This window comes from Ascidiella aspersa, chromosome 5, assembly GCF_963924565.1.
Source record: "Ascidiella aspersa chromosome 5, kaAscAspe10.2, whole genome shotgun sequence".
NCBI classification, from domain to species: Eukaryota; Metazoa; Chordata; class Ascidiacea; order Phlebobranchia; family Ascidiidae; genus Ascidiella; species Ascidiella aspersa.
In genome coordinates, this window is record NC_139451.1 from 26,521,204 (window position 1) to 26,646,824 (window position 125,621).

At 38.5% G+C, this 125,621-nt stretch overlaps 4 protein-coding genes across 4 annotated transcripts; all 4 read left to right on the plus strand.

The window, feature by feature from the left end:
* The first annotated feature begins 21,754 nt into the window (after positions 1-21,754).
* LOC146145675 (uncharacterized) lies at positions 21,755-82,659 on the plus strand. The gene is made up of 24 exons (XM_083390648.1): positions 21,755-22,211; positions 24,462-24,588; positions 25,729-25,837; positions 32,819-32,891; positions 34,833-34,983; positions 39,591-39,720; positions 40,368-40,450; positions 53,605-54,140; positions 55,406-55,469; positions 56,114-56,186; positions 56,608-56,651; positions 72,205-72,449; positions 74,721-74,890; positions 75,468-75,767; positions 76,122-76,241; positions 76,351-76,480; positions 76,872-76,933; positions 77,103-77,212; positions 77,460-77,493; positions 77,751-77,916; positions 78,408-78,656; positions 79,214-79,348; positions 79,631-79,762; positions 80,233-82,659. The coding sequence occupies exons 1-24, from the start codon at positions 21,755-21,757 to the stop codon at positions 80,898-80,900; spliced, it is 4,368 nt and encodes a 1,455-aa protein (XP_083246774.1). The 3' UTR covers positions 80,901-82,659.
* Positions 82,660-87,045: 4,386 nt separating this feature from the next.
* Positions 87,046-100,347, plus strand: LOC146145676 (uncharacterized). The gene is made up of 14 exons (XM_083389800.1): positions 87,046-87,125; positions 87,520-87,676; positions 91,556-91,689; positions 92,312-92,466; positions 93,739-93,847; positions 94,981-95,120; positions 95,304-95,421; positions 95,923-96,200; positions 96,970-97,092; positions 97,395-97,537; positions 97,682-97,751; positions 97,920-98,047; positions 98,414-98,546; positions 99,636-100,347. The coding sequence occupies exons 1-14, from the start codon at positions 87,065-87,067 to the stop codon at positions 99,831-99,833; spliced, it is 1,947 nt and encodes a 648-aa protein (XP_083245926.1). The 5' UTR covers positions 87,046-87,064; the 3' UTR covers positions 99,834-100,347.
* A 3,245-nt stretch (positions 100,348-103,592) lies between these two features.
* On the plus strand, positions 103,593-112,244 carry LOC146145677 (protein lin-12-like). The gene is made up of 8 exons (XM_083390649.1): positions 103,593-103,671; positions 104,517-104,673; positions 106,741-106,874; positions 107,817-107,971; positions 108,853-108,961; positions 109,625-109,770; positions 110,237-110,354; positions 111,958-112,244. The coding sequence occupies exons 1-8, from the start codon at positions 103,611-103,613 to the stop codon at positions 112,242-112,244; spliced, it is 1,167 nt and encodes a 388-aa protein (XP_083246775.1). The 5' UTR covers positions 103,593-103,610.
* Positions 112,245-113,045: 801 nt separating this feature from the next.
* Positions 113,046-115,530, plus strand: LOC146145678 (uncharacterized). The gene is made up of 5 exons (XM_083390378.1): positions 113,046-113,110; positions 113,726-113,795; positions 114,353-114,480; positions 114,869-115,001; positions 115,243-115,530. Exons 1-5 carry the CDS (start codon positions 113,091-113,093, stop codon positions 115,426-115,428), a joined length of 537 nt encoding a protein of 178 aa, XP_083246504.1. The 5' UTR covers positions 113,046-113,090; the 3' UTR covers positions 115,429-115,530.
* Positions 115,531-125,621: the final 10,091 nt, after the last annotated feature.

The window sequence follows — 125,621 nt, forward strand, 5'->3', positions numbered from 1 at the left end:
ATCACTCCAGACCGAAAGGTGATTAAATATTCGCCCTTTCGCCGACAATCTCCGTTTTATTTTTCAGCGCTCGCACGACGGTTTGACCTGGCAGCTTTTATTTGGTGTATTGTGTCACTTTTAAACATACATGTGAGGTAATTTAGTGTGGTATGTTTTTTAATAATAACCTTTATGGCGTTACTCGTTTTAATTTGTCAGGATAATTCAGAACAATTCAGGGAAATATAGACTTTTTGAACACATTTAAAACAATTTCTAAACGCTGGTGGTGTTGCATTTTTTTAAGGACACGATTATGTTGTTGTCATATTGGTTCTGCAGTGGATTTGTTATTGTATGAAACAGTTAAGCACGGTTACTTCAAACCATTTATTTGGCAAGTTTCGACAATAGGAATTTGTTTTCGTTATAACTTGTCGTTAATGTCTTATTGATAGAGGTGTTGCGGTAAAATATGGAAGAGTGTCAGGCTTGCTATTTTTGTTGTTGAATTAGTAGTGAAATGTTCTTCAGAGCTCGGTTATTAACTTTATTGTCAATGTGATGCTTTACAAGACAGGTTCCGGCGTACTGCCAACATATCACCAGGAAAAGGCGTCAAAACACCAGAAAGCGCAAAAAGGTTGGTAGTACCCCGAAGTCGATTGATGCTGTTTCTTCGCACATGGCAGTTGTATGTTATGAACAGTTACCCAGGTGTTTTAGAGGGAAGGTGTATTTGATAGTAAGTTGTTGCTGATTTTTAGACTTCGATGTTATTTACCCTACTTCATGTGTGGCACTGACATCATGAGCATAGTTTATTTGAGAATAAAGTAGAATAACTACCAACGCCTATGCGGCTTGTAATAAACACATAAACGTTTCATACCAAACTTTGTTGTACACGTTTCATATTGCGCGGAATTTTGCATGAAGCTTTTTCTCGACAGGGCTAGACACTGTAAGCAAAAATGTGTTTTCCGTTTATGTTGTGATTTAAATTAGGAGGTTCATAACGTTTCGGGTGAACGGTTAGCCTGTTGCTCGACATAATATGTTATATTGGGCAAAACAGCAAGATGATTTTAAACAAGTTGTTAGCGCACTGATCCCACAGCTGTATGGACTTTTAGTTTAGCTATAAATTACTGGTCAAGCGAAATGAGCCGTAAATGAAAACGCCTTGGATAACGCAATACAATTTCAAATACACATTTTCAATAAAAAAAATTATGTTGCGCCTTTAATACAATTACTGATGATAAAAAAAACATAAAAATACGATTACTTACAAATATCACTCCCCCCTGAAACCCAAATATTCTCTCCTAGGGGGAACTTCCGATCCGGTTGAGCACGTTTGCTTTCGACTGACCGGTGAGGAAAACCAAAAACGGCAAACATATTTTTTTAAGGTAAAGGGTCAACCTGTTTACCTTTTGTTTGTGGTGGTAGTATAAGGAAGTAGTAGTAAGTATAGGTAAGTAGGAGGTAGTAGGTAAATGTTTAGTTATTTTAATATTTAGTGGTTAATGCACCCTTAACAAACAGGTTTCCCTAAGAAAAAAAGGCAAAACTACACAGCGAGAAAATTTACCTTATTCAAATAGAATAAACGCGGCATTATTCGGGACCGAATTAAATCGCGGCCAAGTGCGACTAGCGGTGGGAGAGGGGGGCACATCCACCTAACGTCAGTCGATGTCGAACCGTTCGCGGCCTGATAGCGAAAGATTCCGTCGAAAAAGTCGCGCCCCTCTTTCAAAGTCCGGGCTGACGAAAAAGCCGGGCGCGAAAACGCGGCGCGAATCGAGCGCTTTCCGCGACCCTTACTACCTGTTAATGGATCCGCCTGTCGCAGCGAAATCGAATCGCGGCGCCCGCGCAAAGCGATTTGTAATAATGTTTAAGTTGATTTCGTTCTGGGCCCGTCTCGGCGAGCGCCGCGCAATCAATACTTCACGTGTTCATTGGATTTTATTAGGACCGCCCCTCGTCCTCCCGGGATAGGGCGAAATGTCGCTACCAGTTAGAGAATACATGCGTTTACCCTTTTTTCAGACCTTTGTTGAGTTGCTTCGAGGAGTTGGCGAGGCCTTCATTGAATTTGGGCAAGACGCGAAATGCGGTTTTGCCCTTGTGTTTTGCCGACGTATTATGTTGTTGGACATGCGCGCGATCCGACCCCGGGACCAACAGCGCTGCTAATTTATACGAATGAGCCTAGTTTAATGCATGCGGTCAGCCCGGGTCTTTGCGAAGCAGCGCTCGATACTTTTAGGCGTGATTCGCCTGCGGATTGTTTTCCCGTTCTTCGTTTCATACTTGTTCGCACGTAAGCTGGGCCTTCAAATTAACGCTAAACCGCGTCCGAAAAAGGTATGAGCGAAATGGGCTTTAAAAGTTTGTTTTGCTTGCGAAAGATGGCGATTGCTTCTGCGCCAAAACTAAAGCGCCGTTATTATAAAGGTTGCATGCTGCGTCCTAAACATGGTACGGTAATGGTTTTCATACATTGTTTTAAAACTTTGAATTTTTAAATGGTACTTTATGTAAGCTTGTGTACTATACGTGTTGTTGTGACATAAAGTTGCGTTTTGTTGAAGATATACTGCGTACGTTTACCAACGCGAGTCCTGTTTAAACGTGATTGAGCAGCTTTTTAGTTTGAGATATACAGCGTCGCTATTGCTATTTTTACATGCTGCGTATTAAACAAGGTACGACAATGGTTTTCATATTTGTTTTGTTTAATTAACCAATTATAGGCTTTTTCGGGGTTTACTCTAACTGTAAGAGCTGGAAAAATGTGTAACTGACCGGCAGTGATGTATGCTTTAGTTTGTCTTTTAGCTGAACATTATCTAGTCGTTAGTTGTATGTTATAGAGACACCGATAAATTAAATTTTAAACCAATGAAAAAATGACTGACATATTTTGAGATTCGACTTAGTCTTTTCTTAAGTATTGATTGGTTGGTTTATAACATTGGTACAAAGTAACGTTTTCAACCTTAAAATTCGATTTATCAGACAACTTTCCAACGCGAATTTTGTCTTAATAACCTCAAAAAGCAAAACATCTGCAAGCTTCAATTTTGGGCACCTCAAAATAGCACCAATAAGTTTAAACACGTGAAAAACGGTGTATGTTCTCAATTATATAGCCGCTTGAAAAAGTTTAGAGAGTTGGTTATTTCAAACTTAATCCGTAAAATGGCGGAAAACATGATTTGAATGTAGGAACTGCTGTTATTTATCACCTTATTACAGATTAAGGTTGGTTTAAATAAGCCTACCGTTTCTCGAAAAAATGCACATTATTTGCTGCTGAATTGAAGTATGTTCTTCAAACATTTTCCATGACAAGTATAACATTTTATTGAATAATTGAAATTTAAAAGATTTATATTTCACTGCAGCTGCTTATTATAGAATCTATCAACTGTTGTAGAATTGTTGAAGAGTTGAATGATTTTTTTTTATTTGACTCCGTTAAAGAGAACAACTGAATACAAGCGAAAACTTCGAAGAATTTTCACGGATATTGCTTATTGTTCATTACGTACGTAAGTTCCTCTTACTAAACCAACCACGTTATCTACTACGTAACAACTATTGTACATGTTATCTAGCAAATTTGAAATAAATCGGTTCTTAATGTTGACAAGTTATATTTTCCAGTAAAATATTTGTTGAAATCTATTCAGGATTTTCGCCCATCTCACTGGTTCAGAATAACTGCTAAATACATCACATTGTTTATTGCAAAGATTTTTTAAAATGATTTCATACCATATTTGCTCGCATTATAGACTGGACAAATAACACAAAATTGGCGATTAGAAAGTGTCGATTTTATCTAACGCAAATTTTTAAACACATTTTGGGTGCCAAAGGTCAAACAAAACAACTTATTACTTTACGGTTATTTACGTCTCTCAGAAATACCTAGAAAGCTCATTATTGAGTTTAAACGCTATGGGGAAAAAAACTTTAAAATATTGTTATCTGTTAAGAGTTTGATTGCGTCTCAACAATAAGCAAGTCCCACTTATTCCTATTTGTTTTTGTATAAATGCAGGCTTAAAAATTACACTGACGAATAGAACTACAATTGTAATTTCAAACCTTTGTCATTTTTTCACGTTATTTAAAGTATAGAATGCGGTGCGTGAACAACGATTTCGAAACAGATTAAAAATGTCGGCGATTTGAAGTGATTTATTGAAGGTGTGTCGCATCAAAATTTGCTATTTATCACCGGACGTGATTAGAGCTTAACGCAGCACACAGCACAGGAAGCTTTAGAGTTGCCGGAATCTGTGATGAGGCGATTTTTTCGAGCCACTGTTTTAGGCGCCGTTTATTCCGGTTATGTTGGTGCTACAGTTCGTTGTTTTCGCGTCTTTTTTTCGTACTTTGATTTTGGAAAGTGCTACGAAATGCCCGTGTTCCTTGTGAAAGCTGATAATTTTGCTGTAAATTACAGCTCAAAACAAGTATAATTTTAATTGAAGATAAGTAAATAGAAACTTGTTGTTTTTTTTGCGCGTTATTTGTGACTTACTCGCTTTGAGAGATAAAATATTTCTAAGTTGGGTTTAAAGTTTAGTTCCAGCTGGAAACAGTCATGTAGGTCAACCGCAAAATTATAAATATCAAAGCCGAATAATGTCGAGTGAATCACAATTATGAGTTTCTATTTTCGTATTATAGCGGATATTTCGAAATAGATTTACTCCACCCACCAAGCTCAAACTGTCCTATTTTGTAGATTTTAGGTAGTTCAACGGACTACGATATCGATAGTTGCAAATAGCTGGACTGTGTTTAAGTAATTTGGCATCATTTGTTACTATATTTGGATTAATTGTAGTTATTTAATGCTTTATAATGTGATATAGATAGTTAAAGTTTTTTCTGTGAGATAAAGTAATCGCAACAGGTTGTGAGATGCAGTGTCAGTCATATAGTTTCGAAGTAGGGTTTTACATGTCAGTGAAGGTGGGCGGCATTTCTTTGCATTTTCGTGAAAAAAAATCTGGTGAAAACGGTTTAATAAAATTTAAAGAACAAGTCATAAACGTAGTTCTAAGCTTTTACTTTTGAAGTTTACATTAAAGTTTCCTAAAAGAATATAAATTTATAAAGAAGCAGGTAGCTTTTCAAAAAAATTTTTTTTTTCTTTTTTGTAACGCTGACGTGTTGTTATGTTTACCGTGCCGTCTGTTTTGAAAGCTAACCCTATTGCTTTGAGCCTTGCCTGTTACGCCTATCATCAAGCGCCCGAAAACACTTACCTTGGAACCTGTGTGCTTCTTATCACGACTGGTTGAAACCTGACGAATCACACCGTCTCTGGTTTACATCAGGGCTCCTGTCCTGCGCTTTAACGGCCTGACGAAAGGACAGAGCCCCTGGTGAGACGGTTTCGTCATTTCGGTAAGTCGTTGTACAACGAGGTCGAGTTTTAAACTTCAGGCAATAGGTGATTTTTTACCTTACAAAGTTTTGCGAGTGTTAGCTTCAATTAAGATTTTTTTGTTCGCTTTGTATTAATAAACGCGGAAGTTTTTGCCTATGGTGGAAATAGGCAGTTTTAAACTAAACAAATGACAAGTACTGTTTGTATAAAAATTATTGCTTAAAAGGAGATAACACAGGGTTTAGTCAGTTTAGTAAGTATTTGGGTTATTAAGGACATTTCGCATAAAAGAAGTGGTGACTTCAGCTTAAGGCGATATGTTTTAGGGTGTATGCGAAGGCTATAGATGTTGTTCAGCTTTGAATTAAAATTGGGGATTTTAAATTAACACTTTTTAGTTGACTTTTTGAGAAAAGCAAATTTATAATGACGCCCAACTAGATTTTTAATTTATCGGTGGCAATAGACACCTTTGAACTTAGACGAATAAACTTTAGTTTTAAACAACAACGAACCATTAGAAATGATTTTTCTATACTTGTTCCAAAAGTGGGGAATTTGACGGTGCCTTTTACATCTCCCTCTTACATATTTTCCTTAGACGTATTCCCGGTTCGGTCCGTTGTATGTTGCTGGATGCAAACTGCCAGTGTTGTAAGCTAGTCATTTTGGAATGACTTATGTCCCAGTCAAGTCATTTGTGAAATATCTTTAGTCCAAGTCACGTCTTTTCGAATAAATACTAAGTCTAATCCCTGTCAAGTCATAATTAAAGCAAGTCAATTCAAAGTCAAGTTCTTGTACGAACAATTACATGTTAAGCTATTAAAATTGGGTAAACTCGTACGATTATGAGCAAACCTTAATTAAAAATACTAAAAAGTCAATAGATGGGACAAATAATCCAATTTTAATTTCAACCCAAGTCTTTTGTCTAAAAGAAGTCAAGTCAAGTCATTTGCCCGGAAGACTTAAGTCAAGCCAAGTCATTTAAAAACAGTGACTTGAGTGCACTTGAGTCAAGTCATTACAACACTGCAAACTGCTGCTCCTGGGATCGCGGATAACGCCATTATTCCTCGCAACTTGTTTCATCTGACGAATATCTTAACCCCCTCGAATTCCCTCCCCTTGCGTGCTCGTATCTGAGATAGGGCGTCGTGCTGTGCGTGACAGCGCAGATAAAACCGAGAGTGCATTAAGGTAAAGGGCGTTCGGTGCACGTCGAACGAGAGATACCTTGCAAGAATCGATCCCTCCTGAGACGTTGTCATTTCCAAGTTTTCTTGTCTTTGATCGTCATTTTCCTCCCAAGAAACGCCGCAAGATTTCGACTGCGTCAGGTCAGTTTTTGCCCCGACGGTCGCGATTGCGAGATATTGCCTAGCTTTGGTGACCCATATTGGCGCTTGCCATGCGCGTATATATAGAACAAGGCTATACTCACTGACATTTGAAATGTCAATGATCGAAGTGGCGGCCTATTGCGATGCGCGTAAGAAGGTGACTGCCAACTATGAAGGTTTTTTCTCTTATTGCTTCCAATAGCTTACGGGAAGCGGATTTCCATCGATTAAATTCGTGCCCTGTTTGTTTTTTATTGAAAGCTTTCTTAGTATAAAGCAGGTTACGCATTTCAATTTGGAAATGATTTACTGATTTTTCAATTCCAAGCTAATTTTGTATGCCGGAATACGGCACAATAAGCTGGTTCGCATTAATCGCGTGATAGCTTATTAGTTTGATTGAAACTCAAAAAATTATAGGCAAACTTATCATTCAAAACAAGCTCAAAAACAAATTTAAAGTCAACTACGTTAATAGGCATAAATTGTAGTAACCAACTGAATTACCTATATAAATCTGTAGCGGAATATGACCGTGTTTTAGTAAGTGATTCCACGCTTAGGGGAAATTCAAAAACTGTCCGATGAACTGGCATCATTCAAATGATTTGAAACTTGTTAATTCATGCGAAATTGGTTGAATTGAGTTACACGGGAAACCAATGCGAGATTTCCTTGCCTTGAAACAAATAAAAAGTATTTAACTGCCTTTTATTGTCCCCTGTTTGAAAGAAAATTCAGATTGGAACTTGGTGTTCAATGTTTGGGTTTCGCTTAAAAATGTGTCTAATGATCATTGTTATTATTGATGATTATATATTATTTCCTACTGGGAGTCAATAACTAACTTGATCGACTTGATTTTTTACAAGAAATTATTGACAGTGGCCTCTAAGATCAAATAACACTTACATTTTGACTTGATAAGTGAGATCGACATCATTGATCGAATGTTTTGAAACATACAATTGTAGCCCGGCAGTAGATTAGCTCAAACTGAAATTTAAAAATTATTACGTGTTAGATTTAAGCTGAATACATTTTTTTTTCTAAATACCAGCCCTTGAATGGAAATTAAATCACATTGAGACGGATGAATCAGCTGATGGACTCGACTTTATTCTAAAGTTATTTTAAATCGACTTGTACAGCCGCCAGAATAAAAAATACGGTCCTGGTCTGACTTAATATTAATCATTGTGACTAACCAAAATCCAAAAAGTTGTCTTGGTACCTCGTTCGGAAAGACCAGCCCCCGGATTACAATGCACCCAGACTGGGACTTACAAACTAATCTTTAGTAAAATGACGAGACTTGACTCTTTCCAAATAATTTGGCTTGACTTGAGTCTTTTGACCGAAATGACTTGACTTAAATTTTTGTGTAAAATTACTTGGGTTTAATAAGGTGTTTTTATTATTTTTTTTTTAATAAAATTGGGTTATTGATCTTCTTTTATGCACGTAAAACAAGTTTGCTATATTGCGTTTTGTTATTTTTAGTCCAGTTATTGCTCATAGTAGGACGAGTTTGCCAATTGTAATAGTTTAACCTTTAATTTATTATGTCAATGTCATGACTTTAAGTTAACCTGCTCTCAACATGACTAAACCGGGACTTGTTATTTTCGCAAAAGACCTGACTTGGACATAGGTCTTTTCAAAATAACTTATTTACAACACTGGAAAGGTCTAATGTGTAACTGTATCGCCTAGGATTAAAATGAAGTGACAAAAACTTCTTGAAGCTCCATCCAATAGGATTAAAGATGGAGCCATTCTCGGAATCAGTAATTACAGTAATAGATGCGACTCCAAAAAATCCTCCTAAATGAACTTATTGGCAAACTGTTGGCCCCGGTTCAGACTTTTCACTGCGAAGCACCACACCCCGGGCGTATGACTTCGAACCCGAAGGCGAAGGTGAAGCGACACCGTATAGTTGCGTTCTGCTTGCCAATGTCAAACGCGCCCACAGAGTGCGAAAAAGCAAAACAAGCGCTCGTAAAACCAGCGGGAGGCGAGGCGACGGAATTTGCTGTCGTCGCGAGAATCCAGTTACGAGCGAGCCAATATACCGCTAAAGGTCTTCGGAAACCTGCCGGGCCAACCTTGAAACCGATAACTTAGATTGATTTTAATTCCCATATTAGGTTACAATTAGAATTACAGAATTCGCTAAGTATTGAATTTAATCTAATCCAATCTAGAAGTTCTTGCTTGAAACCGAGAACTGGAAAACTGGATTTTGTTCAAATTTTTCGACTTGGATTAAGTAAAAAAAAGCATTTCAGTTTTTCTAAATCAGATAATCATTAAAATCACAGAATTTACTAAGTATTAAATTTAATTTAATCTAATCTGAACTAGAACTACCTTTATTAATTAACAATCAAGTTGTGCTAATCTCACTTGACATAAATATAATTTCAGGGTGAGAATGTTGCTTTTCAGTCCGATATAATTAACCGTCATAACTTGTTCCAAGACAGAAATTTAAACTTTCTGAAACATAGTGGCGTTTTAGGAAAAAAGGGAAATTATGGATTAGGACAAGAAATTGGTCAGTCTGACGTTTTACAATGATAGCATTGGAATTGCGCTCTAAACAGAACAATCTGGTTGTCGTTTTTTATTATTACGCTGAAACTACAAAATAGATCGACGGGCGAGAATAAAAAGTAGCACCTATCCAGAAGCAAAAGGTGTGGGCTAAAGGCCAAGCCCAGTTAACTTTAAGAATTACGAGGTTTTCAGAATTTGAAGCACAGATATGCTCGAGTGTTATATCGACTCGACCATGAAGCGTCGGTATTTTTTGCATACTTACAACGGTATATAACGAAGCAAGAACCATCTAGCTGTAAAAGTCTGCTTGGAACATTACAGGCCGGTGAGGCCACCCATGGGACTTGTTGTGGGAGTCGGATGACGGCCAAGAGATGATAAAAGTTCGCGCCGCGAATTTTGCTAGACAAAGGCTCAATGTCGCAACCTTGGCTTCCTGGCGAGAGTTTTTTTTCATGAGAAAAGCCACTCTGTAAGGAGGTTTACGTTTAACTGACATAGACTGGAAGCTGCTTTTAAACAGTAATTTGGAAAGAGTTCCGTACTTCGGAATTTCGGCAAAATGGACGCCGAAATCAGTAGGCCTTGACCTTAGGAATTTTTGGCGAAACAAGTAGTATTTCTAGTAGTAAAATATACCGAAGGTTTAGTTTGGCATGGAAGTCAACACTCTGTTTTTTGTATTTTTTCTGTTTTTAAATACATCGAATTATATCTCATTTGCGCATAGTATTTCGTACTTTTAAGGTTACGTGAGACTGAGTCTGTTATAATTTATGATGCCGAGTTATTACTGTAGTTTTTGCCAAACTTTTTTTTTGCCAAAAAGCTGAATGTTGGCGTACGAAAGGAAAACTTGCAATGTACTTAACCTTCGCATCTTTAGACCAAAGATAAATAATCAGTTTCTATGCTTGATCGAAGCTTATTTGGGGCTATTGTGTTGTTTTTGAATCTTCATAAAAATAATCAACTGTTGTTCAGAGCCGACTTGAAAATGTTTTTGCAAGTATGATGTGTTACTTAACTTTTGAAAGGATAAATTTTAACAGGTTGATGAGTTAGGTACCAAAGTCTTTTTTTATAAATAAATCAAGTAAACACGTATGTGTAGCATTCTTAAAATATTTTTATGATAAATGAAAACATACGTTTAATTCAATGATGTTTTATTTAACTGAGTTGACAACTTATTGCATTAATGGGGGTGTTTATAATATATTTTTATATCCTTTTGATTTGTCAATATCGTTACCATTTTTGGTCGTTGTTCAACATCGGTTCAGACTATATTAGGGCGTTTCGTCACTACACCATTGTTTTTGTGTGGCTATATATTCTTTTAATGAATATAGATCGGCAGTTGGTCTTACGAGTAGATTTAGATTTACAGCACTATTTCTTTTTTTGATTTCTGTTAAATAAAATCCCGAAAAAACTTTTGTATCGCATGTTCCAAATATAGCTCACTGGCTATGTCACACAGTTCCTAATAATCAGCCAAACTCTGTCACCCATCCCATGTCTAATATCCTTAATTTCCCAAAACTTGCGACGCTCTGTGGCCTCAGGAAGCACGAATAACAACAATCCATCGACATTAGCGGACTCCTTCAATCGAATGCTTTATAAGGTCAGTAGCCGGCCGTCTTGTCTTTCCCATTTCAGTCAACTCCTATATTGATCAGCAGGCGCGCGTGCTCAGGTCTTGCGCACATAATTGAGATGGGCTGTTTTATGGTAGCTGTGTGCTTCTAACAAGCAATCGGGGGTCGACTTACCGATGCATCGACTAACTGAGGCGAAAGCTCGCTCTTTCGCTCAGTCGGTCGTTTGCCTTTTTGGCTCGGGTCAGTCTTCTGGGAGTAGAAGTTCTAGTTCGAAACGAACCTCATTTATTGGCGACTGATTTATTGGACACGACAATGAGCACGAGTAACGGACTCTTCTCTGCACGTACGACTTAACCGATCCTGACCCAAATGGGCCTTAACCTTTTTTCATTAGCTGCTATTGAGAAGAACACGTTTCTTCGTCAGTTTACTCTCTTTACATTTAAAAACGTTTTTGTCACATTTTGAATCCGCAACTTGATACTAATACGATTAAACAAAACTAGAATTATGTATTACCTTGCATTCGAGTTAACCAGGGGTTCCTATATTGGGGTCCATACATTGCTCAAAGGTTTGTTCATGAAGGCCTAATCAAAATATTCGTGTGTAGTTAAAAATGGAATGTTTTTTTTTTAAAGAAAAGAGTACTGTTTATTTCTAGACTTATTTTATCCCATTGACTTTATGAAACCCGGTTGTGCTATTTTTTGTTATTTTTTACTGTTACAGATTTTAATTTTAAGAACGAGGCAAATACACCTAACACCTGCTGATTTTTAAGGTTTTGGTTTTAAAGAAATACCTCAAATAACCTATAACTATTGGTAACGACAAATGGTTTGGGGTAAAACGTGGCACAGAATTCAAATTACTTGTTCAATCAAAACATTTCACACACGAGTAATTCGTCATGATAGGCTCAGCGCCTCTTGAAGGTAAGCTGAAATCTCGGAATTTACACCTTTAAATTAGCTCACGTGCCATTTGCGAAGAGAAGTCGTAGTTTTTGCGCCTTGTCGCAAACCCAATAAAACATGACGACCCTGGCATGATTGAAACAGTGTTTTTGTAGACCCAGCGTTTTGAACGCCACCCAAACTAAACAACTGTGTTTAGACTTGCACAAAGGAGAAAAAATTGCGGATATAATTTTTATGTCTTTAACGCCCAAAACAAGTGGTCGGCATAACACAGAGCCTCTCTAAATATGGGTCGTGAAGGGGATGCGCGATTTTTCAGAGATCACGGGTTCACGAGTATGTAAACCGACATATTTTATTCTGATACCCTAAATTTTGGGAAGAAAGTATCACAATCCGACTATATCCGATTACATAAAATGAAGTCATCACTTTGTTCAAACATGCAATATTGATGAACTTTAACGTTTAAAGGTATTGTACCAGGTTGTTTGTCAACACGTAGCTTTAGCGTTAACTAAGTTATCCACGTTTTTAACCTATTAATTTTATGTTTTGCCTTTAAAGATGGAAATCACTGACTTGAATCGCAAATCTTGACTGAAAGTCCTATATTAATTTGGTTTAGGATCGTTACTGATACTACCATTGAAATCGAGTATCGGCTCCGATCCGATATTATCGGTCATCCCTAATCACGAGTAAGACTACATCAAAATCGTGGTGTACGATGTATCATTTATAGGCAAATGTTCAAACCAATGCAACTCCCTGGATACTTTCCCCAGTAAACGCATGCCCAAGTAAAATACGATTAATGTGCGAACATAGTTGAATATACTAAAATGGTTCGAATACTAAACGGTTTAAAAATCACATGTAAAAAACAAGCATTCCCCTCTTGGTATTAACTTAGCTACGGTATTCCTTGTAACCTCTTTAGCTTTAATGGGAGGCGCTTCGTGGCGTTATGCAAGGGCCAAGCGCATACTAATTGCCTCGCATCATTACGCGCCGCTCTACGTAAATCGAAAAACGCCAAAGCCGCGCTGGTTCGATCCACATCTAATTTCCTTCACTTTAGCCTGGAGCCAAGGTGCTGAAAACTAAAGGCTGCCGGAGCGTCGGAGCAAAACGAACACACTGATCAATAGCGATAAATATTGATGCTCGTTTTGCCGCTTTATTTTGCCTCGCCCTGTGTCTCTTGCCAACTTATCTGGGGCCCGGCCTGTCGCTCTCGACGCGTCCGACTTGATTTTGATGGAAAACACCTTTCGCCTGTTCGTCTGTCGCGCTCCGTCCGTGTACCTGTCGATTTACGTTAGGGCGCGATTGGCGAACAGGCGAAATTCCTTCGCTTGCTTAATCGATGGCGAGGGCAGGGAGGCTGTTCATGGACTGCGCCCGAAGACAAAATTAACTGCTTGGGCCTATGTGAAAGTGATTGGTGAGCCGTTTGCCGCGGCACACCGGTGTGCATCCAGAACATCGCAAGTGTAAATATTCGTTTGTTATAACACAACCTATATAAGTATTGTAATACAAATTTACCATTTTAATGCACACTAGTATACACTCATTACAAAGTGAGGGCATTACGATATTAACATGCTGCCTTTACGAAGTGATATTTTCAGGTTACGTTATTTATATTTGGTTTTAATTAAAATATCAATGCCTAAACTGACATTTCGCTATTTACAAATGTTTGGATAATAAAACTCATTTCGTTTCGGCAATATATTCCATTTAATTCCGAAACGTTTGTAAAGAGCGAAATGTCAATCTTGTCGAACATTAGGGCTCTGACAGTTTGGAAACATTACTAAGCAACCCGTGTGTTGTGCTGCAAAGTTTGTAAAAAGGTGTTTTTATGAAATTTATTAGAGTTCCACTAGCTACTGTGATATAAGGACCCAAGCCGTATTTATCTCACACAAAGGATGTTTATTAGGGAGGCCAGTAGAGGTATACGCTTTTCGCAGACCCCCGACTTTATAAAGTTTGTTTCCCATAAACTGGAAATAGTAATTTGACCAATAAAACGTATTTGACTTTTAATCGGAATAGCACAAATTAAACTTTTAGCTGATATAGAGTACATAGCCAAAGCTCAATATTTAATATTTGTCAGGTGTGCGGCAACGCCCGAACAGAGTTCGGACCAATCGGAAGTAATATAAAAATAAGATTTTGGAGAAAAGTTTGTTTTGTAACATTAAAAAAGAAAGTTTTGTTTTGTAACATTTTGCAATATTGTTTCAGCCAAAAAGGACGGTATATATTTTAGCTAAAAAACATAACTCTTTTTATATTATTTTTTTTGCTACGTTCGCGACAAGTACTTAGATCAGTGCTTCTCAACCCACGGGTCGCGACCCAAAATTGAGTCGCTGTCTGATTTGGTTGGGTCGCCGACCGCATTGGCTCACATGTTTATACTAATTGAGATTGGTTATGAGAAACAAATTTGGAAAATTAAGGAAGCAATACAAATAATGTCTTATAATAATTTTTAAAATTCGAAATTCTTTATGCTTATGCCTAATTTTGTTCGCTTACAAGAAAAAACAATTGGGTCGCCAAAGCTTAGTCGTCATACTTACACATACCATTTGGGTCGCCGCGAAAAAAGGTTGAGAAGCAATGACTTAGATTCTAATATACGAGTTCTCATACTCGACATGGGTGTTGTCATTTATTATGATTAGGACCAGAATTTACTTTTAGCCATAATCCGTATCCGAAGCTTTTGACTCGGCATTTATTAAAGCAGCATGCTAGCGAGGGTACTCGAACTGTACACGAGTACTCGTATTTGGTACGAGATATGACAGCTTTTTTACTGTTACCCTTGAAATGTAAGCAATTCAAAACGAGGTAAGGTTTTGCCAATCTTAAGTTTTTATGAAGTGTTTATCGTGGATACGTTGAGAAACACATTTGAAACGAGAGACACGCTATACGGGTTTTCAACGAAAGTTACCCGCTTTAAACCAGTATTTGGAGTTTGGTTTAGTATTTTCGTTTTGTTGATATAATATTTTAACCGCTGAAAAATGTTTATACAGACTTTAGGCGAAAATTCCATAATAAGTGAAAACATAACCTAAACATAACGTGTCTAAGAAGTATACTTATTTAATTAAATACTGCCAGATTCAAACAAACCTGGCCAGTAAACGAATTCATTTTGTCAAGCAATTTTCGTCCAACATTTAAATATAAACTTAAATACAAAAACATCGCTATGCATAAAATAGGAATCTGTTGAGACGTCAAATATTGATAAACAAGGTATCAGTTATTTGCATCCTCGTTTTGAAAAAATAACACTAGTGATTTCGCCCAAACGAACCGTAACGCCCTTGAAGCCGCAATAGCGCACACATTAAAACAATATGGCCCCGGTCAAAGAGGAACGAAATATATTGGGAGCTCGACACTAAGCTCATTACAGGCAGGAGAACCCGAATGACGTTTGACCGTCGTGCTTATACCTTGCTTTACCGTGGCACGTGCAATTACAAAGCGTGTATTTGGAGCCAGCGGCTAATCCGGGTCGCAAGTGTATTAAAGGGCACCTGACCCGCGACGCGATCGCGGATTAATTGCGACGGGAATATGAAATACGCACTCGACGTCGCGAGATTCGACGCGCGAACGAGAATTGGACCAGCTTGCACATGGCCTCTCTGAAAGCTGCCAGACTAGACCTTTTCCATTTCCAATTTTCTCTCGTTTTTTAAACCGTCGAAGAGTTTTTAAAGCGGTGCAAAAGCGCAAGTTAAGTTTTTAAAACAGTGATTTTTTTCTTTTTTTACCTGTGATTCGGCATTTTTTTACTTTGTTGAAGCTTCTGGTCGATATTTGATATTTCGTCGTTATTCAACACTTAAAAAGTACACCCTCGCCTTAAAAGCAGCCAATTTTCCTACTAAAACAGGCATAAAAATTGGAGCTGCCTGACTCTAAGGTGGCCATGTATGCCGAGCCTCTACCTTAAATACCAAGCCTCAACATTGCTTTGCATTTGACCATTTTAAACTCCAGCAGATTAAGTAGGAAAACATACGCAAGATAAAATTCAACTCATATAGTAAGAATATCAAAGCCCATACAAAAGTAGGTATCATTTTGAACGTTTCGAATATCTCTTTATTCATTTTCAACATCTGTTTTGAAAATGAATATGTTGAAAATAAATAAAGATATATATTCGAACGTTCAATATGATATCTACTTCAGTATGGGCGTTGATATTCTTACTATGTCTTACTAAAAGCTCTAACCATCATGCTCCAAAATTCAAGTCACTTTCAAGGTAGAGTAACCTGACCTAATTAAAGGTTTATTTCAATACAAATAGGGCGATAAGAATAAAACAGTTCTACCCAGGACACGGCCCTTAAACGAACAGGTCCCCTAACCGTCCCGAACCCTTCAGTGTTTAGCAGTTGCGCAAAACACATTCTGAACTCGTTCAGAGCGAATGCACTTGTCTGCCTGCGTAAGAGGCCCGAAGCACTCCTACCTGGAGCTGCAGGAAAGGCGGCGGCTTAGCGGGTGCCTTGTGTGCAATGTAACACTAAGGTATTAAATGCCGAGTTATGCTCCGCGAAGGGGTGTTGCTTTTGAACCGCTTTGTTCATCTAGTATTTGTGTATATTCTCTTTGCAGTCTGTGTTTTAAGACAGCTATCCAAAATTGTTCGAAACTGTATCCGTTACGAATCGTCGCAATCTTTGTTAACGACAGTGGGTAGCTCTTTGGAAACGGATTATACTATTTTCAGTATTGTATTCTGTGCTTACAGGCTATGTTCACTGTTTAAACTGTATTTGGTTACACAATTTCCAATGTAGTACTTTATGTTTTTTCGGGAATATGTGCAGCTGTTTAAAAATCTATCCTATTTTTTTTAGTGTGTTTTAAACGGCGATGTGCTGCTGTTGGATTTGGTCTTTGGTTATTTTGTTGGCACTGGTTATTAGTATATGTTTTAAACAGTCTTAAGGTATTGTTTTTGTTGTATTGTATCTGTGTTTTAAAGGTTATGTGCAACTGATTGGAAGGATGTTTGGATTTTCTTTTTGCAATGTCGTAGTATGTGTGCTAAACGGCCAGGTTTGATTTTCGTCATCACATAGTTTCGGTGGATAGTATTTAAGGCTGAGGATAGACCTAAATCTACAATTGCTATTGGTATATCTTTACAATTCTGAATGCGATTTGGAAACATTTTATTCCTAATCTCAGGATGACGAATGTTTCAGATTTAGATTTACGATAAACGTTTTGGAAGCAAATTCACTCGATAATTGTGAGTAAATGGTAATCGATTTTTGTCTTTCGGAACGCCGTTTGGAAAACCGTCTTACGCCCATCGAAGAAACAATCGCAGACCCTCGTATATCATTGCACGGCCGCCGACAAATATTGTCTGGCAAAATCACCGGGGGTAACTAATTACTGAATCACGGTTGCGCTATTAATCGATGCCTTGCCAATGGAAGTGCGCTTGGCAGCATCGAACAGCAAAGGCAATCATGGTCCGGGGTTAGAGATAAAAGCTGAATAAGACGACCAGGGATTTGATGGAATGTATTAAAAGTCGATCCGTAATGCAATGTATTATAATGGTGTTTCGATTGCGCGTGAAAAGCAATGACACACTGTGTTAGTGTGTCTAGAGGTCAACGACCGTGAGGGTGCGTCTTTCGACAGTTCGACAGCAAAGCTATCGATTCGCGTTACTTTGGTGCCAATGGTACTGTGTTTCGGCCGCGAACATACATCTGTAAAATGTATAATATTTGTCATAATGATGTGCATTGTGCATTCACACCAAGAATAATTCTAAGTAAATACCTGATAATACCTACGCCATTAATTAATACATCTCTATTTTACTTCGAATTAAACGACTGACTCAGATATTATGCCTTATCATTCTAACAAACGTTCACTTCGTTTTGAAGTCATTGTCGTCATTTACTTACAAGGGCTGGGCGATATTTCTTATAAATGCTAAGTGTGGTTATATAGGGTAATCAGGTGGCACTATATAGAGACACATTGCATTGAAATCTTGACAAGCTTTCGCACAACCGTGCTTTATCAGGTCAAAGTAGAAAATCTTTGACTTTAAATAGTACCGCTTGATTACTCTATTTAGAATTATACAAATACGACCATTTACAAAAAGATTTACTGCTATATGTTTATGTCTATGAACTGTGTATGGTTTCAATAGCGGAATCGATACACGGCTTAAAGAGGACTTTTTTAAAGATCGTGTCGGATTGGAGAGAGACGAATATACATTCCGGGCACGAACTGCTGTCAGGTTGTCGACCTTGTTCTCACAATCCTCTTACAAGTCATTTCCTTGTGGCATTTGCTGAGCTGTTAATTAAGTGTTCGGCCGCAGTGTTTGAAATACTTCGCTGCGTGCAGACCCATACATTTTGTATTGCAATGCTAATAGGGTAAAATGGACAGTAAACATGGTCAAGAAAACATCTGTTATTCAAACTCATTTTTTACAGGAGTGATATTTTGGCTATGAGCTAAGGTATTTACTGGTTGAAGATGTCAAATTTGCTGTTTTCATTTTTACCTCACAGATACTTGTGATGCCCTGTAATGCGTTTTTTTTTCTGGAATGCTCTTTAATAATTCCAGTATCAACGTTTTTAGCGTAAATTCAGTATGTTTGTTTTATTCCTGAATTGTGACTTATTTTTTCTTTAACATCAGTTTGTTGTCTTTATTTAATAGTAACTTAAGAAGTTAATTACCAGATAGAAACACTTGAATACCAGATTAAATCTGGAACACCTGGGAAGTTAGGGAACCTATGGAAAGGGTTAGAAAGTATAAAGGTTGCGAACCACTGGTTTATGTTATTTGCAGTAGGGCGGGATATAAACAACGATGTTAAGGAAAGATTTTGACAGTCGATGGCGGAAGTTCGGAACTCGAATGGGCGGAATTCGTGAAAGTAAAACTTTATTTAAAAACTTTATTTGCAAAACAGAACAAGTGTGACTATATATCATTTATAAGTTTTGTGGATTAGCGAGGTTTACTGGAATGAGACTTGAACGACCTTACAGTTTAAGATACGCGATAATCAGGAATAACACCTTGAAATATATTTGTATGGTTTGAAATTAATTCATGTCAGAAAAACATTTTTAGGCAAAAGTTGATGGAATAACATACTGCTGAATGAAGCGGGGAATACGAGAAAACGTTTAAAAAGTATGTTTTATACAGCGTTATGCCAGAGTTTATCTCGGTCTTACATATTGACGAAGAAAAGAAAATGGCGATTCAGTTATTAAGAATCAGTTTGTACCAAACTTGTCGCCTACATTTAAACTTGGTAGCACTTGGTGATTCATTCACCTTTTGCGTCACAAATGGATTCCTACCTTGCGTGGCCGGGCAGTTGATCCCATATGTTGTAATTGAACGCAATCGGAAAACATCCCAAATTTTGAGCTCGGTCGCTGTCTAGAACATGAAGCGATTTTGTGGTTTACAGATTGCACCATTATCAAAGGTATTGACATCTGACGATAACATTCAAGTGGAATATTTAGTTTTTTGGACTTTGGCATTACAATTATCTTTACCGAAACTTGTCCACAAGATGCAATCTGCAACCTGCTATTAGAATTGTAGTGGTTAAAGTAAAACTACTGATTTTAAACATGTTCATTAGACTTCAATGTTGCCGTTGTTGCATGAAAAGTTACTTGAAAAACATTACCGTTACGCGGCTTTAGTATAACGGTTGAATAGAGAAAAATGTTCCGCGATATGTCAACAAAAAGTCAAGGCTAGTTTGTTGTATTTGTTCACAACTAATTGTACGCAAGGGCTGTCCAGGTGCCATACGAGAGCTTCTTCTGCCACATTTGACAAATTTTGGGGCATACTTGCGTTTGAATTATGGCAGCTGTCGTATTTTATTTGTCAGTGTGAGTTAGTTTGTATAGCCCACATTAAATGTATTACAATATTATCCACAAATATGTGTGTAGCACGAGCTTGTCATAAAGTAAAAAAAAAATTGTCTCTGAAATATTGTTGTGGTCCATAATAACTATCCTTCTGTATTTGGGGCTGTAAAAGAGTTAGTTTTGTAACTTCAAGTTATGGGTTTTACTGAGCATCATTAAATTTTCGAAAAGTGGGTAATTATGAAATCAGGCAGTAACGCAGCAAAGGTAAATAGCTAGCAGGTGCTAAGCGATTAAAAAATTTATATAAACACTGTCCTATTGACATCATTAAAAACTCTAGCAACCCTTGCATAACGGTAAAAGAAGATTGACGCTAAAAACAGGAATTTCCACCGGGCTTTAGGTTTTCCCGTGTTTGCTCGCTGTTCATCACAAGCCAAAGCAACGGCTTCCGATAGAAAAGTGTACTAGTAGTGCAATAAGTGCAATAACAAGTGTCGTTATCGATGCCAGAAACGTGTGTGGCCGATTGACTATTTCAAGCCAGCCTGGGATCCCGTCCGCCTTCAGGCAAAGTCGCAAACACCTCTGTGGAATACAGCCTGTAGAGTTGGAGCCGGTTTCCAGTGGTTCTGAACCAACTTCGCTACCTGGGCTTACGTCCCTGGCTTAATGATACTTGTTACTTCATACAGTTTAATTCGCAGCAAATGGTGATTGCTGTTTGGTGGAAAATGGAAAACACCTGATTGGTCGCTTTATTTGAATAACGAAACTGTATTAATAGCAAACTAAAACTCCTTTCACCTTCAGGCGAGGGAACGCAGCCTTAAACAAGGTAGCCATCGCATCGGGAGTGCAACTAGCATCGGCCGTGGGAACCTGCACGCACTTCAAAGGGCCTGACCTTTATCACGTGGTGTTAAGGCGGCGGCGACTTCTTTCTTCGCCCGAGCGCTGCCAAGAAGCCGCGGCGTAGATTGCCGGATATACTTGTCAAGGCAGCGCAGGGGCGAGATGGTAGCGTGCCCGTATAGGTGCGAAGGCGAACTTTGCGCGGCCCGTGGCATTTTCGCGGCGGTGCCCCCCTGGCCCTGCGTCCTGCCAAACTGAGGTGTTTATTAGCGCCGGCGCCGCTCCTTCCTATCTGGCACGGTTTGAGGTTCGTCTCCTGATCTCTTTCTGCATCCGCTGGCATTTGGGGATAGCTCCGTTTCGTTGGCGGATGGCCACAGTTCAAGAGCTTAGCGAAATTTGTCTTAAGACACGGCAAAGCAGAAGGTAGAATATGTGCTTATCGAATTTCAAGTAAGTCAGAAGTTTTTCAAATTAAGAAATTATAGATTTCCGCGCTCAGAAAGAGTGGAGTAGACTTACGTAAAACTTTCAGGGTGTTTATGGTACGAAACAGAGGGTTGGTATGACAAGTCTTTAGATCACATTCTTCAGATTGAGCGATACTGCTCTAAACTGTGTCGACTTTGTGTGAATGTTGTGGATGCAGCAGAATATATGATTGTGATTTTAAACCTTTCTATTCAATCATGTGTATTTTTTTAAATATTTTGTCATGTTAGATCAAAAATGGTGTCTCAATTTTCGGCGAAAACGTCGCCTTGTAAACATTATTTTATACTGATCAACGCAACTTTTGTTTTTAGGTAATAATTAAGCTAGAGAAAATCACAATTTGCCAGTTGTATAAACACAAAAACGGCACCGGTGACACAATTGCAATAAGTCTTCAAGAAACGTGACATCGGGCCGAACAACTCCAGGCAATTTGATGAATGACAGCGATCGCGCAACGCAAAGTGGCAACTCCACCGTTTAAAACGCAGAGGAGCTTTAGCGACGTGAAACAAAAATCCAGGCGCCTTCGCCAATCGCAAAAGAAAGCGCCTAAGCTATGAACGAGCTTCCAAGCAGGCAGGCCTCGGCGCTGGAGCAAGCCGATCCAGCAGCGGCTACAGGAAAAGGAAAATCAGGCCTTTCCTCAGGTGCCTTGAGAGCCGCGGAGATCCCATTGTTCGGTTGCTCGCTCCTGCCGGACGAAAGGTTGGGCACGAAGCCAGGCAAAGGGAGCAGAGTCAATAACAACACCGTCGCCTATTCAGCAGCGCGCCAACGGGAAGTGAAGGCACCATTACCGGTGCAGCTTTCTGCCGCTAACACAGCTACAGCGTTCGAGGGACTTACCGATGCTGCCGAAGGTGAAAATTCCAAGCTTCCCACTGAGCGAGGCGCGGATGCGATGACTGTTGGTGGTGATGACGCTGTGCCGAGTAAAGATGAAGCGGCCAAGATTGAGGAATTGCGAGGCGCCAAGGAACCCATAGACGGCGAGGGCTACGTTCTTACACCAGGTCGGTTAGACTCGTTGGTTTTTCGTTGCTTATATTAGGGTTTTGATATTGTGTTGCCGCAAAGCTGCGTAAACGCGACAAAGCAAACGATCGGAGTGTTTTAAGATTTTTTCATCTTCAAAAAATTAATGTTTGGTTGTATCGTTCTACCTAATCAGCTACAGGCCCACGTGGTTACAATCCTATTCACACCACGAGTTTTATTATCACACTACATTAAATAAATCACGATGAAACATTTAAACTTGTGATAGATTTCATAAAACGAGAACTACTACGAAAATTGTGTTAAACCAATTATTTTCGACCGGTGTTCCATGGTGGTAGTATTTTCTAATAATAATTTACAGTACTGTTGCGGCTACTAAAAATGTTAATCCTTACATTTACATGTCTACCATCCTTATATTTGGTCGATATGTTTTAAATTTGACTATTATAGCCCGATACCGTTTTGGTCAGAATGGTTAGGTACAAATGTTTCTAAAAATCGCTCTACTGTATAAAAATATAGCAGCTTGTTCCTTAACGCAAATTTAACGTATTCAGTGGAGTGTCATTAAAAATTAAAACATACTAGAGAACCAGTAAAATCAAAATGCAATTTGCCAATGAACCCGAACGCACAAAAATAACATTTTGTACTTTATAAAATCTCTTTATAAGATGTACCAGCAGACTCAAAGTGCGTGAAGGTCAAAACCCGCTTAAACATACACAGGCCTTTTACGTGGGCACGAATTTGCGCGGCTCCTTCAACCATTTCTCACCGTTCAATACGCACGTAACACGGAGGCGCGAAAATAACTTTTCAAGGAAACTGGGACGCTGATGACCCTGGACTGTTTGTGGCGATGGCTGCGATGCACCTATAGGCAGAGTGGGTTTGAAAGTGCTGAGAAGGGCACTTTTCGCCGTGACAGCATTTCGCACACCACCTTTAAGCCCGGGCCAATGGAGGAAGTAAGCCAAGGCGCGCACAAACGAATACCAACCTTAGGGAAAGTTTGGGACCTTCGCATTGTTACACCTCGAATCGACATGTGCCGCGCGGTCATTGCTGTCGAATATTTTACTATGGGCGCTCGGATTATTTTGCAAGGTGTATTATTATAACCGTTATTTATTTGTCGATATTGTAGCTTTTAAATGGCGTTTGGTTGCCATTGGTATCTTGCACGCGCCTTAGTTAAGGTTTTGTAATCGTTAGTTCCCTGGTGTTCAGAATGCAAATTGTTTTGACAACGTTTGTACTTTTGTGGTTGTATCCGGTGTTATGACATGGATACGTTTTTGACAACGCACTCTCCTCTAACCAAGAAATGTAGTGACCTCCCTTATGAGTAATATGAGTAATACGTGTTTCCAGATACACTATGGAGTGAAGTTATTGTTTAAAGATTTACGCCTGTTGAATAATGGTCAACAAGGAAATTTTAAAAATCACTTTTTTGCGGAAACTTATTGTTTAGTTTTTACTTACTTTAGAGATTCTATGTAGGTAACCTTATGATTACTCCATTTATTTTTCGTCACGAGAGCATGTAAACAAAGTAGAAAGATTGAGCATAATGGCCAGAACAGTGGTTCTCACCCTTTTTTCTTTCGTGGCCCATTTACGTTGCAAAAAAATTCTGTGGCCCAATAAATTTTCATAAAAGAAAAAAACTGTAAAATAGGTTTAGAACAAAGTACAGCAGAACATATTTGCAAACAGATAATTTATTCAACCACGCATTAATGAGATACTTGCGGCTGAACAATAAATCTACATTCTTTTTTAATTCCTTCTGAAGTCATTATTCCTGTAAAATTAAATATAGTGACACAAATGAAACTAAAAGATTTTAAAATTGGTCTGTGGCCCACCTCAAATGTTCTTGTGGCCCACCAGTGAGCCATGGCCCACTGTTTGAGAACCGCTGGGCTAGAGGTTGTAGTTAAAACTAGAACAAAAAGATATGCTACCTACATCTGTATGAGCTTTAATATTCATTGTACTTTAAAGTGAAGAGATTTGAAACAAACGTGTTCTTTCGAGTGAAATTCAGTAGACATCATTCACAGTGCCACTGTTTACCGTTTTGGGGCAACAGGGGCCAGTGCATTTTCGAAAAAGGCCTAACCCGGCATTTTGCAAGTTTAAATCGCTCGCATTTGTAAAAAAACTGCATCACACCAAAATATAGTTGCAATCTGTTGGCAAAGCCATCAACACGAGTTTAACCGTACTTTTCCTTCAAACTCCAGACCGCCTCATGACCGGCGCCGACTGCAAGGACGCCCCCTTCTCGCTGTTCGAGAACCTTCGCACCTGTCCTTACTGCGACCGGGGCTACAAGCGTATGACGTCACTCAAGGAGCATATCAAGTACAGGTGCGTAATGGCCGATGCGTGTTGTTTTCCGTGTCCTGGCGACGGCACCCGAAGTTAATTGGGGACTCCTGGGACTGGCACCGCGGCGGCTTGTAGCTATGCAGCGCTATTACCGGCAAAAACGAAGACACGCGCATGTTTGGTAGTTACTCTTTTCTTGCACCGAAATAACGTGGAGGGTATAATTATAAAGCCGACGAAACCTGCTGCGCCGTTTTGGGCACGTAAGATTCACGCCATTGTTTTTTTTTTTAAGTTAACTTAAGTCAAACGTTTTTCATATAAACACAAAAAAGGCAGTGTTTCTTTGACCAATCGCCTACTCTATGAACTTATTACAACGTTAGGTTAGCAACGTTACAACAGTCATTTATTTTATCTAATCAGTTGTTTTGGCCTTTGTGCCTTAATAGCTTACAGGTTTGTCGCATTGCCCTTTATTATAATTATAACCGCTTTGAAATATATAATGGAATACAATTTTGGGCAAAAATAGTACTTATGGTAATATAAATCAGGCACTTTTATATAGTGAAGAAACGACTGTTTGAGTTTTGATATCTTAAAAAATCTCATGAACTTTCGATAAACGTTGCATTTATCTTCCACGTAGCTGTTTATTAGGAATTCAATTCGTCAGCTAATCTTTAATCCAAGCAAGCCGTAAGTCAACGAATTGTGACGGATTAGCCAATGCTAGTTCCTCAGCAAAAAAACAACTATTGCACTATCACGTGGATGATATTAATTTGTTGGTGACGTAATGCCTATTGGTATACTGCAGCGTAGCCATTTTGTACAGCCTGTGATCACAATATAGTTAGTATGGGTTCGGTCATTAAGGCAAAAACTTGATAGCTTTGAAAAAACGGCAATATCAACAAAAGTTTAAGGCCGGCGAATTAACGGAAAAATGGAAATACAACAGTTTGAAATCTTCTGCTTTTTAAAGTTTATCCTTAAATGTTGTTCGCTAATGATAGATTATAGCGGAACAAATTTAAGTTTTTGTTCGACAAATTGAGCTTCGTAATAAACGGGACCAACCCAATTGTAATCACACCCAATATCGGTATTTGATCGTAAACACAATTAGACAAATTACCCCATTAATTGAATAATTGACTCTGTAAATCACAGGCACGAAAAGAACGAGAACAACTACATGTGCGCGATCTGCAACTACACTTTCGCCTTCAAAACTCAGTTGGACCGGCATTCTGCTTCTCACAAGCCGGGAAGAGATAAGGTAAACGACGATATACTTTACGTAGACGCCTTAAATTTGAGTTAGGCTGTTCTAAAACCCCAAAGATGCTTATTGTGACTCAACAAATATACGTTTGGTCGGTTTGAAGGTTACAAGGTAACTTAAAGTGCATCGTTCTCCAGATAACAATTAATTATCTACACTTATATAATTAGGTAACTGCGAAGCCGACATTTTCACTTGGTATTCTAGTGTCACTACTTTTGTGTATAAACTTACAAAAGTCTGTTGTCTGTAATAAACAGATTCCATATGCTGTGAAAATATTTCCTAAACGATTCAGTGACGAGAACGTCAATGCTTAATATAGCTATCAGCAATGTTATTTACCACAACTTGTGACGAATTGCGTAACTTATAGTTTGAAACGAAACAGTTTAATACTAAAAAACAACAAAATCTGCAGATCCGTACTGTTACACTTGCTTGTGAATCATACTTTCGCACGCCATACGGCGCCACGGGGTAGATATTCACGGCTCAGAAGCTCGGTGTGAGAGATACTGGACGACAACTGTCTGGCGTTGTGGCAGTGCTACATTAGTCACGTCGACATGCAGTGGGCACGTGGGCTTCTTTGCCATTAAACTTTCCATTTGATTCCGCGTTTCCTTTACACATTTTCCCAGTCCTGCCGAGAACAAGCTGTTTTCTTTCTCAAGTCGAGCAAATGTCGGGAGTGTTTGAGTTGGGAGAAAGGCGCTTTGCCTCGATTCCAAATACTTCTGGCCCGACGCGGACCGCATAAGAATGTACCTGCCTAAAGTCGGTGCCAAACTCTACTCCCGTCCAAAAACACAAGCAGCTCTACTGGAAATTCCCGCCTATGTTGTCGCGCGGCACTACTGGCTGCGTTTCGGTTCCAGATTTAATCGAAAGGCAATTTCCAGCTTTTCGAGATGAATGGAATGGTTTCCTCCCTCCAGAGTGTTGAAGCCCAGTCTTAGTCATGCCGTGTGTGGCTCCTTTTGGAAGTCGTTTGATGCCGGGAAAAAGCTTATAGCTATTCACACTCCCAAATGATCGTCGTAAGATGTTTCCAGGTTGTTTTGTGTTTCAGCAAACCAGGCAAAAATACTTTGTATAAGGTATAGTTATGCCGAAAGAAGACACTATAGTGCGATCCAAACTTTGCCGACATAAGTTGGTAGTGTGTGAAAGCTTCTAGCAGCTTGTTTTACACGCAGATATATTGTTGCTGTTGACACAAAGAGTTTAAACATACACACACATACAAACAATAAAACTAGAAAAACGTTAAAATAATCTGTGCGACAGTATAACTTCAATTATTGTTAAAATTGGAGGTACGACCTTTTCTGGACGAAAAAACAGGCGATTGGCATTGTAACTGTTTAGCATTCTGTTTCAAACTATTCAACGATTCCGTTTAACAGTCCTGTTTTATGTGGTTCTTTATAATCTGCTAAGGGTGTGTACCTTATTAGGAGCCAAGCATTATATATTTTTTGGTAAATACGTGGAAGTCTTGCGCGTATTTCAATATAGACAGAGTGTATTTTCACTGTTGGTGAAGTTAATTTTAACTTGTTAACAATATTTAACAAGACTATTATCCTTGTCTCCTTTTGACACTTAAGTATTCCGTTTTGAATTACTTGGCGTCAAAGTGATCAGGCAGCTGTCAATTCGCAATTATCCCCGCCTTCCCCTTAGCAGCACGTGCGCCGCGTATCCTGCGAAGTTCAAACGACCGCAAATTGCACAAATTGCAATCACGGTTACTATAGTACAACGTGGCAGCAGATCCACAAACATTGAGGCTGCTGATTGGTGGTAGGATTCAGTACACCGGTGGCTATTAGGCACCACGCTATACGCTGTGTAGGTGGCACTACTATAGGCGGTGTGCTGTGAGTTCAGCTGTCGCGGTAAACAGAGGTCCCTGGCCTTAAATCCCAAGGGAAGAGTTGCACAACGTTGCCGATTAGCTCACCTCACCGCAGTAATCGAAATCGCTTAAGAGATATTCAAGGCCGCCTTTGCTTAGCTTAAAGGCTCTCGGCTCTATTTTAAACGCTTTTGTTTTGAGCTCTGGTTTGAAACTTTTGGTTTTTAATCAAACGACGTTGCTACACCATCGACTGAATTCCACAGATGCTTGTCTGAGATATATATTTAACAAATCTTAACTGTGTGAACATGGTTCTACACGTGGAAAAATGGAACCATTCAAATACATCATACTAACTAGATTTACAATAGACAAGTATTCTCAAAGTTTTTTGTTTTCGACCTACTTTGTGGAAATAAAATATATTCGCTGCACTCTTTCTAAAACAAAATTATCAATTACTAGACGGTAAAGTAATATTTAATTACCAGATTATTATCAGTTTTTATAATAAACAGTGTGCATTAAGTCTCGTATGCATTCCTGTATGACTTTTGTAATACGAATTGGTCATTTACAAAGCTACCAATAGTTTTCGTGTCGCACATTTTGCATTTTGATGAGGGAATTGTCCATCATTCAACGAACATTTCTAACGAAATTCATTAAGAATCACTTGCCTGTTAGTTTGGTCAACAACATTCGCTAGCGTTTAAATGCAAATTTTTAGCTGGATAAATTTGAGCTCCCACCTAACGCTCGGTAAATGGTCAAAATCGTGCATTAAGGTGAAGATTTTGCATTGCGAAAAGCCTCTTCCTTCGATTGGTATCGCTTAGTGTGGGATACAGTTTCAAAGACGTCCGATATTGCCATTGTTCTGGCAAGCGTCGCGATTTGCATATTAACTTGCAAGACATGGCGCATAGGTGGACTAGACAGGGTTTTGTGCAAACTTCTAAAACCATTCAAATTATAACAAATAAAGAAACAACTGGATATGGTATAGCTTATCCCAGTGGTTCTCAACCAGGGTGCCATTTCTAATTCTTAAGGGCGACGAGAGATATTTGAGAATCTTTAAAAATCTGCTTTTTGCTCAACTCTTACAAATTTTAGTGTCAGATTAGAGTGGAACAAATTTCAAGTGCAACTTCCTACGTTGTGTAGAGTTGGTGTGTGTTGTTCCAGTTCCGTTTATTACGGCATTATAGTTAATTGCCTACGGAAAATCTTGTAGGGGTGCCGCATTCTGTTTATTATTTCTAAAGAGTGCCGCCAGCCATATAAGGCTGAGAAACGAGTCTTAGGTCGTAACCAATAGTTAACAGATGTTAACTTGCAAGACATGTTGCATAGGTGGGCTAGACAGTGTGATAACTTCTAAAAGCATTTACATTAAAACAAACAAACAACTGGATATGATATCGCTTATAGGTCGTACGATATTGCGTTTTAAGGTTTACCAAGCAATAGTTAAAAGGTGTTAACTTGCAAGACATGTTGCATAGTTGGGCTAGACAGTGTGATAACTTCTAAAAGCATTTACTTTAAAACAAACAAACAACTGGATATGATATCGCTTATAGGTCGTACGATATTGCGTTTTAAGGTTTACCAAGCAATAGTTAAAAGGTGTTAACTTGCAAGACATGTTGCATAGGTGGGCTAGACAGTGTGATAACTTCTAAAACCATTTAATTTCAAACAACAGCTGGATAAGGTATCACTTATCGGTTAGCCGGTGCGATCTGGCGTTTTAAGGTTTGTCAAGCGATAGTGAACAACTGAACAGGTATTTGACAATGGTTAAATACCGATTGTGCGCAGGAAATGTTGCGTATTTGAATAGGCAACAGCTGGATTGCGCTGATTTGCCTGAACACAGTTTGAGATCTCGTTTGCTGTCACAATCACACAACGATGGCCGGTCGAACGTATTAGGTGATCGAAACCGCCAAGAGTACTTCCTTAAAGCCTCCCAAGCCGAAAACACGAGACGAATTGAATCGCATTTCGTGCGAAACAGGCGCACACGGCACAGGTTGGATCTCACGTAAACACGTGCATGGGTTTCGTCCTATCTGACAGGCCATACGGTGAGTTGCCTTGCTTTCACGTTCTTCTCTTAACGTTTCTCCCAGGAACCTTTGAGCATCAAAGGGGTCAATATGGGACTAGCTCCGCGAGCTTTGAGTGAAAACAGGCCTCGCGACTGGGCAGAGCCACACCGTCACCTTTTCCAGAGGCCGCGTCAGCCCATAAGGGGCCCGTCGCAAGTGCCCTACGATCGATTTCCTGGCATCGCGTTCTTGAATTTATTCGCCCGACGATTGTCGCCGCTCGCTGAGTTTACCCGCGTTCGATTTGGGAGATAGCGTTGCGCCGCAATCGTGTCGTGGTAGTTTGTCTACTTATGTTGCGCTGATTACCCTAATGTTACGGAAAGTTGGTTTCGACGAAGAAGATGTTTCTCGGAATATCGTTGAGACAGATTTGCAACAAACGCTATTTTTAAACAGTTTAAATTAGACAAAAAAAACTACTTGAATAATGTTGTTTTGGGGTTCCCTTCCGTTAGATTTTCAACAAGTGTTCCGACAGTCGACTTGTGTGTGTTCATGACCTTATAAAAAAAAATTGCATTTGTCGGAACGAATACCCTGTTCACCAGTGTTTGTCAAACTTATTTAGCTTGTGGCAGACCAAAATAACATCGCGGCAAAGTTTCAACAAAGCAATTATAACCTACATTTTACCGAAGGCAAGATCAATACACCATTCATGTCAGTAGTATAATGGATATTATGCTTTTATATTATGGCTATTTGTCATTCCATTAGTTTATTTCTCAAAAAAGTTTCGCGATATGAAGCTTGTGAATCGCTGCTGTCTACCACTTATTACGTTCAACAAGGAATCATTGAACAAACTGCAGACTATGGTAGCCCTATTATATACATGACCCAGACAACTTCGAACTGTCTGCATTATATAGAGAAGCAAGCCGCAGGCACGGTCTGTATTATAGGGGGAATCGCTTGAACGTGAGCCCACTAACGACTCACCACACTTCCATAGACACCCCCGGGAGTCGATATGCATCCTATATAATCACTCCGACTCAACAGTATCTTCCAGTTTGTAGTGTGCATGTTTCGTCCCAGGTGTGGCTTCATAGCTTATCAGCTTTTTTACGTTCATCTCGCAGTTTCAGTCGGCTGTTTTCAACCAAAAGCAGCTTAGTTAGCATTCATTTATGAGCTTATTTAGTTAAAGTATCTTCAACATCTTAAAAAATGTATCAGTTCAGAATTTAAAATCGTCTTGAGAGGTTCTGAAAATTCAGAATTTTTCCTGCATTTTCATTGTCATCGAGTGAATGGCTTTTATCTCCAGAAATCAATTCGCCTTCTATTCATTCTATCCGAACATTGACTTTCATTCTGTCGTCAGTCAAGCGGCTTCTGTTTGTCGATTTAGCGCTGATATCTGTCACCAGTCAAGATTATACTGTGAAAATATAACCGTTGTCCATAAAAGTGTTTCTTGTGTTCAGTTTTCGCTTTTCAGCTGGGTGAAAGGTCCCACTTAAGTGTGTGTGTTTTTTGTTTGTTTTTGCTTGTGCATGAAAAACTTCAAAACCCTTTTAAAAAAATTATATAATACTTAACCCTTCTACAAAAAACTAAAAAACACAAAACCCTTCCAAATAAAATTGTTGAGCTTGCGTTTGGTTTTGGTTCGAAGTTCTTCTTTGTTTGATTACCTCAAAGCGTTTGCTTCATTTTTCATCGACAAACGTTGCGCACATTCTTTATCGATTAAAATGCGCGCGAAAAAGGTGTTCGTGCACGTGTTGCACCTGACTTTCTGCGGACTTTGCCTGTTGATCCTGCTGTGAAAACAAAGTAGTTCCATAGCGCTGAAGCAACAATTCAGGCTTACTTCTTCAAGGAAGAGAACATTTTTCGTCTCTTATCAACTGTATTTTCGGCGCAAGAGAACGTTTTCGTCTCTTCTTAAAAAAAGCGGCTATTTTCCGTCTCTTATCATCTTGGAAACCACAATTTGCCCAGAGTCGCTACGTCACCACATAGTGACGTTATCGGTTAAAAACTTCACCCACGGGCGGCGACGCATTAATGACGCACAATGGCGGTCCGGCGCAGGTCGCGCGGGCTCCGTGTGGTCCGGGAAGTTTAAATCTCGGAGGGGAGCTGAACGGTCCAGCCTCCGCCAATCCACAGAGCTTCTTCGGATCGTTTCGCTGGAGCCGGAAAAACAAAGTCCTCAAGTTCTACCTCCGCGAGGTTTCACGCTCTTTTGCGATTTTCTTTAAAATCTTGGTGAAAAAATCGTAGGTTGGATGAAGTTTTTTGTTAAGTGTTTCGAAACATTGGTTATGCTTTTTTTTATAAACTATTGAAACTTTTTTTTTTTTAATCGGCTTATTTTTTAATCTTGGTAAGAAATGTTTTTTGGAAATTTTGTTGATTTTTCTAATTGGGGCTTGTATTTTAGCTTTACAACGAAAATGTAACAGAGTTTAACAAAAAAAAGCAGAAATATTCCGACATAAAAACTTCGTACGACGAGTTTTTTAAGTTCTTTCTCAAAAATGATGCTATTTTTTATGAAACTAAATTGGAAACACAATGCATATATTAACGCTGAAAATCAAAACTTTTGTCTTTGAAAACGCCATTCATAGTACAAAAGTAATTGTGCAATAAATTTGGTAAAACTATTTTAGGTTTCCTTGTTTCGGTTTGATTGACGACCGATTAAACGAGTAGGTAAGGTATTCTTGAAACTTATTTTCTTCCGCCTCATTCATTGTTTTGTCTCCTATACATTTATTCAAAGGGTTGCTGATGTTCTGCAACGCTGGCAATTAATGAATAACATTAGCCAGGCAAATTGCTGATAGCGCAGAGCACAACAATGTGTTGTTAGTGTAACATTAGAGGAAAAACGTTGAATAGGTCATTATCAATTTTCGTGTTTACATTTTGGACGGCGCGAACCAGCCATACACACTTCCGTGAACTGAAGCAGAACAGTCGAAAGCACGACGCTCATCTTATAAAACTTGTTTTTAGGTATGCAAGGTCTGCGGCAAAGCGTTCATCAACATATACAGGCTTCAGCGCCACATGCTCACACACAACGCCGGTGAGTTGAGGGCGTTTCTCTAGTGACATCTAGCGGATGTATTGTCGTTTAAAGTACTAGGACAAATATCCTGCTAACTGTCACGCCTATTTGACATTAAAATGGTACACGAAAGTGTACCCGGCCCCAGAAAAAAACGGATTTCTACCATTGGCTATTCAAATTATTATTTTACGAGTTTGCAGATAACTTCACACGGAATTTTTTTATAAATTTGATGAACGCGCTCGAGTCCAAAAAATAAAAGTCGTGTCAAATTTAAACAAGCACAAAATATTTCAAATTAGATTATTCCTCATCTGTTACAATTTGTTTTGAAGCTGTTTGCTAAACTACAAATAACCAACATATAATTTAGGGCTAGGCCACTAGGTATTAGCTTTTTATTATTTTAAGAGAAAAAAATTTTAAGGCACTAGTTCATCGAATATTAACATTTTTTTGGTATTAATATTATTGTGTCGGGATATAAAGTGTAAAAAAAAACAATTCGTCACAAGACGTACAATTTCGTGTTGAAAGCGGAAGCGAAACTTTTAACCGAATAAAAATATCTTGAAATCACCCACTTTGATCAATGTTCAGGCTACTTACTTAACGACCTGCTAAATCGGTGGAAATTCCGATTATTACCACCTAATTGGGTCGGTCTGTTAAATGGAGAATCATTCGAAACGATGTCAATATCCGGCGTAAAAGGTTACCGCTTAGCAATCTGCAATTATCGTCGAGCTGCTGAGACAAATCCAAGTCAGGCGAACAGGGCAAAATGTAGGCTAAGTAGTCCTAAAAAACAAAAGTTTTAAATGAAACAGGAAAATTAAACAAAAGTACTGTTTTTGGTCATGTTTACTTCAAAAGTTATACAGTCCAATACACAAGTGTTTCGTACATTCGTTTTTGGTGAGTTTTAGAAAATATCGTTTGGGAGACCGTTTTGGGGGAAATTTATCATTAACATACTGTTTAGAAACAAATTAACATCATTTTTGTCTAAATGTTTGCTATAAAAGCGGGCGACTTCTGTTTTTACCATCTTTTAAAGCAAAAAAAAATCAGTTACCGCTTAGAATATCCAATACCTCGTATTTTGTTCTTAAAACCAGTATTTTAATCAAAATGTACTAGCGATGCGATAGCAAAAATCATCACGTTATTTAAGTCGAAAACTACTTCCCTATGGAGTAACAAAAATCATCAATACAACATTTAAAAACAGATCAAATTGAAACGTACAAACGTAATGTGTCCCGCGTTGATCATAAAGTTGCGCAACGCTGAGACCTAGGAATCTTTATGGCTAATAGGGTATTTTCTAATTGAAACTACTTTTCAACGAGGAACAATGTAACACCATCCGATCCGGTACCAATGACGTCATTACTATAATTATAATTATATTTTCAAACGAAATTACTTTTTAACGGAAATAACGATTTAATAGCAAACCTAAAATGCTGAAACTAATTGGGTATCGCATAAGATTAGTATCGATAACATCACTTGAAATCGGTCAAATATCATTGGACTTTTCTACTAACCGCTGCGACTTTAACGTTTTTTTCTGACCCTGATTTTAGTCAAAAAGTAATATTGATACAAAATGTCGTCATTATAAAGGTCAAATAAAAGTAAAACGCGCAAACGTGATGTTTGTCGGGTTTTTAGCCATAATATTGCTTTAGCGCATGCTATTTACAAAATAAATTACATTTAGAATTAGCAAAACGCTCAGTAGGATCGCAAATCATGGCTAAAAAAGTTAAAATTAGCTTGGTGTCGGATCGGCATCGATTCGATACCAGTCTAGTATCGGACGACTAACGATATTACCACTTGGAGAGAAGTATCGGCTTCATTTACAGATGCTACCACTTGGAATGGGGTATCGGCTCTCCTATTAATTATGGGACATTCCTACTAACCATTGCGACGTTTTAGGAAGCAGGAAATTCACTTGCGACGTGTGCAGCAAGTCGTTTAAGTACAAGCATCATCTTAAGGAGCACGCACGAATCCACAGCGGCGAGAAACCGTACGAGTGTCCCAACCCGAACTGCAACAAGCGATTCTCACATTCGGGCTCTTACAGGTCAGTTGGCCATTCAATAAATCAGTGATTCTCGTCTTTTTATTGCCTTACGGCAAACCTCAAAGATGTTAAATAGATTTTTCGGTCCCCCTATTTTTTTTTGAAAAAAAAAATGTCACTATAAAACTGAAAATGTCACTATAAATGGAACTGGAACAACACAATCAACTTAAAACATTTAGGAAAATCAAAAATCAGATTCTTAAAACTTCTTAAATGCCCAACGGCACCCTTGAGCATTAGAAATTTCACACCAGGGCACCACTGCACCCTGGTTGACTACCACTGGTTTAGATACTTCCAGGCAGGGCTGCGGAGTCGGAGTCGGGACTCGACGGAGTCGGTTTGTTCTGCCGGAGTCGGACTCGGGACTCGAGTAAGACCGCGTAAAACTACCCGAGTCCCGAGTCCGACGTGCGCATGCGCAGCCAAATGTAAGATTTTGTCGAGTCTCGAGTCCAGCTCTGCTTGTCTTTTACCCATTTACGCAACTAAATTAAGGTGGATTTTCTGCTATCCACTCATATTGGTGTCATAATTGATCCACCCGCATTACATGGTTTAAACATATTTCACCATTTGCTATTACACTTTTACAACTTACATTTTTCCGCCTTAACAGTTAAAAAAATTGATACTGCGCATGACCACGTCGGATTCGGGACTCAGGTAGTTTTACGCGGTCTTACTCGAGTCCCGAGTCCCGAGTCCGACTCCGGCTAAACAAACCGACTCCGTCGAGTCCCGAGTCCCGAGTCCGACTCCGACTCCGCAGCCCTGCATTTAAGTGATATCTATACATTTAAGTGATAGGTTTAAATTAATCTCGATTATTTTCAAATGAAAGAAGCACCGGACCCCTTAACGGCTACCGTATAAAACTGAATTTAGGCGATTTATAAAACAGAAAAAAAGATGGACAAATGTTTTTTGTAACTAAGGAATGTGTGCTAGGTCGAACCTGAAATGTTTGCGTTATATGTTTCTGTCGATCACAAACTCTAAACTGCATCGAGACAAAATCATGACGAGAATGAACGTTTTCCAGTAACTTACTGAAATAATGATATCGGTAGACTATGCTCTTCTGAATCTTTTCTAAAGTACTCCTTGTATGGAAAACAAATACGCAAAATAGATAAAAACTGTAATTGCAATGTGCTTCGACTTTAAAAAGATGACATAGGCCAGTTGGGAAAAGGTTGACCTGTCGGTAAACTGCGTGGCGTCGCGGTCACAACGCAATAAACTGCGTCATCTCTGCCTTACTTTGACGCACGATGAACTCACTGCTGAACTATCAGTTTAAGATTTGAAACGCTCTCATCCGTGAAAATCAAAAAATAGTTTGACAGCAAAGCTTGCATGACAAGCTGCCACCTATATACATTTAAGGGCACAGTTTAATTCGAGGTTCTAAAAACATTGCAAGGCTCTCAAAGCAAAAACCAGCAGAACTTTTTTCCAATCACGCCGTCAATCTACCCCGTTATTATAACTCGATTGGGCCCAGAGTCCAATTGCATTCTGTCGCCTGTTCGAACAGCGATTACCTGTTATTCCATTTTCACGTTGCTGGAAAGCTAGACAGGTTTGACAGCCTCTGCAGGCCGGATTGGATTGTGAGCGAAACGCGTACCGACTAATTAGCCACGGCACCTATATTGTACTTCAGGATACGGCTGCGGCAATATGGCACCTGCACTAAGTTACTCGATATAGGTTATCGGCGAACTTTGTGACAGCGATATTGGCGGTTTAATCCAAATTGACATATCACACAATACATATAATAGGATTTAGTGTGGCCTTTTTTTAATGCAGAGCGGTTATTTTATATTTAATGTGTTTTTTCTGGAATACGAGAAGTTTCTTCTCGAAACAGTTTTTACTCTACCTTACAAATATTTACAAATTAACTAAAAACCTTGCTTTCATCGCTTGTCGCAAAATCTTCATTGGACCTAATTTTATTTTTAAACAAAAAGAGAAAATGAACTTCAGCCGCAGTAATAATATGCCTGCGTTAAGTTTTCTGTACGGGACCAAAAAATAGCGCGTCACCTAGAAGGCACCCTTACCACTAGGGTTAGACTACGTGTACCACAGAAGAATCACCATTTGAGAAGAATTGTTGAAGGTTACGGACTACGGTCATGCGAAAAACTGATATCATAATTCCATTTGTATGACCGCAGACTGTTTTGTCCAGCCCCAACTGCGACACCCAGTGTCTGCACCGGGCGATGTCATTTTCTGTAATTCGATCGTACTGCGAAAAACATATCGACGGGAAACTAGTTTGGAGGTCGAACAGCGAAATTCACATTTTCCATCCGTGGCTGATGTGTGCAGCAGCGATCGTCCACCTTCCTCAACAATTTCGCGTAAAATCGCTTCCAACAGCGGCACAAAACAACACCGATCTATCCCAGTGAATGCCTCCGACTCTTCGTTTCCATTGCGTCGTTTGCTGGAAAGACGTCACTCGCGAATTCATCCGACTCGAGTGCCAACGTTTTTCGGCGAGCCTATCAATGGCTTGTTTTCCTGTCGAAGCACAAGCACGTAATGTTGTAACCGACACCCAGGGTCAATTACCGCGTGTGGTTCGCTTGCTTGTTAATGACACCAAACACGCAGGCCCATCTAAGGCGTGTCGTGACTGTTCAAGCCAGTCCTTGTTGAAAAAATAACAAGTCCAAGTAACTTGTAATCCAAGACAAGTTCGAGTCAAGTCATTGCTAGAGACAAACGATAAAATTGGTAACGTCGCCCATTTTCAGCAATAAGTCTACTAAGCAAATTGAGATTAATAAATTTATAACAAAATGTTAATTAAAAACACTTCATTTCAACCCAAGTCATTTGACTAAATGTCATTTGACTAAATGACTTAATCCTAAGTCAAGTCATTTGTCTAAAAGAACTAAGTCAAGTCAAGTCATTTTAAAACTGTTACTTAAGCGCAAAAGTAATTACAACACATTTGGCAGTAATTCTCAAACTGTGTGCTACTACAAACCATGTTGTAAAAATCTAGGCATATTCCTCATAGACAATAGGCATGCAAGCAAGCTTACGAGACTTGAATGCACAATATATGCTTTGGAAAGCTAATCATATTGTTGTATTTACCTAATGCCTTGACATGTAAGAGCCTTTCTCAGGTCCCCTAATATTGTTTTTAAAACCTGTGCCACGTACAATTTTTTAGTTTTTTTTGGGCCGCGCGATAAATAAAATTGAGAAGTACTGACAGTTGACATTGCTAACTTCAGTGGAGTTCGCTGTTGATGATATCTGCGTTATTAATTTCGTAGTGAACAACTTATTTATTTCCGATGACCTTTCACCATGAAGGATACGCACACATATGTGCTCAACGATAAAGGCTTATGTGTCATGATCCTTTCACAATGTCAGTATATTTTATTAAGTTGCTTAGAAGTGGGGACATGGAATGGAATACGACTAACCTTTAGGTTTCATATATATATTTTTTTTTTTTAACTGGTAACTTTGTTTTTTTTAACTGGTAACTTTGCAGTTACGAGGGATGGCGTTTTATTCTCATTAACAAAGTTTTGTTATTATTCACAAGCACGAACCATACCTCCTCATTTGGCTTAAAGTGTAAAACGTGACACTATGAAATTGCGGTCCTGTGCGAAAAAAAGTCTGGTTCGCAAACCACATTACGTTCGTCCACATCAATCATTCCCAGACGGTGTAATTTGTTGTGTTTGCTAAAAATACTGCGCCACAAACATTCGTAGCGTCACGTTGGTTGGTTGGCAGAAAAGTACGCCGTCTGTAGTCTAGACTAGGGCCAATTACACGGCAGGTTGTATTCACGACTTATGGCCGCATGTTTAGGTGAGCCCTAATTGGACCACGCGTCTTGATGACGGGGATTCCCCGATACGTAATACCAGTGGCATAACCCAAGAGCAGAAAAGCTCGTCTTTTTTGAACTGTGCTCGGTCGCATCATACAGTGTCATACTTTCAATCCTGCGTGGCCCAAAAATTGTCAAATTTTCGCTCAGGGTTGCTTCTTTCTATGAAAAGGTTGGTGAAAGCATTAGAATAACTACTTTAAATTATGAGTGAATTTTCACTAAAACTGGCGTCTTTAAACCTCCGGCGTAATCTTTTTTTTCATCGGGTAAAATTACGATCAAACTGATCGAAGGCTCTCCATTTTTTCAACGTCTTACATACAAATACTTTCTTACATACAAATACTTTTTCAATAAAAGGTTTTAAAAATACGATATGAATTTTAATACACTAGTAACAAACCGTGACAAATGAATGGTGGATTGACGGTTGATTGATTTTTGTTTTACATTTTCAGTTTTTAAATCCCATTTGTGTTAATAATTTTAAAGTCGTAACGTTATCAAAAACCAACAGCAAACTAACGTCACAACAGTTTGAACATTGATAACTTGTAAGATACAAGTTCGTATGGCACGTCTTAATCAAGATGTTTTTGATCTACTTGGCCTTTTTGGTTTTGAAATTTATTAGCAATTACAGATCCGTGCATAGTGAAACCAACTTGCACATTGGTAATTGAAAACTTATGTCTGACCACAGCTCTCACATCAGCAGCAAGAAATGCATCGGGAACGGCAACAAAAACACAGGGGGGAGCTTTTCTTATTCACCTTCCGGAGAAACAAACAACCACGTCGCAGCAGCCAAAGTCCCAACCGGATTCGCAGAGGTGACTTCATTGTATGGCTGGGATTTTACTAAATGAGACCCGCGGTTCCCAAAACTGTGTTCAAATGAAACAAACGCCAGATTTAGGCGGTTATCGGAGTTCGTTTGTTTTCCAAAATCTAGTTCAGGGTATGGCTTTTTTTTTTTTTGAAAAAATTATGATCTTTGGGAAATTATCGGCATTGACACTGTACTAAATTACGACATTAGTAAGGCCATAAAAGCAAACATTTACCAAAGGTAGAATTTTAAACGTAGTTGTATAGTCAATTTCGCTGTATAGGATTGTTACTTTCGGTTTCCAATTTATTATGTTTAAAAAAAAAACCTAATAATCGATAACGCTGTTTTACATTGCAAATAAATTTAAGAATTCGCCATCTACCGCAGTAACAAAAATATAGGATATATCAACTTCAGTATGTTTTAAGCCGATCTTTGCATATGTTTGGTTTCGGCATATTAAAAAAATTGGACAACAACAAGTTACACAAAAAATATAAGAGTTATGCGTCAGTGTTTTATCGTAAGACTTTGCTAAAAGGGAATGTTTAACGAACCCTCGATTTTCCAAAAGAGCATGATTCGATAAATACTTTAACAGCAATATCTATTGAAGTCCAAGCTATATTTGGTGTTTTTTCGCAGGTTTCTCGGCTTAACGGGGAATTCATAAGCAAGTTTATGCAAACCTCTCCAAATTGCAAAGCCGACTCGCAGGATTCTGAAGTGTAAGTAAACTGGTTGGTTTTTATTCGCATGAAACAAATTTAATTTTCATCAGAGACTGTGGCTATGGTGTGAATCGACGAGACAACAACCTAGTGGGGTGAAGGTTGTTAAAACGCGCATAGAGCCATCACTCCATTCCAGAGCGCAGCCAAATTAGGATCTAGGATTGACCAATATTATCATATTGGTTAACAGGCTACCATTGTACTAGTAATATTCGATGCTCATATTAAAATCTGTCAACTTCGATACTTTTTGTTACGCTAAAGTTGTTCGCGCTATAAATATAGCGTGTAAAATTACACGCGGCTGTTTTTTAAAGTAATAAACCGTTTAATGGTCCATATGTGAGTGTCAGTCCATATATGAGCGTCAAGATCCGGGGTCTGGGGTTTAGCATATTGGTCACACAGGCAAGTTTAAAATAAGGCTCATAACTTATGTGTGGATGATGTTTACACTTTTCGAATGCAGAAAACAGTCGCATTTTTGTCCTGTTTTTAAACACTTTTCAGCATCTTGACCAGTTAATCTGATGCGTATCTGATGCGTGCGTGAATACCTGAAGCAGTATACGGTAGAGGTGTTGCCGCAGATTTTTATTCAAAGCTGTGTAAATAGTCACATCAGCGCTCCATCAAATCTCCCGAAAAGCAGGCCTTTTTCAGCGCAGAGCATATGTTCGACAGCAATTAACTGGTCGTGTTGTTGTTTTGGGGAGTTGACGCGTGCGCTTGTGCGCCCTGTTGATGGATTACCTGCTGTTGGCATCGGAAACTCGCCTGACAGTTTACCTCGAAAGCGCGTTCCCCTTTGCAAGGAAAAGATTAACGCGCGCGCCTTCGCCGCCTCTACGTCTATCCCTATCGCGTCTTCGCAGAACCTTGGAGGCTCGGGTGGGCGAAGCGTGGAGATAAGTGGCAAACCGGAAAGCGCCGCACGTGTCTGGCTAAAAGACGAAGAAGTGTAGCGTTTTAAAGCGAAACTGCTGCGTGAAACTCGCGTGGCCGCACCGTTGTATCCCTTCACACAACAGAGTATATTTTAAAAGGAAACAGTAAAACTTCTATACCTGAGTATAAGTAAACTTGAACAAACTATGGGGAAAACTCCAATAAGGAAAAAGTAAAGCGTTTTGCACCGTTTCAGCGCACCACGTCGTAGAGTGTATTTAAAAGTAGAACCTCTATTCATTGGTCAACTTGAACAAACCATGGAGGAAAAACTACAATAATGAAGAAGTAAAACGTTTTAAAGCGAAACTGCTGAGTAAAAATCGCGTAGCCGCACACCGTTGCATCTCTCTACAATAAAGATATATTACTATTTCCAAAGGGAACAGCAGAACTTCTATACATGGGTAAACTGTACCGTACCGAACTAAGGGAAAAATAATATCAAAGGCAAGACACACTATGGGAAAAAAGTAAGCTAAAAATAAAATATATTTTTGGCTGTCTATGAAATCTACAGAACAAACCCTGCTGAGCCAAACCGTTTGGTTATAAAGCCTTACGAAAGAGACCGATGCAATCAGCAGAGAAAACCTACGCTTAGCGTCGGTTGCTACGGTATTATTGAAACCATGTGATAACCTATACACATAGTGGTGAAGCATGCAGTACACTACTTAAACAGCTGGTGGCTATTATCCGGTGACCCTTAGTCACAATCTGTACCAAAGCAAGCGCAAAGGTTAGCTGGATAGCTCTATTTCCACATTGCCTATGCATATCCCGGGTCAAGCGCTCACGAGCCACTAATAGACGCGCGAGTCTAAATATAACTCCACTCCACGCGTTCTATAAATACACAATTTCCTCGCCTTGGGTTAAAGCAACAGGGAATCGGGAGCTGGAATTGGGCGCGTTTTGGGTAAAAAGTCCACGGTGCGAATTTCTCACCCGAAAACGCAGGCAAGTATAGCACTAAAGCGCGGCCATATGCTGAGGCGTGATCTAATACCCTTTGCCCAGTGTAAGGCACCGCAACATGTTGTGCACTCGCAACGGAAGGTAACAATATTGAGACGAGCTGTTTCAGGAGCCTCTTCGCCCTTCGGCGTGGAACATGCACAAAAACACATGTTGCTTATGACTCGTCCATGTTAAAGAGAAACCGTTTGAAGCGTGATATAGTAAACATAAAGCAGAGTCTATAGGCTGCTTTTTCTGCTGATCATGAACTCAAAACGGAAAAGATCGAAAAATACTTTAACACTTAAGAGATGTTGTCACTTACTAATTTAGTTCTTGAGGCAATTTGTTGAAACACAATATTTTTCCATGTAGAAAACATGAAAATTAAACCAATCCCAAAATACGTTTTTCTTGTCATGCTGTAATTGTTTAGAATTTAAAATTAGCTCTTCTTCAAATAGTTCTGACCATTATCAGAGCTCAGAAATGTTATAGTAAAGCGTATGTAAATTTTATCTTGCGTGTTATCAAACACAGTGTTGCCATATACGTTGCAATCTCTATTGCATCGTGAAATGCTCGCCTAATTTGCATTGTGTCGTCTAAACGGACATTCATAGACACTACACACGGGGACTTCTATTGTTACGAAAATGTCATCATCGGAAACGAAATTAGGACTTGTTCGCCAGAAAGTGTGCAAGCGGTCATAGGGCGTGCCTTGTTGCACTAGCACGCTATCTCTCCCGGTCGTTCGGTTTCTGTATAAGCTCCTGTCGCCAGTACTAATGCCACGTATTTCTTTCCACGCCCGATTTGGTCTTCCCTAAGCGCGCGGCGCCCGCCTGGGAATGGCCATGCCCAAATTTGTCAAAAGCTCAGTGATTCGCAGTCCTTTTGCGAGGCTGGATTTTGCAAGTCACAGCCTCGCACTGTTCCGGCGGCTACTTATGTGAACTTAGTAATACGGCGCGAGGGCGTGTTCGTGTTAATGGCGCTGCATATATTTCCGGGTGACGGGGCGCCTGGCGGTTATTAATAACGCCCGGGTTTTTTTCCTGCGCGCGCCTTCATCGTGAAAGGTATACGGTGCCAGGCTGGACGCGTCATTAAAAGAAAATAAGAAAAAAATCAATAAAAGATAGAAAAAAGGCGGGACGCGTCATGGCAGGGAGAAATTATCCGCAAGAAACGGCGCCCAAAAAATAATCTGGCATTTAAATACACCTTTGTAAAGGCGAACAATTTTCCGAAACGCGCCTGCACAATTTTAAATATTTATTTAAGGTTAAGTGAGGGGTACTGATAGTTGCAATCACCGTTTGGTGAGGCCGAAAGGTTTTTGAAACATAGACTGCACTTACGGTAGGAAGTGCGTTTCCGAAAGGATTTTGGTGGGCTGAATATGGGAAAGTGACATTTGTAAACACTTTTCGTGAGGCGCAAAGGTTTTCCGTAAATCGCCTAGACGAAATTGTACAATTCTATCATTCAAGGGTTTAGGAAGTGATGAAATAACAATATTTCCACCCTTTTGGTGGCCTAAAATGTAAGCAGAAAAAAAAACCCTCAGAGATATAAACGTTTCAAGATTTCATTGAAGTTCAAACGAAGCACGTAAGAAAGTTATAATTTATTTCTCATATTTCATCACCTCAAGTTTTAGACGCAGCTGCAATATCAAAGTAAAGAACAAGGTTTCCCCAAAATCCCGTGCACTCCCGGCTATGGTCGCACCGTTTTGTCCTATCCGTTTCTTTTGGGGTTGGGTGACATATGGCATCACCTTCCGGCAGCATTTTGCGCTGTGTTTACGCACTTTCGCGAACCTTCTACCTTTTGCTCACCTCATGCGTAAGGTAGCGCGCGTCATTTCCGCCCGAGCCCTTTTGCCAAACCGAAAGTTTCATCGAAATTCGGTTCCTGCGCTTTGGAGCAAGTGTTTCGCCTTTTTCTTTACAATTGTGCAAGCGGCTCACTTTTATTTTACTGCCTACGTGACTTTTCACAGGCGAAGTGCCCTTCAGACCGCCTTTAATATATTTTTATATTTTGGGTACACTAGGCACGGATATGTAATTTAGCTAGATAATAATGTATTGTAAACCCAAAAAAGGTCAAGTAGATCGACATTATCTGTGATTAACGTTTCGGTACGAACTTGTATCCTCTTCAGTTTGTATGTTGCATATTAACCGCGTTTGCCCTATAGGTTATTCTGCTTTATTGCAGTGCGACATTGTTCGTAAATGGCGAATCGAAATTATGCAAGAAGGTAATCTTCTTCACACGGAAAGTGGCACATTTCACCTTTGCAAGACTCAGCACGGTAACTGGCCGAGGTGCAATTAAATCGCTAGCTTTTAAGTGACATATAATGCAAGTGAACTCACGAAGATCGGCGCCCTTTCGAAAGAGCGCGAATATATCCTTGACATGTTTCGACCTGACGCTGCTGGCACAACCTCGAGAGTTTAGGACGCTTCGAAGTTCCAGGAAAACGCGGCATCGAAACACCCTTGACTACCAGCGTCCGCGTTCAGGCTCCAGCAATTTGTTTTCGTTTGTGCAAAGTCATGTTGCCCATTTTGACCGGATGCCAGTCTCGTTTATTTTATCTCTCGGTTCGTGGTATTTTCCAAGCGGCAGAGAACACCTTAAACGGGCGACATTTAACGAACTCTATATTTAATGCGTGGCGTTGCAATCCCTTTTACTAAGAAAACAAAAATGCGAAAAACTTGCCACTTGAGTTCCCTGGAAAGCGGTGTCAGTTTTAGTGCAGCAAGGTCACGGTTTAATTCCTTTTGCCGACAGCAAACATTCCAAATCCTGTCTTCCAGCCTTTCCCTGAAAACGAGGGAATCTCAAACGACAATGAGCATTAACGGTAGTTCGTGCCAAGGCAAATGTGCACGCCAAATTCCCCACACAACACAGGATGTGTAGATGCATGTTTGACGTGCGCCTGCGTACATAAGTTTTCGCGAATCCCTCAATAAATCACACCTTGCGTTTTGACACAAGCTTCCTGTCAGACCAGCCACTATTACGTAAACCGAAATTGGAGTCATTAAAGGGGATTTGGCAAATCGGTAATGGCTTTTTCCCTTAAAACCGCTTTACGCAGGCTGCAATTAGGCTGTACGCTTATCTGTGAACCAAAAAAGGCCTAAACTTTTTCAAACTGAACTTTGTACCTTGTAGATTAAAATGTTTTAAAGTTACACGTAAACTCGTAAAGGGCCTTTCTATATTTCACTGCAGCACGATTTCGTTTTTTTTCAGTAAATTTGGGCTAAATGGCAAAATTGATCAAATGGCCCAGGTAAGTACCTCCCTAGTAGAACACGGCCCGGACCTTTGTAATGTTAAAAAATCCAATAAATAAATCCAATAAATACCAAAAACTGAAAAACCGACAGATTCTCCCAGGAGCTGACTAACAGAATAAGTCGCCTTGTGGTTCCGATCCATGTGGTGTGCTCACTATTTTAAAATATTTAACCAAATTGACCGAACCTGGAAACAAATTGTGTACTATAGTATATTGACCTACTAAATATAGTTGATTAGCCCTGGCAACAACACACATGCAAGATAAGGTCAAAATTCAAACATAGAAAGTCGTTCAATGAGCAGACAATCTGCTTTGGTTTATCAACTGGGGCGTGTGTTTCATTGCCTGCGGTGCCCGTTCAACGTGGCATCACATCACCGGCAAGTCGCATCACAGTCACGCAAAAGCCCGGTGACTGTTGCAGTTGCATAACACGTCGTCGGCTAAGGTGCGTGCGTTGACGAAATTTAGCTGGAAGCTGAGTTATACTAGCACCTCGCGCGAGGCGACATTGGCGTGGAACTTATCATCAAAGTTGACGTATGTCAGAGAGTTTCGCTAAACCAGGGGGCTTGGTTGCATTTGGTAAGGCTTTGGGTTAATTTTGTGATAGCAACTTCAACGAAATATGGCAAATACACGATTCGAAGGGTTGTGTAGATTGGCGTAATAAATGCGTGTTTGTGTATTGGGGACGTTAGGACCCCACATATCGTACAATACAAAGTCGAAAGGTTTAAAGTAGCCTTTAGTAAACTGTTATGTGTGGGTTGCAAGGCACCAAATCACAACAATTTAACAAAGGGTACCAAGGATGAACAATTATTTTATTACGCTTTTTATTTACGCTTTTTACTTCACATCCGAAAAACATTTAAAAATAACCCAATACAGTGAATTAAACTTTGAGGGTATACAAAGCATCTCAAATACATAATATATATACATTTATGTATCATAATTAGTATCATATGAAATTAACTACTAAATGATAAGTACGTATCGAAACGTCTTTATCAAGAATATGTCAATTTACTCGAATTTTTACCTTCAAGATTCATTATCAATCTAAATTAAAAAAACTTGTAACAAAAAATAATTACCAAATATTTAGAACCCAACGGGTGGAAAGGTCTTACTTTGACTTGATTAAATGCAAAGTTAATTGCACGGTGTACGGCTGGTTTGACTTTTTCAGCACTTCCGAAAATGATTAAGGATGGGCAGCGGGAAATTCAATTTCCGACATCTCCTGTTGCCCAATTACAACAAGACGCACTCCCAAGCATAAAGGATGTGCGTGTTTAACAAGGGAGAATTGTACGTTTGACACAAGCAACTTTTAAAGGGGCCTCGTACCCGATATTTGTGGTGGGCAGATTTACATTAAAATTTGGATTTTTCAATCATTGTGAAACCTTCGGCAGGCTTCGGGACCTCCATACAACCTGTAAATACTACTTTTTTTAAATGAAATACTAATGTTAGATTTTGTTTTCGTTTTAGCCCAGACTGCGTTTTTAAATTTTTAGGTTTGATTTGCAAATAGTGATAGGCAAGGTAAAATCATTAGGTGGCTACCAATGTTGGTTTAAATACTGGCTCTGATACGAAATAACGAAAAGTGTCAATAGCTTTTGTGTTAAACACTGCTTTTCCTTTCTGTTAGAGCAGGGGTTCTTAACCAGGGCTGCGTGTACCCCTTGGTGGTACGAAGCAGCAAACCAGGGGGTATGACATGCAGTGTGAAACTATGCGCTATTTAGGCATACTTGTGAAGAATGCGTAATTTACGAGAAGCGACAACAAAAAAGCCATTAGTAAATTGACTGATTGTTGGTGTGCTGTAAATATTGTTAAACTTACAAAGACTGTTTTAATGCATGCATTCAACACGTAAGTTATAAATACATTTAATTTCTATTATTACAACTGTATGTACCTCCGTCGACCAATGTAGACAGGGAGTGCGAGAAAATTTCACAAAAAAAAAGAGTACAAGCGCTAAAAGGTTAAGAAACACTGTGTTCGAGTACAGACCGCAAATCATTGAGGTTCATTGACTGCTATACCTTTAGTATACATCCCCGGGCTAAGAATCCCTGTCCTAGAAGGTATAGCGTGAAGTCCACAGGTCAGATAAAGCTGACTGCCACAACCTTGGACATGTAGGACGATCGACCGTAAACCATTGTGTATTGGTAGAACAAAAACGTGTTCTTTAAGGTTTGGGGGACCCACAGTTCAATGGTGTTGTAAAGGATGAACGACTGCTGTAAATTGTAAATGTAAAACGCAATCTACGGGACGGAAAAGACTACCTAATGTATTAGGACTTTGTGTATGTCTCCAATGACCATTAGTCTTGATCCTTCGTCAGCAGTTGGATCAATTATTGGTCGTCAGCTAAATAATGTGGTAAAGCTAAACATTTGCTGTAAAATGGGAATGTAAAACGGGACGGGAAAGACGACCGATAGTATAAGGCCATTGTGCATTAGGGAGGACGAAAAAACGCGTTCGATTGTGAAGCTTGTGGACGCATTGGGCGCGAGGAAACTGCCCGGCTTCAAAAAGGTATTGTTCGGCGACACACCAATCAGCCGTTTCCCGACACTCCTGTGATTTTCCTGCTAGCCTGGGCGGTTAGACCGAAAAATAAGCGCCGAAACGAGCGCGCGGGCACAACCAGTGAGAAATGCGGCAATAGTCGAGGGATGCCGTACTTGGACGAGAGCTAGAGCGCAGCGGTGGGACGGAAAAGTTCGGAAAAAAACAAACTATTCATGAAGCCTGGAACGGGCACGCATTTGACGAAACACTAAAATAGCCTTGTTTCTCTGCCCTGTGGCAATTTCGTACTCCGGAAGAGCCGCTTTTGTAATAAAGGATTGGCATAAATATGTAGAGCGTTTTATGGCGATTTGTGAAGGAAATAAATTAGATGTGGACGCACTCAAGTTTAATACCACGAAGTCAAGGATTAGAACATACTTTTCTAAACTGTTATTTTAACGTATTTTATTAAAACCTTTAACCACTTCCTCCTTCAAAATTGGACATGAAAAACTATATAAGACATGTCGATGGCAAGTTTACCGAAATGCAAGATAACCGTTCAAATCGCATAGATGTCAGGATGAGAAAATATGGCACAGTTTTGCGCGAGAGTATTTAAGTTAAAATAGAACGATCGTTGAGAAATAGAAATTTTTTGAAGTGCTTTGTCGTGACATCTGCTTTAAAGTTATCTAAAAGTTTTTTTTTTTCGAACTTATAAAACGCGGAGACAGCTGTGAAGGTAAAACCAGGCGTTTTCTGACGGGTCGCATTGTTAGTAGTTAACCGCCAATAAGAAGCTTGACAGTGCAACTGCACAGGCACCATATCGTTCCATACGTTGGCTGAAAGGTGACAATAAAAATGACGTGATTGACAGTTCAATGCGGCACAAAGCAATGGGCCTGGAAAAAGAAACGCCGGCATGCGACAAAACAATGACAACACAGTCACTTTGAAGCAGTACTGTCAAAAACATATCGCTGAGGAATAAAGTATCGTATCGCTAACTTGAACCAGAGGAATCAGCGTTTTAAACGTGTGCTAGTTTGCAATTGCTTTAAGTTCGCTTTTAGTTTGCGAATTGGGCGATGTGAGACTATTTCGTGAAAAGGTGTTTTTGTAGCAGAGATGAATCCTTTGTAATAGTTTATTTATGTCTTGTGGTTCGCAGTTACCTGTGTCGCTGTAGGAAAAAAAGAATTTCAAACGTTGAACGCACGTGAAAGTACTAAGTGCTGTTTGTTGTATAAAATTAGACGATTTAAATTGCTTACCATAAATAAACATTTACTCAACCGCATTTTAGCGAAATAGCCTTCGTCAAATCTGAAAAACTATTTTCTGCAAGGAGCGCTTTCTGCAAGACGTAGGATTCTCGGAATATATATGATTGTCCAACGCCTTATTAACATGATCGATAAGCGAAATTGGCTGAGATATTTAGGCCCTAATTATATCTAGGATATATAGGTCGTACTTAAGTAATACGTGCTGTGAAAGTCGTCCAGGCTTTAATTTAACTCGTGCCCGAGCGCTTTTTAAAATAGGCCGTACCTTTTAATTTTGGTGGTGCGTCTAGTAAGGCTTGAGAATATGCTCAATGACTTATTTTGGTGTCATAAAATTTTATGCGCCTAATTAAATTCAAAGGTCAGAGTTTGCTAACTTGGCGTTTAAAATAGACGCAGTTTCGTGTTTCCCCAGCTATATTAAAGCATTTTTTAAAAAAGAATTTTAAAACACGCGTGAATTGACGCAGGACTTACCTAACATTTTAGTTTAATTTTTTTTGCAAAACTCTTACAAAAATCAACCATAAACTTTCTTGTTAATACTTGGAAGCATTTCTTTTGATGACATAAAACTTAGTTCATAGTTCTGTTTTGTTTAAATTTAGACAGTTATATACCGCAATTGAATGTTGGGTGTGAAATAATATACAGCCGAACGACGGTCCAATAAAACTCGCTTCGTTTAGCAAAGCTATGGCTTTACACGAACAACGAATTATTATTTGGAAACCGCGAACTTCTAGTTTGAACTTTTATGAGTTCAATCTAAGTACAAAGGTCTTTTCGGGAAAACTACGGCGCAATGTAGTGAAAGGTTTCTCTTTTATGGTTTTCGATGGACTCTGCGTCGTAAAACCATCGCGGAAGTTCCGTTATGTCCGTATACTTTTACCCATCACCTTCATAGCAAGATCGCGTGCTGAAGCGGCCGAAACGATCGTTATAGGTCGCCACCAAAAAAGGACTGATCGACTCTTGTCACGAGCCTTTTTATTGACCCTCTGTGGTGACGTGTGTGGTATCTATATACCGAGGCGCGGTTTGGGGCAAATTCGATCCAAATGTCACAATGAGTATGTTTGTTTTCTATCAAGTGATGTGTAGGGTTCAAAGGTGGAAAACCTTATTTTTTGGGCGTAGAACGAATATCAAAGCCCATGTAAAGATGAGTAGCACTTTGTGGGCGTTTCAAATAACTCTTTATTATTTTCAACAGCAATGAATGGGCTTTACACTTTATTGTAACCCTAACGAGAACCTCCTTCCAATATGCCGCAAATTTTGTTTCGCAATTCTTCTGGATGTGGTTCGAGATCGGGTACCCGCGACAAATAACACTGGCCTTAGTTTGCCAAACTTAGTAATTTTTTATAAATTCCTGGGTTTCATTTCTTGTTAAATCCGTTGAAACTAACAATGTTTTCTTTATGCGAAAAAATATCTCAAATCTCAAATGTAGTATGCGATTCGTGATCAAATTGCACCAAAATTGCATGTGCATCTGTTTAGAGAGGTAGTTCGAAGGGGTTTGTAAGGAGGTTTAATGGAGGTCGAGCAAAGTAGATTTTATTGGCTTTGTACAATAAGCATTTTGAATTAAAGCAATGGCTTGACATCACATTCTTAAGTAATTAAAGTACCATGATATCTTAATTATTATGCTTGTTTTGAAATTAATGAGGACCTTTCATTATTTGAAGGAAACTTCATTTTTTATTACTAGTCAACTCAAACAAGTCTGGAAAGCATTGCTCGAAAGCATTTATTTTCCTAATAGTTGTAAATGAACCCTCGGATGGTAAAACTTGCATTGCGTTTGCAAATTCGGCAGAAACCAAATGAATTAAATACATAATTTTGTAGCTTTCGACTTGGGCCTTGATGGTGCAAATCGGTTCAACAGCAACGTTGCAATAAGCGCACGAGCTGCAAAACTTTGCCACGACTTCTCGGAAAAAACAACAAGGGCTGACGTGGCAACGCAATGGCCAGTGATAACGTTCGCCATAAACCAATATCACGATCACGTGTACTCATGATTGTAATGACTTAAGTCAATGGCTGGAAGTGAGCGCAGTTTTTAGGTCAACCTTTAATAAATGGCTTCTTCTTTATTCATTTAGTTTGTTCAAACTTCTCTGATTTAACTTGGTCTTTTCTCTTTCGAAATTACTTAAAACTAGATATTTTGGACAAATTGATTTGCCTTAACTAGAGTAAATTAAACATGAAAATTTAGTTGACTTGACGTCACAAATGCAAATGGTGTGACCTTGACTTTAGTGTTTCATTATATATATATATTAGATAAAATCAATTAAATCCTTGTGCCCTTAATCCTTGTACGTCAAACATTTTTCCTAGATGATGCTTTTTCGTTATTTTGCAAATATAATTTGACTGGGACTTACGCCATTTCAAAACGACTTGTCCACAACAATGCTGGTAGAGCAGGCAAGGTTAGCGTAACAAGTATCGCTCAACACTTTTCTATGCATCTCAACCACCTCTTATTTTCAAGGACACAATCGGGTCCAATCGCCGAAACCTAACGCTCAAGGATATGTCGGAATAACTGATAATATATGATTTACCGGACCGTTCCGGTTACCTCTCACCACTGGGTAAAACTGAATATTGTGACTGTTTAGAAAAGGGGTTGGGCACCTATGCAAACCAGTATCAGGAAAGTGCCAATAATACTTTCTATCGGCTCCGCTATTATCAACATCTAACCTACACCAACAAAATTTGCCAAAAAGGGCAGCAGTGACTTTTACCGCTTAAAAAACTTTGGCCAAATAACTTTGAGCGTTCAATTGAAACTATTTTTTGATCATACCAAAAATCTATCGGCTCCGCTATTATCAACATCTAACCTACACAAAAATAAAATTGCCAAAAAGGGCAGCAGTGACTTTTACCGCTTAAAAAACTTTGGCCAAATAACTTTGAGCGTTCAATTTGAACCATTTTTTGATCATACCAAATTTGGCTCCGCTCTTATCAACATCTAAGCTACACCAACAGAAAATTGCCAAAAGAGCGGCAGCAGTGGGCACTCGACCACACCGCGCGTAATTTTCAAGCTGCATGCGAGTAACCTGACGCTCCGTCACCTTTAACCGAGCTCTGCTTAAGCAGGGCTTACACCGAGCGGTTCATCAAACCGACGGTGGTCGTGCGTCGTTCGCGCCTTCGCTTCTATTCCATTGAAATGCTGCCTGTCGCCAGGAAACCCACTGTTGGGTCGGCCGTTCAGGTGTAGAGTTACTCGGTCGGCGACGACATGCATCTACCATTGTATCGCGTGTACGAAATGCCAGGGCCTTTGCATAGATGACATGCCAATTCCCGCCACCCGGCCCTATACTGTTAGCTTTATTGAAGGCACAGCCTTTGTATATCGCGAGTCTCCCGGGCGAGCATATGGCACAGAATCATTGGATTCGCTATAAGAATCAGAAGGTTTTAGGTAGACGAATGCTAACGAAATCAAAAAATGACGTGATAAATTCAAATTTAAGAGGACATTTTCGGAAGGAAAAGCGTTCCAAATATATAACTGTAAAAGCTAAGGTAGTGTTTCTCAAAAGCTTAGTTTATAGCTAAGGTAGGGTTGCTCAAAAGCGTATTATATAGCAAGGCTGTGATTCTCTTTGATTGCGGCGCACTAACAAAATCACGCCGATCTGCTATAATTTTCATTTGAAATATAGCCTTCCAACACAGCAAGGCAATAATCTTTCAGTAATCTAATAAATAGCGTTAATTTAGTCTGGTGCGCTTGTCCACTTGATTATTTTTTAGGTTATTCCGAATAATCTCTCGAATTACACTGGTGTGCCGCGGCATTCAGTTTGAGAATCATTTACCTAAGTTGGAGTGATTGTAAGAATATACATGAGTTAGAAATGAGGTGTTGAAGTGCGTAAATATTCTAATGGATTAGACATAACTCTAGCAAGGTGCTCAAATCGCCGAGTAATGTATATAGATACCCTTGACGTGCTAAACTAACAATTGCTCTTTTCTAACAGGGCTAGCAACGAACAGAACGAAATGAACGAGCAGCAACTGAACTTTAAGAAAACGATGGAGACGATAGCTTCCAGCACAGTTGCACCGGTGACGAAGGAGCACATATGGCGACCGGACACCACCTGGTGCAGCAACTACAGCAACGGGGCAAATAGCAAAAACGACGACGAAAGTTCGAGAAGAGATGGGCGAACGCACAACGAAGGCAAGAGCAGGCTCGAAATCGAATTCATCACCAGCAAGGTAGAGGATCTGCTGGCAGCGGCTGTGAGCACAGGACGTGGCGGCGGCCAGGCCCTGCAGTTACCTGGGCTGTGGAGCGGCGGACACGCGAGCTCCAATTACTATAGGGCTGCATCCGGGGAGCCAAAGGGAACAGCGGCCCCGTCAACATCCATTACACTTTCCACGAAGCGACCTCACGGCAGCAGCGCTGGCAATATTATGAGCGCGGCCGGCATAGGTAACAGTAAGAACGGAGATAGCAAGCAAGGTGCGTTCGCCAACGGACAGCTCCAGTTTATGAACCGCGAAGGTGAGTCGTGTGCCTGTTGTTATCTGTGGATGCTGAGTTTTTGTTCATGATTTCTACAATAGTTGGTTATGTTTTTTTGTAACTTTAATTTCCGCTTTGTGTTTTTATCACCATCATTAAAAGGTCGGCTTTTAGTAGGGTGTTCGACGTGCGCAATTAGAACGCAAACTCTTAGTTGTAAAGGTGGAATAGCATACGGTGAATTAAAAACAATACGTCATATGATCACATGATTGAAAACTGAATTAAAACACATGGGAAGTAAGGTTGGCATTCCACAAGTTGGCTTGTTTCAACCAGCACTGGTGAAATTTTTACACTCCCTTTTCAAATGTTATGTTTTTAAAGTCAGTTGGCAATTTAGTAATGTGCAACGAACACGGATAAAATTTTGAAAACGGATAAAATGTTGCAGTTACATTTTAATATAATAACACATGTTTGACATCAATTTATTAATATGCATATGGAATCTGGCTAAAATGACGTCAAACTTTGTTATTATACTAAAATGTAACAGCAACATTTTTTATTCGATTTCAACATTTTATCCCTATTGGTAGCACAATGTCAAATTGCCACATGACTTGGAAAAACTCTAAATTTAAAAAGGAAGTTAAAACATTTCGCCAGGGCTGGTTTTACGAGTCAACTTGTCTATTGCCAACCTTACTTTCCATATGTTTTAATTCATTTTATATCGGGTGATCATAGCACGTATTTTTTTAAACCAATGCTGTTCTGTTGAGGAACGTAGAAGGGTTAAATTCAATGGGAGGGTTATGTTTTGGGCGTTTATTATACATAGGGGCGAGGGCCACATAAGCACTGGTGCGAATTAACAATTATTAAAAAAAGTTATTAGGCATTTGTTGCTTAACGTTCGATTTGTTTACATGCATAAAAACAACACTTTTCGACAAAAATAGCGATCGTGCCAACAAGCTGTTTCTACTGGTGTTTGAGCTGCCTTTTCAAACAATCCACGCCGGCGTCTTCTTTTATGCAAAGAAATACGTACATTTTGCAACAACTGAAACTAGCGGCATACAGCAAAAACTAAAGGGCAGAAATGGCGACTTGTAAACTGTTTAATACTAATTAAAATTCAACAACTGAAGTGTTTATCAACTTAAAAATAATTAGGATTATTGACCAGTTTTCAAGTTGCGATTTACGTCCTATGAGTTTTGTTTAATGCCACCTAGTCTTTTTGCGGCTATATTGCTTCAAAAAGATTTAAACAATAAAAACTTAATGTTTAGGGCTAAGCAGCCGCCCGAAGCTTGAAGTGATGAATGAACTGAACAAAGAGAATCGACGAATCGGGTAGGGAAAATATATATCACGTTATTTAAACTGTTGCCACCAGGTATAATATTAATCAAACAATAGCTCGTCTGAAAACGGTGGAAGAGAAATGTAATTACCAAAGGAGATATTTTTGATTAATATATATCAGGTGTCCTTTCGGCTGTTGTGATAAACGACAGAATGAGGAAGTTACACACGTTTATCTGTACTGAATAGTTAATATCATTTTTATTAACACTGCAAAGGTATCTAATATATGTTATTTATGTTTGGTTTAAAAACTGATTTTTTAAATTTAAAATAACATCGGTATGAAAAATCACAATTGTTCTTGACATTTTTGTACAATTTCCTAAAGTTATAGATAGATTCGAGTAACAACCTCAACCATAAGATTGAAACAACTTAATTGAATGATAAAACGAAAACAAAAATAACCATATTTTCTCCGATTGTTACACCCATAAAGGCATGAACTATTGACAAAACATCTAAAAACAGAGAAATATGCCGATTTTATTAAAAGGTATGGCTTTGTTATTGAATGTAAAAATATTAAAAACAAAGACAAAATCTAATAGATGTCGAATTTAAATATTTATCTTTGACATTTACAATAACACCTAATCTTAATACCCCACTAATACGTTTCGATGCAGAAAAATTCCCAGTCCTGAAAAGAATGATCTGGAAGCTGTGACGCGGGACATGTCCCTCCTACGACCGACATATGTAAGTGGATGAAGCGTTTAAGCTACCAACTTTATATTAGGGAAGGTGCTTTGCAGCCATTACGCACGCAAATCGCGTATATTAATTAAACAATTTCAATAAAATCTTTAAATCTGTTATATTCGATAAAATCATTCTTCATCGAATATAATGGCTTTATTATTTTATTGAAACACTAAAAAAACGTGTATTGTGTTTCAAGTTGATTAAATAAATTGTCAGGTTGGTAAGATTGTTAGGAATATTTCTTTTTTGATAGACGGAGATTTAAACTTACTGTGCAAAATTTATCTGGAATTTGATAAGGGGCGACTCACTCTTTCGTGTTTAACTTCTGCCCTTTTTTTTTTATCTTTTTTATTTTAATGGCACATCTAACGGCCGTTTAGTTACATTCTTGTTTACTAAATCATGTTTTCAGGAAACGACTTTTTCTCCTGTGATGGACTTGAAAGTCAAATCCGGGTGAGTTAATACAAAATGTAAACAAAATTGTTCAAGCTAATTAACCAGTAACTTCTAACTGATTTTGGCATAGTTTCCTCCAAAAAAAAATAGTTCATTTATCCTGCACAATAAAGTATTAAAGTGTTATTTATTATACCGCATTGAGCGGCATGAAGTAAGTTATTGTTCTTTAAAACATGTCGATATTTATTTGAAAAACATGCGAACATCACAAGTAAGTAAGTAATGTTTATTTTATGTTCACGCCGTGAAAAAACTACAAAGAATAAGCATAGAATAAATGTATACGCGATATTTCCGAAGCAGCGACAAAAAAATATATATATTCTAAAAATTAAAAAAATTAGTTTTTCGTAAAGCAAATCGAAAAACAGTGTGGATATTAAACAACTGTGGTCTGTGTCAACTTCAACCCTAAACGTGACCATGAGTACTGATCGGTTCAACTTTCATCAGCATAATCAATTACAATATAGCGACAAAGGGGGGAAAATAAACCACCCCGTCCGTGTGTTGGCAATTCCGGCCTCTGGCAAGAAACAAACTAGAATGCGCAGCGTAATCAAGTCATTAGATTGTTTGCTCATGTTATCAGCGATATGTCAAGCAACGTGGTGTCTTAAAGCAAAGCTATGCGCGGCGTCAGCAAGGTTCAAACTTGCATGCCCCGCTTTGCATGACTTCGGGTCAGACAAGGCCTTGGAAACTTGAAATACAGCCATCGGCTGATTTGAATGACCGACGACTTATGCGAACCGGACAGTCTAGACTCGAGAAGGCTAATTTTGCTTATCATGACACGTGCGTAAGGTAGACTGCTTGAGAAAGCATATTTTATATAGGTCTATAGATGCCCTGTCGTGACAGAAATGTGATACATTGACGTGCCGTGACACAGATTTGTAAATACCTTCTTGTTGTAAACACTTTTAGTTGCATAAAATGCAAATCAACTCTTAAAAAAACTGTTACTATTATAAATCGCACTGCTTTTATCCGTACTTGCAACAAGGTTTTATGCTCAAGGTCTACACTATTAAAAGCTAAATAAGTATGGACAATATAGCCGCAAATACGTATATTGTTAAAACCTTATAGGCACTTTGGGCTTTTTGGGATAAAATACAGAAATCGGTCGACAAATATTGACCTGTCTCTATTTTTTGAGTTTCTATTTGGCTTTAACAACAATTTGAAGATTGTCCATATGATTTGAGAACCTAAACATTTAAATTAATCTTTATTAGTTCGACTTGGGTATTCCCAATATTCATCATTTTCTTTAATTGTCTATAAAAATTGACCCAAAAGTAGTACAGGCTCATTAATGCCATTTAAGTGTTTAAAAAGTAGTCCAAAGCCAAAGCGGGCGCTACCATTGCCGCTATTCACTCAAGCCCCACTTTCCCTGTTTATGGCAGTCGCGGTGATCCCTTTACAAAAAACAACATAAAGCCCGTGGCGCGGGTCAGGTCAAGGCAGAACAACAGGGGCAAGCAGAATATATATATCTTTGCCTTTGTTACGTCGCGTACTTGCCGGGCGATCGGTGACGCGGCTCCTTTGTGAGAGCGGCGGTGTAAATACCGTTGTCGGATCGTTTCTGGGCTAGCGCGGCGGGGCATCGGGCTCTGGGGCGTTCGGCGACGGCCATAAATCGACGGGAGGCCCGCAGAGCGATCCGCAATTAGCCGTGGAGCGAATCGCGGCGATATGGGAACGCACTGCGCTTCCGTATCACGATTCGTTTCGCTCTTCGGCGTCCCCTCAATACCTTTCTGCTGCTGCGATGGTAAGGCGGACGTAGCGGATCGGGCAAGGTGGATCAGCCAATTGTGAGGTACATTGTCTCGCTTTCGGACGACTAACCCCTGCTTGCGCGCTATAGGCATCGATATGCACGATTCCCAAGCTAATCGGCTTGGGAAATTCCGTGCGGCGTTGTGTTGTTTTCTGTACTGGAAACTGCAACGGGATTAGGCTCGTTAGCCGGCGTTTATCCGCTAACGCCCGTGCTTACGCGGCGATTTGCGGATTTGCTCAGTGAGACTTGTACCACCCTCCCCCTAACCCGACGCCCCCCACCCGGGTGTTTGTCCGCTTTTCACCGACGCATCGAAATTCCGACCGACTTGTGTCGTCATATGTGCGAAGTGGCCTCTAGGAATTTGTCAGCCTAATGAATTGGTGTGAACCTGTCGCACCCTCGGCAATAGCAGCTAACTAGAAGCCGTTTCTCAATAACGAAGGAAAACAAATTGTAAAAGCGTTAGAAATTTTTCAACATTTTTCTCTTTTATCTGAAGTGTCGATATCGGTGTAAAAAGCTAAAATAAAAAAATAAACAACAAAACTTGAAATTAAAAAATAGCGTTTACTATAAAACCGTTTTCACTAATAAAACAACGTTTTGCAAACTCGGGAATTTATTTTAACTGGCAATCGCAGTGGTCGAGCTACAATCCTTCCCTGAAATATCGTCAATTTTAGATCCTAACAAAACGTTCAATAAAAATAAATAAAACTACCGCTTTCAAGTGCATCGCGCGGTAAAACGATAAACAACGCGACCTGAAGCATTTTAAGCGCTGCATACATTTGCGGGATCACTTCTGTTTAGCGAGGAAAATCGTGTGATTACCCGCGTTGCAAGACTGCTGTCACCAGTTTCCTGGCCAAGGCCAAAGCGGCGGCACCTTTACGGCCTAACAAGCCACGACAGGCGTAGGTTTCTGTCGACGGACGAATTGTCATGCGATTTCGCGTCCATTTGCATTCACCTAATGAAATTGCCCATACGCGTGACGTTACCGCTCTGAAGAGACACGTGTTTGTGGTGATGTTTGAATTCGCCCGATAGGTTTGGCATTCGTATTAATGCCGAAGGAACTATTTACGGTTCTGTGATATGTCACAAGATTGAGAATACGACTTTCGTGGTGTAACTTTCTCATCGCTGAGCGGTGTAAGTAATTCAAGGCAAATCAAGATACCCTTCAGAAAATATTTGCACAATGTAGCGGTTAAAAAACGTCGCAACACACAATATACATCTTGAAAAACACGATCTAACGTAAATCGAAAAACACGAATAAAACTAAAACTGTTTTAGCCTAGTAAGAATACCAAAGCCCACACAGCAGTAGTTTTTATTTTGAACGTTTCGAATACATCTTTATTCATTTTTTTCAATTTTAGCCTAGTGATTTCCAACAAAATCCAAGTTACAACGCCTGGTCAAACACCTAACTGCGGATTTGCTATTAAGTTACGCAAACGATATAAACGGCCTATAGCTCTGTGGGCATAAAACGGTTACGGCCTTCATTTGGCCCGACCAGGTAAATCGGCTATTGTGGCCAAACCATAAACCGTCCAAAGCCTTCCGGTCCTTGGCCTTTGGCCTTGCGGCCCAGTTTCAGGTAGACATGGCGTCTCGAGCGCACAGGCGGTCAGCCATTTTCCAAACGCCCTGGCGGCGTCTCGTGCGTACCTGGCTGTCTCGCCGCCATTTACCTGTATCGAGATTTAACTTTCCCCGTCGTCGCGATGTTTTTGTTCGCATGCGACAAATCACACTAAATCTGTTACACTACTCATTTTTACATCACACTAAATCATTTTAAACTCATGTTTTTAAATCACACTATTTTTTTAGGAAAATGTTATTGTTTTGTATAAAAGCCATTTCACGGGCATACTAAAGTTTATTGAATTTTGCTTCTTATTTAAAAAAAATCTTGGCGTGAATAAAAAATATAAAGAGTTTTTTACGCGTAAAGGAAATAAATGTTTTTATTTTATATTTAGAAAAACATATCTTATCCTGAAGTAATTTTGCGTGTTAAGCAGAAATTGTAACAAATAGTATTTCGCCGAAGAGGTAAAGTGTACAGGCATATTCTAAAATCTAAACAATCGAGTATTTTTAACTTACCATTTACTAAAATGGCACAGTTACATCAATTTACCGTAACTTTCGAATTGGTTCTATTAAAAATTGATCTCTCGGTTCATAGGTAATTATCAACCACGGAATAGATAAGTGTATAGTTGTATGTCAAACATGAAGTATTATTTGGGGCACTTTCAAATTAACGCACTACTGAGCAATGTGTTACTCTGGCGGAGACTTTTATTGATTTGTGAGTGAAATCGATTAACTTTAAAGAAACGACAACAGAGCTATATGTGGAGCAAAATTCACGTCAATTGAACGCATAAAAACATGGACATTATCTTTCACGACATAATAACTCCCAATCGTTTTACCCAATTCACGCATTAGAGCTTAAACCCTAATTGGGATAACAGCAATGCCAAAAATATCGCTTTCCACATGCCTAGGTCTCCATATGAGCATTGCACGCACATTTTCCCAAGCTCAACGACATTGAATTGGTAAAGAAGAACATAGCGCCTCTAAACCAATGCACAAACCAGCGATATCCTGCTACCACGTGGTATACAGGAGGTGCAGGCTGAACGGCCTTCCATATGCTCTGGCCTCCTATACCGTAGCCTTTTTGTTTTTCACTACACAACGCGGCGCTTAACGGATGCAAAACGCTTCGTGGAACGTTTGGATTTCGTCCCGCCGCTCGCTCCATTGTCTATCGCGGCACCGATTTTCCGCCCGGCCCGCGTACCCAGCGTGGCCATTGTGCCCGAACATCCCCTAATGGGTCAGGGGGGTCACGGTGCGTTTCGGGCGCATGAGAAAATCATATTTTTCCAGTCGCGCGCGCAACACAAAAAAAAACTCGAAACGAAACGGTTTCGCGACGCCTATTCAATCAAGGCATGAGAGCGGTGCGGCGAAATTACCGTGATCTGGCCATTTTACGCTCGGCGAGCCTTCTCTGTGGCTGTTTCTGTGGCGTTTTTTTATTAGGCGACCCCGCCGCCGACCTTGACACATGTTCGTGTCAGGGATGAGTGATAACGGGTCAAAGAAATGTCCCACCCCGCGTCTTAACGTTTCGTCGCATTAGCGGTAATAGGTAGATCTGTGCCCTGGGCTCCGAACTGATTCGCTCTCGATTTAAACGCGTGGCTGCGGCGACGGATTTGTTCTGTCTGTTTTGAGCGCTCCCCGACAGCGTTTTTGAAGTATTACAGCGATTTTTACGCGTGGATACGTTAATGCGGCCTTCGCTTTTCCACATTAGGCCTTTTTGCCTGCGAGTTCACATAAATTTACGTCCCGCCAACGAAGGCAACATGTTTCCAGCCCGGCGTATTGACTTCGCCTTCAAAACGCCTTACTGCGTTTGACGAATTCGAAATGACTGCAATTTAATTACAGAAAATAACCACTTTTGTTTCAAAACGTATGGTTTGTGACCAGTTTGCCACTAAAACATTTTTACATTGATTGAAAGCATGTTTTAGTGAGCGCAAATATTTTAAACATGACTGGACAGAGTCACAAATGAACTACAATTTTAAAATTAGTACCATTAAGAGAAACCTATTTCATTTAATTTACAACGATTCATTTTGATTTGCGTCTCCAATGTTTATATACTTTGCGACGAATCTGAATGTAAGTGCGAGAGATGAATTTTTTATTGCACAACTGAATGAACTAGGATGGCTGCATTTCTACACCTTAAACACAACAGCGATCGTGGTCAACACTGTATCTAAACGCATGCTACCAAATGTATAGCATACGGGTCTTATAGTTACTACAGCCGGTTATTCACGTGCCGTGGAAGCCAGTTATCGAAGGCTGTTCGTTTTGCCGATAAGCGCGTACGGTAAACGTCAAATACACGTGCTCAGCCGTCACGTTTCTCCATAAGCAGCGATATAGCAAAAAGCGACGTCAGTGCTATTAGCACCCGTATGCAATGTGGCTTGTTTATGCTGACGCGTATGACATGGACGAGAATTCGACGCAACTGACGGGAAATCAAAGTTTAAGAACTAATTGCGGCCTGTTACGTAATCACCACGCGCAATCGAGTAATTTTGTTGCAACTTTTCGAAACGGCACCTATATTTTTGCGCGTACACTGACGTACAACTAACTGTTGGTCCGCATTTAAACCCGCTTTCAGTCATTAAGTTGCACATTAGGTGTCCACAAAATAGCATTAACGCATTGGTACACCGAAAAGCAATTGCGGAGTCACCCAAACTGTCGATCAGTGATGCAAGTCTTTCATTAATACGAATTACGTTAAAATCGCATAACCAGACTAAACGGGCCGTTTTCGCTGCACACTTTTTACACGAACATTTGAAATACAAAAATAATGATCTACATCATTTGTGTGACACGGCCATATGGATCAGGTCACACATCATCGTCTATTCCGCGTCTGTTGCACCTGCTCCGGTTAATTCACAATAGCGAATCGTTGTTAAAGGACACCAGTTAACATTCGGCCTATTCCCGCGCCCGTTCACTTTCATTACGCTTGCAGCGGTTGGTTTTTTCCACGCAGTCAGCAGGTTAAGCAAATTTGCTGTCCCAGCGTCGACCCCAGGCCGCGGCATTTGTGAGCGGGTACCGACTGAGGTCCCCCGGGTTGCTGTGAACCTGATTCGGGCTCGCTTTCAGTGCGTTTTAACCCACATACGCCCGCTGCGTATTGTTACTGTAGGCCGGCAGGGCGGCGGCTGTCTGTACATCCGGACTGACTGGATAGATGATAGTTTGCGAAAATGTTTTTCGGCGTGTGTGACGAATGGATGGATGTCACGCTGGCAAGCGAGCGTGCAGCTGGAAAATGGGCGCGCGCGTTTTTGCCTGTCCTAGATTTTACACCGAGGTGCCTTTTGCGGTTTAGCGAAAACCGAACTTTTTAGGGATGTAGAAATGTGAAATATGCTTGACACATTATAGATATCGTTTGTAGCTTACATCCTCAATTCAACATAGCAAAAAAGACATATTCCTAGATAATGAATTGCAAAGCCAAAAAGGTAGAGTAGGTCGACATCATCTTGATAATTAAGACGTTTCGATTCGAACTTGTACCATCTTCAGTTAATGATACAACTTCGTATCGAAACGTCTTAATCAAAATGCTGTCGATCTACACGACCTTTTTTGTTGAAATTTATTTTCAACCTATATTACAGATTCGTGCATTGTGTACCCAGAAATATTCATCGTTTTTCAAAAAATTGTAGCGTTGCCTTTTCGACTGGGAGAGTTATATAATCGAGAGTTGTAGCGGTACATCGCCTGCTTGTACAGATGCACTATGCAGGTCATACTAGCAAAAAATGTCGTAAGGGAAATTTTTGTATAAACTTGATGTTTTTATGAATAATATTAATCGAGTCTCTTTCCATATATGTTGATGCAAACGTGTATCGCCATTACTATGGTGTATATTGGCTGTATAGATTCGCGCCACTTTAAATTGTAGAAGTCACGACAGAACTTTATCGCTCGGAATTTTGTGCGATTGTGGAATGGCAAGAAAATAGTAAAAAAATAGCAAGGAATTTGAATTGTGCAAAAGTTTTAACCATCGCATTCTTTGCAATTCACAAACACAAAGTCACTTTGTTGTTTTTGATTATTTTACGATAAAGTGCCTCAAAAAATCTTTTTTGCACACCAGCAGTAGTAAATTTCATACCCGGTCGGTCGTACAACGAATTTCCACATCAGCGAATATTTACATTCGGGTTTACTTGAAATTCTTTACAACGTGCTAAGATTCGGTTGAGCCAATCAGAAATTGCCAACCACGAAATCCATTTTTTTTTTAATTTTTTTAAAAGCGAAAAGTTTCGGGCTTTCTTACAGTTTTTTGATAACGAAAGATTCCTCGACTGACACGAGTTACAACCCAGAGTATATATGCATTACGTTTGTTATTACGATTAGACGAACCAAGGCGACACGTCGTCCAGCCGGGCTGCCGCCACAATGCCGTGGCCGGACCGCCCGCTGTTCAGGGGGGCATTTTTTCGGCGGCCGATTTTTTCCTCTCCCCGCCGTTCGCTAGTTTATCTTTCGAAGGCGACCAGAAGCAGTTTCACAGTTGAACCACATCGGCAACGGTGCGCGCGTGTTCTAACAGTGTGGTGCGAAAGGTGAAAGCATCACGGGTCAGGTCAGGACAGTTCGACGTGTGACGAAAAGCCAGCGTTTTGTGTTGCTTGGACCAAGTCGGTTGATTGCGCTTTCGGTTAAATGAAAGATGGGTTAATAATGAGTTCGGCAGTAGGCTTTGTTGTTTGTTAAAGTCACACAAACCAGTTAAAATATCGCAATTTTATTTGTAAGAGTTTTTGAGCTTCACCAAAGTTGAATAATCGCAATTTTATTTGAGTTACACCGAAAATGATTTTTAAACAAGTTTTTTCTTTCTATCCGTTAAAACCTTTATGGTTCATTTTTAGATCTTATATGATATGGAGAAAATGTGAACAACTGACAGTGTTGGAGCAAGCTAAAACTCGATAATAATATTAAATAACAAATTTTAAAGAAGAGTTTTGCCTTCAGCGCTTGTTTAATTAGGTAGTCGTTAGTTAAAAACATTTATTACGAACGGGATTTACAAAGCAACAGTCATTTTTTACCCCTATCTAAATATATTTCCAAAGTTGTACATAATATAGCAGCACGGCCTGCCCGACCGTAACCAAAATTCAAATCAGGTGGTAAACCGAAAATCGATAACTGCGGGTAGCATGTTTGGCTAAATTAACAGGTTAGTGATGTTAAAAACACAGTCAGACGAAAAGCCGTAAGTCGTAATATTTGCAAAAGTTTTAAATCGTTCTTGCGATTGGCTTCAGAAGGCAACAAACAAGCAATTTGATGAAGTGCGTAGATTTGACCTTAAACCTCAAACGTGGCACCAAAAGGGTTGACCTAAAATAAACGTGTCCGTTTTCCGCGCGCGTCAGATGCAGAATGCAAAACCATGCGTCTGTGGCTTAGTTAAATTAATAGACCTGCCTTGCGTATGCACAGCGAACGTGCGTTTTTATTGCACTTACATGTACACGCTTTGCGCGTTCGAAATTTTCCGATTCGGGGACGTCACGTGAAAGCTTGTCTAGCTTCAAAACGAGTAAACAAGGCTTGTTTTGCTTGTTTTAGTTGTTTTGTCGCTCGGTTTAGGCAGCAGTAAGTTTTTAATAAGTTATAAGCGAAATTTCGAAAAGAATATATGTTAGTTTATTAGGAGTAAATGATAAGCCAGAACTTTAGGAGCAGTTCTTTCAGTTAACAGAAATGGCGTAATTTAAAATAAAAACCCTGGTCGTTGCGAGCAGCGTAGTTTTGAACTATTGTGTGAAATTAAAAATGTAGCTTGACAAACGTTAGGGTTATAAGATTTTAAAGCTGCGAATAAAGTTTTTATTATTAAGAGATTGAACATAAGCTTTATTTAAATGACTTTATCTAAATTTAGCAATAATTTTAAGGTAAATAAAATTGAATAACGGAAGCTTTAATTTACTATTGCGCGATCGCGAAGAAAAATGATTTTTGTAATTCGAAAGCAAAAATAAAATAAATGTGTGTGACAGTGTTTAAATACCGTAGCGTCTATGGCAAAGGCACTAAATATTCACCAGCCATCGCACGCAATCAAGAGATTACATCATGTTTATTAGGAGAGCGGGCCTTGTCTTGAAATGATGTTAAAGCGGCGAGCAATTATTATTCACGAACAGTGGCGGCAAGAAAGGTTGACAACCTGTGGCTAAATGCCGCCCCTATGTGAATACGATGCTGTATCGTAACGTTATTTCATGCCTATACCCTTCTTCACAGTTTAAAGTAAATAGCCGAGGGGTTGGGTTAGGTATTGCGGAATAATCACCCGTTGTAGCCCTTTCGTTCGAGTATAAGCCCACAAAGGCTTATAAAGGTTGTATGAAAAAAATACAAAGAGTTTCAATACGCAGGGGTAACACAGGGGGCAGCACATCCGCGTCATTCAGTATTTCTTATACAGTCTTCGATACCGCGCTTTGAGGCTATTGCGAGTTATTGTCATGAAATTTGCAATCCTGAAAATTCCATCAAGCTCTTCTATGATACAATCGAAATAAGGCCTTTATTTCTTAAACCAATAGGGCGAATTTGGACCTCGAAAGGAATTGCTCAAAGTCCTGTCCTAAACAGATCTTGGTAACGAAGAAAGGCGCTATTAAAATAGGAAGGTCGTATAAAGTTTGTCATGCAGTCAGATTGCATAGATTTCTAAGATTTTTACATTCCAGAAGCAAACGATTACCTTCATGTTTTCAGTTGAACGCCATTAGACATTTTTTTAACTTAAATTACCTGATAGGTTTTGCGCTTCGGGCGTCCTACTTTTAGATTCGAAGTGTTTTTTACAGCCTTTTGTAATGTTATGCACCCCCATCGCTTAAAGTTCCCAGCAATGACAACAAAAATGGTTTACAACAAAAATTTCGTGACGATTTTAACTTGCACTTAAATTAACCATTTGACCAAGCTCACCCAGCTAAATATTTGTCATACAGTCAGATTGCATAGGTTCCACAATTACAACGAGTTGTTTATTTACTTTTTAACCCTACACTTTGACCAAGCTCACCCAGCCAAAATATCAAAATGCACGTAGTAAATCAAAGAACGTCGCCCGACTTTGGATTTCCGTCGCGTGGCATTACGTCAACCAGCTGTGCGAATATTACGTGTTAGTGGCGAAATGGCCGCCATATAAGGCCACAATACGCTTAAAACGCATTAAACAGCGCCCTGTTGTTCAACGGCCACCCTTTGCGCGCAATAGGATGGCAAAACGTACCCACCCCTTATTGCGTTGGGTGTTAAGGCTTTGATGAGGATGCACAATATCCTCTCCTTTGAATTGTCAACGATTAGCGCACTTAATTAAACATCTCGAAAATAATTTCTGGTAACTGTGGCGGTTTGCCAGGTTTTTGTTTACCAATGTGACGCTTCACTATTGACTGAGCAATGTCATGTCGTTGGTCAATTTCCAACTGTGACACTCATTTTCTTATTTAAAGCGTTTTTCCTCAATGGAAAAAGTCCCATTACGAAAGGCGTTAACGATATATTTTAAGCAAGATGGCGTTCAAATTTAAGTTAATAATGTTAAATTACTCCCTCAATCTTATCCAATCGTGCTACGTGATTAACTGACAGCATTGACGCGATTCTGGCACAACAATATTTTTGCAGCAGTCTTGGAGCATTTCGAACGTGGAAGCGACGGTTATTTCTGTTTCTGCGTACCGAGCAAACGGTGGGGCCTAGGCTTCGCTTCGTGCCTTTACTCTGGGCATTTGCATTCAGGCTTGCTGCCCGTGTGACTAAATACTCGCGAAACGCTGTAATTTCGATGGGCGCCCGCGAAATATAGACGCATTAGTGGCGGTGCCCGCCTGCCAAAGCAACGCGGCATCAAATTAACGTGATCGCTGTAGGGTTGCAAATATACATTGGAGCGCGAATTAAGCGCCCGATACTCAGTTATTACGTGATCCGGGTATTGCGACTGATCACATTCGCGAAAAATGCCAGCCCTTATAGGAAGCTTTGTAAATGCTGCATTTTGTGAGCGCGGCAACTGCATTGGTTGTTATAGATTGTAGTAGTGTGTTGTGAAAAATGCGCTTATGCAGTAGCAAGATCCAATAGAAGACATTTTAGCGCGAAATGAATAATTTTCCACAAAGTTGTGTAGATGAATGCAAGTTGTTGCAGCAGTAAATAAAATGGGAAGAAAAACTGTGTGGCTTTAAAGCCAATTAATACCGTTAGCATGACAAATGTAAAATGAATGCATTTCCGCCGACTGCATCGTACGATACAACAATAGGCTTAGAAACATCACCAAAGAAATAATAACTACTTTTGCACCACGAAAAACGTTTCCCTACCCTCGCCTGGCGTCGGCATATGCCGTTGCAAGCCGTTTCCTTGGCGTCTCGCAAGTTGGCCTGGAGTGTGTTCGTCTTTGGCGAAAGCGGGTTAAGCTTTGTCAGGGATGAAACAGACAGCAAACAGAATTGGGCGACGGGAGCGAGCCTGAGTTGTTTCCGTTTGGTTCAGGCCAGTTGAGGAAACGGAGGACAAGATGCAGCAACGCGAGACTTTGACAGCCGAGGGGAAAGTTTGATGCATGGCGAGAAAGAAAGGGTCTTTTTTGTAAACCCGCGACTAACGCAAGCGATTTCGGTGCTGTGCAGACCGCTTTTCTAATTTCGGTCGAGGTAAAATGTAATACGCATATAAAGGACATATGGCTTAATTCCTCATGGTGAAATTGCTAACGAAATAACAGAATTCACAATTGTTAATAGGTACTATGCCCCTATCAAGCAAAAGCAACACAAGTTTAACATAAACGACAAAAACTGAAAACTTGGACGTTGGGTGTCAAAATATACAGCGTAGCTTTTACTTTCAAATTTTTCTATCGGATAGTCCCTTTGTGCCTGGCAAATTTGATATAGCAGGCAATTTGATATTTTTAAGTAATTCGACGCAAATTTGTGGCATAAATTACTTTTTTCACGAAATATAGTATAAGAGTGTTAAAACAGTTTTCGGCAACCTGCTTCAGTTTTTAGCGATCTTTTCAAAAAATAATACATACAATTTAAAACTAGTAGCACACAGGGCAGAATTACGCGCAGCAGAGGCAGCAGATAAGTAGCAGTATTTGTGGTGGAATAGTGGGACTGCGTTTTGCGTGATGACTGCGGGCGACAGGTAATGGATCAACTCGATTTCCGCTTTCTCGCCTCGGCAGTAATCCGATCTCATCGCGCGCTCATCGCCCACATGCCGAGGAGCAGTAAGGCCGCCGCTTCTCCCCAGATGCGCTATCGTTGCCCTGTCACATGGATACCTATAGGCTTTGTTTGAGTTCTCCCGAGAAAAAAGGGCCGGCCAAAATTCGAAGGGCTAGTTTTTTCATTTAACGTGCCGCCTGGAGTTTGAAAACTTGAAAAAGTGGGCGTTTGTTTTGCTTAAAAATTGTACATTTAAATTAAGAGCGGGATGAAAAGAGGTCGGGCCTTTAAGGAGCTGTTGCAACTGGCATGTTGTGTTACAAGAAATAAGTCGTTCGCATCGTGCGTGGACGGTATTACTTTACCTGGTATGATCGTGCTTCAAATGGGTAATAGTGTTTTTGCGATCAGTATAGTTTAAGTATACTCCATTGATTGGCGTAAACGAGGTGTTTAACTTTCGTAAAGGAATTGAACGTTTTAAAATTATATTTTTTCAAAAGAGATCACCAGTCGTTGTTAAAGAATGCGTTAAGCGTCATGCTTGGTTATTGACGCTTCATGCATTTGCGGCACCCTTTGGGTTTGGGTAAATTGCGTAACCTTTAAGAAAATTGCGTTTGAGTTTTATTTAACTGTTGCGATAAAACTTATACTTTAAGGTCAATACATTAACCAACCACTGCATAAACACTTCTTACAAACGCAGAAAAAAACTTAAGTTTGCGTTTTCAAACTCCTCAAAATACCAGTAAGAAAGCGCGAAACCACAACCAAGTTGGCAGCACTTGGGGAAAAAGCAAGAGGTGTGATGTACCGGGGGTTGAGAGAAAAAGAGAGAGAGAGAAGGACAAACGAGATGTTGTGGCGCGTCTCCTGTGAGAGCGCAGCCAGCCTTACAGGAACGTGCGTACGGATGCTTTCGAAACATATCTTTCCGCTTTTTAGCGTGTCGTTTTTTCTGCGGCCTGTTGACAGAAAGAGGGGCGGGGGGCACGCTTGCAGGCAGGCAGACGCTCTGTGCGCACGAAAAAGGCAGCACACGGTAGAGAAGACGCAGTCTGACTCGGAGCCCGGCACAACCTGAGTAAGCGAATGCTGCAGCGTGTAGAGTGTCCTTTAAACTGGTTTGTTTTGCCGCGGTCCAGTCTAGGGGAGGAAAAGGCGCCCGGCGTCCATTTAACGTGATGTTAGGCGGTTTTCGGGTCGTCACGTTTGCCAGAAAAAAATAAATAGCGCAGCGCTGTCGTTGAGAGAGTTTTTTTTTTGTCATACGAACGCAAATGTTGTGTGAGCGGAATCTCCCTCTTTCGGCATTGCATAACCGACGGATATCTATTTTTATTGCGTTGTTTAGTGACTGTGTTAGCCTTGAAGAAAGCAGTTTACTGCTGAAACGTTGCAAAATTAGCGTGCGATCAGACCGACAGATATAGCATTAGTATTAAAAGTGCACTCGAAAATAGAAAAAAAAACTCATCAGTATAATAACTGTATTACATTATTGCATATCGAGGGTTTCAGATAGATATCTCGTACAGTTAGTGTTGTTTATATCGGAGAGCAAACAGCTTATACGATGAGTCGCGAGGCGCGTGCCAGCTATATTTTTACCGCCCCTTATTTTGCGAAAGGAAGGTCTTTTTCCGGTGCGTGTGCTCAACGTGAGCTTAGGTGCTCTCGGACGGAGAAAGCACGCATCTATTCGAGAGAGCAATAACCTGGCTCGTATGTAACGTGACTTGTCGTTGCCTTCTGCTCATAGGCTTCCTTCCGTTCGTTCTCAGTGACTCGAGAAGTTTGGGAAACCGCTACACCTGCCGTCACTGTAGTAGCGCGTACATAACTAAGCGTTGCGTCTGAACGGAACGATTAGCGCGTGTTTTTCGGGATTGATTGATGTCAATGCGCCGGGTGTATGCAGTTTCCCAGGTTGTGAAAACGTGATGCAAATAATTTGACAAACAAGACAAAAAATTGCAGTTTAAAGGAAAGAACCGACCAGTGTTTTAAGTGAAATAGTCAAGGATTTTTGTAACCCTTACTACTTATTTTGACGCGCCTTTGTAATTTTCTTTACCATAAAAGTATGTATATATATGGACGCTTGTTTTGGCGAATTGCGTTGCAAGCCTTATGCAATAACCTCACAGCTTATTTCTCCACGACGGAGTTTCCTAATTAAACAGGAATGCCGTCGCGCTATATCCGGCTCGCCAAGTCATTACCCGGGAACGTTTCATGGCTGGTTTTCCTGGAAAAAGCCGATCGAGGTGCAGGTTGTTTTTAAGTTGAACCGCGCGCAAAAAAAGGAAAAAAACGCTGTTTGAAATTGCATTCTGCTTTGCGTGCTTTAGGTGACGGTTGCGTGTTTTCAGAACTTTCTCGCGACCAGTTTCGATGCTAAGCAGGGCGATTAGCGCTTTTAAAGGGTGAGCACTGGCTATGACGTTGCGATTAGCGTTTTCGGAAACTGACGCAACGCCGAGTTGATTTACTGGTAGATTTCCCTTCCAGGACCGCGTTTTTCTTATTTGTGGATAAGCCAAAATTTCATTGATTTTATTTTTGTCAGCAACAGATAGGCGGTAGACGTTATTTATAGGATGGCGAAATACTGCGTCAACGATTAGCGTGTCAGGTTATTTTATCTTTAAACAAAGGTTAGATTTTGATGTTATAGAAGCATGTACATTAACAAAACAGAATGTTGCATTTAAGGTTATTAAATCAGGCAACTGAGAAACTATTGTGGCAACATGCACAATAAAAAAAAGAAAACCCAAGGTGTTAACTGAGATTTCAATTCTTTTCGCAGCACCTTTGAGAACAGCAAACGAGGTTTTTTAGCGAACTCTGAACGTTCACCTGTGACAGCGAGCGACTTTGCCTTCGGTCAAAGCGCCAATTCCAAATCGGACATCGTCGGACGGCAATCGCGCGAAATCGACCCGAGCACCAACTTCGAGCCGAGCCTTTGCACCGCCGCCGGAAATCAGGACCCGATTTCCCGCCGAATGATGAAAATAAATTCGAACAACGACAACTCCACCGAAGAACTACGTGAGTCCATTTTTTCGAAACATATTGGATTTGAGACCGAATTTATGGATGGGGTTGTGCGCTGTTTGTGCAAATGGGTTAAAACAATTGGCGGTAGTCTGTAGGTAATATAATAAACATAACCAACTGTGCAGAGGAAACATATGAGTTCATTTAAGGAGAAACAACATCTCAGAAAAACATATAGGTTATTGCGCGTTAATTGAAGAAATAGGCCTAAAATCAATAAATATGAAGGTAAAGTTGTGAACAAGTTCTTTTCAAGCACATCATTTTAAACCCGGTAATTTGAAATCGATAAAAGCACACCGATATCGTTCAAAATCGATAGCGCACTCGCGGGGAATTTAGCATGGGAAAAGCAACTTAGTTGGATGCTTTTTCCCGCGATCGGTTTCAGTTGAAAGCCGTGGACAAAAGCCCCTGCTGCGCTGGTGTAATGCACAGGGAGCCGTAAAATAACTGGGGCGTGCCTAATGAACGAGCGCGGTTACGGACTTTAGTTGACCAAGCCGGGTCATTGTTGCACGAACAAAACGAGCACAATTGAAGCGCCGTTCCGCGCTTTTTTACCGATAAGGTATAAAAGTGAAAGCGACTCCGTGACCTATTTTATTAACCCGTCGACAACAAAACCTCAGTTGTTTTGTTTCAAAATAGCGCGGCAATTCGTTCGAGAAAGCGTTAGTGCTCCAGTTCAAATTGTAAACCGATTTTGTTTGTTAGCAATACACAAATTTATTAACTATATAAGGTTTTAGGGACTTGGCGGGTATCCGCCAGTTGGTAAAACTAAAAATATTTAAACCTTTTTTGGGATAATACGAAGGATTAGCTCCGTGGTAACGGAAAGTTAGGTAAAATTTAATTAAAAGCTAGTTTTCGGACTTTACATCACACATCCAATTGTCGTGCAATTAATGTGAACAAGGACAGGCCTTTTTGTGACAGTCTGCTTGCAAACTCATTGGGGGGAGTTTCCGAATTTTCTTGCGTCATAGAGCGCTCGCGATGGACACATGTTGCATCAACGCGCGTGTAAACAAGCGCGATCCCCTTTATTACGTCACAACGCGTCTAATTCGGCATTTTCGAAAGTCACGTTTTCTGCGTTGCGACAACACGCCAAAGACCGCGCTCGGGTAAAGGAGCCCACGTGACCGAAAAGCGACCGAGCGTGACGAAAAGTGACGTCACACGCCAGGAGCGATGCCATTGGTCGGCGTCGGGCGCAGAATGATTTCGCAGAATTTGACTTAACGACTTTTGTAGCCCGATGATGATCATATAGGACGTCGGTAACCTTAATTAGACAGCGTACTGAGCCGTTCGTTGTAAGGGGGAACGGCTAATTGATTATTAATGGCGCTTCGCACAGTGTATTCGAGCGCACGCGCATCGCGATCCAATGTCCTTCGAGTGTTTTTTATTGTCGGAAATTCCCGCTCCCTTATTTGCAATTTTTACAGCCGTCGGTAGCGTAGTTAAATTTGTCTTCGCCGATATGTCTGGTTGGAAACTTGCCGAAACCAAAAGCCCACCAATTCGAGAAAGTATAATTTATTGACGAATTTAAGGCTCCAAAGGGGGCTGAAGAAATTCGTAATGGGAAAGAGTTCAAACGTGCGAGGCATCAGGAGCAACTCCATTACGAAATCAAACAGCTTCCGGGCCGCAGATTAAAAACCCTGATTTTTAGCATTTTTATGACAAGTCACAACGAAAAATCAATTGTAAATGGTTCTTCTGACAAAGATTTCATCATTAGCAAAATTTGTTTGGATTATTTATATATACGGGTAGCCTTCAAGGCGATGAATATATAGGTAATCGAAACGTTGGCGCTTTTATAAAAAAAATCCCTGATAAACCATTACATTTGTTTATTCAAAACAAGAAATCAAAATAAGTTTAATTCACCATCAGTCTGAATCCCAGCAACATATAATATAAGGAAGGCGTTAAGCTATTTCATGGACTCAAGTAATCTGAGTACAAGAAAATGTTAAACTGTAATTGCAATGATTCAAGAAAATAAAAATTGCAAAGCTCAAAAGTTCGAGTAGATCGACATCATATTAATAATACGATTCGATACGATCTTATATCATTTCCATTACTGAAGATAATACAAGCTCTTATCGAAACGTATTAATCAAGATGATGTCGATCTACTCCAACTTTTGGGCTTTGCGGTTCAATATCAAGCTGCATTACAGCTCCGTGCGCAGTGTAACCAAGAAATAAAAAATGTTCAATTTGTGCTTTCAGGACACCAGGAGCGTCTCCGATTGGACGAGTCTATTCTGAAGCGGATTAACGGCGACAGTAGCGAAGCGGCCAACAAGAGCTACATCATGCACAACTTCCTGAACAGCGTCCAGCAAGCGCTGGCAGTCGCCAACATGGAGAAGGAATCGCGTGACAACCAAGTGCAATGGGTGAGTGTTAGGGGCTTGACATTTTAAACATGAGATGCTGTTGGAGTCGCATAACACCTTGCCGAAATTTGTGCTTATTTTCTGGAAAAAAAATTGGGGGAAATTTTAAACCTTTCAACCAAAACTTGTTGAACCCTTAAGGCCAAATTTGCGTTAAAAACCGTTTAGCGAAATGTATTTGTTTTGCAAACTTGAATATACCCAGCAGTGTTTAGTTCGCCCTTGAATGTGTATACTTTTCGCATTTCCAGCGGGTGCTGATATTTTCTGCGTACATATTACGACAAATGTTGCAATTTAAATTACAAGCACGTTAAGGTTTCGCTTTACCATCACGTCATCCCTTGCGACATATTTTTACTATTTTGCATTACACCACCCCAAGTTAAGTTTCTCCCCCGTAAATTTTCTCCTACTTTAACGCAAGGTCCGAACCGGCATTTTAAAGGTTGTCTATTGTGGTTATCGGAATAAGGGTAATGTAAACTTTTATCAACTAAAAGTGCCATTCACAGTGGACTGAATGAGGTATAATTGTATGGTACAATGTTCCCTAAAACTGAATCATTTCTCGCAGCTGAATGCGCTTAGGAGTCCGGAGCGTCGAATCGACTCCCGGTTCGGGATTGGGGGGAATCAAGAGCTCCAAAACTCGCCTTTTTCTCTCCTTAACCCGAGCCAGTACCAGGCGAACGGCTCGAGCCCCAACCTGACAGACAAGGAGCAGATACAAGATAGGTGGAACAACAGCAATAGCAACAACTCGGTTTCCCTTCCACCCTACAGCCTACTGCTGCAGCAGCAGCTTATGCAGGCCGCTCTTTCCAATGCCGCAGCCGGCAGGATGCCCGGATTTGCGCCAAATTTCTTCCAACAGGTACAGAACGAGTGATTTTTGTGCTTGACAACAAGTTTTGTAATATTGTCGCATTGTAAAGGACACAAGAACTTGCCGAAACGCTAGCCTAAAATTTTTTCAACTTTTAACGGTTTTCGTTTACATTATGTCATATAATCTGTGATTGGTGTATAAAACTACATTTGGTTAATGTTTAGGGCCCACAAAGGATTATTCGGTTTGCTGTTAAACATCGTATTGCTAAATATTTATCTTCGAATAATTTTCTAATAAGATTTCGAAAGGTTCTTGTTTTTGAAAGCTGTTCCAAAAACAATTTGATCAAATCATAAAAAAAAACAATTCAATTCAAATCATGGTTATGCTTTTTAGGCCCTGGCTTTGTCTGCCGTTCAGTCAAATCTTCAGCAACAGCAAAATGTTGACAAAAACGCCCCTGTTCAGTCAAACGATCAGCACGACGTCAAAAACTTGACCACACCAAAGCACACGGTAAGTTTACAAACAAAATAGCTCATTGGGTTCGCAAATTAACAATAACGGTACCACAGAAATTTGAACCAAAACAACAATTGTCTAGTAACAATGACCTTTGTTGCAGAAAGCGAAGCGCACCCTACTGGAAAGTTCCTCGCAGGATGAACCCTTGGATTTATCGTCCAAGACAAAGCCGAGCAACGATCGTTCGCAACGCCAATCGACAGAATCGAACCCGGATTACCACTCATTAGGTACGATGATATCACAACTTGGCAACTATAACGCATAACTGATGCTTGAGATTTAAATATTCTACCCAAAAAACTCGCTTTATTTGATTGCGGAAATGCAAGGCACGGCATCACGTTGGAAAGCAAATTATAACGGGGAAAGTGTTGGGAAGGCGGGTGTACGGCTGGACAGAATGCTGTTGTATGTAAATCGGTGGGACAACTGCAATTACATTGCCTTCTGTTCTGCTGTTAGTTGAGAAAGTCCCAATTCGTGTCGTTTGCGGAAAAACATGATGTTGAACTTTGCAGGGTAAATTTTGCGTGGAAAACAAAGTGTTGAAAGGATTACAATACGTGGTAGATTAGGCCTTGAAGTATTGCAATTTAACTAAAAGGTGCACTTTTTCAGCAGGCCAAGTCAATTCTGCCACCCCGATGATGAATCCCGCTGCAATCAACAACTTTCAGCAGGTAATATTAACACAGAACAAGCAAATCTGCTGTATAGCTACAAATTAAACATCCACGCCTTTACAAACATACCTCTTTTATAATCAAATCAAAATTTTTTTGATTGCAAACTTACTAAAGGAATCGTTTATTGTTTTAAGTTTACTTAATTGGTAATCTTTCTTTCCAGATTCTTCGCAACAGCAATCTACCCCCTTCAGTAATAACAAGTATGCTGGCCAACCCGCTGGCTGGGCTTGCAAACCTGCAAAACACCTCCCCCAACAACAACTTTAATGGGTAAGTCACACCAGAGTGTTTTCTGCTTGCAAACTAATTTTTTTAACGTACAATACGCATTACGCACCGTTTGAACTTTTTTAATTATTGTGTCAAGTAGATACAAGTAAGATTTCTCTAGCAAAACGTTTAGTAGTTCATATTGATAATGTTGTATATTGATCGTTTAATTAATTTGTTTTGACCTTATTATAAAATTTTAGCATAATTGCAAGTTCTAACATATCTTGCATATTTTACATTTTAGACACAACGAACTGCCCTACTCGCCTCACTTACAGGTAAGCCAAAACGCTATTATCTATACTTACTTTTATCAAAACACTCTAAACGGAAAAACATAAAAACATGCAAATACGCATTTTAAAGTCATGAGTCCTAAAACACTGTGTTAAAATTAATATGCACGTAAAGGTTCCAAAAGTCTAATTTTGAAAGTATTTTTTTAATAGTATCGCCTGTAAGCGGTAACAAACATCTATAAAACACTTTCCTATTCTTAAAATGAAAATACAATAAAATACATTTAACTTCTCAGAACTTAATCGCAAGCGGAATGTTCCAACGCGACAACGGTATCAACATGGGACTTTCCCCCTTCTCAGCCGCCCCTAACCTGCCACCAAGTGGCGGAAAAGCGGCGAATCGGGGAAGCAGGAGCAAGAAGAGGTCGCAAAACGACCTTGCTGGACTTTCGCCAGCAGGTAAGCATCTAACTATATGAACCAGATCTATTGATGCAGTTCCAAACTGCCTTTTTAGCAGTTAACATATTTTAAGTTCGTCAAAAAGCGCCTATGGCGCGTATAATAACAAACTAAGTCTAAAAATGTGATTTCTGGAAGTATCGACCACACAACGTCGTACAGTTTCCAGTAAATATTTATAACGATAAATGTATTCCGAGAGTCATCAAAGAATTACCTGGCTTATATAGGGTTTTTACCAGGTTTACTAGTATCACTTTAAGCTTGGTATAAAAACGAACAACCAGGCCTACTGGTGTTGTCCCGGCGATGCAATGTAAAAAACGTTGTGATTACTACGAAAAGTTGCTAGTTCAATTTTGCAAAATTTTGGTTGCCCTGTAATGATAAGTGGTTGCCCATGATGTATTGCATAATTTATAGTATTTTGACATAATCTTAACATTCTTTCGTTTTTCTAAAATATTCATAATTACCCTTTGACTCAGGTCAAATGAACGCCACCAAGCACCTGCTTTACGACGCCATCACTAACCGCCGGGGGTCGCCCTTCTCAGACCGCGACATGTTCGCCAAGGCGCCGGCCAACTCGGCGCCAGGCGTCGGCGGCCTGGGCCAAGACCAGCACGGCGGCGCTGCCGCTCCCCGATCGCCCGATATGCCCCACAAGTGCGACATCTGCGACAAGTGCTTCCAAAAACAGAGCTCCCTGACGAGGCACAAATACGAACACACAGGTGGGATATATAACGCAGTTTTCAAATAGGGTGACTTTTAAAATTTTTAAATACTAAAATTGGGTTGATGACGACACGATTTGTAAAGCATAAATAATGGTTATGGGATTATAAACACGAGGTTACCTAACATAAGAAAGACTGAGTTGTGCTGCAAGATTCAAATTTGGATCATAGATCTCTTTACCCTATAGCTGTGTGGCTACGAGTTATTAATTTCCCAATTTATATCGATTTATAAATTAAGTGATTCACAGAGTTTATAATATTTAGCATAGATTTGAGTGGTGGTTTCCATCTATGATATCAAAGCAACTGAAAAAAAAACATTTACCAATTGTTTCCAATTTATATTAAACAAATCATTAATTTAGAAATTTGCCATGCCTTTAAGTAGTGCTTGCCCTTTATAATTTTAAAACGCCTGAAAGGAGTCTAACTTGTAATCAGAAATTCTAAATTATTTATTTCGCGAAAAATGGAAAAAAAATCGTCTCAGAAATATTGCACGATTTAAATTTGCGACGCCAATATGCTTAATTTTTGTTGGTTCACAGGTAAACGACCACACCACTGCAACGAATGCGGCAAGTCGTTCAAGCACAAGCACCACCTCATAGAACACCAGCGCCTCCACAGCGGCGAGAAGCCATACCAATGCGACAAGTGCGGCAAGCGTTTCTCACACTCCGGTAAGTACAGAGTGGATATTATATTTATTTAAGCGATCTTCTGTGGGCGAAATGCGAGAAGATGAAACTGGAATTTCGAAAGCCCTTTTTTACGTTTTTCTTTGTTAAGGAAAAAATATTTCAGCAATTTTTTTTATTAACCATCATTATCATGCTGCATTAAAGGTCCGTGCATAGTGTACCCAAATAAATAGCAACTTTGCAAACCGATAGTTTTAATCTTTTTACTTACATATTTCCGATAAGCCGACCGTTTTTAACAAGATTTGATTTACATTTTAGGCTCCTATTCCCAGCACATGAACCACAGGTACGCCTACTGCAAGCCGGGAGACGCCCTTATGCAAGAACTTCGTCAACAAATGAAGAAAAGCACGGAGGGCGGCAACGGAGCTGACAAGAACAAGAAGAGAAGTAAGAAAACATCGATTATGTGTCGCAGAGTTTAATCTAAGCCTAGAAGTCGCTTAAATGCCTAGTTTTGATTCCACTGATTTGCATCAAACAATAAAAACTCTCTAGCGCTTTAAATTTTTTTAAATTTTGCTATATCAGGGCAGTTGAATAAGTAGACTTTTTAGTTTTGCGTATTTTTCTCAATTATAGTTATTACGTTTCAAATGCGTGATATAAGTTAGATAGTGACCAAATTGTGTTCAACGATTGCTATCCAATTAGACGCTGGAGGATATGAAATTAAAACAGTAATATAGACGTGGCATCTTTATTGGATTAAAACTACTGTCAAATGTTAATAATATAGTTTAATTGAGGTTTACAGACTAACGAAAAACTATATTCCTCACCGCTATAGCACTGGTGTTTAAATATATAGGTTATATGTAGGAACGCCTTGCTAACCGTCTACTTTTCCCTCCGCGCAGAGAGCTACCGCTCGTCCACCTCGCCGCAATCGCCATTTTACGGCGACGCGAGCACGCCCAAAATGTCGCCGCCGGTCATTGGGAACAGCTTCTCGCCCTCGCGGCCTCACCTGCCCTCCTTTCTCGGCGCGCATTACGGCAAAGGCCCGATGTCGCCCAAGAACCAGGCCGATTCGCCAGCCTACTTCTACGAGAAGATGATGGAGCAGGCGCACCGCCGCATGGAGCAACAAGCCGCCGCCAACCTTAAAGGAGGTCTTCAGGGCAACAACGAAGAGCCTCTGAGCAAGCGGGCAAAAGTCGAAGTGAAATCGGAGCCTGATTCAGGCAACAGCTACGCCTTTAAAGAGGATAAAGATTTCCAGAGCGAAAGGTTGCCACAGTCGCTAAAGGTCAACGACCTCGCGCCACGAGAGGTCAACGACCCCAAGAAACAGCAGCAACAGCATCAGCAGCAGCACGACTTTGCGGGAAACATGAGGCAATCGGACGAAAACGAGACCGCGTCAACGCTTTCGCCGTCGCCCTCCATTTCTCTGTCGTCACCTGCGCCCTCCCCAGGACTGATGACGTCACCACAGTCGAACCAGGCGCAGCACGACAGTCACATGACCCTGAAGGGCTCTGCCGCTTTCCTTCACATTCCAGTGGCAACTGACCTTTCGTAAAAGGGTCACGTTTGTCTAAAAAGAGACTATTTTTTGTTGTTGTAAAACCCTTGTCGGTGAATTTTCCTTTTTCAACGGAAACTCTATTATTATTAAACCACGAGCTTTCAACTTGTTCTATATTTAACTCGTTGTTTTACATGTTGCAAAATGCGACCGGGTATGATCGTTACAATGCGTCTCAAAGCCTGCCGATTTTTTTAGCCTTTCTGTTTCTTTTTCGTGTAAATATGCGGCAAGTTTTTGCAACCCACTATTTCTAGCGTTTCGTCTCACTGGCACATTCTCTTGCGTACTTAGTGTATCGTGTAACTGCGTGTGACGTCAAGAGGGAATTCCACGTACTTGTTTGCGAACCTGTTAACACCGTACTACTAACGCCTGTTGTGTAAGGCGATTGCTGATTTACTTTTTCGTTGCAGTTTTAACCGTTGTCGCATTTCCACGAGTCTGAACGTTTCTGCCGCGTGTACACAATAATAACGCCGTTTGTACTTTTTTTCTCGTACTTTTTCCGTCTGCGCACACTGTTATACTTTCCAGACGCTACACAGAACCTTACTTCCCAAAGCGTTACAAATAACGTCAGTTTTATGTGTTAATTTCTGTTTGCTGAACGTACTATTTTCCGTTGCTAGTTGCTGCCTCCCATATATATATATATATATATATACATATATATATATGTGTGTGTATATGTGTGTGTGAAATATATATCGTAAACGTTAACAAAGCCGCCACTATGAAGTGCCTGTTTTTTTCTTCACGTCTAATTTTTTTGTTTCGCGCGTCATTTTATTTTGCCCGTTTGTGCTGCCACCATTCTCTTTAACGATAGAGTGCCGCCACCCCATCTCCACACATTTGCAATACAGGCACTGTTACGTCACAGAGTACTAATTTTGCGTTTTGTTTATCTTCAAACTGCATATGTTTTACCGCGCCTTTCTTCACAACTGTTTTGCGCCGGAAAGCATGCAAAACAACGATTTGATGGCTTCATTACCTTAACCATACTCCCTGTCTTCAACGCTAGGCTGTCTATTCCATCTGTTTGCGGCTTTACTATTTGCATGGCAATTACGGACTGTTTTTTTACTGTTTTGCATGCCTGTCACCTTTTTATACAAACTTCCTACGAAAATTGTTGCAATAATTGTTTAAAAAGCCACCAAAAACATGCAAGTATGAACGCTAGAACGCTGACGACGGCGTTAAATTGTTGCTAGATTTTTCAGATAACAATTTAAATGGATTAAACCGAAGCGCCTAAGGTATTACCTGTTTTTCTGAGAACGATTTTTACTAAAACGCTGTAGCGTATTACGTTACTGTTAAAAGCAATACCGTTGCGGTAATAATAGCAATATTTTGAAATGTTACGTTTTCCTTATCCCTTGATGTACCAATTTTTTTAATTTGGCAAAAAATGTATTTATTTTTAACTGAAACGTTTCGTTCAAATGTTACACACAGCGCCAAACAATATTGATTGCATGTAATCGCCGAATCGAACCAAAGCGATTGCACACTGCCTTTTTCTGAAAATAATTTTTTCTTCATTTTTTTGGTGGGGGGTTAACAGGGGGGTTCATTAAATCTTAAACAGAACTGTGCAAAAAGGACCTAAACTGATATCAGAACTGTAGTTAAAATAGGTGCTCTTTACAGCACTGCTCGTTTTGCTCAACATAGCATTTTCTTTAATTAACGCTAATTCTGTTTCCTCGAACAAAACACACTCAACACATCATAATTTTTACACTTGTACCTTTGTGTGCATTCAATTCCTGTTCATCTTACCTTTTTGTTTATCGATCGTGAATTTACTCTTTTTTCGCTCAGTGAATATATTAAAAGAACAAAGTGAAAAAATGGAGAACCTGTGTTTTTTAAGCTAACCTCAGTAGAAATCAGACAAAGAAATATAGTAACAGTTAACTCTCGACACTTTTGAGAAGTGGTGTTTAAGGTGTGATAAACAATGCATTCTGACAAAAATGTCACATAGTAAAATATCAGAGCGCTACTAATGCATTCATACAAGCTGAAAAAGTGAGTCTGCATGTTTGGTAATTTTGCAGTCTCAAAATACTATGGGCAACAGTGATGACGCAAAACTTTAAAATCCGAAATTAAGTTTCCTATTTTGGCCACCAATGGTGAACGTTACTCAGGAAAAGTAAGTGTAAACGTGAAGTAAAGAAGGTAAGGGTTGTGGCCAGGTTCTACACCTTAGCCAAAACGGAGGGCAGGAATTAAGCCTGAACAAGTCAGTAAACGGTTTGAGCCAGTCAGGCCAGTAAATGGTCTGAATCAAGCCATTGTATCCACTAGGGAGAACAAATACCACAAATAATAAGGTTGACAACCTGTTTCCACTAAAGCAGGTGCCGCCTCGGAGGTAGGGCCCTAGTTGGAAGTTGCAACTCCTCATTGCATGCGACAAACGTGTTAACCTTAGAGTTTATGGGAGTGGTTTTCAACCAGGGTTCCGCGGAACCTTAAGCTTCCGCTAGTACAGTCAAGGGGTTCCGCAATTCCTAAATTGTTTAGCTAATAGAGGTGTGTTTATTACACTGGGGTTCCTTGAGCCAGTGGAATTATTGCTCTGGGGTTCCTCGAGCCAGTGGAATGTTTCCATAGGGTTCCACTCCAGCAAAAAGGTTGAAAACCACTGGTTTATGGTGTAATAGTTTTACAGTCGTAAGACGTTTTTAGATATTATAATTATTTGTCTTTAGTTATACTGCCACCAAAAGTTTCTCTAGGAAAAATGCCAGGATACTACTCCACTACTCCATCAGGTCAAAGTTTCCTATTTTTTAGGTCAAAAAATAATCGCCCTACTCAGAGTGAAATCGGATCACTAGCTCCATCTAGCCGTCGACGATTTTTGCGCGTGTGCTGAAATGTTTACTAAATATTAATAGGGTGTATCTTTATGTAACCCCAAAACTGTTGTTTGTTGCCGATTATAATGTGCATATTAACAAATATAATCTTCCCTGGCGTGTATATTCACTAATATATATATTTTAAAGTTAAAAAATCGAAATAAAAAAATAGATCACACTTTTGTTAAAATGTTTAAATAATTTGCCTAAAACCGCATATTCAGTCCCTGTAGTTAAAGTAACATTCACACATGGCAAAGTTATAACAAAATAAGTTACAACAAATAATTAAAAATAAAAGCAGTTCGTTGCAAGTTAAAGCCTAAACAAATGAAACAACCGAGGATTAAAAAGCTAGCTCACGAACTTGTACAGAAAATACAAATCATCCTTTTCCGCGAAAGGTGTAAAACTGAAATGGACTTCACAGATGAGCAACGCACTGTCCTTCGCAATCTCTGTTTGGACGAAGCGATCAGCATCTGCCAGCCGGACAAATGTAATGGTCTTTGTTCTGGCCAGTCAAGCTTACGAGGAGAAGATTTAGTCTTTTTAAACGACTCAAACAGGTTTGTTACCACCAAAGATGACAATAACCCTCGAAGCTTGGTTGTTTTCAGGGGAGCCAGAATTAAACCAACCGCGGCTCATAGCCAAAAAATTATGGCGTTCATAAAGTATACACAAGGTCAACAGCAAGCGACAACCTATTCAGGATTCACGTGCTTCTTTTCGGAACCACTTCGGAAAACAGTTGAGTTAATTGTTACAGCCAGTACGCCAACATATGTTCATGACATCTTACGACGTGTACCGCCTATTTACTAACATTTCAGTTAAACATTAACAAGGAGAATACACTAATGTAAGGACTTGTACTGTAGCTTGATAACGAATATCCAAGTCAAAAAGGTCGAGAAAATGGACATCATCTCGGTATCGTTTTGATACGTACTTATACCATCATCATTTATTGTTACTAAAATACATTTGAACGTCACTTGTAAAAGGCGCTTTATCAAATTATAAGAACTGCGTTTCCCTTTTTATAAGTGAGGTTTGAACATATTTTGGGCAAAATCACTGATCATGATACTCGTACGTATATAAGGAAGGTGTTAAGCTATCTAAGTTGAAAAAAATGCTGAACTGAAGTTGCAATGAGATCACGTTTCAATTTTTAGCAAATTTATACACGCAAATCGACGGAGCGCAATTGGGCTTTTCTTCTCGCCCCGAAATCACTGAAACTCAGCACAACTCATATTTTACGCCAATACGTCGATGACATTTGTTGTATTTTACAACACTGACATAGTTGAGGTTTTTCTATGTATTTTAATGCCATCCATCTCACAATCCAGTTTACCTGGTAATTAGAAATAGAAAACAGTCGACCATTTATGGATGTGCTAGATCTAGTCACCGAAACTTCAATCGGACACAACACTAATGTGTAATCGCAAACCTATGCATACAAGCCTATTTCCTTGGTGGTTTAGTTTCGTGCCATTTAGATACAACCTGGCAAACAACGTACTACATCACGCATAGAGCATTTGCAACGCATAAGAAGGTGGTATGTACTTCGAATTCTGCAACATTTCCAACTTGTTAATGATAAATGGCTACCCCAAGCAGTTTATTGACAATGCAGTTCACAGGTTCACTATATATCATGACCAGGTTTTTTTTAAGGTTTGGTTTGGGTGACCGCTAAGTAGTTTTAAGAGACCGCAAGTGTTTCATTTAACTACCAAAAAGTTGGGACCGTTTCGGTCCACCAAAACACCTTAAAAAAACACTGATCATGACAATGAAACTCCCAGTTCTAGGCAACACATTAATAAACACATGCAAAAAACTTACTGATTTAGTAGTTAAGTTAATCTTTAGCAACCAAACCACACCCATTAGTTATAATTTAACCGAAACACCACCATCATGTTTTACATCTTTCAGGCAATTTCAACAAACTGCTATATCATGCGGATTATCATGTATTGGCCAAACAAAGCATAATGTCAACTACGCATGGATAATCACGACCCTCCGTGAAACGGGCAACAGGACGCAGACGTACCCAGGCATTTAAATTTCAAGTCTGGTCACGCCATACAGTTTAAAATTTAAGGTTTTAGCGTCAAGTGACGATTGACGTCCTCTGTTAATAAAGGAATCATCGAAATATCACGTAACAATCCTAAGATCAACGCAGACCAAGACTCACTACCACTTTGCCTTTTCCATATCTAAGTCACGTGGTTGAACCTGATCAGCCAAACATTCTTCTCCGAATGCTTATTCTGGCTACATGTGTTGATATAAGTGTTATTCTCTTGTGGTGCGTTTTCCCTTTATGTATATCTAGCTGTGTGCATAAAGTGAACCAGTGTTTCTTTAACAAGTTTAAAATTATGAAAAATTATTCACAACGTTCTAACTATGCTACCTACTTCTGTATGGGATTTATTATTTAACCACAACTTCCAGCCATTATGCTCCAAAGGAAAAGCACGGTATGTTTGTGCGGACGTGATTTAGGCTGTAAAGTCAATGGCTTCACATTTATCGAGCAACGTGGGTTTTTGTATACCAAGTGTGTCAGGTCTCTTTTTAAGTAACAGTTTTAGCGATAAAACCAGATAACAGCAATATGTTTTCGCGCGTCGCGCAATTTCAACAGTTACACATTTGAGCACAAGATCGTTCTCGAACTGCAAGCTTGTGGAAAATACCTAAATTATGACACCAAATTAGGATCCCAATTGTAACGCCATATACAATGAAAGCTGTTTTAAACAAATTTCCACCTTAAATAGAAAAACTTGATCAGCCCCTGGTGGTCTATATTATTCTGAAGGATATCTTTGATTCTTAAAATTCGACTTTTGTTTTAAATTTAAACCAATTAGCAATTGTTAGTGTAAAATTAGAATACATAAAACTAAAAATGTTATGTTACATTAGCCGCAGCTCATGTGCGCGTTTCAATTTTATTTATTGTGACATTACAGTAAACGATTTAGTCTAAATGGTGATAAGAGTTTCGCAAATTAATTACTAATCTTTCTTGAAAGAGTTGTTTCTAAATTATTTTGGCTGTCAGCGCAATGTTATATTTGCCCGGTGTAGCACCACAGCTTTTGTTCATTGCAGTACCATTCCCACGCATCTTGCCTTTTTTGCTTCGTCCTGAAGAAGTAAATCTGCTACCACAAAACACTTGAACGCGTCATATCGTATCATTGCTTACGAAACGAAGTTATGGCAGGTTATTTGCATTTGACGGTTCTTGCTATTTTTACTTTTTTGGCTGTTTGCGACGGTAAGTATGGATTAGCCTATATTGACTTGTAATGAAATGCAAAAACTGAAGATTGAATAAGCGATCGTCAATCAAACTTTAAATTAAATTGTATAGTAAATGTAAAACACTGTTATCAGTTGGTTGTGGTCGAATTTATAGCAAGGTAATGTTGTCCTATAGTTTTAAACGTGGTATTCGCGAATGTCAAGTGTTTTTATAAAGATTTACATGGGTTAATTGTATGGAAGTTGATTTTTGCAACCTTGGAATTTTTACCTGTTAGTGACTATAGCTGCGAGTGAATATATTTAAACTTTTGAAATACTTTACGGAAAAAACGTTGAGGGCCCCGTTTTATTTGATTGTACAATTGCAACATAAAGAAATGCTTTTTATTATATATTTTTAACAGGGGTAGAAGGATTAAATTCGACAGACGCAGATGTTCAAACTACCAACAACAGTATTATAAAGCCAAATGCAATTCAGAAGCTACCACAGTATGACGCCTGCCACTATTTTAATCCCTGTTTAAACCAGGGAAGATGCACTTCAGAAGATATGACCAGGTATGTGACTGACAGTGTTACATCTATGAAATTTTCAGTAAGCTAATGTTTGTTCCACTGAGCATAAATGTTCTACGGGGTTAGTAAAGGTTACGAGTGAATTACATATTATGAATTAGTAGATTAAGTGTAACAGCTTTACATTCGCAAAAACGTACTCAAAGAATATACGGTTGCTGCCAGGCATTGTTTTAATTGTAAAATTATTCTTTCAGCAAAAAATCTTTAAAATGCCAATATTACTGCAGCTATAGGCGATAAAACAAACTATATATATACCAGGTAACAACAGAGGAAAACAGGTTTAGAACCCTGACCATTGTGCTTTGTTTTATAATACAATTCAGCTATTTTACAAGTGCGCAAGAATCCATTTTTTTTCTGCTCAAATGGTCTGGTGGTTCTGCTCATATGCTTTGTTGCGTACCTGACAGAAGTGTCCAAAACCTGTGGGTGCGACCCCAGTTGCCTAAATTTGTTTGTTTTTCCCGAGGTCGCCTAAAATTTTTGTGAGGTCGCCATAAAATGATCATATTTCCGTTTTAGTGCTCATTTATGTAGTTTTTTTTACAATGACGTCACACTAATAAACGTGACTGGGTGCATCTTCTACATAAAATTGCTGCTTTAGCTCTTAAAAGCTGCTAAATCATCTAACGTGACATTTAACAAAAATTAGCTTTGATTTAGCGTTTGAATGTTCGCAAATTGTTTCCCTGCAACATTATTCCAATCAATTATAAATAGGGCTGCTTTAAAAAATGGTTTGTTAAGCGGGATTCAGCGCAATGAGCATATTATTCATGAAACATCGTAGGCCTATATCACGTAGAAATAGAGCAAGGTCAGTGGTTACGTAAAGTGGATGCCAAAATTAGTGGAGAAACTATGCAGGCGCAACCATAGCACTGAATGCATTTATTTTTGACACAAAATGAAATCTTTATGTTCCGTCGTGTGTTAAATTCAAATTTATTTTGTTGTGTACAATGTCCGCTCGTACTATTGCGTTTCAGCATTATTTAAAATATTTTTATTCGTATTAGAAATCAAAATGGGGTTACAATGTAAATTATAATTGCATTTTATTTAAATTGGGGTCGCCAATTAAAAAGGTTGGAGGCCACTGCCCTAGAGTGAACACTGGTGATAGCAAGAAATTTAACAAATGCCGAATAAATACTTCGGCAACGAATGTAAACATTGTAGATTCAGATTTAGTAAAAAAAAGATCTTAACATTTATTTTCATCCGAGAATATTGACTAAAAAGACTTGTACCAAAAATAGCAGGCACAAAATAAAAATAAGTTATGGTTTTACCAAATTTTTTTCCAACTTCATAAACACGTGGCTTTGTCCGTTATGACTTGACCCTACAGATTAAACTTTCCTAAATAATTTGTTTTTTTTACACGGCTTGTAGTAAATTTATTATGTTAACGTCCTTGCTATATAAAGCAAAATATACAGAAGACAAGAAGAGATCATAGTACTACCCTTTCTTCCCAAACCTGAAAATTCTATAAAAAATGATTATTTTGGGGGGTTGTTGTGGATTTTACACGACACTGATTTTATTCATTTCGCACTTTAAAATTTAAATTTTCACGTTCTGTAGTACTTCAATGCTGCAGCATGCCTCTAATTGAAAGCGAACCAAAGCAGTTTTCCTTGCGTCAAAAGGAAGTAACGAATGACGTGAGAGAAACCAAAGTCTCGCATCCGCGGTTGGAAAAACCAGAAGTTCGCCTTTGGGACTTTTTCAGAAACAACTTTCTCAAAATACCGAGCAGCGTGCACTCGAACAACATCCTGCATTGCGTAACATTATTGAACAAGCTGCGTCTTGTACGTTTAAACCATCAGGGGTCGGCAACCTTTTTCTAGTCGCGGGCCAAAACCAAACTCAGAAAGGTCTCTGCGGGCCGCACAACATATGTTAACTGAGATTTCGTGTTACCACAATTTTAAAACAACTGTAATTTAGGCGGGCCTCGGATTTGTTTGCATTTTAAAAACGTGCTTAATTACATTCAGGGAGGTACAGTGTTGGCACAAAGCGCAAAATAAGCGTTTGCTTAGTTTGAAATTCGAGTCCATACGTCGTCATCCAAACTACTAATGCAAAAATGTAATAGAACTACTTTAAAAAAACGCGATAATTTAACAGTTAATCTATTTTGATGTGTGTTAACCATTGAAATGGGGAACAACTAACGAGCGAAGCGAGCCCGATTTTTTTTAGTATAACTTTTCTCTTAAATTTCTTCCTAGTTTTTATTACATTTTCACAAAAATAATAGTTAAAAAATTTATGTCCAATATTTTTTAATACGTTTTCCGATTGTCCGCGACGCACTTGGCAGCCTTCCACGGCGCAACGGTAAAGAAGCGCTGATCTAGTTAAAAAAAAAACAGCATCAGAACGTAAATAAAAACGGACGTAGAAAGAACAATCGCGCGAAGCGCAAAAAATTTTCGCATTTATGTAGTTAAAATAGTCAAAAAGTATGAGAAATGGACTTGTGTCCAGTTTGTCCAAGAGGCGGCGGGCCGGATGAATTACATTGGCGGGCCGGATCCGGCCAGCGGGCCGTACGTTGCCGACCCCTGGTTTAAACTAATGCAAGACATCACCGCAAACGCAGGACTACTGTCATCGTACAATAGGATGGGATATTACGAACTATCACCCAGTTGTGTAGCAATTTACAGACTGCCTGGTTAACCGTTTGAACTCATAAAATGCCATTCCGACAATACAGTATTGAACTTAAAAAAATACAATTAAAGCTAGAAGGTCTTCGTTGTAAGATTTGAAAGTGCCTATAAATATCTTATATCGCGATTAAATCATTTTCCGTTATTTAAATCGTCACGAAAAAAGGTATAAGTATAAGTAAGTAACCTGTCCCATTTTCTACAAAAGATTTCAGTATGGTCGTATAAAGCAAACATTTGTGATTATGAACTTTCCGCTCGTTTTTATTTCCCTAATAACTGGCTTACAAATTTCCCCTGAATTTTATCCCTCGAATAAGAGAAATAGGGCTTTCATAGATTGTAAGGTTGCTGTTACGTGTTCACTAACACATTAAACACCTAAATTAAATAATTACCTTAAGCCAAAGAGTTCGTTTTATTATTAAGTTATATTACGAATTGATAAATAGGGTTTTAGATTACGCGTTCCAGCTTTCGTTTACCAAACATTTTTTTAAGTTACGATGATGTAATAATTTCCGTTTTATTGTAAAGTAGTTCGTCGATTTATTTGCAAAATTCCCAAGTTTTCTCGTTTCAAACTTGACATGTACCTGTAATCTCTTAATCTAAAACAGTCATTCTTGCGGGCGGTGTTCTCACGCTCTGCTTGTTTTGCTGGCGTCCCACTCCCGCTGCAATTTGGCCTTGGAGTGGGCGCTGTAATGCCTAGCCATGTTTTCAGAGTGCCGGCCAGTCTTATTGGCCAAATAGACGTGTAACTTTCTCGTTTTATATACCGTGTCTTAGCGGTTTTTCGCGCAGTCTAAGCAGTCTGCGCAGCCTTAAGCCAACAGTGGCTGCCATAGGCGGTGACTGGCTGTCTCACGTTTGCTTGAAAACAAATATGCGTTCATTAATGCTTTTTGATAACGATTTAATTAACATTGTAACAATAGAATTTTGATTGGTATTTTAGTTGTGGTTATAACAGGTAGCATTTCTGACCAAAAATTTTCGCAAACCAAATAGAACTCACTCGGTTGCGACCCGCCTGGCAGCTGTATAGGGTTAGGCGCCAGGCCCCAGTACACAAGTCGCGGTGGCGCAACACGTGTTTGGGGGGAGCAACAGTTGCCATTATGGATGGCCAACCAATACCCTTTTATCGCAGCCGATCCTGTGTATGCGCCCCAGGGTACAAAGGCTCCCGCTGTCAATTCGTCGATTTCTGTCACGGGGACCCTTGTGGAGAGCACGGCGCGTGTGAGAGTCAAAGCCTGGGCTACGTTTGCAACTGTCGCGGTGGTAAGTAAGCAGAGGTGAAGAAAACGCGAAGACATTACAAACGACGGAAAGCATATAAGTCTAAAAAGTTGCACAATACCTAACTAACGCAAAGAATTATGTATTTAGGAACAAAAGTTTGTGTAAGTAACTAGAGTCCCCTTGTAAAGAGTGGAGACCCATCCCAATTTTTATACCCTTAAACTTTTCCGAATTCTGTTATTATTGTCAGTATTTAGAGAGAAGTGAAAATAAGTGGCTAACAGTCATTTAGGCCTACCGCTTCTTTTATACATCAGAAATTCTAAAAATTCGGAAATTAATTATTGATTAGTAATTAGGACCTCACCTGGATCCGAACCCAACCGTTTTGCAAATTTGCTAACAGTCACCTTGACTTATATACATAGGCCTTGGTTAAGTCAGAAGAATACGAAAATTACTTTTATCCGAGATGGAGTAAGAGTCGTTTTTTACGTTGGGTATTGGGTGCTATTTATTGGAATTGGAAACGCTTTACACTTACAGATTCTATTTCTCCATTTCCCTAAACGTTCAGCAGATAAAGTACAGTTAAATATTGATTATTTAAATGCCGGGGATTATTTTACATGCATTTCAAATAGCACACTAATTTTTGCAGATTACGTTGGCAAGCAGTGTAACTTGACTAATCCTTGTCTGGAAACCACATGCTTCAATGGCGGTATTTGTAGAGTGGACTCAACCACAGCGAAATGCGACTGTCCGGATTCGTATTCGGGAAGGCATTGCGAGATACAATGCCGACCTACCACTGTAAGTATGAAGGGACTAAGTACGAAACTAGAATAACACTAACGTCGAATAAAACATAGTTCGGAGTAAGACCGAAAATAAGTTCCCATAATAAATATTAAAAAACAAAATTTAAATTTGAATAAGACCTAAATGTATCAGAATCAGTTCTACCCACATTTTATCTTAACGACCTACATCTGTACGTGAGCATTATGTTTTTAGACTAATATACTCCGTATTATATACGTAACTTAAATGAGAAAAATTAATTTGTGCTGAAACCATGTCAAGGTAACATAATGATTTAGGAAGCTTTTGAATTATACATGATTTCGTTGGATTCGTTCCACGTGTGCAACCTGGACAAATTTTTGTAACCGAAATATGTCCGATACTTGACACGATACCGATACCCGATATTTTTGGCAAAAAGTATTGTGTCCGATCGGATGCGGAATGACATCATTCCTTTGATAAAACAAGCAAAATTGATAAAATTCAAAAGTTGAGAAGTAATTTTTTTCAGGTTATTAGGCCACCCTTCACTTAATTCTTAAGCGTTTAAAAGTTGAGTTGCCTATTTGATGAAATAATAATAATATTATTATTATTTTTGTTAATTTTGGGATCTAAGCCTGCTCCAACATTGCTAGTTGTTGATCTCTTCTCCATATCGTAAGATTCAAGCAAAACCACAAAGGTTGTAAAAGAGATCCAAAAACAACTTTATTCAACAAAAGCAGAATACTATAGTTACGATGCTTTTTGCGTAACTATAGTATTCTGCTTTTGTTGAATAAAGTCGTTTTTGGATCTCTTTTACAACCTTTGTGGTTTTGCTTGAGTTGCCTATGTTGTTCATTTTCTATACTTTGATAAATTTAACTTTCAAGGTAGAATAGCTGTTTTTAATCGCAAAAAAAGACTAAAAATCGTCTATTCAGTATCGGATCGGCTTCTATATCAATGCAGTATCGGCCTGGTACCATACTACCACTGGGAATCGGTTATCGGATCTAATCCGATATTATTGGACATCCTTAAACTTAGACATAAGTACACCTATGTACTGCAATTGTTCTCCGTTACAAAATTTCCGAAGAAATGTAACGCAATTGCTGGTCTTCAAGTTGCAATTATAATCGCTAAAATAATGATTTCAAATATTACGAGTCTTTAGAATCGGAAATACTGTGAGCAAGCAAATCATTTTAAACAAACACTGTGTACATTTTGGTGCGAGCCTTCAAACTGAGCAGCTTCATCAACGAGAATATATTTTCTCCACAGTATTGTTCGTACAGTGGAATAGAATGCTTAGTGCGTTCCAATTTAAGAATTACTTGCCAATGCAGCAGCAACGTTCGACGTGGAATGGTTACTTGTGTTATGGAGGATGGTGAGTTGAAAGTTGATTCGTTTCAATTCAAGTCAGTTTGTAATAAAGCAGTGCCCCGCAACCTGTATGCCGGGAGAACGTGTCAGGTATTCCGGGGTGTTCCGGAGGATTTTAATTGCGTTTTTTCAAGGTACTTTTATTAAGCATAGTAGAATTAACACGAAAAATGTTACTACAGGGCAAGCTTTATACCTTACACAAAAACAAGGTGTAATTTTATGAGTTTTTCTTCAAAAAAACTATCTTACGTTCAATCGCCAAAAGTCATGTGTCGAAATATTTTTTTCAACAAAATCAAAAAGCAGGGATTTGAGCGTCAAAAATATTTAACAATAGTTTTCAACCATTACACCAAAGCGGAAAAGGAGACTATCCGTATCAGCACCCATGAAATTCCACTGTAAAATCATTAGCATTTTTGTCCTTAAAATATCGCCTCAGCAATTGTAAAATTAATTTGGCTGCTGTTTCGAAAACAATACTAAGCAAAAAGTGCAACACACGATAACCAGATTGCATTTTCCAAATGTAAATTTAAACGCTTCAAATGTCCTCTTATCCACTACAGTAAAAGTACACAAAAAATAAGTTTATTATGGTTGTATTTTGTATTACAATTTAGTGGATTTTTGTTATTTTTTACCTTCGTATAGGTTCAAATAAATAATTTTTGGCTGTAGGATGACCTTAGGTACGAACAGTCCTTATATTGTTTTAGTTTGGAAATTATAAGCATAGTACACCAAAATAAAATATATATATTTATGCATTTATGCTAGGACGACATGACGTTGGCTACATCAAAATCAATTTGAAACAAAAAGAAATGAATTGCTCTTAAAATGTATTTAGGCACCAGTTTTCCCAATAAATTCAACTTAAAATTTCTCTTGTACACCGAAGGCCATGGCAGATTCAACGAATGTGTCGATAAATGATTGAAGCAACATTGAGGTTCGAACTCACGACCTCCTATCATACCGGGACCGTCGCTCTACCAACTGTGCTACACAGGCTCAGAGAGGACGAGTCAAGTAAAACATAAGCCAGTGCCAATTTCTGTTAGTACAAGCAACTTCACATTGAGGTGGATCTACAGTCCCATATTAATTTTTTTCCTACTATTTTTCTAGAATTGGTAAACGAGTGCGGAACCCTGAGTAATCCCTGTAATGGTGGAAGTTGCACCGATTTGCAAAAAGGTTTTAAGTGTTCTTGTGGAGGGGGTAGAAGCGGTCCGAGATGTGAAATACGAAACCCGTGTTATAGAAATGTAAGTTCCTTTGCATCTGTCTGGTATCGTCCGAAATAACCTATCTAAAGAAGTTAACATTTTATTAAGTTGAACATGGTACTGTTACTACTACCCATACTAGGAGACTAAAGCGCAAGATGTCTTTCTAAGAAAATGCCTGCAAGACAATTTGATCGCAACACGCTTTTTGTCTTCTTTCAGTCGTGCAATGGCCGTGGCACCTGCACTGGAATCAGCAATACGGAGTACCGCTGCACTTGCAACACCGGTTATGAGGGAAAAAACTGTGAACATAGGAGCCGTGACACATCGTCACCAGGTTTTCGAAAAAAATCAGCTTAATGTTTCTTATCTTTAATTGATATTTTTCACCCAAGCATAAATAAGCTTTACCGTCCGTTTTATATTGGAAGTAGCTTATCGCCGTATACACCAATTATTATTAGTGTTCATTAGAGCGATTATTTTTTTATTTTTTTGAAAATGTCAATCTTTACATGTAAGGTGAAAATTTGTCAAAATCCATTACAAAATAAATTAGAATAGTTTTGAATATTACGAAAAACCATACATTGAGCTTTTTAGAAATTGTAGGTGAGTAAAATTGTTTTTAGCAACAACATTATAACTGTGTTAAATCTTTATGAGAGCAACATATCGCGTACGCAAGCCGGCAGAATTCACAACGTATAGGCCTAGTTTATCAACTGTTCAACGATAAATGATTTGTCAACGCTTTTACGAAAGCTGGTCGCTATTTGTTGTCCAAAAATGTTTTACCTGGCTAGTTTGTGTTACACAGTAACGCTTACAATTACAGGCGCTCCTTGTAAAGTCTATTGTACAATGACCGGCATGAAGGTGACGTGCGAGCCCAGCAAGCTGCCAGCCGTTGCTCGTTCCGCGCCGCTTTACGCAAGGATCGCAGAACCACTCTACAACTGTACGTGTACCTTTCCACCAGAAACGAAGCCTTACCGAAACTACGATAATAGATACTACCGCCCACGAACAGACGCCAACGGACGCCATTATCGATGGGAAGAAAGACGAAAACAGTGCGTCCTTCCATTCGACGAATGCGGAACTAAGATGCAGGTTAACGGGACTTGAAATTAGCGTTGTAGGCAGACTTGGACGGCTACATAATTCTAGTTTTATAATTCACTGAATTAGAGCAAAATGCAGCTAATTTTAATTCTAATCTAAATTGTGAATTGCTGGTGTGCTCTAATTCTAGCTCTAATTTTAATTCTAATCTAATTTAAGAAAGCTGATATAAATCTAGATGTCTAAGTCTGGTTGTTGTTTGTTCCTGTACTTAACTTCCAAAACTTATAAACTATGATGGCATTCCTAAAAATGATAATGCAATACGACATTGTTAAAAAAACAATATTCATAATTCCCGCTAAATAAATAATGTAGCATTCATTACAAATTATTATTAAAGACGAATTGACAAGGAAAGACACTTTCTCAAACCGACTTTGCAGCCGCCCTGCTTATAAACTGCAGTACAACTCACAGTTCCAATATTACCGATGTATCTAAAAAAGGTTCAAGGTTTTGGGAAATGTGTGTCCAACTTTATTTCAAATTTAATCATAATGTTACATATATATATGAATTTATTTTCTGACATTTTTATGCGAATGTTAAAACGAATATAAACCATACTGAAGTGATTTCTACATTAGTTAAATATTTGTATATCGGACAACAAAAATGTTCTGTTTACTAACATTCAAATTTTAAAGGCTGTGTAAAGTTATAAATTAAAAGGAGTTTAGAGTTAAAAGTTTGAGCAGACGCGGTATAAGGAATTATTACAATGCGATTAAAAAAGGCTATTACTTTTGGACAGGTTGAAAGTGGAGAAATCGTTTACCACAACATCTTGTCGTTGTACGAATTCGCATTGAAGCAACGTACACCGGAAGCATGGGAACAAGATATCCTCATTACAAGAAAGCGAGCAAAATTTGAGGTATAGAGACCGGTTGAACTTATTGTTGAGTAAAAATTATACCTCTATTTCCAACCTTTGTTGCCTGATTAAAAATTAGACTAAAGACTAAAATTAGGATAGCTAAATATCAATTGTGTGACCCATTGTTATTTAGACATACGTAACAGTTCGTCAGATTTAAATGACATCTTAATATGTATAAAGTTGTACGTTTTAATTGCAGATTATAGTTACGACATCAAAAGGGAAAGCACATTTTTACTTTCATTGATGGTTATTTGTTTATTCCACTTAAAATAAAGTGTTTTTATATACCAAAGATCCAAGTGCAATGCAATGTTCCCACCAATTTAAAGAGCATTTGGAAAGCAATCGACAGCAAGGATTTGGATCCAACTGACAACTACGAAATAGTGGCAAACTCTTCAACAGGAAATAACTCTCTTACAATAAGCTATTATAGGTAATGCAACATGTGTTCAAAGTCAAGTGTATAAGCAACCACATGGAATGTAAACAGCATACTATTTGCTGTGGTACGGAACTGACGATAATACGAGATGTGTGCGTTTAACACGAGGGCAAACACCTTGACTCTTTTTATCAGGTTGAATGCAATTAACAACACTCTGCAGCCGATAACAAATTTTCTCATTGGAGGAAGAATCTATGTACTGGTGAGTTTTAAGTTTGGTTTCCGCGTCAATGCCTTTAAAAAACGAACCTTGTTAGTGCCCTAATATTTTTCACAAAATAATATCGCAATTCGCAGAAACTAATGATTTTTTAAATCTCCCACTCCAAAAAAGTAACAACAGACGAAGTTCAGAAGTTGAATTTTTTAGGTTCGACTGTCCTTGGAATACAACGAAAACGCCGATTTGAAGGGACAAGAACTTACACTCAGAAACTGCTACGCGACAGCATCTATGGACAAACAGCACGAGCCGCTGTATTACCTGCTTGAAAATGGGTAAAAGGAAGACTTTACTGTGCTTCAATGCGACACGAAATCAATTTATTTTAAAAATTGAGTCGGGCGGTTTACTACAAAACATTTAACAGAAAATAGTTATTTCATTATTAAAATAACCTACTTTTAAAAAAATATAAAACTTTGGGGATGAATTACAAAAGACACCCTTATATAATTATGTATATTCAAACATTTAATGTGTTCTAATGTTAATAATAATACCCGTGGTATTATGGATTGCTACTGGTTTGATGCTGTGAAGACTCTAAAGCATATATAAACCAAGCAATTGTGTAGTCAATTTATTATTACAAATATATAATTCAACGTTGACCCAATGGAACATGTTTTTTCTTGTTTCAGTTGCGTGAAAGACCAAACATTTAGATATGAGAACGACTTGCTACAGGAACAAAACAGCTATACATTCACTGATTTTTATTTTAAGACTTTGATCAGTTTCGAAGCATTTAGGTTTAAAGACGACTTATCAAAGGTATCACAATTTCATTTACAGCGAAATTATGTTTTATTTAATTGTGTTTAGTAAACTATGTAATGCTAAGGGTATAGCATTGGTCCTCCCCTTGTGGTAAAAAAAATTGGGAAAGTCACAGGTGTTTAATATTTACCGCAATCGGTTATGAATGTTAGTATCGGTTATAGACGATAAAAGTGCCTCAATGTTAACCGCGTCGTGTGTGGCATCGTTGGCGAGGTTTAAGCAAGCGCTACACGAATTTTTTGGGTCCCAAATGTTTTTTTCCGTTAAATTTTGTGTGCTGGGTATCTTCTGCTAACCCTATTGAGGAGGGGGGAGTCGCATGGAGTTAATTTATGGCGTTAGTTGATTGCGATAGAATATTAACTTCTTATTACGGTATTGTTTTACTTTAATTAGAAATTTAGCATAATTACACTTACAACAATTAAGTAAATCGAACTTTACTTTTTATTTAAACAAAATGGCCAAGTGACGCGGATGTAAACCTTGAATATTTTTGTGTAATACACAAAAGGGGATTGCGATAGGCTTAAAAGAATCAAACTAAGTCGCAAGAACGAAAAGGTTGTTGGGAACAGCTGCCGCTTAGCATAACTGTATCGTACGAAACAAATCTGGACGTTGAATGTTGCTTCAAAATCATTTGAACTGAGGGTAGAACAATAAGCGAGAATCAAGTAGAATTTATACCAAATGTTCAGCTTAAAAATTGACCAAAACAGACAAGGGATATTAATGTAAAAGGAAAGCAGTCTCATCGTTTATCATGTAATATCTTGAAAGTAAAAATATATCGTCCAGAAATTTACACACATTCGCAAAAGCAATGTAACTTTATTTTTTTAATATTAATGTAAGGCGATGGCAAGTCTTTATTTCAGGTGCGCCGAATCAAAAACACCACACTAGAACCGGTGATAGAAAAACGAACGAGAAAAATTGGAGAAAGGCAAACATAACGCTTTGATAAATCCTGGTCGGTGTAGTGTTGCTTAACATATTTATATATATATGTTCAACCTGAAGGTAGTCCGAAAGAAATGGATTTCAAACGCAGTTTTTATTTTTTCCGATATTTAGGTGTTTATTCAAGCCGAAGCGGACATATGTTCTAAGACTTCGAACTGTAACTCATGTAATAGCGCTGAATCCCCTCAAAGAAAGAAGAGAAACGTGATGCTTGGATCGCAAAAGCCTCATGTTGGGAGTTCACAGTTTAACACCCAAGCAGATGAAGGAGTGGGAGTACTGGGCTCTATTCAATGGAATGATATTTAGTGATAATAATCCCACACAACTGTATTCATAGCTATCAAAAACCAATGGCACGCAATCAGAATCATCAACGAAATGCATCCTTACGATTTACACTGGGTTTTTGCCTTTTTTAACAACTTTCCCCAAGTACAAAGTTTACGAGAAAAGGAATACCAACTTCATAAATTAACGTGCTGCGCTGTTTTATGTCATTATCATAATTGATATATTTTTTGTTTATTCTGTGTTAGCAACACGAATTTCCATGGCATATTAAAAAAGCTACATTATGAAACATTCCGAGAAGGACATAAAATGATCTTCAGCATTGCTTGATCTTATTGATATTTCATTGTCTTCATATATCGTAAACAAACACATATGCCCCTTCCTTATCGAAATGCCACAATTATAATTCAAGCAGTTGACAATTTTCTTATTCATAACCACTGCTGTCCAATACAAACATTTTTTGTACATTTAATTTGTGTGTATTACATCTTTTATTTACTTATTGTCAATAAAAAAAGTCATCAACAAATTAATGGTGTTTTTTGACAATGATAAAAGCGCTTTCTGAAAACTGACCGAGGCCGGCAAAAATAATATTTCACCAACTGTAACAACATTTTAAACTCTAAACAAACACAGTTTGTTGGAAGTTGGATATTATATAAACAATTGCCTTCCTAAAGAATCGTCGCTTTTTATACACATAATATTAAACACGCGCGTAGAATAACAACATCTTCATTTGGTAACATTGCAGTCACAAATTTTCATGGGTTATTTCGACAACATAAAATGTTAAGATCTAATGAATGATTTGCCTTTGATTCTGACTGATGTAGTTTTACGTTTCTAACTCTAACTCTAACTCTAACTTAAAAATGTGCGCACATTTTGAAGGCAAAACAGTATAGACTTTCTTGTCTCAGTCAAAATCAGTCACTACAGGTTCTAGTTTATAAAAGAGAAATATATTTCGCCAATCACGGCATCATCAGTCTCTAAAAAACGAATACAAAATAATGTTAACACGTAAACCAGGTGGTGGAATTTAAAAATAATAGGAAAATAATCATAAAACCTAGAGCAACAAACTACGCGACCAGGTTAAAAATATAAAAATATAGAAGATAAAAGTTTTATAAACTAAAACCTATAGTGACTGATTTTGACTGAGACAAGAAAGTCTATACTGTTTTGCTACCATTCGAAGTCATTGTCGTCACTAACGTGCATTAGGGCGAGGAGATATCTTCTTTTTCAAATATTCGGTTTGCATTTTGAAGGCATTTTGAAATGTGCGCACATTGTCAAAAAAAGTGCATTTTTTTTGTGCGCACATTGTTAAAAAAAGTGCGCACATTTTTGAAGGCAGTTCAAAATGTGCGCACATTGTAAAAAAAGTGCGCACATTTTGGAAGGCAGTTTAAAATGTGCGCACATTTTTTGCACATTTTTGTGCAGATTGTGCAAAATAACACCACGTCCCCTGTTGGTCAATGCGTCGGTCAACGTGTTGTTGGAGTCCTCGATTTTTTGTTAAGGACATGATCAAGTAACTCAACCGAATAAGAGAAACCACTTGTAATAAACTAGATTTAAGGAAGTATATCACAACTTCCATCTAGCAATAGCCTTCTAGTATATTCAAATTTCCAGCATCTGGTTGTCCATGCGAAGTAACTGTTCTTAGTTTTGTCGCGATGAAATTACTTGTTAAACATTTCATTGGTTAAATTTTGATACTAATACTGAAGTGGGTCTAAAAAATAACCTCATTCGCGGTATAGTACAATTTTCCAAATATTGCACCACTTTACATAAATTTAATAGCAATATCATATTCAAATCCGGACAACCGACTAGATACAGGCAGTTGTTTGTTGTTGCTTAATTTGATTGATTCGATTTGGAAATACCGTTCCTATACGTATCCTCCTCTCTTGGCTTCGTGCAGCAGGATGAAGAAAATCTGCCACTAAAAACATCACACAGCACAAAAAACAAAAGTTTGTTGCCAATTAAATACGTTCGTTTTTTGGGGTTTTCTTTCTGAGGTATTTTTCTTCATACATATCAAGTTTTGTGTTCTAACACTGTAGGCGTATAGGCGCACGAACGAAGCTTTGGCGTCACAATTCTCTTTACTTAACCTTTTATAAGCTTTACGTCAACAAAATACAAAAACGTCAATAGCATTAATGACACGGTAATTTTTAACAGACAAGTCGAATCAGTTAGTGACTTAGTCCAGGGTTTCCCAAACTGTGGTCCGCGACGACTGCACAGATGGTCCGTGGCGATATGACAAGACGTTAAAAAGTTACACATGCAGATTGTACAGCAGAGGTCGACAACCTACGGCCTGTAATTTTGAATGTAATTTATCCTTTGACAAACTAGACACGAGTCCATTTCTTATACATTTGGACTATTTTAACTATGTAAGTGCGAAAAATTTTCGCGCTTTGCGTTAACGATCTTTATACATCAGGTTTGTTTACGTTATTATGCAACTAGATTAGCGCATCTTGCGCTGTGGAAGACTGACTGCCAAGTGCCAAAGTGTGTCGCGTACAAACGGAAAACGGTCTCAAAAATATTGGACATACGTTTTTAATTTTTATTTTTGAAATGTAATAAAAATTTAAAAATTCCGGTATACCCCCCAAAAATTGAAATGTAATAAAAACTTGAAAATTCCGGTATACCCCCAAAAAATCGCGCTCGCTTCGCTCGCCAGGTGCGCCCCTAATTAAATACAGTACGTCAACAAACACTGAAATAGATTAACCATTACGGTAATCGCGTTTTCTCACAGTGGTTTCATTACACTTTTCAATGTGAATAACGACGTGTGAACTCGAATTTTCAACCTAACAAACGCTTTTTGTCCCGCTTTGCGCCAACACTTTACTGCCTCCTTAAAAGTAATTAAACACGATTTTGAGTGCCAAAACATATCCTAAGCCCGCCTGATTATAACAGTTGTTCTAACATTTTAACAACATAATTCGTAATTAACATTTTGTGCGTCCCGCAGAGACCTTTCTGAGTTTGGTTTTAGCCCGCTACTAGAAAAAGTTGGCCGACCCCTGTTGTACAGTATGTGTACTCTTACTGTACAACAGGGGTCGGCCAACTTTTTTTCAAAGATAATTAAATTGCCGCAGTTATTCACAACTTTTTGATTTCGAAAGCTTTTGCTATCCAGTATCGTAAATCCTACTTGTTGCGCTTTGAAATTACGATGAATTAATGATTTAAGCAGAGGGAAGCAATCTTATCCGTCCCACTGATGTTGTCAGTTTTGTAAATATCTAAAATTTGGTTTTATTTTTTTTTTGCTTTGTATGGCGGTCAGCGAAAAAACAGATTCACAAATAGTGGTCCGTGGTCCAAAAAAGATTGGGAAACCCTGACTTAGTCAATTAAGGATTTTTAAGCAAGCCAGTCTGGAAGAACAATAGCCTTACGACCTGGGCCATGCCGGGCCCGCCGACCTACCTATACCAATCGACACAGGTTCAGACGTGAACAGGTCTAGAAACAACCTTAACATGCATTGCTTTTAAACTGCACCACTTTTCATACTTTTAATAGCAATACATCATTAAAATTCTGAATACCGACTAGATGCAAGCATATGTTTGTTGTTGTTTAATTTGATTGATTACCGTTCTTATACGTATCCTCTTCTCGTGGCTTCGTGCAGAAGGCAGAAAAAAATTTGCCACTAAAAAACATCACAAACTGTGATATCGCATCATTGGTTGCGAAACCACAGTCATGACAGGGTGTATAATTTTGACTGTGTTTGCCTTATTTGCTGTTTCATCGTTTTATGACGGTAAGTGTATAGTAGTACTTCAATTTTATCAAAACTCCAGCAATTTTAAACGAAAGGTACGATCGCCGAACAAAATTCAATTGCTTTGCAAAATTCAATTGCTTTGGTTTTTATCAATTGCTTTGGAAATTTAATTATAGATTGTAACATTTGGTTTTAAGCGGTGTTCTATAAAGTCAATAACTTGTTTTATGCGCCCCTAAATCACTATTTGTAAATAAATAGACTTAAATATTTCGGACAAACGACTTGATTCGGACTTAAATGTGTTTGATTAATACTTTTTGGTGAAATTGCTTAACTTACCCATATTTCGTTCTGTAAAATAAGTTTTCCGTCAATACGTTACGTTTTGTGGTTGATTAACTAAAATTCATTCAGGATCGGTTGTATTTTAATATTAGCCACTTGACTTACTAGGATAGTGGCTTGTCTGGGAATTGACTAATATTTTTTCGCAATTGACTTGAGTTGGACCTCGGGTCTGTCTTTTTAAAAATGGTTTCAAAATGAATTTTTACAACGCTGGTTTGAAGATGAGCTTGTTGGTGCCCAAATAATATTAAGATTTTTAGTCCAATGGTTCTCAATATGGGGTTCGTTGTTCTTGAGTTTTAGGCGTAGGGCTACTTAGAACTTTCCTAGAAGACTTTTATTAAAAAATTATTGGACTGCTGATAATTTTATTTTTAGTTTGGTAGTTATTCTACTACCACATTGTTTGGTTTCATCTAACAATAATCAGCTTTTTAGGTTTTGACAGAAAAATATTGAACCCTCGTTTAATCAATTGTTTACAATTTACATAGAAACAGAAATCAATTTTTCCCCAATTTTTTGAACAGGAGTTCGCGGATTGAATTTGACAGAAGCAGTTGCTTCAACTACCAACACCAGTCTTTCAAAGCCCAACGTAACTCAGAAACCAGCACAGCATGACGCCTGCTACTATTTCAATCCCTGTTTGAACCAGGGAAAATGCATTTCAGAAAACTCGGTCAGGTGTGTGGCCGAAAAAAAATTAACATTCGCAGTATTTTTTAAGGCAACAAGTTGTGAGACAGGCTTTAAAACTTTTGTGCAACTCTCCCGGAATATGTTTTGTATATCGGCCTATAGGTGTAGAAAAGATAGCAAATACAATAATGAGATTTTATCAACAACAATAAACTCAAGTTGTAGTTAATTACTTCTAATAAATCCAACCAAATACAGAACACATCTATAGGCTTTTGTTCGGAAGTTAAGACCCATCATACAAACTTATGTGCAACATTTTAAGTAGCCACCATACTTTAGGTTAAAAGGTGATGTTATACTTTTATGTTTTCAAACCAAAAAAATGCGCATGTAGGTAAAATAACTTTTACGTTTTTATTTTTACAAATTTAAAATATTTTGAAATCACTTATTTACCCAGTGGAAATTGTAGTCTGATTTTAAGAGAGACGACAATACAACATACATTTCAGTTTGAAAGCGAACCATCAACAAACTTAAATTCTGCAAAACGGAAGTAACGAACGGCGTAACAAAAACGAAAGTTTGTTGACAATTCAACAAGTTCGCCTTTGTGGTTTTCTTTCTGAATATTTTTGTTTCTAAGATATCACGCTGTGTGTACAAACACCAGCGAAGCTTTAGCGACTCTCTTCACTTAACCGTTGGTAAGATTTACGTGAACAAAACACGAAAATGGCAAAAGCATGAATGACACGGTAATTTTTAACAGACAAAGCGAATTAGTAGATCAATAAAGGTTTTTAAGCAAGCCAGGCTAGAATAAGAGTAGCCTGCGGTAAGGTGTGACCTACTACCGGGACCGCCGACCTACATAATAGAAACAACCATAACACCATTGCTTGCATCCTATAAGAAAAAAACAAAATAATAGTTTTTAGAGATCTACAGTTCCAAGTGTACAGGTATGTGTATAAATCTTTCATCAGCCCAAAAGGTTTCGATTAGTCGAGAAATTTTCTGACAAAATAACAGGACAGAACTTAAAACTACCTGATGCCAAGTGGTAGTATCGGTAATCGTTTTTATACCACGGTGGTTTCAGCTGCGATCCGATATCAAATGGATATAACAATTTAAGCCATATTTAGAAATTTAATACACCTTAAAGATAAAAGTAAAAAAAAAATAGCTTTGCAAGTTTCTACTTCATATATTTTACTTCTTTGGGCATAGTAATGACGTAATTTGGTATCAGATCGCAGTAAATGTTATCCAAAACATCGGGTATTGGTCTCCGAATTAAATATCAAGTCGAACACCCCTAAAGTCAGGGACGCCGGAGCGATTTCAGGGCAAGGGGGGGGGCGACTTTTTTGGTAAGGGCAACATAGACCGCAGGCGAGCGTAGCGAGCCGAAATATTGGGGGGTCCGGGGGTGCTCCCCGGACCGCAAAAATTCGCTTCTCTCCGTATGCTCTGACGCGGCGTGCATTGACATACGTAAGCGCTCGTCGGCGTCGCGTCGGAAGGCGCATACGACACGATAACGACGGCGGTGTGCACTGGGCTTAATTGACTTAAAAAAGTTAAGTTATGCCATAGGCGTTGTCAGGATGTCTGTCTGAAGAACTTGGCAAAAAACGAAAATACCCATAAACAGTAACATTTTATTTTTTTCTGAAAGTTTGGATTAGGGGTCTAGGCCCCCACTTGGCTACACGCATTTTTTTATAAGAAAACCTCTATAAGAAACTGAGTACTCGGATTTCTCGAAAAGAACAATAGATTATTTTGTTCTATTGTTCTCTTAAACAATAGAAAATTTAAGAAACTTTTAGTACTCGGCTTGAGCCAAGTTTCTTATAAAAAAATGCGTGTACAATACTGCTTTATGATTTCCGTCGCATAATATTTAACGTTGTGAAAGCAATATATCATTTTTCATGTAAAGGGCACTTTTGCCCCCCCTTGCCCCCCTTAGCAAAGGGCAGGAGGAGCGCTTGCCCCCCCCCCCCCCCCCGCGCCCCTCCTCTCCGGCGTCCCTGCCTAAAGTCACAAGCAATGCAATTGAACCTACAACAACCAATCGATCTCATTTTATCGCAGCCGATCCTGTGCATGCGCCCCAGGGTACAAGGGCTCCCGCTGTCAATTCGTCGATTTCTGTGACGGAAAATCTTGTGGAGAGCACGGCGAATGTGTGTATGACAACACCGGGTACAAATGCAATTGTCGCGGCGGTGAGTTTGGCTTATTGCGGACGGATTTTTACTTTGTAGAAGGCGACAAAACCAAGTTGTCACGGAAATTAAAAAATGTCGATAGCTTAATTCCTTACCAATGTATTTACATAGGAATAGTGACTATAATCTTAGGCGATTACGGTGCTACAAAAAGTGATAAAAGGGTAAATATTGACTCGCGACTCGACTGAGTTAGTTTGTTTTCCTGGAGTCGGACTCGGGAATCGAGTAAGAACACGTAAAACTACCAGAGCCCTAAGTCCAAATCGCGCATGCGAATAAGCAAATTTAAAAAATAATATTGTCGCCAACAAATTGTAAAGGCGAAATAGCATAGGGTGGATATTTTCGAACCATTCATTGTGAGGGGACGAAATATGACATCCCTATGAGTGAATTGCTGAATATCCACCGTATTTATAGTTACGTAAATTGGCGGAGTACAGGCTGTAAAGTCAGAGTCGGACTCGGGACTCTACAAAGGTTTTTTAACAACTATCAATGGCTAATACTAAATCCCACAAACATGAGTTACTTTTATATCCCAGAGCAAAAGTACTCGTATTCGAGATTTATGGAAGAGATCAAGTAAAGCTTTGTACCATACATTTAGTTTTGAGAGCTACATATACATATATTAGCTATATATATCTTGAGTTGCCTGTGGTAAGTTTCTCCATTTTACTTAATAGCTTAGGAAAATTCGGGTATTCTCGCTAAAAACCTAAAAGCTATGTAGAATGACACACTGAATGTGTAAAATACGAAGCTCCTCGCCCGTAAATGGCGACAATGACTTCATATGGGAGCAAATATTTGCCTTATTTTGTGGCGAAATACATTTCTCTTTAAAGTGACTAGAAATTATTAATGAACGACTTTGACTAAGACTGGAAGGTCTAAAAGATATCAGCTATATAGAGTTCATTATTTTTGCAGATTATGTCGGCAAGCAGTGTGATGTGGTCGACCCTTGTCTGGTAACTAAATGTCTCAATGGAGGTGTTTGTAAGGTTGACTCGACCAAGGCGAAATGTGAATGCCCGGATTTGTATGTGGGAAAGCATTGCGAGATACAATGCCGACCAACCACTGTAAGTATCGCCTTGTGGACATAGAGGACTACTACTGATAAGGTTTTTACCAGGGATTTTTAAACTGGGGTATGTGAAGGGTTAGCGAAGTGGGCCGAAACACTCAAAGGGAGAAATTTTTTTTCATTCATTTAATATCAAACTGATTTAGACAGACATTTTTTTGCTCGGTTTTGCCGTTACAGACACACATTATTTTATTCCCATTTCCTAATCTATTTTTCTCAACGATATTAACCTTATTTTTGCCTTTTTTTTCAGTTACAGTGGCCTGAATGTGTCGGGATACTTATTCCGCACTCAGTATACAGTGTTATCGTGGTGCAACTGCACCGCGCCGTCGCAAACTATATTTTCGTCAATTTTCGCTTCGCGCAATGTTGATTTCCGTTCTTAGAAAATATTTAAGCCCAAAGCGCCGTAAAAACTTTGGTTTCCATAACTCACATTACTACAATTCATAATTGTTACATATAAAGCAACTTTATTGCGCTATAAATGGCGATTTACCTAATTACATTGAAAAGCATAGTTTTAAATAACTTTTGCATAATTTGCCAATTTTAGAAACTGAGTGGCTTTTCGCACTATTTGTGTGATGTTTCTAATGTTCATCATTGCGCCCACTAAACAAATTACCCGGAGAGGGGGCGGGTTTCGATATGTTGTGACGAGGGTAAAAAACTAAAACAAAAAAATCTCATCCGCCCAGTGTTTTTTTAAGGTGTTTTTTCAAATTTCTCCAGCGGTTTCCCAAAATCTGGACTTTAAGCAAATAGACCCTGCATCCGCCTATAGTTACTTCACGGGGTATAATTTTTTTTTGTCTTAATTTAAACGTAATTACGACTGGGCAGAATGAATAACGTTTTCTTTTTCAGACTTGTTACAACCGCGGAACAGGATGCGTAATACGTTCTAATCTAACAATCGATTGTGAATGCAACTACAACCTTCCACGTGGAAAATCCACATGTGTGATGGAAGATGGTGAGTTAAAAGACTATTCTCGTTTTAATTATTCGAAAACCACAACAAATAAATGGTGAATATTTCAATATAAACTGCAAAGATAGTGGGCGGCCATTTGTTTTATTATACAGCAGTGATTTGTGTTGGGTATATATAATCGTTGTTTGAAAATATATACCAGGCCTATGCTATTTATATTGCAAAATACTAGCTGTTAGTTAGATTATTAAAAGGACATTGTTTTACAGGCACACGACGTGAATATTTGCACAGTTTGAAAATATAAATATGCACAAATTTAAACAAAATATTTTGTATTTTACAACAAGACGATGGGCTGCAAAGGAAGCAATTATTGAAAAGCACTGGCTATTACCTTGTTTTTTAAAATAATTGTCCAACAGTGCGTTTGGGTGTTGATGGGTGGTGTCCTGGTATAAACTCATCGATTTTAAAGAATCTTTGTAAATGTCCGTGTTGGTCTAACTCTAAATAAGGCAATCAGGTGGCCCTTTATACTAAAACAATGTATAAAAGTTTTTCTACTTTGACCTGATGAAGCACGGTTGTGCGAAAGCTTGTCGAGAATTTAAACAATTTGTCTTCATATAGTGCCACCTGGTTACCCTGTGTTTCGTTTTTCATCATTGGTTTAATATGTTTTTAATTTGTTTTTAATAGAACTGGAAAACGAATGCGAAACCTTAGGGAATCCGTGTAACGGAGGAACCTGCATCGATTTGCGAAAAGGATTCAAGTGTCGTTGTTATGGCTCAAGAAGTGGTCCCAGATGCAAGATACACAACCCATGTCGTGGATTAAGACCTGTACTTAAATTAATGAAATAAAAAGCTATTGTAGGACAAGAACTGTGTATCAAAATAGAACACACAATTGGATCAATAAACCAGATTTACTGTAATTAAATGGAAAAGGGCATGGAGCGATTGGGGGCTGATGTCTTTGTTTTGTTATGGTGAAGTTTTTCGTTGAATTGGGTTTAGAATTAGGTTGGACGTTGTTTAAATTGTATTGTGGTGCTTGAGGTGTTATTCTGACAGGTATAGATCTTATTCCAACATATACTTGTCAATTTATTTTAAGCCCTATTCTGGAAGTAGTTTTAATTCGACATTGCCGTGAGTATTTTTAAAGGTATAAAAGGCCGCGAATGTGATAGGAACGATTTTAAGAGCAACCCACTAAGTTAGGAGATTTTATGTAAGCGATAAAAACGATCAACAGGCCGACTGTATATAAGTTTGTCGCATAATGTCCTTCGTCTTTTTTTAGGCGTGCAGTAATCATGGCACTTGCAGTAGAGTCAGCAACCACGAGTACCGCTGCACTTGCAACTTCGGTTACGACGGAAAAGACTGCCAATACAGAAATCGGGACACCACTGCAGCAGGTTTTCCGAAAACGCATTTGTTTTAATGTGCAGACATAATTTAATGAACTAAAAAGTGCATGTTTCAGGATTCAACCAGGGGTGGACCTATAGGTTTTTGTTTTGGAGGGAAATTAAAGTTTTCAGAGATGACGACACAGCGTACGTCAGTGGTCGGCAAACTTTATTGTTGAGGCCCAAAATACTTTTTCCAGGCTATTAAAGGCCCACTAGAAAAACAGGGGAGAATCCAGGATTATTTGGGGGGTTGGAATGCAAGATTTTAGAAAATCGTCACAAAGTTATGTCATAAAAATTTACCTTTAAACCACCAGCTGACTTGAGCAAACTCGTGCGCAAATATGCAGCTAAAGCATAGTGTAATCTTTGGTATTTTCATACTTAAAATTGGCTGATATTATAGTTTAGAGCAATGCTCCGCAACGGGCGTGCCGCGACGTTCCCGGTGGTGTTTTCTTGCGTTTTTTGCGGTGGTTTTCTGCGTTTGTTATTGTAGTTTGGGCAGTATAATTAAACAAAAATGGTATATTAAGGTAGGCATTCTAACCGTATAGAATAATCAGGTGTAGGCCTAACTTAGAAACTTTCCTTAATTTAAAACTAAATCCTTTGTTATGTCAATCGCCGGAAGTCGAATTGAAAACAGTTTTTTAACTCACTCAACTAACAGGAGTATAAATATACAGCAATTGTTTTCTAGTCACAATAGAAAAAGATCTAAAATCGTCTACCTAAACATGTCGAAATTTGTACATGGGCAATTAGGCCTATAATTGGACATTCATGGGAATTTGGCCTATAAATATACAACATAGTCTAAAAATGTAATAGAGGGCTATTGGATGATCAGGGTTTATCAATCTGGCATTGGATGTTTTGGTATCGACGTTTTGGCGCTTTTAAGAGGTTATGGCGTCGTTGGCGCGTCGCTGTTTAAGCATCGGGTCGTTTTCCCTGTTTGGGGTTAGAGGTGGATAGCTTCATGGTTGGGGTTAGAAAATAAGTTAGGGTTGGAATTATTAGAAAGATAGTGATGAATTTAAGGGTGGGGTTTGAGGTTAGGTAAAATGTTGTTATAGGCCTTGTTCTAGACGTTTAGGTCTTATTCAGATCGGTTTAGATTTAGAACGTATTGTGATTTAGACGTTATTACGACTATGAAATATTAGTCCTATTTTGGTCTTATTCCGAAATGTGTTTTATTTTGACGTTGATGTTGTTTCAATTTCGGTCTTATGGCTGAAGTTCCTTTAGTCGTCTTAAGATATTTTAGGAAGATCGTGAAATAAGAAGATAAGATAGCTTAAAACGTCTAATTGTTTGCGCCTTCGACACGTGTAATCATAAATTGCTCATTTTTATCTAGGTAGCCTAGGATATTTGCATACGTGGTTTATTGTCGATGGACATATATTTCGTAGCAGTGCCGCCGAATTTTTTAGCACTGTCGTTGTGCTGCAAGTTAAAAAAGGTGCCCAGCACTGGTTTAGAAGGGCCATTGTCTTTGAGACCCTGTCACTGCAGGCTAGTTTTTTCTAACCTGCCTTGCTTTAATTTTCACAGACTGTTGATATTTTCTACAGCTTACCGCTCACATTTTCAGGTCCTCCTTGCAGAGCGTTTTGTACCTCGACCGGCATGCGGGTGACATGTTATGCAGGCAAGCTACCAACCGTTGTGCGTTCCGCGACGCTTCACGCAAGGATTGCAGAACCGCGCTCCAATTGCACGTGCACCTTTCCGCCGGAGATCGAGAGCTACCGGGTTCGCGCATCAAGGTATTCCTCGGATAGTCGATGGGATAGCTCTTGGGGCTACTACCGATTGAAGAAAAGAGAAAAACAATGCGTCCTGCCGTTTAGTGAATGCGGAACAAAGATGCAGGTATGATCAACGAAGCGTTATCGAATATAACAAAAAATACAGCTATGTTCATTTTCTCTTTCTCTCTTCTATTCTTTTTCTCGTCTTCGTCTCTTTTTTACCTTATCGCTCTTCTCTTTCTCTCTCTCTTTCTCTTTTTTCCGTTTGGTCAGCCAATATGAGTTTAATGACCTTCCTTTTTACATGATATTAAATCACCTTATAGTTTGTACTTGTTACTGGATGATTTACCTTTACAAAAATATTTAACAACGACAGGTCAAAAGTGGAGAAATCGTTTACCACAATGTCTTGTCATTGCACGAATTCGCATTGAAGCAACGTACACCGGACACATGGGAGCAAGATAGCCTTATAACAAGAAAGCGACCAAAATTTGAGGTAGGAGTCTGGGAATTTATGTAGATTCAAGCAAAAGAAGTAATTGTGGATGCTAACTTTATTTATATATTTAATTCGTGATCCGCGTTACAATTTCATAAATTGACCCGCCATTCCTATATGTTCCACGCCCCTGATTTAAATGACACTTTGTGGTTAATGCTACACTCGGTGAGTTTCATATTTGAGTGACCAGCCATCATTCAAATTCTTGCAATAGTATTTTTTTCGTTTCAAGACCGGTATAAAGTGTATAATGCTTTCGAATGTACGAATTTTGTAAAAGACACCTAAGATAATATTTTATGTGATTAAAATTTTTGTTGATTGTTTTGAATGATACCAAAGATCCAAGTGGAGTGCAAAGTTCTTACTCATCTGAAAAGTTGGTGGAATCAAATTGACAACAAGGATATGGAGACAACAAACAACACAGAGATATTTGCCAATTCTTCAGTTGGAAACTTTTCAATGGTCACCAAATATTTCAGGTAAAGTAATAAACGTTTAATAAGCGCAAAAAACCTCAGCGCTGCGTTATATCCTTTTCGCTTATCAAATGATGTTATCACAACTGGAGGCTATCGAGGTTACTGCAATTAACCAAATGAATAACGATGATTATGCTACCTGATTCCAATAATAGTAATTTGTTAATGTCTAGCAGCAAACCTTAAGCATGCGCAAAGTGTTTGTTGTAGCTTACTTAAACGTATGCTTTTTAATTTTTTTGGTATACTTTTCATGTGTCTACAGAAGTATGTTCATTTAAAATTTACTGTGAGTTAAATTCGCTGTAAAAAGCAAATTGAACCTAAACTAATATTTTGTAAGTGCTATGCTGTTGAGTGCTTCGGATGTAGGCTACATGTAGAAAACTTAAAATACATTTCAACAAAAATAGATTTGCAGAATAAACCGAAACTTTTCAAAGGTCACAAAATATTTCAGGTAAAGTAGTAAGCTTTTAAGATCATGTGCAAAGAAAACCTAAGCGAAAGCTGTCTGTACATCATTTGCTTATCGAATGCTGTTATCATAATTGGAGGCTATCTAGGGTTACTGTAATTAACTTTGTAATGAATAACGTTGATCATGTTTGCCAGGTTGAATTCAACAAGTAAAATCCTGCAGCCGATAACAGATTTCCTTATTGGTGAAAGAATCTATGTGCTGGTAAGTTTTAAACACGTGTTGTGTTTTTTATTTTGTAAGCGATAACAAAATATTACAAAACTGCCAAAAAAAAATTATGAACGAGTCCCTTGTTAAAGGACAAGTTACTTTGAAAATTAAATTTTCATATTTCTTGTAACACCCCAAAAAAACTAACCATTGGCTGTCCATTTAGTAGTGGTAAAAGTATTTGTAGATGAACTCTGGTTGCGCGCAAATAATTTTGATCATTTGTTTTGTTTAAAAACTCTTTTTGATACTGTATTAAAGAATTCCCAAAATGCAAAACCAATATGGAGTATAGTTACTCTTTAAAAACTGTCTGGTTACATCGTTTGCATTCAAACCAAAAAAGATGGATCCTTCTCGCAATATTACCTTTAACAAAACGAGCCCACGTAAAGCCTTAAAATTTGGACAACTATTCAATTACAATTCGCTTAAACACCTTCTTATCAAAAACGGCAAAAATCAACTAACCTAAGTAATTTTTTAATGAACCCTAAAAGTATTAAATTTTTGGGTTGAGAAATACATGGCCGGCCTGTTTTTTTTAGGTGAGAATGTCGTCTGATTACAACAAAAACGCTGAGCTAAAGGGACAAGAGCTTACACTCAGGAACTGCTACGCGACAGCATCTAAGAACAAACAGCACGAGCCGCTGTATTATTTGCTCGAAAATGGGTAAATCGAAAACCAGGCCCAACCACGAGCCAACAGCTTTTAGACTAATAAAATACGAAAACTTTCAGATTAAAAAGTTCGGACGGTTTCCTAACAACGTTCGAACATGAAATAATTATTTGTTACTGATAATAGCGTAAAAAAATTATGAAACTTGTTTTAAACGTTAAAATAAATGTACACTTACAAAATGTCATATTTAATAAAGCATTTTATAGTTTTTATTTGTCACAATAAACATGAGATTATAAATTGCTCTTGTCTCCGATTTGTGAATAATTGTTTTAATTCCAATTTACCGTTTTTAATTCCAACTCATGAATAAAAATTAATTTATACAAAATATATAATTCAACGTTGACCCAATGGAACTTGTTTTTTTTTTCAGATGCGTGAAAGACCAAACATTTAGATATGAGAACGACTTGCTACAGGAACAAAACAACTCTACATTCACTGATTTTGATTTTAAGACTTTGATCAGTTTCGAAGCATTTAGGTTTAAAGACGACTTATCAAAGGTACAATATCACAATTTCCGTGTAACCTAAAGTATAATAGAAATACATAGCATATCATATCGCACAGTAGTATAATATAATACAGATAGAAATTCAATATTGTTTTAAAAGCTTTTAAACCATTATAGATTTATTTGGGTCTCAATCAAGACTTTCTGCTGAAAAATAAACCGAAGGGTCAATAAAGGTACGATGTGAAAAAAAGATTTTAAACTTAATTTTTCTTTTTGGCGGTATTTAGGTCTTTATTCAGGTCGAAGCCGACATATGTTCCAAGACTTCGAACTGTAATTCCTGCAATGATGCTAAAGGCTCAGCAAGAAACAAAAGAAATGCTGAGCTTGGGCTTAAAAAGCCTTATGCTGGTGGTTCACATTTTAGCGCCGAAGTTAATGAAAGAATTGGAGTTGTGGGTTTGATTCAATAAAATGCTATCCAGTAAAACTAATCCAGAACTATATTTATTCCACTACTATATTCACTGCAATATCATCAGAAATATCAATTATAAGTTTCATCACAATTTGACTTATCAGAGTTTGTGTTTTTTAAACTGGGCTCTTATTGTTACTGTTAAAAAAAAAGTATACCATTTTTATAATTCAACGCGTGGCTTTGTGTTATATCGTTATCGAAATTGACGTGTTCTTTGTTATTCTGCGACTGTCGTTACAAAAAGTATAAAAGTAATTTAATAATACAAACCATCTCCACAAGTAATTCGATTACTTCGCAAGAAGAAGACAGTGTGCGATTTAGCACAGCATAGGAATACATGTAAATTTTGTTTTCATTTTAAATTTGGTTGTTTTGATTATTTTGATAACAATAAGAAACAAAGTCAAGTGGACGTAAGGAAGTAAATCATCACGACGATCATTTTAGAAACATGAATTTCTAAATTATATAAAAGCAAACTATGAGAGGGCGACTTCTGAGAAAAACATAAGATACCTACGCGAGAAGGACCTAAAAGACAAAAAATATAACTTAAGCATATAACATGCAAGAAGAACCCACTTTAAATATATTTTGTTAAAAAGAATGGTCTCAGCATCACAGACTGTTTATATTAACTTAACATTTTTTTCATATAACATAAATCCCATTTCCAAACCTTTAAACCTTTTCAAAACAACAAAAACATGCGCCCCAAACAAATGTGATTTTTGTATTAGTGTATACCAACGGTCAAAACCTTTCATCACAAAAACAGGAAGACAAACGTATTTGTTTTATTCGACGCCTGTTTATCTTCAGTGGAAGTATGTCCCGTAATTCCAATCCAGCCATGCTGTATTTATAGCTATCACAAAATCATTGCCCTATCATCATAACCATCAATAAAAAGCATCATTACGACTTTACTTATTAGAGTTTGTGTCCAGTATACCTGACAAAGCTTAGGGGAAAACTAATAGCACCACTTTCATAGATTTAAGTGCGGCGACGTGTTCTTGGGTTATTCGTTGACTGTATGACAACGACATGTCATTCCGTCACTATATCACCATCACCTTTACGTTATAATAAAATATGAAAAACATCTGAAATTAAATAATTTTAAAGTGTTCAAAGTTGCAGTAAGAAGTTTACAATTTACAACACCACAGAAATACATGTAAGTTTTGTTTGTAAATTTTTAATTGTAATAAGCAAAAAAGGCAAGAGTTTTTTTAAATAAACCATCACAGAAATACTTGTAAATTTCGTTTGTAAATTTTTAATTGTAATAAGCGAAAAAGTCAAAGGTTTTTTAAGTAAACAATCACAAAATTTAGTTTGCAAATTTTTAATTGTTATAAGCGAAATAATCAAAGGTTTTTTAAGTAAACCAACACAGAAATCGTTGTTAATTTTTAAATGTAATAAGCGAAAAAGTTTTCTTAGTTAAACTACAAAACAAATATATTTTAACACATTATAAAACATTGCGAGGTGGAAATAAAATGATTTTACAATTATGGTTGCAATTGGGCTATCTGCAGCATTGAGTGCTCTTGTTAATGTGGCATTTTCTTCATATAGCGGTAACGTAAACAAACATATATGCCTTTCCCCTTATCGAAAGTATACTTCAAGCAACTGCTGATTTTCTTATTCGTAATAACGCCCCAACATAATTTTTTTGTGCATTTGATTCCTGCCTTCGTATCTTTTATTTATCGGTTGTCATTAAAATAGTAATAAAGAAAATAATGGTGTTATTGACCATAGTATCGCTTTCTGAAAAGCGACCGAGACCAGAAAAAATAATATGTCACCAAATGTCACAACCTTTTAAACTCTAAACAAACACAGTTTGTTGGAAGTGGGATATAAAATGAACAACTGTCTTCCTAAATAATCGTCACTTTAAAAATAATGTTAATGAAGTGAGTATAACAAAAACGTATTAAGTTGGATAACATTGCAGTCACACATTTTCATGGATAATCTCAAAGACATAGAACAGGGGCGTGCAACTGTTTATCGCAGCGGGCTATAATTATGATGGTGCTGCGGGCCAGACAATTGAACACCACATTCATTTTCGAACAACGTTTTTATTGGAAAACCGTGTACAATCAAGTTACTCATGAAGTGATTAATGAGGTGTCTGATATCTTTTATCACCGTGTTAAAATGATATTTTTATCACAGTGTTAACTCGAAGTTGACTTGACAAGTGCATCTGTAAGCTGATTTCAGCATTTTGTCTTGAACAGGTTCTTTTTCGACAATTGTTTTCGATAACTTTTAAGCTCAGTTTTGCCACAAGCTAAACGTATTTTGTATAACAATAAATACTTCTTGCTGTTTGCTCAAAGCCCATTTTTCAAAATTGCAGCATTTTGTCAACTCGCAATTGACCTACAAAGCTATCATAATTAGCATTGTTTTTAACCATAGTGCACCTTAAAATTATACTCTTTCATTACTGATATAACGTTTAAACAAATTAGGCAAACTGCATCTTTTTTGTTTAACTTCCACCTTGCATAATCAACCTTTCTTTTCTAACCACTACTTGTAAACATTTTTACTTTTCTAAGCTTTTTTGTGGGATTAATATTAGTATATTCAACACACTGCACCCATAAACAAGATCATGTTATTGAAAGTAAATAATTACCAGCAAAACAAGGCAACAGTTTTACTACAATGTACACTATGACGCAATAATTTTGTTGATTTGATTTGGGAATACCTTTCCTATACGTTTTTTTCCCACTTTTGCTTCGTGCAGCAGGATGAAGGAAATCTGCTACTAAAAAACATCACAAAGTGTAATATTGCTTCATTGGTTGCTAAACCACAGTCATGACAGGTTGTATGATTTTAATAGTGTTTGCAGTGTTTTCTGTTTCAGCGTTTTACGACGGTAAGTTTCTGGTAGCCAAATTTTATAATTGCTTTGGAAATTTAATAATAGATTGTATTATTTGCATTTAAGCAGTGTTCAATGAAGTCAATGACTTTTTTCATGAGCCATTAAATCACTGTTTAAAATGAACTGACTTCAGTTTTTCGGACAAAAAACACTTTTTTTGTTTGTTTTTTTGTTGTTAAGATTTTGTTAACTCCTTTTGGTGAAATTGCTTAATATCCCCAATTTCGGACTGTAAAACAGTTTGCCCCTTATATGTTACGCTTTGTGGTTTAATAAAATTTGTTCAGAATCGGTTGTATTTTGATATCAACGACTTGGCTGACTAGGATAGTGGCTTGAACTAGAAAATGACTAAATATTTTTTGCAATTAACTTGACTTGAACCTTTGTTCATTTTTTTAAAAATAATTTTAAAATGAATTTTTACAGCGCTGGTTTGAAGATGAGCTTGTTGGTGTCCAAATAATATTAGGATATTTTTGCCAGTAGTTCTCAATATGGGGTTCGTTGTTCTTGATTTTTAGGCGTAGGCCTACTTTGAAGTTTGCTAGTTGAGTTTTATAAAACAAATTATTATTGGACTGCTGCAGGGTAATCTTATTTTGATTGGACTGGTAATATTATTTTGTTTTAGTTTGTTAGTTATTATATTAACACATTGTTTGGTTTCAACTAATAATTGTTAGCTTGTCAGCTTTGAAAAAAGGTAAACCATCGTTTAATCAATTGTTTACATAAACACAGAAATCAATTTTTCCCACATTTTTTGAACAGGAGTTCGCGGATTGAATTTGACAGAAGCAGTTGCTTCAACTACCAACACCAGTCTTTCAAAGCCCAACGCAACTCAGAAACCACCACAGCATGACGCTTGCTACTATTTCAATCCCTGTTTAAACCAAGGGAAATGCATTTCAGAAAACTCGGTCAGGTATGTGGTCGGGAACAAATTTAACTTTTACAGTATTTATTGCAAAAGTGTACAAAAATAACAGTTTTTTTTTAAAAGGGCTCCAAGTCTAAAACGTTTGTTCTATTCTCCCGGAATATGTTTTGCACATAGGTGTAACAAAGATAGCGAACATAAATCAGATTTTACCCGAAAAAAACTCAAGTTGTGGTTTTTAACTTCTAATTAAATCCAATCAAATACCAAAAACACCTACGCTTTTGTCCGGAAGTTAAGCCTAATCCATACAAACCAATAATTGTAACATTTTATCTTGCTACCGTATAATTTCAGTAATAAGGCGATGTTATCCTTCTTGGTAATCAAACCTAAAAAAATGTAGGCCTACATGTAGGTAAAATGACTTCTGCGTTTTCATTTTTAGAAATTTAAAATATAACGAAACCAATGAAAAATTTCTTTACCCAATGTAAATTCTAGTTTAATTTTAAGAAATGCGACAATACTATAACAAGCCTCAGTTTGAAAGCAAACCATCTAAAAACTTTACTTTCGCAAAACGGAAGTAAAGAATGGCGTGACAAAAACAAAAGTTTGTTGACAATTCAACAAGTTCGCCTTTGAGATTTTGATTCTGAAATAATTTTTTTTATAAGATGTCAGGTTGTGTGTACATATAGTAAACGCATCTGCGCACCAGCGAAGCTTTGGCGAAACAATTCTGTTCACTTAACCTTTTGTAGGCTTTACGTGAACAAAACACAAAAAAGGAACAAGCATTAAAGGCACGGTGGCTTTTAACAGACAAACCGGATCAGTAGAACAATTCTTAAGTAAGCTAGACTAGAAGAACAATAGCCTGCGATAAGGTTTGACTTACGAACTGGGCCATTCCAGGACGGCCGACCTACTGAGCTATACAGGCTCATACGGGAACAGTTCGAAAACAATCGTTACACCATTGCTTGCATTCTATTAGTTCAAAAAAAAATTCAATTTTGGGGAACTACAGTTCCAAGTGTACGTATGTGTATGAACATTTCATTAGCCTTTTCGAATTTAGGTTATATCGAAATAAAAAACCTTTTAGTTAGAGGCTTTTGCGAATATCGGATGGAAGCCGATACTCGATGCCAAGCGCTAGTATCGGTACTCGTTATTATACCAGGGTGGTTTAAGTGACGACTGGAGGGAGAACTCTTTGACTAAATCAAATTTGAAAAACTACCTTTGCAAGTTTCTACTTTATATATTTTGCTTCGTTGTTGATAGTAATGACGTAATTTGGACCCAGAACCCGAAAATTGTTGTCTCAAACATCAGCTATTGGTCTCGAAATAAAATATCAAGTCGAACATCCCTGAACTAACAAGCAAATCAATTCAACCTACAATAACCAACCGATCTCATTTTATCTCAGCCGTTTACGCGACCTGGTGTATATCTTAGGTCATTTTATAATAAGTTTGCAAATCTATTCTGAATTCTAGCCTTCGAATACGGCTATCATAGATTGTAAGGTAGCCATTGTGGAACGTACAATAGCTAACCAATACCCTTTTAACGCAGCCGCTCCTGTGCATGCGCCCCAGGGTACAAGGGCTCCCGCTGTCAATTCGTCGATTTCTGTCACGGGAAGTCTTGTGGAGAGCACGGCGATTGTGTGAGTCAGAGCATGGGCTACATTTGCAACTGTAGCGGCGGTGAGTTTCGCTTTTGGGGCGTTTTTTTCACTTTGAATAAGGAAAATACATTTTAATAAACGAAACTAAGTTTGCGCGGCTTTCTTATGTAGTTATTTAGGAACACTGTGGGTGACTGACTATAATTTTAGGTGCTATAAAAAAGTAATATAAGGGTAACTATGGGCGCTAAATAAAGCTTTAATATTTTTTCCAAACCTTTTGAATGTGACAAGTGTGTTTTGAGAAACCAATTATAAGGCAAATACCATTACGCTACCAAAATACCTTAAACTCATTTTTTTAACTTTAGCAGCAATTTTATGTATCGAATGTACTTTCAACGATATACGAAATTTAAAGATTTTTAACCGACAACTTATCTTATACCAACCGATCTTTAAAATCAGTCAATGGACATATAACTTGATCCACAAGCACAAATTAGTTTTTTTTCCCAGAGCAGAAAAAATACTCGTATCCGATATTTAAGGGAGAGAACTAATTAAGCTTTGTACGGTACGTTTGGCTTAGAGAGCTAATTTACATATTTTAGCTATATATATTATTATGTGGTGCCTGTTGTAAGTTTCTCAAAGCATTTCAGTTAATAGTTTAGGGAAATTCGGGTATTCTCCCTATAATCTGTAAACAACTATGTAGAGTGTAAAACAATAGTACGTTTCAAAAACACGATTATTTTTGCAGATTATGTCGGCAAGCATTGTGAGGTGGTCAACCCTTGTCTGGTAACTAAATGTCTCAATGGAGGTATTTGTAAGGTTGACTCGAACAAGGCGAAATGTGAATGCTCCCATCCGTATGCGGGAAAGCAATGCGAGACACAATGCCGGCCTACCATTGTAAGTATCGTCTTGTGAATAGGTATACTACTATTAAGGTATCAAGCTGGCAGGTTTTTTTGAGCTGGGCAGCTGGGGTATGCGAAGGTTTAGCAAAGGGGGCCGAAACACTAAAAACGAGGAAAAATATTCACTTATTTAATATCAAATTAGACAGATATTTTTAGCTACGTTTTACCGTGACAGACACACATTATTTTATTCTGATCACCTAATCTGTTTTTCTCAACGATATTAATCTTGTTTTTGCATTTTTCAGTTACAGTAGCCTGAAATGTGAATTTTACAATTTAAAGCGCCTCTTTGCACTGTTTGCGCGATGTTTCTATTCATATCATTGCGCCTACTAAACATATTATCCGGAGGGGGTGGGTTTCGATAAGTTGTGACGAGGGTGAAAAACTGAAACAAAACTAAAAACCTCTCCGCCTTTACATACTTCACTTTTTGTCTTTGTTTAAACATAATTACGACAGGGCAGAATAAATATATACTTTTTCGTCTTCAGAGATGTTACTACACTGGCGGAACACTATGCGTTTTGCGTTCTAATTTAACAATTAAGAATTGTGAATGCACGTACGACGTTCCACGTGGAAACTTCACGTGTGTAATGGAAGATGGTGAGTTAAAAGACTGTTAACGTTGCAATCACTCGAAAAAACAACAAATAAATGCTGAATATTTCGATATAAACTGCAACGATAGTAGGTCGCTATTTGTTTTACAGAGTGATTTGTGTTGGGCCTATAATTAATTGTTTGAAAATCAGGCCTTATGTTAATTATATTTAAAAAAATTAAGTTTGAGTTAGATTGCTGATAGTAGATTGTTTTACAGGCACAGGACGTGTATGATTACACAGTTTAAAATATAAAGATGCACAAATTTAAACAAATAATTGGGCCTATGATTAATTGTTGAAAATCAGGCCTAATGCTAATTATATTTAAAAAAATTATGTTTAAGTTAGATTGTTTTACAGGCACAGGCGTCATATATACATGCACAAATTTAAACAAAATATTCTTATATTTTACAACAAGACGATGGGCTTCACAGGAAACAATTATTGAAAAGCACTGGCTATTAGCTTGTTTTTCAAAATAATTGTCCAGCAGTGCGTTTGGGTGTTGATGAGTGGTGTCCTGGTATAAACTCATCGATTTTAAAGAATCTTTGTAAATGTCCGTGTTGGTCTAATTCTAAATAAGGCAATCAGGTGGCCCTTTATACTAAAACAATGTTTAAAAGTTTTTCTACTTTGACCTGATGAAGCACGGTTGTGCGAAAGCTTGTCGAGAATTTAAACAATTTGTCTTCATATAGTGCCACCTGGTTACCCTGTGTTTCGGTTTTCATCATTGGTTTTAATATGTTTTTAATTTGTTTTTAATAGAACTGGAAAACGAATGCAAAACCTTAGGGAATCCGTGTAACGGAGGAACCTGCATCGATTTGCGAAAAGGATTCAAGTGTAGTTGTTATGGCTCAAGAAGTGGTCCCAGATGCGAGATACACAACCCATGTCTTGGATTAAGACCTGTACTTAAATTAATGAAATAAAAACCTATTGTAGGACAAGAACTGTCTATCAAAATAGAACACACAATTGGATCAATAAACCAGATTTACTGTAATTAAATGGAATAGGGCTGATGTCTTTGTTTTGTTATTTGTTTTGTTATTGAAGTTTGTCGTTGAATTGGGTTTAGAATTAGGTTGGACGTTGTTTAAATTGTATTGTGGTGCTTGAGGTGTTATTCTGACAGGTATAGATCTTTCCGACATATACTTGTCAGTGTATTTTAAGCCCTATTCTGGAAGTGGTTTTATTTCGACATTGCCGTGAGTAGTTTCAAAGGTATAAAAGGCCATGAGTGTGAAACAAACGATGAGCAACCAACTAAGTTGAGAGATTTAGTGTACGCGATAAAAACGATTAACATGCCGACGGCATATAAGTTTGTCGCTTAACGTCGTTCATCTTTTTTTAGGCGTGCAGTAATCATGGCACTTGCAGTAGAGTCAGCAACCACGAGTACCGCTGCACTTGCAATTTCGGTTACGACGGCAAAGACTGTCAATACAGGAATAATGACACCACTGGAGCAGGTTTTCCGAAAACGCATTTGTTTTAATGTGTAGACAAAATTTAATTAACTGAAAAGTGCATGTTTCAGGATTTAACCAGGGGTGGTCCTAGGTTTTTGTTTTGGAGGGAAATTAAAATTTTCAGAGATGACGACACAGCGTACGTCAGTGGTCGCCAAACTTTATTGTTGCGGCCCAAAATACTTTTTCCAGGCTATTAAAGTTCCACTAGAAAAAGAGGGGAGAATCCAGGATTATTTGGGGGGTTGGGATGCACGTTTTTAGAAAATCGTCACAAAGTTATGTCATAATAAAATTTACCTTTAAACCACCAGCTGACTTGAGCAAACTCGTGCGCAAATATGCAGCTGAAGCAGACTACAATCTTTTGTATTTTCATACTAAAAATTGGCTAAAATTATAGTTTAGAGCAGTGCTCCGCAACCGTCGTGCCGCGACGTTCCCGGTGGTGTTTTCTTGCGAGTTTGCTGGTGTTTTCTTGCGTTTTTTGCGGTGGTTTCCTGCGTTTGTTATTGTAGTTTTGGCAGTATAATTAAACAAAAATGGTATATTAAGGTTCTAACCGTAATCAAGGTGTAGGCCAAACTTAGAAACTTTCCTTAATTTGAAACTAAATCCTATGTTATGTCAATCGCCGGAAGTCGAATTTGAAAGCATTTTTTTAACTCACTCAACTAACAGGAGTATAAATATATAGCAATTGTTTTCTAGTCACAATAGAAAAATATCTAAAATCGTCAACCTAAACATGTCAAAATTTTTTCATGGGAAATTAGGCCTATAAATGGACATTCATGGAAATTGGGCCTATAAATGAATAAAGTAGCCTAAAAATGTAATAGGGGGCTATTGGATGATCAGGGTTTATCAATCTGGAATTGGATGTTTTGGTATCGACGTTTTGGCGCTGTAATTTTTAAGGGGTTATGGGGTCGTTGGCGCGCCGCTGTTTAACGGGTATCCGTATCCGCTTTGTCGAGAATTTAAACAATTTGTCTTCATATAGTGCCACCTGGTTACCCTATGTTTCGTTTTTCATCATTGGTTTTATATGTTTTTAATTTGTTTTTAATAGAACTGGAAAACGAATGCGAAACCTTAGGGAATCCGTGTAACGGAGGAACCTGCATCGATTTGCGAAAAGGATTCAAGTGTCGTTGTTATGGCTCAAGAAGTGGTTCCAGATGCGAAATACACAACCCATGTCTTGGATTAAGACCTGTACTTAAATTAATGAAATAAAAACCTATTGTAGGACAAGAACTGTGTATCAAAATAGAACACACAATTGGATCAATAAACCAGATTTACTGTAATTAAATGGAATAGGGCTGACGTCTTTGTTTTGTTATTTGTTTTGTTATTGAAGTTTGTCGTTGAATTGGGTTTAGAATTAGGTTGGACGTTGTTTAAATTGTATTGTGGTGCTTGAGGTGTTATTCTGACAGGTATAGATCTTTCCGACATATACTTGTCAGTGTATTTTAAGCCCTATTCTGGAAGTAGTTTTATTTCGACATTGCCGTGAGTAGTTTCAAAGGTATAAAAGGCCATGAGTGTGAAACGAACGATGAGCAACCAACTAAGTTGAGAGATTTAGTGTACGCGATAAAAACGATCAACAGGCCGACGGCATATAAGTTTGTCGTTTAACGTCATTCGTCTTTTTTTAGGCGT

Excerpts from the sequence above, each read along its gene's own strand:
- LOC146145676 (XM_083389800.1), top strand. The coding sequence starts at position 87,065 with ATGGCAGGTTATTTGCATTTGACGGTTCTTGCTATTTTTACTTTTTTG. Across the intron at positions 87,677-91,555 it reads ACTTCAGAAGATATGACCAG|CCGATCCTGTGTATGCGCCC; the intron begins GTATGTGACTGA and ends CTTTTATCGCAG. Across the intron at positions 96,201-96,969 it reads AATGCGGAACTAAGATGCAG|GTTGAAAGTGGAGAAATCGT; the intron begins GTTAACGGGACT and ends ACTTTTGGACAG.
- LOC146145675 (XM_083390648.1), top strand. The coding sequence starts at position 21,755 with ATGAACGAGCTTCCAAGCAGGCAGGCCTCGGCGCTGGAGCAAGCCGAT. Across the intron at positions 25,838-32,818 it reads ACAAGCCGGGAAGAGATAAG|GTATGCAAGGTCTGCGGCAA; the intron begins GTAAACGACGAT and ends ACTTGTTTTTAG. Across the intron at positions 77,917-78,407 it reads TGCTGGACTTTCGCCAGCAG|GTCAAATGAACGCCACCAAG; the intron begins GTAAGCATCTAA and ends CCTTTGACTCAG.
- LOC146145677 (XM_083390649.1), top strand. The coding sequence starts at position 103,611 with ATGACAGGGTGTATAATTTTGACTGTGTTTGCCTTATTTGCTGTTTCA. Across the intron at positions 103,672-104,516 it reads TGTTTCATCGTTTTATGACG|GAGTTCGCGGATTGAATTTG; the intron begins GTAAGTGTATAG and ends TTTTTTGAACAG. Across the intron at positions 109,771-110,236 it reads CATGTCGTGGATTAAGACCT|GCGTGCAGTAATCATGGCAC; the intron begins GTACTTAAATTA and ends GTCTTTTTTTAG.
- LOC146145678 (XM_083390378.1), top strand. The coding sequence starts at position 113,091 with ATGGTCACCAAATATTTCAG. Across the intron at positions 113,111-113,725 it reads ATGGTCACCAAATATTTCAG|GTTGAATTCAACAAGTAAAA; the intron begins GTAAAGTAATAA and ends CATGTTTGCCAG. Across the intron at positions 114,481-114,868 it reads TATTATTTGCTCGAAAATGG|ATGCGTGAAAGACCAAACAT; the intron begins GTAAATCGAAAA and ends TTTTTTTTTCAG.